This window comes from Anser cygnoides, chromosome 1, assembly GCF_040182565.1.
Source record: "Anser cygnoides isolate HZ-2024a breed goose chromosome 1, Taihu_goose_T2T_genome, whole genome shotgun sequence".
Taxonomy (NCBI): Eukaryota; Metazoa; Chordata; class Aves; order Anseriformes; family Anatidae; genus Anser; species Anser cygnoides.
In genome coordinates, this window is record NC_089873.1 from 119,774,356 (window position 1) to 119,918,534 (window position 144,179).

General features: G+C 41.5%; 2 long non-coding RNA genes across 7 annotated transcripts in view; one reads left to right on the plus strand and one right to left on the minus strand.

The window, feature by feature from the left end:
- Positions 1-17,887: 17,887 nt before the first annotated feature.
- Positions 17,888-105,548, plus strand: LOC125183008 (uncharacterized). 3 transcript variants are annotated; one of them, XR_010825819.1, is made up of 5 exons: positions 17,890-18,013; positions 87,105-87,167; positions 102,610-102,762; positions 104,362-104,445; positions 105,058-105,548. It is a non-coding gene; the product is annotated as an uncharacterized lncRNA (long non-coding RNA). The 3 variants fall into 3 exon arrangements; XR_007163979.2 differs by lacking the exon at positions 87,105-87,167 and having other exon boundaries at positions 17,888-18,013; XR_010825820.1 differs by lacking the exons at positions 17,890-18,013; positions 87,105-87,167 and adding an exon at positions 94,062-94,202.
- A 32,079-nt stretch (positions 105,549-137,627) lies between these two features.
- LOC125183013 (uncharacterized) overlaps positions 137,628-144,179 on the minus strand; it is an 8,769-nt gene continuing 2,217 nt past the window's right edge. The window contains exons 2-5 of one of the 4 annotated variants that reach the window (XR_010825827.1): positions 142,321-144,179; positions 142,168-142,227; positions 138,895-138,986; positions 137,628-138,759 (exon numbers count right to left, since the gene is read on the minus strand). The exon at positions 142,321-144,179 is cut by the window's right edge and continues 827 nt beyond it. This is a non-coding gene — a long non-coding RNA (uncharacterized lncRNA). Of the gene's footprint in view, positions 138,760-138,894; positions 138,987-142,167 lie in introns of all 4 variants that reach the window. The other 3 variants (XR_010825826.1, XR_010825829.1, XR_010825825.1) reach the window with 3 other exon arrangements.

A 144,179-nucleotide genomic window follows, 5' to 3' on the forward strand; every position in this document is an offset into this window, starting at 1 on the left:
TTAAAAATCCTACTGGGGCTGAACACACCATCCCTTCCTGCTCTAAAGTCTCCTGTAGAGAAAGTCTCTTAGTTTTGTTCCTTGTCCTGTTCTACCTCATGAATAAGCTCATTGTAGTGTTTTCCATATAACAATTCACAGGTGCTACAATTCTTTACGTTTGGAAACTGAAACTTCTTTTGATTTCATGAACATTTCTTGCATTAAATTTGTTGTCATAAAAGACATCATTTTAAAAGAGCTAGTTGAAGAAGGGCAGCATGGGAAAGAAATCCTAGGTATGTGTGCAGTTAATTCATCCATGCTGAAACTCTATTGTCATGAACTCAACAATACCAGATGCCTACTGCTTTCATTCTACATTTTGAGATATGCCCAGAGAGAACTGTCATTTCTGGAGTTCACTGGGCACATGTGGGTTAGTCAAAGAGCAATCTGGTTAAAAGCTGTTATTTCCCAATTCTGCATCATTTTGAATTTATCTGTAACATATACAGACAAAGAATTTAATTGCTGGAAGAAAATCGAACTGTGTATCAAACTACACAAGATCTGAAAGAAATAATTGCAAATCAATCCCTTTTCCTACTTCAGACAGACAATATATCCATTAAAAAATGACAGCTGGTTCAATTTTAAGGGGAAACGATGTTAATGATGTTTGTATACTGCCAAGTATTGATGTGGGAAAGGCTAACTAAGCATTTTTCATGATCAATTCAGAATTATTCAAATAACACTTCATGCTTGCTTGTCTAGGGGATCTCATCTTGCTGTGGTCTGCTATGGAGTGCCAGGGTACAGTAAATTTGACAGATAGCCAATTTATACTGGTTCTTTCTACTACTTTTTCTGTTCTTACATAGAGCAGGACAATGCACGGCAGAAGAAGCACACAGGAGGAAATGCTCACTTCTGCATGCAGCATAGCTGGGGTTGTTGCTGTGTCTTCAAACTATAACATAATGAATCATTGGGGTAAAATTTTCAGGTATTAGTAGCTTTAAGTCTTGTATGCGATGTTTTCTCTTTCACATTGAACATACCTTTACTTTTATTCCCTTGCAGTTGCTGTGAATCCTTCACAGGCCAAGGGATAGGCCTCGCAAACAACAGTAGCAGGGAGGAACTAGGAAGACGGGCTTTCTTCACCCCTTCTCTTGTGAACCAGGATTGGGTTTGGCTCCTGTGCCCTCGAGGCTGGGCCCATGGTGGGGCAGGGCCCATGGCGGGGCAGGGCCCATGGCCAGGCAGGGCAGGGCCGTGGGGAGCTGGAGCCTGGCCCTGCTGTGGCCTCGCTGGGGAAGGGGCTGGAAGCCCCGGGCTGATGTGGGGGCCTGGGCCTGGGCAGGTGGGGGAGCCCCAGGAGGCTGCCGAGGGACAGTCAGGGCTGGGGGTGCCCTCAGGGCCCTGAGAACATGGTGCAGCTATCAAGGGGAGGATCAGTGTGAAGGCTGTGGCTGTGAAAAGGAAACATTCATGCTTCATACTACAGAATGGAGGAAACCAGGAACACGTGTGGTGTCCTTCTTTTTGAGGCACCGAGTGCTTGTGTTTACCAGAAGCACTGTGTTTACATAGGGCTTGCAAAAGATTCAGGTAGCTTTTCACTTCTGCCAGCCACACCCCACATCTCTACATAGTGGCACTAACTTTATCCAGTTGAAAGGATAGTTGAAAGGTGAAAGGACATTCATCAGCCTCAGAAGACAAGCACTTAGGCTGTGGGACAGCCTCACACATCATACAAGACAAGAGCTTCCACAGGAGACACCTCACCCTTCGAAGGCAACAGAACAGGCTCTGTGCCCTACGCTGAGCAAGGCAGTTGCTGGGATAACATTTTCAAAATTTCAAAATTCTGGCACTGAGGTGACAGATCCCCTTTGACTGTGGCTGGAGAAGGAATTAAGGTCATTATAGTCTGAGGTCATTAAAAGTCATTTATGATCTTGAAAGTGCAATGCTGACTCCACAGTTACCTGGCCAGCACACAGGGATGAGGGAAGCCATGGATGGGCTAGCAGATATCTTCTTCCTCGACACCCAACCCAGAGGCTGGTGAACAGATTTAGCACCCCTGCCTCAGACACTACTCAGACATAGTGTAGGATGAAAAGTTAGGAGCACTGGACCCAGAGAACAGCCACTCATAAAACCAGCAAAGCATGTCCATTTGGCTTTTAATTGACTCCCTAGTGTATGAATGATGAGATTCTTGTGTCTTTTCCTTAAAGCAATGCAAAGAGAAGAGAGAAGTAAAGGAAAAAAATAACCCCAAAGCTATATACAATCAGATAAGGAAAGGTGCCAGAAAGTATTAATATCAATGAGGAAATTCACCATATTTATACCATCAGGCTATTTTGTTTTGTGCTATGCACATTTCTATGATTATTATTATTACTGCTGTTGTTATTATACCTTCCCAAGAATCCATTTCAGTTACTGATATTCTGTGCCAGATGTGAATATGGTTTTCATTGTGTCAATACGGGGTATTTTGTAATTATAACATCTATATTCAGTGTTACCAACACACTCTGGAATAGATTTCTTGCTCTTCTGTACGTTCAGACCTTCTTCCAATGTGTTTCTGCAGTTCCGCTAACAAGAGCATCAGCAAACCACCCCTGTGCTGAATCTCTCCATCTTAACTTTCATGCAAATCCTGTGTGGTGTAGGAAACTGTATGTGCTCTTCCTCCCTTTTGTCACCTGTTAAGGTTTTACTGACCAAATAGAATCCCAGGATGCTTTTTCTAAGTCATCTTCCCATTGGCTGGGAGGTCTTAAATCAATATTTCTCTTTTCTTTCTTTCTTTTTCTTTCTTTCTTTCTTTCTTTCTTTCTTTCTTTCTTTCTTTCTTTCTTTCTTTCTTTCTTTCTTTCTTTCTTTCTTTCTTCCTTTCTCTTTCTTTTTTTCTTTCTTTCTTTCTTTTTCTTTCACTCTCTTATTCTCTTTCTCGCTCTCTCTGAAACCTCTCACTCTCTCTGAAACATACAATACTTAGTTTTCTAACAGATAGATCTACCTTATAAACAAAATAAAGAAAGAAAGAATACAGATTTCCATATATAAATGAAAGAAAGCTAGACTTTGAGGAATATTTCAGTGTCAGCAAGGAATTCATTGCATCAGTGATGAAGTTAGTTGAGGGAAGGGAGTAAAGAAGGCGTAAGAAAAAACATAGAATGGAGGGAAGACTACACAACACAATTCAGTGCCATACAGAGATTTCTGAATGCTCTTAGGATCTACTTCCTACCACTGTATGGTGCAAAAGCTAGAATATGAATCAGCCATCTGTCTTTTCCTTTGTCTGTGAGGGAGTTGACAACTACACTAGGAGTTACACCAAAGCTGATGAAAATTGTCCTGATTGCATGTTCAGCTTTCAGCTTGAGAACTGCATCCTACTAATTCTTTATAGAGTTTTGGTTTTGCATCACAGACTTTGTGTCTACTTTACGGACCTTCTACTATAAGAGATAAGACAAATGCACTGCTATTTCCACAGTACAAAATGCAAAATAAAACACTGATATAACAGTGTCATTCCAATTATATTAATATTCTAAAAACAGTTTTCATGGGAATTAATTCATTTTGCTGCACAGTGATTCCAAAGGCTCTGTAGATCTACAGAAACCCATAGTTCCTGCCCGCTTGGCGCAGTAATTTTTCTCAGGTCACTCAGTATGCAAGCGTATGAGCTTACTTTATTTATTATCAGTTTTTCTTAAAATCATTTGTTTTCGTATTTTCCTGTCCCCAAGATAGCTGAGTTCCTAGGAATGGCATAGCCATGGTATATTAGTTAATTTTTCAGCTGTCAGCTTCCCTCAGCTGTCACTTTAATGTGAAAATTCCAGAAGATGTATTATGTATACAAATATGTTATAAACTATGCCAAGACTTAAGAAGAGTAAGATCTGTCTGCTTGCCTGTGGTTCAGTCAGCTAAAGCTGTTCACTTCCACCCAGCTCTGTCTGGTTCTTGCAGTGTCTTTAACCTACGCCCAAAACATCCATTTGTTCCAATGGCTTCATTACCTTAGTAAAGAAGGTCTCTGTGCCTCTTCTCTTCCCACTGAACGACACAGTAAGGAAACAAAACTCAGGCTCTCTGAAGACTGTGGAATTAATCTGTATCAATGTATGAATATTGTATGAGACCAGGTAATGAGAATTGTTTATTTAGACATATCACACTTAGTTTAATAGCTGATCTGTTAGAAAGCAACAAGAGAACAAATTTGGGTAAAATTATAAGGAGATACTGGTCAACTCAAATGACCTGAAAAAAGTACTGAAGCTCCCAGAGAGCTCCTTTTAACAGGCGGCATCTCAACACCTGATGGTGTGAACATCGCAGGCTGAATCAGTGAAATTAATTGAAAGAAGATGGACAAACAGTAGTTAATTGTAATCCTAAAAAATGGATGATTGGATGTACCAGCCAGCAGAACTTGTGTTTTCTTCATGAAAATAAAAGTGGTACTTTTAGCTTGTTTTTTGGAAATTTGGAAAAGAACACTTTCCAAAGTTTAAACAACTTATTAGCCAAATAAACTGATAATGTACATTAAACATGTAAACATTAATGAATAGTAAGAATCATTTGTGAACAGCCAATTCAATATCCTGCCAAGAAGCTGTCTTAGTGCAGACACCAGAAAAGGTCTGTTTTGACCCAGAATTCATCCTTGTTATACAAAGATAGGAAAACAGCAATAAAACATCTAACTAATATGTGAGAAATAGGAGGAAAAATAGAGGCAAACGGCCATTAATACATTTTATAAGTTTAACAATATAGGAGAATGATAAGGGAAGAGAAAATAATCAATACAGTATCAATATTTAATAATCAATTCAACTGTATATAATAAGAGTCCAAAAATCAGGAACAAACAAAACACGCAGGCTAGGTAAAAACTCAGGTTAAAATTTGATGGTAACACTGTAAATATGTGATACAGAAAACACCAAATCACCAGTGCCTGTTTTTCTAAACCTTGCGTGTGAAGTAAATATATGACAGCTGGCATTGTCCCGAAACAGAGGCCTGACAGTTGCAAGTACGGAAGGGACAGAGCAGTCACACCTAGGTTCAGCATTTTAAAACAAACTCTATCTGATAAGTTAGTTTCAATGTGATTTAAAGGAACCCTATAGGGAGCTGTAATGATCTGTCACTATTTACTAACTCTTGGAAAAATAAGGAATTCCAAAGGACTGCAGAACTACAAACGTTCCTAATATTTGAAAAGGGCAAAAGGGATGGCTCAGGGAACTAGGGAACAATTATTGTGACACTCATCCCAGCAATAATACTGGAACAGTTGATGTGGGAGTCTATTCACAAAGAACTAGAAGTTAAAAATATACTTAATGCCAGGCAACATACGAGGTAGGTTTTGTCAAATAAACCCATTGTCTCTTCTTGAAAACAGGATTATAGGTTTGGTTGATAAAGACGATTGTGTTGATATAATACATTTAGATTTCTCCAAGGCATTTGGCTTAGCACCGCATGACATTTTGGTTAAAAAGCTTGCATTATATGGAATTAACAGAGCATGTATTAGATGGCTTGAGAATTAGTTCATGACACATCTCTGATGGTAGTTGCTAAGGCTTAGATATCAGCAAGTGAGACTCTTTCCTGCAGTGTCCCAGGAAATCAATTTTTGTTTTAACACTGCTATTGTCATCAGTGACTTAGCTCAAGCTTTTATTAGATTTGTCGTGCCATGAAACACATCCCACCTCCCATCCTGAAACTAAAGCTGACTGACAGGAGGACTGCTTTTCTCGGTTACCTTTTTGCCCCTGGGAAGGACTACACAGACCCACAGTGGCCATAAGCCACAACTTCAAGACTTCTGACTGGGAAAACATTAAGTATTCATTGCAACATTGCAAACAGCACCAGAATTGATGCAATATTTAATAATGAGAGCAGACCATTAGCACATTCTAGTCCAGTTTCTTTGGTTAAATAATCAGGAACCATCAGAGAACATCTAATGCAGTCAGATGCAAGGTACGACTGCTGGGAACCAGAACACAGGTTAAACCAATAGAGAGGAGACTGCCCTGGAAAACCTGGGTACCTAGGTCCAAATGTAGAGACCATTAGCTCTCATTGCAATGCTCTACTGAAAAAGCTGGCCTGATACTTCATTTCATAAAGGAGCTGGGAGGGCAGCAGAAGGAGGAGGTACTCTTGATTAACATGATTAAATGGCTTTCTGAATGGGATGGCCGATACTATAGGGTGCTACAAAAAATAATGCAAAGGGTCTGGCAGGTAAATTTTGCTAATATGATCAGAATCATACTTACTAACACAGTTCAGAGGAGCAATTCTAAAGTAAAACTCTGCTTTCTCATACTCTTTGTGGTTTCTATTGTAAAATCAGCCGACACCTTACTACTGCGTTGGCATGCAGCCACTTCTCTTCCAAGGATGATTTACAAGTGGCAGTCTCAGTTGGTAGGCTGACTGCTTTACAGGAAGGCCCAGTGAAAGACTAAGAAAATGGCAAGCACCTCTACAAAGGGAGAGATTAATGCTGAATCTGTTTCCTGTCATCAAGAATTCATAAGGACCTCACTGGAGTCAAAAAGACAGCTCTACACCAGGACTCATGTTACAGCAAGAGCATCCGGTAGAAATCTTAAACCACTGTTCCACTTCCTCCTACCACCTCAGGCTGCTCTTGCAAGAGCTCACTGCAGACTGCAGGCTTTCCAGGTTTCCCTTGATAGCTTGACAAGCCCCTCACATGGCTTGTCATTACAGCCTGATGCAACCTATCTTCCCCCCTCGCATTTCCTTGTCCTGTTCTTGGTCACCTGCTGCTCTTCTCCCTGTCCTGTGCAGGAAAGTGAAAGCTTGTCACAAAGACCTGGCTCCCCTGTAAAAATATACTAAATCATAATCTAACTCATGGCTCACTGAAACACGGACACCCAGATGTAACTTATGAAGTAGATCTCTCTCCTAACCCAAGCAGCCATCCATCTCAACCAAAGCCAGATAGCCAGCCTCCCTTTGAACCGGTCGCTTATGGTAAGTGCTGTCTTTGATCTCTGAGAATCTTTCTCTACCTCTGCCCACCTAAGTAATTTCCAGGAAAATTTGTTCAGAAAACAGGTATAGCAGCTAGTGTTTTGCTCGTGTCATACAAACAACACGGATGCACTTGACCAGGCTGCAGGGCTGCACACTGATCACTGATTTCACCCACTGTATGTACTTCTGTTTGGGAAATAGATCTAGTGCATTGTAATTCTTTCAGGCTCTCCCTTTTAACAATGCTTTGTATATTTATGAGGTTAAAGTTAATCTATCATTTGCAAAGACTTACTCTAAGTCAATAAAATTTTGATAGGCAAAAAAAATCCAGCTGGAATATTATGAAAGTAAAAAAAAAAAAAAAAGAAAAAGAAAAAAAAGAAGGAAAAAAAAAAAGAAAAAAAAAAGAGGCAGTTTCAGGCAGGCCAGGAACCCAAGGTCCTTTTCTGACAAACTATTTTTCCTGGGTGCCCCCATAATGGGCTGGTGCCTGGGGTTTTTCCTCCCCATGTGCAGGACTTTGCACTTCTTGGTGAACATCATAAGTTTCCAAAAAGACTTAGTGCCCCTGCTCACCACCCTCTGGGCCTGGTCATTCAGCCATTTTTTTTACCCTCCTCAGTGTCTGCCCATACATCAGCGTGGCCTGAGACCAGGCTTCTATGGCTGTTAGTGCCAGGACAATTAGGCAAGAGCATGTCAAGGATGAGAGGATATCCTGGGAGGGTGCTGCGGAGGCACTGACAAGATGCACTATGCAGAGGTGCCAGGGCAGCCTTCTCTGTCGGAGGTCCTTCCAACGTGTGGCTTCTGTGTGTAGGGCTGAGAGATGGGGGAGGCAGGAATCACTTTGGTGCTGTGGGAGAAAACTTGCCTCCAGCACTACTACATTGTAAGACAGGGCACACAGAGCTACAATGAGCAAGGAGGGGGTGCTGGGCAGTGGTGGTGAAGCTCCTGCGTGCTGAGAGAGATCCTAATGTCCTGCCTAGCATCAAGGCCATGGGCAGGCACATGTGGCTGGTGCATTTACAGACCTGAGCCATGTCTTCCAGTTGCCTGCACAGGCTGGAATGGCAGTGCTGTGGCTCAGTCGGTAGCTGCATCCGTGCCTGTGCTTAGTCTGGGCAGTAAATCTAAAACACCGGAAGAAAACACTGGAATCAGCTGGCTACCTATTGTAAGTGGGTATTAGAGACAAAAGATTGGTCTGGAGAAGGATGCTGCTCTTTTATTCTAGCTGCAAAGGCCACCTGGAATTAAAGAAAGACAGAAAGTGTAAGAGAAGTAGGCAGGCTTGGAGCAATGTAGCAAAGACTCTCAGGCCTATGTTACAGTTCAACCAAATAATCAGCGGTATTGCCCAGATTTGAAGTTACGCTTAAGAGTTCATCTAGTGAAACTGAAACCATCTGTTCTTTTTAACAAGGATGTATTCAAGAACTGAGGAGCTCGAGTCAGAGAGAATGACGTGCATATTAAAAAGTAGTATACTGCTTGAGTATTACCAGCATTGAAAATAACCTTACTCAAGAATATTGGCCAAACAATGCACATATAAATCACATCCATGGGTCAGTAATGACTATGTACCAATGCTGACTCAAATTCTGAAATCAGACCTGATTTTATAAGCAGTAATTAAGGTTGAACCACTTGGAAGCCTCTAAGTATGTATAAATAGACAGGTACAGGCTAACCTTTTGCCTGCGCTCTGACCAGCATAGGAAAGTAAAGCTCTGAAAACAGGAATTGTCAGATTTCATATTACCTGTGAGTGCTTCATCTCTCCCCAGGAAAGTGTGCATTAGGATACAGTCGCTAATTGCAGGGTCATTTATTATTCTTTTTCTAGGACCTCTGCCTTACTTGGTATCTTAGATGCGTGTTGCTTATTTAACAAGCAGCTCTTCACATTTTACTTTTCATCTGCCTTTCAGTGTGTTCTCCTAGGCTGTTATAACATGAATGCTTTTCCAGGCCTCCTTGGAAGTTAATCCTCAATTTTCTCATGAGGATTTCTATTTTACTCCTTAAAACTTCATAAGCTCCAAAAGCTTCTTCTTAATATGCCCTTTTTGTAAACCATGAATTGAGTCAAAACAAGTTGACAATAAAAAAAAAAAAAAAAAAGGCTTTGGTTGCACAATTGGTTATGTCTAGATGGCAGGGTGGGCATGTTCCACCTCAAGGTTTCATTCTGGCTAGATGATTCCCTTTAGATCACAGAGATCCCTTCTTTACCACCCATTCAGACTGTTCAGACTGCTTTTCAGACAAGACCACTTGCCTACAGAGACACATCTGAGTCTTGTGCTGACGGAGAGCTATGGCATGGATGGGGTGCACAGCATTTGGAGAATAGTGATAACCATTAAGACACATTACTTTTGGAGTGATTGGACTTACACACAGCTTCAGACATTTCAGGATGGCTCTGCTGGCTTCTGTTGGTGCTAAGAGTCCACAGTTCTCCTGAAAACCGGACTTCAAGGCCACAGCCAGGCAGACAGCTGGGAAACCAGGATCTCACATTTGATGACAATCTAAGAGAGGAACAAAGGAACGAAGGAACGAAGGAAAGAAAGAAAAAGAAAGAAAGAAAGAAAGAAAGAAAGAAAGAAAGAAAGAAAGAAAGAAAGAAAGAAAGAAAGAAAGAAAGAAAAAAGAAAGAAAAGAAGAAAGAAAGAAAGAAAAGATGAAAGAAAGAAAGAGAAAGAGAGAAAGAGAGAAAGAGAGAAAGAGAGAAAGAGAGAAAGAGAGAGAGAGAGAGAGAGGGAGAGAGGGAGAGAGGGAGAGAGGGAGAGAGAAAGAAAGAAAAAGAAAGAAAGAAAGAAAGAAAGAAAGAAAAGAAAGAAAGAAAGAAAGAAAAAGAAAGAAAGAAAGAAAGAAAGAAAGAAAGAAAGAAAGAAAGAAAGAAAGAAAGAAAGAAAGAAAGAAAGAAAGAAAGAAAGAAAGAAAGAAAGAAAGAAAGAAAGAAAGAAAGAAAGAAAGAAAGAAAGAAAAGAAAGAAAGAAAGAAAGAAAGAAAGAAAGAAAGAAAGAAAGAAAGAAAGAAAGAAAGAAAGAAAGAAAGAAAGAAAGAAAGAAAGAAAGAAAAAGAGAAAGGAAGGAAGGAAGGAAGGAAGGAAGGAAGGAAGGAAGGAAGGAAGGAAGGAAGGAAGGAAGGAAGGAAGGAAGGAAGGAAGGAAGGAAGGAAGGAAGGAAGGAAGGAAGGAAGGAAGGAAGGAAGGAAGGAAGGAAGGAAGGAAGGAAGGAAGGAAGGAAGGAAGGAAGGAAGGAAGGAAGGAAGGAAGGAAGGAAGGAAGGAAGGAAGGAAGGAAAAGAAGACAGGCAGGAAAGAAACTTCTCAGAGTTATTTGGGCAACTAACATGTATAAAAAAAATACCTACTGGATTTTTTTCAAGATCCTCTTGGCAATCACTGCAAGCAACCATCTCCAATTTGGGGCACCTAAGTACTCCAAAATCTGGTCCAAAGTGGCTTGCTGGCATTATGTATGAATTCTGAAGCACTGCCTTGTTCCTTAAGGCAGTGTTGAACTACTCTAACAATAATGGAACACAGGAAAAAAGAGCTTTGGAAGGGTCTTTGATTCCTATCCAATTCATTCCCTTGCCTCCAGCATCTCTACTCCAGGGCAGGATCAACTATTTCTAAACCATCTCTAATCGCTGCTTTTCTGACCTGTTCTTAACACAGAAGGATTGCAAACCGGACCTGTACAATCATTCTGAAGAACAATGAAGTTAAATAAGAGGTATAGGAGCAGAAGCCAGAAAAACATTTGAGGTCCAGTCTTGCAGACACCTTGCCCATGAAACACACAATGTTTTTAGTTACAATCTAATGAGGGCATGAAGAGTAATCTAAACTATTGTTTCCTATGAATCTGTCTCAGTAATCCATGCAGTTGCACTAGGCTTTGAGTCTGATTCCCAGCTGCTTAAAATTACATAATACTTCATCCATATTAGCCCCATATAGACAAGACTCAGCGATTGCACAGCATTTAAAATACGGTGTTCAGAAATAGCCCAAATCCTGTGACTGGAAATTACCTTTGCTTAGTTTAAAGTTGCTAGAGCATGAAGTTTATTTTTATAACTGAAACAGCAAACAAAAGAATGTAAAAGAAAAATCACAATGGTTGTATGGTAGGGGCTGATTCAGGTTGGGAGGAAAGGAGCCAGCTGAGTCCCCTCTATTAGCAACGTCCAACATGGTGGGTGATCCGTGTCACACAATGGGAGATCCAACTGCTGAGCAGCTTCCCACCACCCCCCATCCCATCTTGTCTCTAGCACTTGTCTCTAGCTGTGCTGCAATATCTCATCAGTTTTACTTGCAGCGGTTTGGCTGACTGAATTAAAGAGATGCTTGCAGGGCACCTAGCTACAGGGTAGTTGTATGCAGCTGGGGATAACAGCCTTCTGGTGCAGAAGTGCCAAAAATCAGCTAAATGTTAGGACAGAAAGATGAGCACTGAAGCCTTCATAGATATAGTAAGGAAAGTCATATATATCCATACATATGTATTTATATATATATATATACTCATACACATACATATATATATATTGATTCTATCTTACTGTCTGCACCAGATAAATAGTGAACTATATTTCTTCCTGCATTTTCATTCTACAAAGTGCCTTTTCTGTTTCTATAGCAACTTCTGTTGTTTGTAACTTGTAGTCCATGCTAAAAATATCCTGGTTTAAAAGGGGGAAAATTCTAAAAAGTTAGAATAATTGGAAAAGATGGCAATTTTAACATGAAATAAAGTCATAGACTATGCCTAATACGTAGCCTGTTCACCATAAGAAGCACTGAATGTGACATCCATTATTGTGACTTATAAAATAGAAATGGGGCTTTTATTAGTATGTCACAGGTTCTTTGTTACAACCTGAATTACTGCCATTTGAATGACTATCTAGTGTTCTCCATCAGAAATTCAGCCACTTGGTAATGTGTAGAAAAGAGTTCCACCTCTAGACATACAAGTACTCCTGCCATGGGAACCCTTCATCCAGATTCCAGAACAATAAATGCAATTAATGTGCTCAATTCTCAACTTCAATGGTTTCAACAATAGGTACCCCACGCCACATTAAACCAGATTTTGTGAAGAGAAGCTTTACCAGTGGGCAACAAGATAAACTGTGATGAGTGCTATTCTTTTTTTCCCTTCCTTAAATGAAGATAAAGTCTTTTATGGGTTATCCTTCAACTCTCTCCAGTTGACACATATCTGAAACAATCCCTCCCCTAGCCATTAAAACTTTATGAATACACATGGTTTCTGAAAGGCAATTTGTCTTCCTCTCCATGCTGTGTTGCCACAGTTTGGGCAACACAGAATGCTTTATAATATCATGTTAGCACAGTGTGAGACACATTCAATATGAAAACCAAAGCTGCAAACTTTGGCTGCAGCATTGCACTACAGTGAGCGGGACAGGAGGGTTCATGGCCTCCGCTGATTTCTTGGCTCTCATGTCTGCACCACATTGCAGTAGCGGCTCACCTTTGAGAAACAGAAAAAGCTTAGCATGGGACATGGATAAAGATGATCCTCCCCAGCCTTTGGTCTGTGCCTAAGGGCTTCCCTCTGGGGAGGAAGGTGAGAAAAGAATTGCAAGGAAAATGGGCAAACCAAAAGGTCAAATTTGTTAATAAGCAACTTCCTTCTTGCATGCAACAGCTAATAAAATCAGTGAATGCAAGAGAGCGACTCTGCAACACCTCTGCATTAAAATACACAGAGGGCACTCTGAAAGATCTTAATTAATCTTTTTTATAGCTAAACTGAATACTTGTGGGGACAGAGACTGCACTATATTTGTTCTGAATAGAACACATTGTCAGCAGCCAATAAATTAAACTGTAATAAATGGAGTCATCTTGCTGCCACACGGTTTTGCACAGACATTCCTGATGGGACTGTTGCATACTGGTGTATGCTTCTCCTTGAGCTTATTCTGTTATCTACATCTTTCTCCAGGCTGATGATTTTCAATTATTTCCTTGTTGATCTCTAAATTTTGCCAAGGGAGGTGCAGAGGACATCTTTGCTTCCCTCCTTTCCTGATTATGTTCTGAAGATCACTTTGCCTTACCTTCCCCTTTACTGCTCACAGCCATCTTTACCTTTACAAAGTTTGTTGATTCTTTCTAAGTTATTCATCCCTCATTTCAGCAGGAACAGATTTGTCTTGCAAGGACATGCAGTTACAATAAGAGTTATGGAACTGTCTGATTAGTTATCACAAAGGTTAAAAGATTAAGAGTTTTGGCACACAGGAAAATAGTTTTCCTGCCTTTCTACTGATTTTCCAAGTAAACATAAACACGTGAGTTAACCAAGGCAAACTACAGGATGGCTTTCCCTCTTGTTCCTCTCTCCTCCTGCCACACTGCAGAGGTCTACTTAGTCTCTTCATTGTTCTTCTTTACACTGTCAGACTTATAAGAGGCATGGGAGTTAAATGGATGCAAAGGTCTCGTGCTCCAGACAGGAACAGAATAGGTATCTCACTGCAAATTTTCTTCTCTGACTTCAAGCCATTCTGTTCTTTCTCAATTTTATTTTTTTTTATTCTGCAGTGCCAGAGGCAGGCAGTTTGTGTTAGATGGAATTAACCTAAGAATTACAAATCCAAAAGGTGCCCAAAGAGTAAAGGTACAGTTGTGGTGGTATTACCCAGCAGGACACCTGAGCTCCACCACCACCGCACTCCCACTTTCCCTCCTCAAAGGGAAAGGAGGAGAAAATATGATGAAAAGGGCTCAAGGGTTGAGATAAGGACAGGGAGATCACTCATCAGTTATCGTCACGGGCAATACAGACTCAGCACAGAGAGATTAATATAATGTATTACCTATAACTAACAAGCTAGAGCAGTGAGAAACTAAAAGAAAACTAAAAACACCTTCCCCCATCCAGCCTTTTCTACCTTCTTCCCCCCAGCAGGGGAATGAGGGAATGGGGGCTGCGGTCAGTCCCTGACGCTTCGTCTCCGCCGCTCCCTCACGGTCCCTCTCTGCCCCTGCCCCACGCGGGGTCCCTCCCACGGGATGCCGTCCTTCCCGAACTGAGCCTGCGGGGGCTGCCCACAGGCAGCAGCTCTTCCAGCACTGCTCCCACACGGCTCCGTACCACGGGGTCCATCCATCCCCCAGGAGCAAACTGCTCCAGCACGGGTCCCCCACGGGCGGGCGGCAGCTCCCCCCAGACCCCCTGCTCCTGCGTGGGCTCCTCTCCACGGGCTGCAGCTCCGGCCCGGGGCCTGCTCCTGCGGGGGCTCTCCATGGGCCGCAGCCTCCTCCAGGCCACATCCACCTGCTCCACGTGGGCTCCTCCACGGGCTGCAGCGTGGAGATCTGCTCCGTGTGGGACCCGTGGGCTGCAGGGGGACAGCCTGCTCCACCGGGGGCCTCTCCCTGCACAGGCCGCAGAGAAACTGCTGCTGCCTGCCTGGAGCACCTCCTGCCCTCCTCCTGCTGCACTCACCTTGGGGGATGCAGGGCTGGTTCTCTCACATGTTTTCACCCCTCTCCCCAGCTGATTTTGTATGGTGGCTTTTCCCTTCCTTAACTCTGCTCTCCCAGTGGCCCAACCAGCTTCGCTTCCTGGCTTGGCTCTGGCCAGCAGCGGGTCCCTTTTGGAGCCATCTGGAGCTGGCTCTTCTCTGACATGAGGCAGCTGCTCACAGAGGCCACCCCTGAAGTCCCTTGCTAACAATTTCTTGCCATGTAAACCCAATACAGCAGTATATCTGTGCCACCAACCTTTGACGAATGACCTCTGCCAGATGCTCTACTACTGAAGCTAGCTTGTATAGCCACTTGTGAAATTCTTAACTGTTAGGGCCTAGCAGCATTTTGTTTGCTCACAGATAGCCATCCTCTGCTGATGTAAATGGATACAGTTCTGAAAAAGTTGATGTAGCTACTTAAAGTAGATGATGTTCCTCCACATACAAGAATCTGAAATTTCTTTTTATACTGGAAGATTGATGAAAAATTCCAAAGTTTATCTGAGTTGTGCAAGCTGATCTTTTGGCAATGCATGGAACCAAATGCCTCTTAATATCCACTTTCTTGCAATGTCATCAGATCTTGCAATGTCATCAAAAAACACCACTTGTTCAGGACAGAAATTGTGGTGCCTGATTCCCTTCATCCTCTCCTCTAAGAAAAGTGATGGTCCTTAGAGCTATAACTTACTCCTTGAATGACAGCAGAAGGAACTCTCTCTGCATCTATGGAGAGCCTACAGGATGTCCTCTCTTGATATCTAACCCAGACTTTGGATTAGCCAAGGAAGACTCTGCTCTGAGAAAACCGAACCCTGGTTTTACAATGAACCCAGCACAAGCTGGAGCAAGTGTTTGGGACCTTAGGTGGCATGGGAAATGAGACAGTCTTCAGATGTGATTGGTACTGCTTGCAGAACTGCATCCAAGAGTCAATATTTTAACTTCTGAGAGTACTTAGTATCATGAGTCAGTCAGCTGCCAAGATAGCGAGCCCCCTGATAGTCTTGCAAGGAAGCACCCCTCGGTCACTCCAGAAGGGTTTGTCTTGTTAGGGGTCTTTCCAATGGATGGGTAATTACGTCTTTTGGGAATCCTTGCCTGGAATGGTAAGGGCCAGTTCAATGGCTCTAGGACAAATGCAGAAAGCTATTGGAGAGTTGTGTGATGAAAGGTTTCAGGATTTCATTAGGAATCATTGGCTAGTTGCACACAAGCCAGAGATCTATGAAAGCCTGCAATTTATTTACCTGGCTATAGGCTGTTGGGTAGGTATTTATGCCTCAGTGCCTCCAGGGTGCAGTTGCTTGTAAACAGCAGTTGGCTCCATTTAGAAACAGGAGATTTTAATCAGCCACCTTCTGTGTTACGTCCTTCCTGTGAGAAGTTCTACCAACCAACCTCAGTAAGAAAACCAGTTATAATGGAAACCACTCCTCTCCTCTTGGTTGCCAGTAACATACACATATTCATTAGTTGAGTGTTTGGCAGGGAGAGGTTCAGCTCCTTCTTTTCCCTATGCTTCAGCAAATCTTTACTCTCTTCAGTCTACGTCAAAGAAAAGCTTTTTAAGTGCAGGTTCTAACCCATCTAACTTTAGCCCTAATGAAATCCACATCTGGAAAATATTAGGATACATTGCAGTTTTTAAAGTGTGGGTGTTAGGACTCTTTTACTTCATGTTTTTGAAAGTGCATGCAGTGTTCCAGACCACTCCTGGTGCTTTGTTCTTATATGTATCTTTTAATTTGTGTTCCATTATGTTGCATTTTTCTTTTGGGAATGGTTTTCTGCTGGCCTGTGATCTGCTTCATAATTCAAGTGGAAAGTTTCTGAAAATAAAAGGGACTTTAATGCAAGACAAAAAGTGGTTGTAAGTTTAAAAAATAAAAAGGATATGTATCTTTCTCTGAAGTGCAGTGATTTATAAGCTTCTGAGGGGATGGGTAAGTTAAAATGTGAGATGACTCTTAGAAATTGCCCTTTCGTCTTCTAATATCCTCATCTGGAAGATTTGAAGCTGAGACCTAGGTCACATTTACTTGCAGAGGAAAGTATCTGAGGGCAACTTCTGATGGATCATTATGTCAAGGTGATGTGACTTCTACATGTATGTGGCCACTGGATTGCCTACTATAAGGATGAATATGTGAATTTTAACCAGTATGCCCAGGATAACAGGACTATATGTTTCACTTCTATAGACTATGGAGGAGGGCTCTATGAAAAGGGACAAGTTATGCTTTTTCAGTACGACCCGGGGGGATTCTGCAGACACTGTGGAATTTTCTCACTGAAAGCTAACTCAACAGAGTGAGCTGGCCCTCATTCCTCTCCCAAGACCCCATAACCATATGGAAATAGAGAAGTACACAACCCAAAAGAGAGACACTGTGTACTTTGGGCAGATACCAAATCTGGATGATGGGGAGAACAAGACTGTGGAGAATGCCATACAACACCTCTACTCCACACCCTATAGGTAGTCTTAGACATTTTAGCTTCAATAAAAGTTTAAGTACAGAGTAGGAACCTGAAAAACTGGGTTTCTAAAGGAAAATAGCACAGAGAGAGGGCCACAACTGAGCGTGCAGAAGATACAGGGCAAGACAATGGGGAAGGTCAGTGCGAGTACCTGGAGGTTATCTCCTGTTGGATGAGAGTCCTCTTCTTTGAATCTGGGGCCATGCTAATCCTTCATTACTGAAGAGAATCATAAATGAAACATTCTTAAATCTAGAAACTTGCTTGGCATTATTTCTGACCAGATCAGTTCTTTACACTGCCTTGGCTGGGGGCTGTGAGTTAGAATCCTTTTAAAGTCAGAAAACAACAGGGAAAAGAGCTTCAGAAATCATGTCCTCCCAGGATGAGTGAGAGTGCTGTGTTTTTAAATTGTTGAATACAGTGAACTTAAAAGGAGAGACCATTTCCATTGTTCCTGAGGCAAGAACCACTGGCAGTTTCCTTTGAGCATAGTCCCTTTGCACAGAGCGTGCAAAGCAGCTGAGAGTGGCTCTGCATGACCTCAGTCAGCCTCTGAACAGACTAAACAGGATGTGTAAGAAGAAGCAGCCACTGGGTGTGTCTTACCTATAAGAAATTCATAAGGCTAAATATGGCTTTCAACTGCCTTAAAGCCCATTATAAGAAGCTACCATATCTTGTTTGGCAGGCCCCTCATCATGCAGTAATTACCTCCCTTTTAGTAACACGCTGACAGAAAGCACAATGCCACTCTTGCTACAGCCAGTGGCAAAACTCCTGTTGAATTCAGCAGGAGCTGCAGCAGTGGATAGTAGCATCCTCCAGGCCAGTCTAAGAAGGAAGAGGGAGTCTTCTCCAGCTGGAACTGAAGCCTGGTAGAACTGAAAGTGCAGGTTGGTGAGATACTTTCCTTGTAAGAAACCAACTATTTCCATATTTTCTTTTTTCTTTAAAGTTGAGCGCCTTAAATAGATTTCCTTTCCTGAAAACTTCTCTCAAACAAATCCTTTGGATATAGAATATGCATGCAAAGACTTGGACAAGCTGATGAATTGGAAACTGATCTCTACTGCTAAAACACTGACTCTTCTAATCCTCTGAAATGTAGAATGTGTTGTGAGTTCAGCTTCTTCCCTTTTAACTTTTCCATTTAATTAATATTTGTCTGAAGGGCATGTTCTTGTTACTCAAAAGCATGCCTCAGTGGTGCTAATGTTCAGCGGAGTGACCTCAAGTTGGTTAACAATTATCACCCTAAATTTTTCCAGCCAATTATCTCCAGAGGTACTAGAAGGGATTATTTATTATCCCTGTCTCACTTGGTATTAAAAAAAAAAAAAAAAAAAAAAAGTATCCCTGAAAATTAATTTAGCTTCCTTAGGGAAGATTATAAATCTATGATATAACATTATAAAAAGGCTGTGAATTTTAGACATGTTTTTAATCTATCTGGATATTCATACAGTTTCTCTAGTACAATAAACAATGATGTAGTTGTGAAGTGTTTTGGGTTGAGTTGGTTTCTTTGCTGTGTGAAAGGCAGTGATACTGGGTATTGAAAATGCTTTTGATAAATTAATTTTATTATAACTAGACTACACAGTGAGCTATAGGGATAAATCACAGCGTATTATACTTCTGAGTATTTTCGTATTGCTTCAGCACTTAGAAAGCCACCTAAAACTAGGACTTTGTGTGCTAGGTGCTGGACAAACAGAGACCAAAAACATAGCCTCCACCCAAGAAAATATGCACTTTAAATATGAGGCAAATCGATAACTGACTGGTGACCAGGAAATATGAGGCAGGAATAATGGGCCTAAATGAACAGGATTATGATGGTATGGGATGTCAGTGAGAGATGTAGGTCAGTAAGACAGCTGTAGTAGGAGATCACACGTGCAAAACACCTGGGTAGTAAAGGAAGTCAAAATATCACATGGATTTTAAAAGGAAAAAATACACTCTCAAATAGTCAAAATAGAGAAATGCCGGAGGACATTTATTCCATGTGAATGAGACGTTTTGATTGCAGCTCAATGGGAGTCGCACAAATTGCTACTGCATCTGGAAAAGAAACAGTTTAAAAATGCACTTCTAGCCCCAAGGATGTGGGCCTGGAAAGCACAGGCAACAGCACAGGCCTTGAAAGAGGAAGGATCTTTAGGAGAAGGACACCTAGCTCCTCTGAGGAGGGGTCTTCAGAGAATACATACACTTTCTGTAAAGAAGGAAGAAGATCAAGACAGATTTTTGCTGTGAATTTGCCCCAAAGTCCTAATACCTGAAATGTCTGGCCATGTCTGGTAGGCATTTGGCACTACTCACTGTACAAGCCTGTCTGCAAAAGGACCTGTCTGTCTGTATGCACTTGATATTTGCTCAGTGTATCTTAAGGAATGAAACAGGATTTCTCCTCCTTGCCCCTGCATAACCTGAGGATCACCTATAGGATTAGTGTCTTCTATTTTTTTTTTCATTCTCGCACCTCTTTTATTGGCCTAAATTCCTCATCCTTGGTACAATCTTCACATTTTCTTTTTGTCCAGCTGCACAGCCCTGCTTACTTGTAATTAAGGGGTCTAATGCAGAAAGATAAATGAAGCCTCTGTGCCTCCTTGTAGGCAGGATGTCCTTAGTTCTAGCACAGGAGAGGAAGTAAATGAAGAGGCTAACTTTGCTGCATGTCAATATGGTCTATGCAAGCCAGCCAATTTTCTCTATTATTCTATGAGGATATAATTTCTTTCTGGAGTGTTGTGAATCCTTGCTCTCTCATATGGATGGTTTAATGGATCATTTCTCTAGGAACAGTACACAATACTGCAGGGCACTTGACATTTATATCAAGGATGTAGGGCAAAATTCTATTGTACTTCATAAATAGCTGTAACTACGCTATTAGAAACTGAGGGACAGATTACATCAACTGCCAGAGCATTTTGTCCCACAATGGTTCATAGGGTGTGACTCCTAGGAGCAAAAATGACATCTGTAATGCCTGTAAAATCGATGAGATGTGTTTGATCTCCATCATAATGCTGTTTGTGCTTTGTTGGGCTGTAAACAGCAATCCATGAGTATCAACCGTGAAAGTATCTTCTCTTCAAAGCTCCAACAAAGAATGAAAGCCAATAGCTTTGGGGCCCAGGCCATTAAATTTTCCTGAGAATTTTTCCAGTCTGCCCTTCATATATTTAACAGCTTACAAATTGGATTTGGGATGATTGTCCTGGAAACCAGATTCTCTCATATTGAGGTTCTTATCTCAGCATCCTCATCTCCTAGAAGAGCCTAAAGCAATACAATTAATAGTCTATTCCTAAAACATCTGATCTACACATCCGATTATTTTAGAAAGACAACGATAAAAATGCTTCTGAATTTGCAGTCCTGTCCTTGAAGGAGCAGAAATACAACACTAGTATACAGAGGAGTACAGTTGTAAAGAGAGCTTGAATTAAAATGCCTTCTCTTACCAAAAGTGTAAGAGTGATATATTTTGATGTATGTGAAAGATGTGCTGTTTGTTGTAAATCTTCACCTAGCATGCTTATAAACCTAGCCATAGTAAAGGCTAATCATGGTTAACAGTGAATAGTGTGGGAGAAACAAACTAAAAATAAACTGCCAGACAGTAAACTGCTCATATTGCAGAACTCTCTTGAAGAGCTGGTGCAAACATCCCTAGACTCCTAATTTATTGGCTTCTCCTATTTTATTCACTTTCATGCCTCTTATAAATATCTGTCACATATCTACTTAGTTGCATTAAGCCAGTGTAGAAGGAAGGCTTTGAAAGAGAGAATTTAAAATGTTGAGCAGACCAGTGATCACAGGACTATGTAACAAGCTAAAACAAGTAATTATTTTCTATGACATTACATGTAAAATAACTCACCAGTGGTATTAAAAAAATAAAATAAAATTAGAATATCAGCAAATGAAAACAAGGCCCAAATACCTCCATATTCTACCAGGAAGACTGGCAGAATATGGAAGTATTTCCTTTCCCAGAGAACTGTGCTCTCTAGTTCAGAACAAGCATCAGGAATGAAATCTTGTGAGAAAGGCATCTATATCACCACACCTTTAGACCGAGATGTGAAATGGAAACTGATAGTGTGTCTCTTACTAGGCATTTTGGGTATCTCTTCATTTTCCTGAAAGGACATGTTAGGCTTGAGCCAGATCATTAATAGTCCTTGCCACGCAGGCCTGAAGGCTCATCCCTGCTTCTGTAAGAAGGGACCTCAACAAAGCTGCAGGATTTGTCATCTACCAACTTTGTATGTGATACAGCCTAGTCTCTTTTTTAACTCACGCCATATCTCTTCCTGACAATGAAAGCACTAGGAACCAAAGCCAGCTAAGCCATAAGGATGACTCAGTGACCAAAAAATTTTGGTGTCTGTATTGCCATCACCATCATTTAATGCTCCCCAGAACTAATTTCTGAGGTTGAGCCCAGGGACAGCTATCTCCCCAGGTCCGGTGTCAATGGTGATAAATGAAGATGGTACCTTTGAAGGTTTTATCTTCTTTCCATCTTTCTTGAACATCTGCAGAGAGATAGGAGATGGGAGTTTTTTAACCCCATGTATTGGGTTTCTCTGCTTGAGTAAAGAACAGAGCCCTGCTCAGCCCTGCTCAGATTCAATCAAGGGGCTGCAGCTGCAGCTCGAGCTTTTATTGGAAAATTTATGTTATGAGCCTTTCATTTATTTGAGAGAGGGTTGTGTTGCGCTTGAAAACTCTTAAGAAGATCTTTTTTCAAGGGTCTTTTTTAATGGAAGATAATGCTGTCTTAACCTTGATCTTGCAGCTTATGACAGTGCCAGAAAACAAATAAATAAATAAATAGGAAGTCCACTGACATTGTATATCAAAATATATCGTGTTCCATGATGGTGTTGGATTCCAGATGTACACAGACTTAATGGAAATTGTTGTTTGTCAGGGGTGGTTAACACTGTCACCTTTTTTCTACCTCAGCAATCTCTCTAGCTGGCTAAATTGTAACTGCATAATGCTAGTGTCTTAATTAGTTGCATCGAGCAAGGTGTCTTTTGGACCAATGCTATTACTGAGTTTATAGTGTGAGTCAGCCAAGAATGGGACTTCTTTCAGCCAAGACAGAAATTTTGAAATGATCAGAGTAGGGGATTGGAGGCACATTAAAATGTAGAAATAATGTTTCCTAGTATCCCTTTCCAAAATATTTTACGAATCCTAGGTAATGAACCCCAACAGCATGTAGTTTCATAAGGAGTAGTAATTCTTCATTTTACACAAGGGAAAGGAATTCATCCTGGCCGTAATAAAAGCCGGTGTCAGAATTAGAGCCTACAACTAGCAGTGCTAGCTTCCAAGCCAGAGAGCAGCCCATTAGATTTTGCCTAATTACCAGTCTAAATTAGCCATTAATGACTTCTCCAACTCCCATTTGCTTAGTGCAGCAGGATAAAAATCAGAATGTGAGAGGCAAGAAAATGCCTATGCTGGGACTCACAACATCTGAAAGAGAAGTTATTTTCAAAAGCCGTTTTTCTTCTCAGATATGATGGTGACAGCTGCCCTCAGAAAAACACAGACAGACAGACGGAGAGGGAATTCTTGTGTTATGAGCTGACCCCAACTTGTATCTTAATAGCATTAAGTCAGGTCATAGTCTTCCATAGCAAAAGAAACAAAACAGAATAGGACAAGGTAACAAAATGAATTTCCACAGGATCTTCCTCTTGAGGGATGGGAAAGAAAATCCTGCAGGGACTGCTGCATCTCTCTGCCCAGTTGCTGTTGGAGGAGGCTTCTAGCAACATTAACTTCCTAAAAGCATCCGTTTGGGTATCCAGGGAATGTGGAGGACTGGTGTCATGGACCAGAGCCAGAGCACTATTCCAGCCTTCCCTGCCCTGCCACCAGCTGCAGAAGTCATTCAGGACAGTGGCCCCATGGAAACCAAGATGTTAGGAATGGGCGCACATACTTTCCCACAGAGACAGAGCAATATCCAGCCACAGATCTCTTCATAACAGAAAGGATATCAAGGCCTGCTGCTAGACTCTCTTATAGGCTAATTAGACTGGAAAGTCTTGACAGGCCTTTACAGGAATGGTGCTTCAGGGACTGTTCAGTCATTTCAGCGTTTCTAATAAGGAAGCTCGACATACAGTACCTGCAGAATTCATTATGCCATTTCTCTGGATACCTTTCCTCCCCGCTTGCATGCCAACATCCCTACTGCATACATGAACACATATGCTGTTTTTCAGACTTCTGCTGCACCTGAGCACAAAGGAAGGCGGACCTGCCTTCATGTATCTGCTGCTTTGCAGCTGTGCTACGGGAAAGTTTAGAAGAGCATGGTTTAATTCCTGTGGGCTCCCAGCTGGGCCAGCAATCATAATGCGAGCTGAAACAAAATCTCTCAGCTCACTGTGCCAGGTAAGAGGTTATTGCAGCAGAGTTTTAGGGTGACTGCTTGTATTTAGGCGTGCTGGCTCCCAAAGCATTGCTGATGTGATAGCCTGGTTCTTTAAGAACTGCTGCTATAGTGCGTAATAACACGGCTGTGCAATGAAATTGCTGCGACTCCGAGCTACTCTGTGAATGTCTGATTTCTTGAACTACCAGTAGAAGTGCTCCATCTGTGTCTTTCCATCTGTGCTCACGTTTTGGCAAGCCTGCATGCCAAAATTTCTTCTATCCTCTACCTCCTTTCTCCCCTTCAGGCCCTTATTCCTCCTCCCACTCTAGCTCTTCTCTTTCTTCAGAAACACTGGGGAGAAAATAACATCGAATGCAGGATTGCTGTTTCTTGTTCTACCTCTGATTACCCTAGAGGGAGAGGATAAACCTGGTCATCTTCCCACTCTGCCCTGCAATGACTACGGGGGCTACAAAATTCAAAGGTTCCAGATCCAGTTATAACCTGTGATGGAGGTGGGATGACTCCCAAAGATAAATATTATGTTGTCTATAAGCTGCAGGGATTCACAGGGAAGAAAGCCAAAGTAACAGTAGGAGGAGACACAGGGCCTGAGGTCAGAGAGAGATGAGAAGGAGCATGGGGAAGCCCTGCAGAGTCAATCTCATGATGCCAGGGGAGAGACGGGGTCAGCAGCGCTGCTACTTGCCTTCCCTTGTGCTCTTGGCATCCCCAGGAGTCCTGGCGCCTTGTGCTCTCGCAGAAGCAGCCTGAGTCTGCAAGGCTGTGCCATGGGCAAAGAAAAGCCACAGCCAGCTTGATGCTCCCAAAATCTGCTGCTGGAGGAGCTGTCTGCTCTGCCCATGTGGCTAGCTGTCAGCATGAATTCTCCTGATCTGAGTACTTACAGAATCACTCTGGGTTGTATTCTCATGCAGTCTGCTGACTCCTGCATACCACTATCTCTGCTAACCCTAAAGTTATCACTTAATTTATCAGAGGAGGGCTTGTTTGTCTTGATAATTTTGGTCTAACAGGGGCAGAGGAGGGGATAAGATTGAGTTTTTTGAATATTTGTGAATGTTTTTTTAAATGTATGAGAAATGTGCTGGGTTTGTATTTTTCATTTTTACACAACTCTGCCTCCAGGCAGGGAGCATTCCAAAAAAAAAAAAAAAAAAAGAGTAACTTTGCTTGCCACAGGCAGCAAACAAATAATAATGAACAATCAAAGCAAAGAAATTACAAGCAACACAGAGGCAGAAAACAATTCAGTACAGCAGCTCAGATTAACTGTCACAAGAACAGTGGCAACAGTCCTAGACAAAGCAAAAATGACGGTTTAGTGCACCGACCTGTACACACCAGGTAATCCTGAAAGGAGTCTGACCTGTAAGAGCTCTTAAAGCTCCGTTCTCTCCTGGATTCCAGTCCAATAAATCTTTCCAGAACATTGTCACATGTGAGTGTGAGTAGCGGCAATGGAAACTCTCAGTTAGGCATGTGCTCACATACTGTGCTGGATCCACTGTGCAAACATGAATGTGATTTAGTATTTTACTGAAGGTAGCTGCACGCAGGAAAATGAGCAGGAGGCACAGATACTTTTCTCTGCGATTTCTGGAGCACACATGGTATTTAATTGATGGTTATAGTTTCTCATTCCTGCTTCTCCCTCCCTCTTCCTCTGCAAGCATGAAAAATTTACACGCACACGCACAGACAATCTCAGTGTCCTGGTCTGACCCTGCCACTAGAAGCAATAGCAGACAGCATTTAGCTATGGAAAAAAAAACCACATGTGAAAACAACCTCAGTGGGCTTTTCATTAAGAATGAACACTCAGAAGAGCAACTAGCTGTGTTTAACGCTGCTCTGGCACCAGCTTATCTGGTGGCACACCTATCCCTGTGTCCCTGCAGGCAGCCCAGGCAACGGGCACGTGGATCCCTGTCCAGGGGTAGGAGCAGTCATGTCACGGTGGATATTGCTCCTTTGAGAAGGTGCTTGGGTCCTTTCTCCACCAATCACTTGCCCCTGGGGTTATTACCGAGCTGCAGCATGTGTACCATAAGGTGTCGTTTTCATGCATGAGTAAGTAACAAGTCACTAGTCAGGCTTGTTACACCAGTCCTTAGCAGCCTGCTGCTGCTATAAATAGGTTCCACGCTCCCAGTTGCTCCCTGGCGTGTTCACACCCCGGTTAAGATACTGGTGTCCAACAGTATTGCTTAGCTCAGCTTAGGATCCCTGAACTCGGCAATTTTCTTAGGCTGGCATAGCAGGCTGTTTATCATCCTAAATCTGGAAGAAAGAAAAAAAACAACAGCATTTCCTTAGGGCTAAGCTGTGCATGTACTTAGTGTGCTGTGTTTTGAACGTGATGCTCTTGCAAACACTTGGCACATGTTCCTACCATGTTTCACAGATGGCTTTTTGTTACAAGAGTCCCCCTTTGCATGAAGTGCTCGTTGGGCTTTTAAGGCAGTGCCCTTTGTTTCTAATAGTTATTGATTCCCTGAATGCAGGGGAATATGGATTCAATTAGCTGGTCACAGCACTGTAGTTCAGGGCTTGTCAGCGTTTCCAGTATATAAACTAATGTTTTCAAGGTTTATACAACATAACCATAAAAATTCAGCCTGCGTTAAAGTTGACATTCAAGGTCCTTTTACAGATGATTACCTTATAACATACACTAATTATTTTTGTTATCTTATACCCATACTTTCATTATTTTGGAACCACCACTTACTGCAAACGTATTGAGTTTCCAAGAAGTGTTTCTTAAAGATGGGCACTTCTGCTACATCAGAGCACAAAACTTTTCCCTTCCATGGAATGAATATAATCCAAGAGCCCCTGAAACCAATGCCCTTTTAATGTAGGTCATGACCTATCCCAGCGTTTTTGGTTAAGCTATATACTACTGTGTCTTTTCTCCAGTAATATTCACCTTTCCAGGTTTCCCCTTCATTCTCCAACAGAAGTTGGGCAGTGGTTCCCCTGCAAAATCTCAAGGCAGTGCTTACTCACATCCCTACCTTAGATTTAGAAATGGGGACTTCCCCCCTTCTGAGAAAAGGACTCCCATCCACACACCTTCAGGCCGTGACTGCACTGCAGCCTGTGCTGTCTCACTGCTGGCTCTGCAGTGCCCCCATCTCCTGCCCCCAAGCTGTGTAGGTCTGCCCCCTTTGCACCCTCTCCAGCATCACTTTGCAGCCAGGTCTGGAGAAGGGTCAGGCTTGGAGCCACTGACAACTGCACTGGCTGATGTAGTGGTCCCCTCTGGGTTGATAATACACTAGTCCAAAAAGCCAGCTTGCTCAGCATGCTTGCACATCTGCAAGGCAGCTTGATCCCAGTGGTACCTTGCCAGAAAAGGCAAGGATGTCCTGGGTAGAAGTTCCTACTGAATTTAGGGCTTAGCAGTAACTGTGAGATGCCGGTACTCAGAGGGACAAAATCTTGCTTGGAACTCACCGGGGGCTGTGATCCAAAAGCCTTTGGCTCTCAGCGAGGCAAGACACTGCCAGACAGCCAACTGGTGATATCCTGGTGCTGTGAGAGACAGACAGGGCTGGTTTCCTTGCTCCGGCTGAGCTGAGAACTCAGCAGAGCCGCTGCTTCTCACTGTTGCAGGATCATGCACTTGTGGGAGACACTGCTGGCTTCTCCCTGCTGCTGTGGTCCCAGGTCAGAGCTGAGAGGATCCCTTTGTCTTGCTGTGGTGGGCTCTTGTTCACATGAGGAGCAGCTGCTCTTAGCTCCCAGCTGCTATGGAGCTCAATGGAAGCGTGGTGAGTCTGAATCTATGACCCCATCCTTTTCTCTTCCTTCTGTTCTGGGCTTAGTGATTCAACATGCGGATACGAGGAGATCCTACTGTCTTCTAGAAATTACTCAGTCCTCTTAACTGTAGTTTTTTGGCTCCTCTAGCTCTAAACCTTCCTCATTTGCCTTGTCATTCCTATACCAGAGCAACACTTTCAAGCATTTTCACCCACTGAACGGGCAGGGTGTGTTGCAGCTGGTCCTCTGAGCTGAACAGCATGGGGATAGGATGGGATCACCTGCAGTGCCTTTCAGGATACATGCAGCCTGGATATCTGATTTTAAGATGTTCAGTTTATTTTTTACTTTTCTCATTCTACAATGTAGCATGGCTTTTTTAGCTGCAGTAGGTCTGCTACTGTGGGTATTGCTGAAATCTACCAACTTCTAAAATGCCTAAAATAGCACGGATGTTTATAATATAGTTGCTATAAGGCTGGCATATTAAAATGTATTTACATCTCAAAAATTTTAACCTGGAGCAGACTTGATATTATCTAAATAATTTGTTTAAGAGAACGTAAAATAATTTCCTCCTCTTCCAGAGGAGATGTAATATTTACGAAATCTTATCTTCACAAACAGAATTTGTATTTTAAGCTTGCAAATTAGAATTTGCACACTAAAGAGAGTCAAGCTAAAAAGGAATTAGAAATATGTGATCAGCAAAGGAAGAAAAAATTGCTGAAATGTATCACCATTACTGCATTAATATATGGCAGTCTTATGACAGGTAAATGTATAAGGACTTATTTGCTAACTCAGAACACTGTCTATGGAACATTGATTTAAATATAGCCATGCCTTCCTTTCTTCAGCAGGCCATAATGTAGTAGTAGTAGTATGTCCTCTGATGTCCTCTACTTTCACAGTTGATACAGAGACCCAGTTAGAAAGATTATAGAAAATGGGTGGGAAGTATAACAGCAGACTGCCGCCATTGCCTTGATATATACAGTACCATGGTACAAGTGCATTTCTGGAATTGGTAAGAATTGCTATTAACATCACAGTAGGAATATGCATCCCCATAGTCATTCAGCCAAGGATTAAGGTGACATGCATTCCAGCAGCACAAATTGTACTGGTATAGTTAAGGCTGAGATGTCATTTCTATGCCACAAATGGTAGCATCTCTGTCCTTTTCTTGTATGTGTATACGTATTGGTACCACCATAATGACAACTTTATATTCACATTGCCATAGTATGAGCAACCTTAATGGCTATAAAGGGGCTATAACGCTGTGTCAATTAAATAATATGCATTTTAAAAGTACTTAAGTATAAGGCCACATAATAGCTTGCAGTCATTCAGAAGAGCTTCTGATAGCATATTACTTAAATCAATCTGTGTCAACAGTCCTCAGTCCACTGTAGGGAGAAGGTCTCTTCTGCAATGCTTCTGGCTGGATATGCATTCTACTTGGTTACTGCAGGTTGGCAAGAGCATCATTACTTTCTTCTCCAGAACTTCCCCTGAATGCTCTTTGCCAGTTGAAATGTAGGTTCGTCCCCTCTTCGGTGGCATTTATTACTTTCAATACATTTTCAAAAGGTGGGCAGGTAAATATAAAGTGTTTTAAGTGCTGCCATAAAGAACTGAGATATATTTCTGTAGTGGTTTTACCCAGCTGAGCAGCTGAACTCCACTACAACTGCTCTCTCACTCCCCATCCCCTGGTTATTATTTTTTTTTCCACTGAATTTTATTGAGATGATAATGGTGAGGTGTCAGACATTTTTGAATACTTGGGAAGAGCTTTTTTCTGGATCTTCTGTTTAGGCAGCTTGTCATTTTATGACTTTATGTTACAGAAGAGGTGAGAAGAGACAGGAACAGCTACCACAGACAGCTGATGGCATTTTATGGGGTCAGTGGTTTCTAGCTTCTGCAATAGCACATAGAGCGATTAAATTTGAGCTCCCCTACCAACACGATCTCCTCAGGAAAGGCAACAGCAGCAGCTCTGTTGCTGCTTTCGCTGTGCCTGGGTCACTGCTCTTCTTACGCCTGCTGCAGAGCATGTCTCCCTGAGTGCAAATATTGGGCAGCCCATAGCAAGGAGGTTGCTGTGTTTGGTAGCACCTTGGATAAGGAGGCAAGCCAGGCCTAATTTTCCTTTCTGTGTTGTTTTCTCTCTCCACATATGCACTACACAGTTAATTTTGGAGAAACTCCAGAGAAGACTAGGCATTGACATGGCTCAGGCTGAACCCAAGCTGAGCCATGAAATGTCGGAAAGAAGTTGTTGGTAAAAGGTGTTTCCAATCACTGCTCATGAAGCCCACAGAAAGGCACTGCTGCCATTTTCAGTCGAGTGCTTGTTACGGCCGGCCAGGCAGCTACTCCCAAAACACCGAGGGGTGAAGAACATGTGGGCATCTGGAAGTGTAACCTAAACCGTGAGTTGCTCAGTATCTGCAGCACTTTTCGTAAGTCCTTCAGTGTGAAGAGTCACCACTAGAGACATAAAATTGGATATTTTGATAAGGAAAAACAGGCTTCAGATGCTTCCCTCATCCCACCAGGCAGTAGGAGAAGACCTAGGCCAAGGGGGAGAATGGAGGCAGGTTCCTGTTCAGGGTGGTAGGCGAGCCCTGTCCCTGCCCACCTCACCTTCCCATCTACCCTTATATAACAGGTATGAGGGTCTAGAACACGACAGTCAGAACAACGAAGTAGACGAAAGCCCATCCCAGTTGGAGAGGGTGCCTAAGGCAAGGCAACCTACCCCCCACATTGCTACGTCATCTGTCAAAAAAGAAAGAAGGGTTATTGTCATGGGGGACTCCCTTTTGAAAGGGACAGAGGGCCCGATATGCCGACTGGACCCAACCCACAGGGAAGTCTGTTGCCTCCCTGGGGCTCGGGTGAGAGACTTTGCTAGGAAAGTCAAGCGCCTGGTACAGCCCACCGACTACTACCCGCAACTGGTCTTTCAGGCTGGTAATGACGAGGTAGCAACGAGAAGTCTGAGAACGATCAAAAGGGACTTTAGTGCTTTGGGGCGACTACTTAAAGGATCAGGGGCACAGGTTGTGTTTGCTTCTGTCCTTCCGATAGGGGGGATTGACGCTGACAAGTAGACTCATCACATTAACGCGTGGCTTCGGGACTGGTGCAACCGGCAGAATTTCAGGTTTTTCGATCACGTGAAGGTCTACGCAACACCAGGCCTGCTGGCACCAGATGGGATGCACCTCCCTCAGAGAGGGGTGAGGATTTTTGCTCAGGATTTGGCAGGGCTAATAGATAAGGCTTTAAACTAGAGTCGAAGGGGGAAGGGGATAAAACCAGGCCCACCAGTGATGAGCTAAGGGATGGTGCGCTAGAATCAGAGGGACTGTGTCCTAGTGAGGTCCTTCAGTCAGCTCCACAAGGTGCTGCATGTAGGGAGGCGCATTTGAAGTGCTTCTACACAAACGCATGCAGTATGAGGAATAAAATGGATGAGCTAGAAGTCTTGGCCTAGTCCCACAGCTACAACATCATCTGCATAAGCGAAACCTGGTGGGATGAGTCCTGTGGCTGGTGTGTTGCAATAGATGGTTACAAGCTCTTCAGGAGGGACAGGCAGGGTAGGCGAGGTGGCGGGGTGGTGATGTATGTGAAGCATGGGCTGGACTGTGTGGAACTTCAAGTTGGCAATGGCAAAGTTGAGAGCCTCTGGGTAAGGATTAAGGGACGAACAAATAAAGGGGATGTCGTTGTGGGAGTCTATTACAGACCACCTGGCCAGGACGACAACGCCGATGAATTATTCTTTGCAGAACTAAGAGATGCCTCAAGATCAACTCCCCTTGTCTTTATGGGGGATTTCAACTTGCCAGACATCAACTGGGATCACCACACAGCTGACACGAGCAAGTCCAGGAGGTTCATAAAGCACCTAGATGGTAACTTCTTGGTGCAGGTGCTAAGGGAGCCAGCTAGGAAAGGTGCCCTCCTAGATCTGTTGCTGGAGAACAGAGAGGGTCTTGTGGGGGACGTGGCAATTGGCGGCCATCTCGGTCATAGTGACCATGAAGTGGTTGAGTTTAGAATTTATGGTGACAGAAGGAAAACTGCCACCAAAACTTCAGCCCTGGATATGGGGAAAGCAGACTTCAGGCTGCTCAGGGAACTAGTCAGCAAGGTCCCCTGGGAAACTGCTTTTGAAGGCATTGGCGTCCACCAGTGTTGTTCAATCTTTAAGCACTGCCTCCTAAAAGCACAAGATCAGGCAATTCCAAAATATCGGAAGTCAGGCAGGCGGGGCAGAAGGCCGACCTGGCTAACCAGGGATCTTCTACTGGAGATTAGGTGAAAAAAGAAAGTGTATGGCTGCTGGAAGGAAGGTCAGGTGACGAGGCAGGAATACAGGGATGCTGTTCGTGTTTGTAGGGAGAAAATTCATGTGGCCAAAGCCCAACAAGAGTTGAAGCTGGCCATATCTGTGGGAGACAATAAAAAAGTTTTTTTTAGACATGTGAACGGAAAAAGGAGAACCAAAGAAAACATAGGTCCAATACCTTCCCCTGTACGATGATGGGGAAGGTCTCCTCACAGACAATGACATAGGCAAAGCAGAGATGTTTAATGCCTTCTTCTCCTCTGTCTTCAACACTGATGATGGGCTTCGGGACCCAGGGTGCCGTGAGCTGGAGGACCATGACAGTGGGAATGACAAACTCCCAACCGACCCTGAACGTGTGCGGGATTTGCTGCTCCACCTGGATCCATACAAGTCCATGAGTCCGGATGGTATTCATCCCAGGGTGCTTAAAGAGCTGGCTGATGTCATCGCGGGACTTCTCTCAATTATTTTTCAATGATCTTGGGAATCTGGAGAGGTCCCAGTCGACTGGAAGCTGGCAAATGTCCCAGTTTTCAAGAAGGGTAAGAAAGAAGACCCTAGCAATTACAGACCTGTCAGTCTCACGTCAGTGCCTCATAAAATTATGGAGAGGATGATCCTTGAAGTTATTGAAGCGCACCTGGGGGACAACGCAGTCATTGGTCCCAGCCAACATGGGTTCATGAGGGGTAGGTCCTGCCTAACAAATTTGATTTCCTTTTATGATAAGATCACCCATCTAGTTGATCAAGGGAAACCAGCTGATGTGATCTTTTTGGACTTCAGCAAAGCTTTTGACATGGTTTCCCATAGGATCCTACTGGACAAAATGTCCAGTGTACAACTTAACAAAAACATCATACAATGGGTGAGCAATTGGCTGACGGGCAGGGCTCAAAGGGTTGTGGTAAATGGGGCCACATCTGGCTGGCAGATGGTCATTAGTGGGGTCCCTCAAGGCTCCATTTTAGGGCCAGTTCTCTTCAATGTTTTTATAAATGATTTGGATGTAAGACTAGAAGGTGTTTTGAGCAAATTTGCCGACGACACCAAACTTGGAGGAGTTGTGGACTTGGATGAGGGTGGAAAGGCCTTGCAGAGAGATCTGGACAGATTGGAGAGCTGGGCGATCACCAACCACATGAAGTTTAACAAAAGCAAGTGCCGGGTCCTGCACCCAGGACAGGGCAACCCTGGCTATACGTACAGACTGGGCGACGAGATGTTGGAGAGCAGCCCCGCAGAGAGGGATCTGGGGGTTGTGGTTGACAGCAAGTTGAATGTGAGCCAGCAGTGTGCCCTGGCAGCCAGGAGGGCCAACCGTACCCTGGGGTGCATCAAGCATGGCATTTCTAGTCGGTCGAGGGAAGTGATTGTCCCGCTCTACTCTGCGCTGGTGTGGCCTCACCTCGAGTACTGTGTGCAGTTCTGGGCACCACAGTACAAAAAGGACATTAAACTGTTGGAGAGTGTCCAGAGGAGGGCAACGAAGACGGTGAAGGGCCTAGAGGAGAAGACATATGAGGAGCGGCTGAGGTCACTGGGCCTGTTCAGCCTGGAGAAGAGGAGGCTGAGGGGGGACCTCATCGCAGTCTACAACTTCCTCGCGAGGGGGAGTGGAGAGGCAGGTGACCTATTCTCCGTTATCACCAGTGACAGGACTCGTGGGAACAGTGTTAAGCTGAGGCAGGGGAAGTTTAGGCTGGACATCAGGAAGAGGTTCTTCACCGAGAGGGTGGTTGCACACTGGAACAGGCTCCCCAGTGAAGTAGTCACTGCACCAAGCCTGTCTGAATTTAAGAAGCGATTGGACTGTGCACTTAGTCACATGGTCTAAACTTTTGGGTAGACCTGTGCGGTGCCAGGAGTTGGACTTGGTGATCCTTATGGGTCCCTTCCAACTCAGGATATTCTATGATTCTATGATTCTAGATTTAAAAGTTCATGATTCTGATTGTCATTGCTTTGATTCTCATTGTGCTAGAAGATAGATTGACAACCTTGCGTCTATCCAGCACTGAGACTTGTACAATACTGTGCCTGATTTGTGGGATTGCAGAGAAAAAGGGCTAGTGCCAGATGAAGGAGAGTCTATTGACCACTTCTATTCCTTTCCTGTAACTCAACAGGAATATTTTCTTAACCTTCACTCATGATGCCATTTATTCACTTTTTGTTTTCTGCCTCTCTGGACTCTTTCCATGATGTGTTTTTCTGTATTTTCAGCTACTTACTGCCTTCCATCTTCCCTTTCAAAAGATTTCCCAGCATTCTTTAAATTTGCCATTGTAAACCTTTATCTGGCAAATCCTGCCATCCATTTTGTTTCTCCAGAGGCATATTTATACCCTAAATAGGTTCAATTCTTCTACAGAAAATGAGAGCTCAGGCACAGAAGGATGTGAAAGGCATCATCTAGCACATGGCTCAGTTCCACCCTCTCTCACAGTGCAGAGGGTGAGGTAGTCATCTCAGGAGTGTGCCATGGTGAAGCGGAGACACTGCTGTGAGGCATGCCCCCACCTTCCTCTGGTCCAAGTCACAGCTAGAGGAAGAGAAATTTCTCACCTGATGTACACGAGTTTCCTGCTGGCATCCAAACTGAGTATTAACACTGAGGGAACCAGGATTTTCCTTTAGGTGCACCAGTTAGATGACACTTCGATACAATAGCATGGCAACAGGCTGCTTGGTAGCTGTGCTAGAAATGAAGCACTACCCATTTCTCTATGTTGCTGTCTCCAAGGAGAAGTTCAATATAAGTCAGTCCCTTAACATCAGTTTGACATCAGCCTATATCTTTGCCACATTAATTCAATTTATTACCCATTTTGATCCACGTTTTGCATCCTATTTAGAATGCCAGGGGACCTGTTCATCCCTAATGATTGAGGAAGCATTTGTGTTTTATAAGCTATTTGGGACACACCATAAGGAACTTAAAGTGTCTGGTTTATTTTCATTGTTAAATTTACCATGTACCCAGTTCTGATGCTGTTGAAATTGATAGCAAACTTGCCAGGGACCACTGCAACTGGAATGCTTTCTGAAATTTAAGGAGCCTATCAAAGGTGCATCTACCATGTTCTCCCCAGTAAAAAAGGCCTAGTGGTCTTTTCATAAATAATGCATAGCAAATGTTATCAGGGTGAGGAGGAAATTACAAAATGTTAGTTTGCTGTTCTCTCTTTTATCTCTAGCTAAACTTTGATCTCTAGAAAGTGTTTCTACTGTCATCTGTAAGAGTTTCCTTAGTCTTCAGTCAGTTACATATTAAAATTGAGCTGACTAATTTCACTGTTTTTCTTTGATCTTTTTTCTTCAATGTGAATTACTGTAGCTAAAAAGTTCGCATTTGCCTGAGCAAAATTCGTATTCCTTTCTCTGTACATTCAGACATTTGGGAGTTTCTCTGTGTTGCATTTTTGCCCAACTTTCCTTGCTAATTCAGGTATATTCTTTCTCTTCACCTGTGCTCTTCTTTCCAAGAAGTCTTTTGCCATCTCAAGTATTCAGATTGCTACAAGCGATGGGTCTCCAGAGCACTGCCCAGCCCCTCAACCCACCTGCCCCTATGGCTTACTAGGCAATAGAGGGCAGTTTCCCCAATGAGGGAGCTATAAGTTATCCATCAGCGCTGCTGAAGTCTATGCTCCTTTCTTTAAAGACTTCATTCACTTGGGAGTGAAAGAGTCAATGCATTGTGGATTTGGGGGTGTGAGGTAGAGGATCAGTAATGTGTTAGAGTGCAATGGTAAGACAAGTTTAGAAACAAATCAAGAATAAGCATATCATGTTGTTGCCTTCTTGCTTACTTCTGGCTCTGGGCTTGTGTCAATGCAATGCTTGTGATTATGTAGGTGCCTGAACCACACACTTTGCCCAGCCCCAGCCTAGGAAAAAATGGACAAGCCATGGCAGAAAATGTGCCAGGGGCACTTTGCCTCAGAAGTGCAGCACAACTTGTAAATGCCAGGCCATGGAAGCAGCAGCATCCCTCCCAGCATACTCCTTCAGCCACCCAGCACATAGATGATTAGAGACAGACGCACTCCCTACATCTCCCACCCACTCACTGCTCATTTCCTGCTGAAGGGAGCAAAGAAAACATGTTTTCCTTGTCCCCATATAAATAGACCCCCTTGTTGTCAACCCCACAACCTATGAGCACCATGCACATATGCTTGTGTACACGCACTTGTGCTCCACCTGTTTCTTTCCACACAAGATCCATGTTAACTCTCCACAGAACAAAAAGCATTTTAAGAAATCCTTAGAGATGAAATCAGGATTGACTGTTATGCTATTTACTTGTCATTCAGAATTTCATTGTTGTGAAATCAAACTATCTATTATGGTCCATGCTGTTTTTCCTGCAAGGAGTGTACTATCCATCCTCAGGACAGAAAGATTTTTTTTTTTACGGGCCCATGCAGAACTTGGAGCATAGTGCTTTATCTGTACGGGTCTTCATATATGGTAGTTTCACCTGATGTGTCAGCTAGATGATACTTGATGCTTAGCTAGAATTACCTGTTAGAGTTACAGATTACACTTTGTCAGACAAGCAGTTGTTAGTATTACATCCTAGTAATGTGCTCCTCATGATTTGACATATATCTGTGCTAATTAACAGAGGAATGAATCTGCAGGGTTTTATGCTGGTGGGACAAGGTGCTGGAGAAAACGTTGAAGATTTTCCTTTCTGAACAAACCTCAGTATCTTGGGACACAGCCACTAAGTGGCACTGAACCACACAAATTATTTTCATACATCTCCATTTTTTGTCCATTATTATCAAACTGTTGGTAACAGATGGAACTTGAGCTGCAGAAGAAGGTTACCCCAATTGATTTTTTGAGACACACTTATCCAAGGTATCTATTCAGCTGGGAAGAGGGTCTCTCGCCTTACTGTGTCCCACTTAGCCTTCTGCTATAGAAGAACCATTTGTGCATTACTTAGTTGATGCACCAGTTCACCACTCCCAGCTAGCTGTGACCTAGGCAGCTCCCCATGATACATACCAGTCAGGGCTGCCTGATGCTAATCTTTAAGGCATAATGCTGTGCCCTACAATACTTAAGTTAGCTTTAGTATATACCTTGACAGTTTTTGTGCGCTGATGGCTTAGTTCTATAGATCCTCACATTATGTCTTGCTCTGTTCCTCCTCCTCTCCTTTTCTGGCCCAGGACGTCCCTGACCATACTGGATTCCAGCCTGAGTTGGAAGGGTTTTAGAAAGGCCCCAAAGTAACATCTGGGACAGAAACATCTCAGACGGATGCAGTGTGTAAGAGCACAACAGCCCTCACCCACAGGGCCATTCTGAGCTCAGCAAATCAATGCTGTCTCTGATGAGAAACAGGAAGAAAGTCACCACCAGTAGAGGAGGGGTGAAGCACATGCTAACTTGTCAGATCCCATCATCTCATGAATGCATCATACAAGGCAGCCCCTCTGAAAAAAGCAGTTTAACTCTGCTTCACCATCAGGTTGCTGATGAGACAGTAATATAGCATTTTGGTACCTGTGTTCTTATCGTGTCCTCGCTGTGGGTCCTTCAGACCAGATGTAGCTGTCAGCTGGTGTCATCTCACGATTTACTACAAACTTGACAGGCATTTAACTTTTGTTACTTTGTGCATGTCTTTTCTCTTGATACGTTTTACCATGAAAGTGCAGCTCTGTTGTTTTTCCCACCAGCAGGCAGACATCATAATCCAGGACACAGACTGCTGTAAGACAAATGTAGGGAGATATGATAATTCTTCTTGCTACAACTCCCTGCATGCGTGATAGGAACTGCAACCAAAGCCATCAGCCCTCTTTGCCTCAAATTTGCCTTCTCAGTTCCATACATTTCCTCTCAGTTCTGACATCTTACCCCATCTTCCGGCTTTGCTTCTGGAGATTACAAGAGCTCTGAGGATTAGTACTGTTTCACAGCTCTATAGGTATTGACAGCTGTTTTTTCCTATTGAATGCAAAGGATATGTGCATCCAAAATCTTGTATTTACAATAAAGCTTCTTATTCATTCAGTGGCCAGGTAAACCCACTGAGGACAACCAGAAAAGTGGAAGCTTGACGTCCTCAAACCTCCTGAGATGCTCCTGGAGCTTGGAAAGGTAGCTCACTGGTATTTGTAGGATGTCATCAATATCTAGGGGTGAACTACAAAAACAGACCAGGGAGAAATAAGAGGGAAGAAAGCACTTTGTGCAAATGCAGTCAGAAAGTCTTAAGCCCTAATTGCTCGAGCTGGCTGGGTCCAACCACAGTGGAGGTTTCCTGCCTGCTTCTCAATGGAAACAGCATTGATTCATTGGGCATAGAAAAGCCCCATGCCTGATGAGCAGGTAAAAAATTGTTGCTAGCCCTAGAAAATCACTTCTGGGTAGACACGCTGAGTGTGCAATAAACTATGTGATGTGGTGCCATTTAACATACTTAAAAAAGGAGTGTGGGCTCAAGCACTGTACAGTGTGTCATTCTCGACATAACCATGACACATTATGAGAAGGACGTGATTTAATATCTTTTCCCCTTGTCTGGTAGCACGCGTTTGGCTCTGTGATTCACATACTTCTGAGACAGATGGAGGGAAACCATCCGCTGTAATCTGCTGTTTTGCAAGAGCGTGGAAAAAAGCAAACTTGCAACAGCAGGAGCTGGTGTACACGCCATGGCGTAACCCCGAGGGAATGCTCGAGGTGGACAGGGCTGGGTGGCAGGTGCCAATGTGGGGCCTGGGGGAGTGGTCATTCAGTGGAGAGGCTCATGGCTCCAGTCCTGGATTTACCTGCAGCTGTTACAGCTGAGCTGCACTGGCTGTAAATCCTACCCTATGGTGGCAGAGAGACTCCCTCCATCAGTAAGGCCATCTGGAATAATTCACTAAACTGATGCTCCTCACATGTAGCAGTCACAGGTGCTGTAGATCACAGGTGGGGGAACTGGTGATGCCTTCCTCCTGCCTCCTTCTTTCCCCACACCTCACCTGACTTCTGCTTTGTTGGGACACTTGTAGCCCATGCATTGCGTCTTTTGCTTTAATGTATTGCAGGGGTCTGAAAGGCAGAGCCAGGCTGCATTGTTTTCAAACACCATTACATGAAGTTGGCCATCTCTGGCTAGGCAGCACAGAGAGTTGCTCTAAACTCACAAAAATAGGAAAAGGCAGGTGCAAGTCAAATTTCTGGGGAAAGCAGAGAGTCCTCATCTGGAGCAGCCACATGGCCACTTGCCAAGGAGGCCTGCCCTCACTGGGGGTTGATGTGTTTCATGGCACCGGTAAAAGAGCAGACTTGTACCTCTGCCAACACAGTCTGCTTCAAGAGAAACACACACATTGAGCCTGGGAACTGAGTTTGCCTGCAGGCCTTTGCATCCTTGGCCAGCCCTGAGGGCCAGTGTCAATCAACGGAAAGTAAAGCAGCCTCCAGCTCTGCATTGAGCCAGGCCAGCTCTGGGCCTGGGACTGAGCAAGGGAGAGTGGAAAACCAACAGTATGCTTGTCCCTTACTCATTTCGTGCTCTGTGCCAAGCACTGCTGTGTTGAAACCACAACCAGGAAGCTGTCTTGTTTCCTTCACTTCTGTCATGCTGCTAGTCAATTCAGGAGCAATGTTACCTCTGAGAAGAGTAATGGGATGAAGCTGGAAAAGAAACCACACAAAACAAAGTTATATGTTACTGTCAGTGCTCTAGGCTTTTAAAAACCAATGTTCCAGGTTACAGACAACCCTTTCAAAGTACTTAAATTGTTCCATTATCAAAATAGCTACACATCATTTTTAAGACAACATAACAAAAGAGCTTCAATGCAGGAGAGAAAAACAAACAAACAAAAAACACACTAAACTTCTGATATGTTAGGCTTAAAGCAGAAATGTTTACCTTTAATTGCCAGTAGTGTCATATATGAAGGGAAACAGCAATTTCATTGCATCAATATTTTGCCCTCATATGTGTGAAGAGCATACTTACATACAAGGGAACAGGCACATGTGTAACACAGATCGATATCACAAGTTTTGCATCATCCATACAAAGCATTTTAAAACTCTGCAGACCTTGACATCTCAGCATAGTTAATCTCTTTAACAGAAGTGAGATCCCAAGGAAGAAACATAAGTCAGCAGCTTCACTCAGCCAGATTAAACAAACGACAAGGATTATGGAATTTTACCCCTGCTTCCTTCCACAAGACAGTTGCCTTCTGTAACAATAGCTAAAGCACCAGCCTCCCCAACCAGCTCCATCTGTGCCCCATGGACATTACCTGCCCTCTTAAGAATACAACTGGAAAACTCTGGGTAAAATAACAAAAACAATAATAAAAGATAAAACCATCTCAGTGGCAGAAATTGTGCCTCAAGTAATACTCACTGCAATTTGCCCTCTCTTGATGTTTGCTTTAATGTAATACTTCTCCAAGACCGCTTGTTGTCCTTGCAATAGCTACTTAGGCAAATATTATCACAGTGTGTGGAGAAATAAACAGCACAGAGCACCCCAGGTTCACCATAGATAAAAGAAAGAGAGAAAGAGGTTTTGCTATAGAATCTTGGAGGTGAATTTCTTGCCAGTGGAAGTGAGGGTAGCATCACATTTGGTCTGCAGCAATGAAAAACTATTCATAAATCAGAAGAGAGTAGCATTTCCATGAAGTAATTCACTCCACCACTGCTGACCTGGGAGACCTTTTGGGCATCCTTTTTCTTCCCTTTGGCTGTAAAGGAATTTTAAGTCTTATGTACGTGCCTGAAGTTAGGTGGGATAAATCCAGATTCTCAGTTCTGGTCCATAAGGAGCTCCATCAGATCCTTCAAGCCACTTCATAACATGTCAGCACAAACACAGGCTTCCTCTTTAGTAGCTCAGAGGCTCACTGGAGCAATCTTCCCCTCATATTTCTTTAAATATACTTCCTTGTCTCTTGTAAGAAGCAGTGCCAATTTTAGTCCTTCCTTGCCCTGATTTAGCAGAAGCCAGCAGCTGTGGAGTCATATGATGTGGTGAAAGGGTAGGATGGGACTAATCAGGTGACTTCATTAAATGAGTTTTAAAATAACTCTGCTGAGTCTTCTGATATCTTCACCAATACCGATCAAGTCATATTTGACTTTTAACTCTGAAAGTAGCATTGGTCTTGTAAGAAAGCCAATGGTATATAAAAGCCCATGGTAATAAAAGCCCTCTTGTAGGAGGAAAGACCCATTTTTGCTGCTTTGTAATTCCTGATGTTTTTTTCTGTGAAGCAACACTGATTTTCCATGTGCAAGATGCTCTGCTTCAGAAGAGGGAAACAAACTCATGGGCTTTTTCTTCCTCTCTCTTTCACAGTTTTCCAACCCATTCTGGACACAGCACCCCACTAGAAAATGTTCCACTGAATCACTTGCCTCCTTTAGGAGGAAAACCACTGAAGGTTTCAGACTTCTTAGCCTGTGTCATATCAATGTATAAGGCATGGGGAAGAGAAGCAGGCAACAGAAGGATCTTTGAGAACTCATTGAACCACATATTATATACCCTCCATATATATATATATAAATATATATATATAATATATAAGCATATTATATACCCTCCATGAGGGTGTATATACCCTCCATGAGCATATTTTTTTCTTTGCCAATATATACGGAAGCTGAACATGGAAGGTACACTGCTTTTAAACTATCCTGAGCTTACAGATGTGTAACAGAATGATAAGAAGGTTAAAGCAAAGCATAATGTAGGAAACATATGCAAGGACATCCACTTGTAAAATAAAAGCAGCATCCTCAGCCACTCCTTCTTGTAAAAAAAGATATTCTGTGAACAGCAGATACTATTGAGCCTTCCTGCAGGAATATCATGATAGTGCATAGCTCCAAGTTTCCCTAGTAGCTTTAATGTTATTTCTTTTTTAAAGTACCCTCACAGCAGACTATGTCACATTTTTTTGCCCAAATTTGCCAAGGGCCAAAGGTGGCCGGTCTTGGCAGACACAGGCATAAAGGTGGAGCCATCAGCAAATGCTGTCTGGCTGATGGGCTGCCGCTCTCACTGTTGGGCAGACCCTGCTTCCAGATTATTTCCAGAAGAAAGAGGCCCAGACATAGAAGAAAGGCTGTTATCGGTTTAGTATGTGGCCAGACTCCCTTGAACTCAGTAACCCAACTCTTTTATTGAGGAACGGCTGTTTTCATGGAAAATACAAAGTGTAAGGACATTTCTCAGTCCCTGAAGATACCCAAACTCTGTTTTTAAAAGAAATACAGCTGTTGATGAGATTGCTAGCTGTCATTTAAACATTTTATATGTTGTCCTGCATGTCTGTTGTTCATCAGTTCAACATATGACCTGAGCATTCCCCTAGAGAAACCAGAGCTTAGTGGTAGCTGTGCTGAGGTGTCTCCAAAGGATGTCACTGTGGTGGCTAGGGGGATTTGTATCTGCAATCAGAAGAACTCACTGTTAGAAAATCACTCACACGGAGTCCTTATTATAGCATGACCATGGCCCTGGATACCGCCTGTGGTTGTGGAGTCACTAGCTGCATGGCTGTACAAGTGTAGGAAGGACAAACAGAGCCACTGTAGTTATTCTGACTTCCAGAAAGAGTTGCAGTTCTGCTAAAGCAGTGCTGCTTCTCAACTCACCTGACCCCAGTCTCCCTGTGCTTCTTGGAGCTGTGACTTACCCCAAGGATTTAATAGCGGTGGAGGTTTCAGAACTGTACAGGAAACAAGGCTTTCCATCTCTGCTGTTGCGCGAATCACGCCTTTCTAGAGAATGTGTGTCATCTCTTCCCACAAAGGCATCTGCAATTGATTTGCAAGCGCTCACTTAGCAGAACGGAGCTCTGATCCTGAAAGTGCAGTACAACACAAATAAAGGATAATAAATGGCAGGCTTCATAACTCATCGTAAAGCATGCAGATTTAACATAGTCTTCTAAAAATTTGGACCAGGTTGTCAGCTTGGACATGTCAAGCTGTCTATACCCAGTCCTTTAAAAACACAGTTAGGAAGGAAAGAAAGATAATCCTGTGATTAATCTCAAGAAGTGGGTTCAAGGGGAATCTCAGGCCAGTGGCAGAGCTGGAGATTGGCTTACTCAGTAACTGTCAGTTAATATGGCTTAACCTGTCAGTGCCTCCATTCTCCATCAATGAAGGGCAAAAAAGAATTCACGTCTCTTTGGTCCTGTCTGTCTTAATGTTTTGCAATTTTTAAGGGCTTTGGGACAGCTAGATGGAGACTATAGCACACTCTGTGCAGTCCTTATTATTGTGGTTTACTTACAGTTTAAATAGTCCCTTTGGTGTTCACATCTTAGGGGTGCCACTTTTCTAAGATACAGAAAATATAATGATTATTCCAGGGGCGTTAGGAGGGAAGACATAGCAAATGTTCCTCAAAGGAAAATGTTAGACCTATACAAAACCAAAATAATCCCTTTCTGTGGATGGATCCTCAGTATTTCCATGCTCATTTGAAAATAGCAAACCTTTAGTTTTCCACTGATTTAGCTTACTTTTTTTTTTTTTTCCCTTTGTTCCTAGACAAAGGCAGTGAGGTCTAAATTTTCAAATATCTTCAAGAAAAATTGCTCTGGGCAACGCCCAGTCACATCAAGGAGAACTGCAAAGCTAAAACCCTGAACACTGGAAAATCCTGAAAACCTAGTTTAGTTATAAGCCATAAAAATAAGAGTTTGTTAAATGCAGTAGCATGAATGCAGAACTAAAAAATATGATATATAGGGAAACTAAAGGGAGACACTGCCTGTCGTTTTGTTGGCAGACTGTTTTCATAGCTAAACCTGCTTGTGCATGCTGGATGATAAATGCCTCACACTTTCAAGGAGTCCTTAAAAAAAAAAAAAAAAAAAAAAGAAGGAAAAAAAAGAGGATCTTTGAAAGATGCCTACCAACTCTGTTGCCATGGCAGCTGCAAGCATCAGTGATAACCCAGAGTTTCTAGGTTATTATGTGCACGCAACCCTAATAACAAGTTCTACAAAGTGCTCCACATTAGTGATAAATGAGTTGTCTAGTTTGTCTAGTGGTCCAGTCTCAAACCATGGAAGTCAATGAGAAGATCTAGATCCAAGCAAGGTCTCTTTCTGATACACTCTATTGCTGCATCTTACTGATACTCATCTCTTAACGATGCATAATACTTTTCAGAGAAAGATTTTACCTGAAGCTTGCAGGCTGTCTGTGCATTCAGCTGCTGCAGTCTGCATTTGCAAGTTAGGATACCTAAACACAAAGAAGCCAGAAAGCTGGGCACGTAGAACTCAACATCACACAGAAGGAGTCAAGAATAAATATTGTTTTGGTTTTTTTTTTTTTTTTTTACAGTCTCTTATCTGCATGAATTTTGTTTTCATTACTCAAGCACCGGCTCTTCTAAAAAGATGTCACTGACAGATTCTTGTTTCCTTTCACTTCAAATCTGTGACATGCCCATCCTTTTTAAGGCCTCTCTGCAAGCAAATGAGACAAAGACAAAGCACACAGGGGCAAAAATTACATTTTTTCCCTACTGCTTAGCCCCAGATGCACCACTGTGAGAGAATTTCCTTCCAGTCATGGGTGTCTGGTGCTATCTTGCCCTATGCTGTTGAGGGCAATGGAACATGTGGCTATCTGCTTGTTAGTGCTTACCTCCTACCAAAACCCTGCAGATCATCTGTTAGCATCTCCAGAAGCTATGGTGATTCTGGAGAAAAGGCACTACCGTCCTGCCCCATGAAAATTCAGGCCCAAAGCACTCAGATTCCCTGTTACTTCATCTCTGTATCACCCTTTCTTGTTCAGGAAATAGAGACGATCCTTCCTCTTTCCCCCTCGCTATGTGTTCCCTGTCTGCGGCTTGCTATCTCCTTCAAGCAGGAGCTCTCTGCACTGACGTGTATGTATGGCACTTAGCACAACCAGGCCATTTTTAAGTTTAGGCATCTTGTAGGTATGATAGTGATATAACGCTGGCAATAAATAATCACACGAAACCAGTGCCTCACAATTCCATGGGACTGAGGCTTCCTTCCCCTTGCATACCTGAACGAAGGAGAGAATTTCTGGGGAAATAAAAAAAAAAAAAAGGAGCTCTGGTTCTGACTCTACAGTTATTAGTATACCATACATGCAGCTTCCCCTTCTGTTTAGGTGACGTTGTTCCCCAGGATGTTCCACCAGCAATTCCCCAGGTCCATTACTTTTGTACATATTTTCAGACCCAAGCAAGTAATTTATTCTTCTGTTAGACACTGCTTCAAAGTACATGAAAGCATTAATATGCCACTATATATTACCTCTTCTTTTGTTTAAGGCATCTGGAGATAAATGTTCAGATTTTTTGAGTGAGGGAGAAGAGTTCCTACTCAAAGGTAATTCAAATATCTTGAAATATATACCACTGAAATACATTGAAACATTCAATATATCTGAATACAATTTTCACTTCTTATAATGGAGATTTCTGTGAATGGACTTGATCATCTTAACTACTAGACTAGAGGGAGAAGGATGTTTATTTCACAGACTTTATTATTCCATTACTTTTATTTCAGAGGTTTCTGGTGAAACATGGCTACAAAATCTGTTTGTATTACAAGCAGTGGAATCTAATTCATAATTTATCCAACCTAAACCAGTCAGTCTTGCCTTTCCACAGTCTGTCTTTCAGGAACACTACAAATCAGATCCAGATCAGGCTTGGGTGTGCAATTAAATTTCTGCCACATTAACCATAATGCAAAGGCTGATGCACTTCTGCTAGTTTTATGCTAGCAGAACACAGATGATACCTAATTTCTTATAAAGACTACTGTCACTACAAAATTAACCCATAAGACCTTTGAGCAAATCTGAAGGAGGGGAAAGGGTTTTATCCAGACCAGTGCTGCATCATTTTTGATATTGTACTAGAAGCCCTACAGCAGAAGTTATTGAATCATCCAAGCTCAGCCCAAATAATTTTTTAAATACACTCACAGGATTAATAGTATATATCTTACCCTCTATGATCTTACTAAGGATAGGAAACAGACCTATAATAAAAGTACATAATATATGCAGAAATGTAAAGGCATGCCAGCAGTTTTCAGAAATGGATCCAAGATTCCGTTTTCGTTAAGATGAGAGGCAGAAACTTCAGTCATCCAGCATTGCCCTAAGGCAGAGCTAAGAAAAAAAAAAAAAAAAAAAAAGATGCTGTGTGATTGCTGAAATGCACAGGAGGCAACGATGATTTCAGTTCCTCAAATAGCTACATTGTAGAATAGTACAGGATAAAGATAGAGTGCTCTGAGATCCCATGGTGAAACATATTATTGGTGGGCTGAGTATTTTAATTGCTTTTATACTGTTGATTTCAAATTTGAAATCATGGAAGCCACATCACTGTTGGTATAGCAGAAAGGTTCTGTAAAGGAGAAGGAAAAAGAAAGAAGGATACTCTTCACCTTTCCTGTTATTTTCTATCCCTTCTCTTTAACACTTTTCCTTTGTGCTGCCATTCTCCTCCCTGCCCCTCTTTCCATGAAGTAAACTAAAAAAAAAAAAATAATAATTTAAAACTTTGCAAAAAATATGAGCGGAAGTTTTAAGGCAAAATAAATACCCAGCCAGGCCTCTTTTTTTTTTTTTTTTTAACATCTAAATAGTACAGCACACAAACCATAAAAACAGTTCAAAAAACTTTTATTCCTTATGTTTATTTTCATGTTGAGTTCACTAAGGTGAAGAGCACGAGATTTCAACAAGCTGCAGTGCTCTTCAGGACAACAGCCGGTACATTTTATGCAGGTAACAGACCTTAAGGGCCCTTTCCAAAGAGAGAATACAAGTTTCTGGAAGAGTTTATGAATTTTTGCACTGGGTGCACTTTCTCTTTAACCAGTGGAAGCTGGGAAGACCTGGACCAGCAAAACCCAGAGCTGATTTTGCAAACTGGACAACTTCTCCTTGTCTGCCTTTTACTCAGAATAGGTAAACCAAACAAATTTGAATTCCATATCCAGAAATGCATTGAACACTGTTGTCCCCTAGATGCTGCTTGCTAAAAATTACGTATAATAGTAGGATTCAACTTGAAATACCTCCCTTGAAGACCCTGTTTTGTCATGTGTTCAGCTGCCTGAGTTTCCTTTCATATACAGCTCTCTTTTTGTTACTTAACCTGTATTTTCCAGGAGCAGCTTAAACCTATTATGTTGGGCTTTGCCTTTGATATCTAATGAGAATAATAGGTTTCCAGTATGCAGGGAAGACAAGGCTGGTGTTGAGCAAGGCCTGAGGGCTGCCCCTGAGAGTACAGACACAACTATTATCTTTTCTGTGAAGACATTACTGCTCCATAGCTCCAGGAAACATGCAGTAAAATGTTCAATTAAAGTGGATTACATGTTCTTAGCTGGTCAGTTGTAATACCTAGGCTTGAGAATGAATTAGGAGATCCAAGAAAGAATGCTGTTTCTTTATTAACCTCGAGCTCTGCCCTTTATGCCTGTGGTTGTATTTTGCTTTCATATTCCTTTGCAAATTTGCCTAGCTGCAATCCAGTTTTACAGAATGGCTGCTTTTTCTACAAACACTGTATCCTGCCCCAAATCTGGTCTGAATACCTTTGCATTACAACAACGTAAGCTGAGTAGTGGTGTTTATTTAATTCCACGCACTTCATTTTTATTAGGTACATCCAATTCTTTCTTTGCCTGCCAGTACCGTCCCTGCAAATATCTAGGCCTTAAGTCAAAAGTTTTCAATAATGTGTTATCCAGGTAGCTCAATTTCCTTTGTCCTTATGCAAGGTTGGTTCACTTCTGACATCCCATAAGAAAGCCATAAGCTAACTAAACACTACTGCAGTGGATGCCTTTATTTCCTGCTGCGGCTATGTGACTATGGTCAGGGTTGTAAATGTTGTACCCTGCTGCCTAGTGGGGATTGCTCTTCATTGGCTCCCATAGCTATTATTACTGGAGGGAAAGACCATGGTGAGTGTTAAAGAGGAAGAAATAAAGCTCTGTTGGAGCAAGTTCACTGTTTTAGGAAGTCATTACAATGAGCTATCCTGAAAAACAGCTCAGCAGAAAAATGTATTTAACTGAAAGCCATTGTATTCAGATCTCAGGGCAGGCACAGCACTCTGTGTTTATTCATGAATTACAGCTATTTGTTTAATCACCTTATTTCCTCCTTTCAGCCTGGTATCACTCCTTCCCTCACTCCCAGACACACAGGGCTAGGCAGGTCCATTTCATCCACCCCAAGACCCAGCAGAATCCGCTAGCAGATCCCATCTTTCCACTGCTCCAAGCCATCTAAATGTAACAAGTGGCTGCAGATCTTGCCTCTAAAAGTACTGCTTGGAAAAACAGTTCCTTGCTTTGCTTTATCACCATCTGGAAAGCCCTCTCTGATTCACAACCTGACATGGAAGTTCAACTGAATCCTTATCCAGTCTGTCTCTTCATCATTTTTAGCCAAAACCCCCTCAAGAGTAAGTGTCCTCACACTGAAGTAAATCTATCAGCCAGTGGTGCTGTGTCTCAGCATGGAGTGATATACAGAGCTGGCTCCATTTCCTCCTCCAGACTGGAATCTCAGCTGGATACAGGAAGACATGAGCTTTCTTAAAACCCCCTCAGCATTGTAGGTGCACCCTTTATTCAGAGCTGGCAGCTGCTCCTACATGAATATTCACACATTTAAAGATATCTTTTGAATGGTACAAAAGTTTTTTGTTTTTTTTTTTTAAAGAAAGAAAAACCACATAACTAATTCAAGGACTCTCTAGACACTCATTACAACTTGTTTCAACCGATGTCTTTTCAAATGGATGCACCACCTTCCCTTGTAAACCTGCACCTTAAGGCTGAAAAGACCAGCAAACATAACATAATCAATTATGACTCTGCTTAATGGAATGGTGGTAACAAGCACGTAGCTCTTTGCTTTTCAAGTCAGTGCTGGAAATACAACTTGAATAAATAAGTGTGTGTGTAGGAAAGGAGGGGAGTACTCTCATGGGAGGCAAATGGGAGGCGTCACACTTATTTTTAAGTATTTTTTCTGGGGGTAACAGTTCTCAAGATGTTTAGAATTATTTTACCTAAACCCAACAAAGAGTAATTAAATAAAATATTTTCCTTTATTATACTCCAAGAAAACTTACTTTTACTCTTCCAGAGTGATCCTTCTGCATATGCAAAAGTGTCAAAGAACTGAATTTTGTGCTCTGTGTACTCTGTAGTGATTGATAGTGGACCACTAAGTTCATAGTTGATAGTTTTGAAAAGTGTGAGTTACAAAGATCAGTAGTGCAATCCATGAAGTCAGAAAATGTTATCACATTTAGGAAAAGAAGCAACAGCTGCTGAAGAGGATTTCTGCTGCTTTCTTCAGCAGAAGTGAGTTTGTCGGAGCTATAAATGTTTGCACTGATGAAACCATGGTGATGGTGTTACATAGCCAGCAAACCTCTCTTATAAAGCTGAGCACAGTTTTCAATGCCATGACTTAGACTGAGTTTGTGGAAGCACCCTTTAATGTTGATGCCCTGGATATGTGGAAGCAGGAGAGAGAATTTATACAACCTTCATCACATTGGTTCAAGCTAATAAAATACCTTCCAGAGATCCTGCTGCCTTCCAGAAAGATGTATCAGCTCATGATTCCCAAAGTCACTATTTTGCTAGAGAATGATGCGGTGCTGTCATTGTTGACCTTAATATGAGAAGACCAAGAAATTGTAGTGCCAGGGTCAGTTCATCCAGGGCAGATGAACGAGGTTTTCTGAGGACAGAGGTAGCTGGGACATAGGGCACATCCATCCAGAACAGACAACATCTGCAGAAAATATGTTACCATTTCAGTAAGGAGTTCATTATAATACTACAGTGAGATGTTATTGCAGCATTAGTTAAATACTAAATTTTCTCTTGCCATGAATTATCACAGCATCAAGCCATTAGTATTAGTTAATTGTAGCCAAGTGCTATGGCACCACAAGCTATCGTAACATTTCCTGGAAAACATATATGATATTTCCAGAAGGCATCCTAAACTACTGTTTTAACTGCTTTGCATTCCAGGAAAGTAACGCTGCAAACAATAAGCCCTTGTAAACATTTTTAATAGCTATCATTTCAGAATTAGGGAGAGAAAAAAAGAATAATGAAGAAAATAAATGGTCTCAGTAGATGAGCTTTGCTCTTGAGCTGAGTTCTGCTGGAGGGCATAAGGTCCCATAGATCCCCAGAGGACTTCTGTTACTGTAAGCCATGTAGCTGAAAGGTGGTACACCAGAGAGGTGTGGAAGAGGCTCTCACTGGGCCGTCACAGAGAGAGAGTCCATGAGAGACTACAATATAAGCTGATACTTAAGGCAGCCTCTGGTGACATGAGCTATTAAAGTCTTGCTTACTGAAAGCATCATCATTATTACTCTGAAAGATCCAGTTCAAGCTTTCTAGGTAGACTGCTGAGAAAAGGAGACTTAGCCCTGAGAAATGCTTCTGCATATCAGGGACTCCCCTGGGGAAAGGATTAAGGGAAGTCAGTGGTGGTTGATTCCCTTGCCCTATTTTTTGCCTCCTGAAGCTGTGGTGGAGCAGATGTGTCTAGTTACTCTGAGAACTTTAAATCCTAGCAGAGTCATGAACATTGGTCAAAAAAGTGGGAATAAGGCAGAAAGTAGATAATGAGGTTGGGAGTTTGATGACAAACCAGCAACCTGCACTCATAAAATGTTAGATTTAAAAAATGGATGGTTTTCCACAGTCAGTGTGACTCATGAGGGTAATAAAGCCTTCTCTGGAGTGGCAGGAAGAATTCAAATTCCCGTTAATGCCTAGCAAGTGCATACTGGCATTGACATAACCAAAGTTATTCTGGGAACGTGGGCAGGCTGAACTGAAGCAGCTGGGACCCGCAGGTTCAAAAAGAATCTCAGCTGTCATCAGCCCTGAGCTTGAAAGTGATGAGGTACGTGACCTGCATGGAGGGCCAGCAGGACATCATCCCAAAGACAAAAGATGATGCAATGCCAGCCTTTGGTCCTGATTAGCCAGCAGATGATTGCAGAAAATGCAACATCAACTGAAATGGTTAAAGACAAGATTCATCAGCCTGTACCAAAGAGAGATGGTTTGCAAAAAGAAAGTATTCAGAGGAGGTGACAAAGGTGTCTACATGGTTGCAGCATTTCAATAAAGACTTGTTTTACTTCCAAAATTAGTGATGTGATAATATCAGCCCATGAGCTATTTTCATGGAGCATAATGGCTCTGTTCGAAACCTCTCTTGCAGCTCTGAGCAAGGTCCTTTCCTTCTCCAGGAGTCTCCTCCCCTCACCACATTTTGTCCATCTTCTCTGCATAGCTAATAAGCGGTTTGGGCCAGGACTGTCTGTTGTCACATGACCTTGCCAAAACCGTTTTCTGGACACCATCCTCCTATAAATCATGGAGCACAGGACAGCACAATGCATGGGCAAAGCTGCAAGGAGCTTATGCTAAGCTCTGTAATTAAGACATATGGGGTCTTATGCACAGCTTAGAGAAGTCAGTGGAAACACTGTCTTGTAGGCCGGATGACAAAATGGTAGTGAAGCAGATGTTATTTTAAGGAATCATTTTTTCTACTTGGGGATATTGTGATGCTTCAGGGAAGATCTGTGCTACTAAAAAGCACAAAAATGAAGAAGGGGGGAAATTAATAAAGTTAAAAAAAAGTGTATCGGTGTTATAAATGAGTTTAAGGGATCTTTAAAAAACCCCAAAAACAGTACAAATGAGATTTGAGTTAGTGGGTAACATTTTGTTTCATTTTGTTTATAATGATCTACTGCAAAAAAATAAAATTAAAGACTCTCCTCCTGTTTACACGGAGATATAAATTAACTTACAGAACAGAGGATACTAATCAAAGTAAGAAAAAGATGACCTGACTCCAGACAAATTAATTTTAGGTGAATTATAAGAAATAAATAAAATATAAGAATAGGATGGAAGGTACTTTTTATCAACAATCTAAAGAGAAAAATGCCAGTATTGCTGTGGAGTGAATAGTTGGCAGGGCCACTACATGCAGATATTTAGTAGATTTGTTTATGTGACAGTCTGCCTGTTAAGAGGAAAATATTGATTCCTCTGGCTTTTCAAATCAGTGCCCTTAAGTGTTCTGGCCAGAAATTCATAATGGCAATACAAAAATGAAGTTTCCAAAGAATGAGTCTGGCCCTAAATACTTGCTGGGCAAAGGTAAGCATTTTTCGTGCTTGCAATATGACATTTGGGCTCCCAGTTTCCTGCCTTGCAAGGTATATGGTAAAGGCCTTGAAAATAAAACATACAGTAAGCATGGTCTGTTGTAACCAGGACAATTATAGGCATCACAACAATAAATTTTTAAACAGTTAGGTAATATATAATAAATAAAAGATGAACAGGAAAGCACTCACAGCTACTTCCCTAATGCATCTGGAAAGTAATTAACTTTTTTTTCTTTTCTTTTTTTTTTTTTTTTCCCTGCTTTAAGAATGTAATGTATTATACACTGGCAAAGGAGGAGCCTGGCCTTGCATTCCCAATGAGATTTATCTGGGGTCAGGCTCTGAGGGAGCAGCCCCGTCACCCGTCCTGTGAGAGCACTGTCTCTATTCGGCATGGTGCCACCGTGAGCCAGCCTCGGAGAAATAGCATCAGGAGGGCTTCCTGGTCAGCGATGTCTCACAAGAAGCCCTCTCAAGAGATATTCAGAGAATTTTATTAGTATGGAGGGCTCCCCGAGGAGGCCTGTCCCACCACCCCAGCCATGGACAGTGTTGGGGAAGGCCTAGCGGGGCCTTCTGAGGGGCAGTCGGGGCTGCCACGAAGTTCACTCAGTTTTCTGGAGCCTCTGGGTGCCCGTGCTGTTGGCCCCACTGAACAGAGAAGCGTGAGCCTGAGCAAGGTTTTCTGAGGCCAGGCAGTTGCAGATTGCTGGGTCATTGCGTGTCTTCTGCAGTGGGAGTGGGAAGAGCTCCTCACGGGTGTGTTGCCAGAGTCAAGTTCAATGGAAACCCCTGAGGCCAGTTTAAAAGAAGGGAGTTTGCCAATGCGGGTAATGCATTGACTTTGGCATTTACAACAAATAGCACAAAAATGCTGTGCTGTGAGGTATATTGCAAAATCAATTACCACTGGGAAATTTTGGAGAATGGAGATGTTGCTGAGGGGAAACTTTTAGGATAGTGGGAAACAAGTTCATTTATTTTTTCTTAGATGATCTCATTGAGCGCTTTGCTTTTAGGATTAACCATGCTTGTAAACCATTGTAAAAGATATTGGAGTTCAAGGTGGGTGACTACAATTCATGCAGATTAAAAAATGTATTGCATTAAATACAAACTAAAGCACAGATGAGGCAAAACTCTACGAAATGTTTTACAGCAGACAACCTTGCAGTGGTAAAGGTAAGTGAACAGATGATTTGACGGGTGTGTTTTGGTGTCTGATTCGTGTGGTTATAGATATAGGCAAACACAGAAAATACAGGCTTTCTAGAATGAAGAACTTCACATGGACATTGTCCTGCCTAGGAAATAATCAGACCATTTTATGACCTGTGTTAGTTGTATGAATATCTATGTACACTGCTCTATGGTTCCCCACTTCCCTGTCTAAACTAGATACCATCACATGTCATTTCACTTCTATTTAAAGGAATCAAGCCACAACCAGACACATTTTTGGCTGATTAATTCCTGGAAACATCTGTTGGAGACAGACTATTATTAGATATGGACTTTTGACATGATTTGCAGACACAGCCATATACAGAGATTAACCTCTCTGCAATAAGCACAGCCCTGGTTTGCATCCTGAACAAGATACCATGACCCAGATGCCCAGCTGGGCTGAGCAGCAGCACAATGCAGCCCCAAATGGGTTCAGCTCTCTGTGCGCTAGTCCAGTGCCAGCTGCCAACAGATTGAGGTCTCCAAAGGAGACAAATGCCCCAGCTATGACCCTTCCATTCAGTTGTGCTTTTGAAGTAAAATGGGGAAAAAAGGGAGTTGGAGAACGTGCTAAATCAGCTTTGAGCTCCTAGGATATGTCCCCTTTGCCGCTTACATGCACTCTGCAGTCACACCATGTTTGCATTACACAGCTGAAGCTGTAGGTATGTCTGTTTTTTAACAATGCAGATGGATGCGAGATAAGGTCTTTTGTAGACAAGACCCTTGCAAAGTGCAATGTCAGAGCATTCCAACAGCTGTGCATAAGGTACATCTGTTCTTCTGTCTGTGCTATCTTTTTTCTCGTGTTCGTTGTGACACTAAAGCAAATATATACAAGACTATAATTTGATCTTAAAACTGTGTTTGCAGGATTCATCCTGAACCCTCCACGTGACTCAGTCCGTGTATAACTCAGAGGCAACTGTCCAGATCTAGCTCTGCATATCCAACCTCCATATAAACATATCCTTAAGAAGAATCATAGAACCATAGAATGGCTTGGGTGGAAGGGACCTTAAAAATCACCTGGTACCAACCCCCTGCCATGGGCAGGAATGCCACCCACTAGATCAGGTTGATTACGGCCTCATCCAACCTGGCCTTGAACACCTCCAGGGATGGGGCATCCACAGCTTCTCTGGGCAACCTCTTCCAGTGACACACCTCCCTCTGAGTGAAGAATTTCCTCCTAACCTCTAATCTAGATATTACCAGAACACTGTTAACGTTACAAAATTCACTTCCAAAATGTAAATAAATAACTAAATAAATAAGAATGCTTAGATTCATTCTCTCACCTCTGCTGGTATGTGTTTTAAGGTACGGGCCATAATCGTGATCACATACTATTTTCTCCATGGGGCATGGTCTAATTCAACCCCACAAAGATGGAGTTGTCTTATGACTCCTTTGTTCATGTATGTGGTGTTATTATCTCAGACTCCTTTGCCTGAGCATCTTGGGTACATCACATCAACATTTCTGACAGTGAAAAGCCTAACTGATGCACTGATAAAATCTCAGATTACTCAGTACCCATTCATTGTGCTTACTACTGCATTTAAAAATCAATCCCTAATCATGCCTAAGTGACACAGAGGAAATCTGTGGCCACAGAATCTCCAGTGTCTTTCCCACAAAGCCTTCCCACCACTTCCTTCCCTTCTGCTTCTCAGCTCCTCCGCTGTGCTGAAATGGTTGTTTTGTCTCTGGCTGATTTTTCCCTTTTTGAGAGCAAATGCAGCACTCTAGAAAATGAAAAGCAAGTGAAGTTCAGTAGCGTACTGTTGCATTAAGCTGTTGTTTGGCCCTGTAATGGAATAACCCCTCTCCAAGTATCTTTTGTTAGACTATAATTTTATTTACTTGTTTATTTATTTATGCTTTGAAAATATTTCCTGGTTTGCACTTTATGCACCAATTTGGTTGTAATTGAATAAAAAATAATTAACATACAGTAACTGTCTTCTCTTCCCTACTGTCACAATGTCCCCTGGCACTAGTGAGAATACCAGCAAGGAAGCTTGACATTCTAAAACCCTTTTTATTTCCCAATGAAGAAAGGTATTTAGGCTATAATTAAATTTGAAAGAGCCCACAATGGACTCCAGAGGCCACGTTTATTCTTCATGTACATAGGTCTACTCCCATTGACTGAAATCTGCACTTGGATCACAGATTCATTGATTTCAGCTTTGATCTAAGCCTGCAGTGGCTTTTATTTTCTTTATTAGGAAGCAGATGATTTTCAGTAAGTTTCTTTGCCACAAGTGTTGCTGATACCTTCTCATTTGAAGCCCTTTCTGAAAAGCACTAATGGTATGATTGTTTTCTGGAAAAAAAAAAATTCAATCGTTATCTCTTTGAAACTCTTGAAACATTCAATTCCATTGTAGTTCTTTGGCAAGCTGGGATAAAGAAAATTGTTTCCAGAGTTCCAAAAATACTTTCATAACTGCATATGTTCCAATTAATTCCCCAGAGCATTAGGAGGAATTCAAATTTTCCAGTGGCCTGGGAGCACTACTGTCAGTTCCTTCCCTTCTGCATCAGATCACTTCCTCCTGAGATTTCACCCAAATTCAGGAGTGATGCACAAGGTTGTGGTAAATTCCATTTGATCTGTTTATATTCATATGTATTTCCCAAAGGCCAGGCTCCCTTCCAAATACTCTCAGACTCTCCTGGAAGTACTTAACTGCAATCTGCAATCTATAAAGAATAAAAGCAGGTCTTGCAGAATAGTAAAATACGAAGATAAGGAAGAGGTTTCCCCCATCAGCCAGTCAGTGGATCAAGAAAGGGAAAAGGTCTAATTCCACTTCTGCTGGCAATCCCGTATGTAAACTTAATCATCTCACATCCTCGTTTCACTACATCTCAAGCAAGACCAAAACGAAGGTTATATTAGGCCAAACCAGAAGTCTGTCTGCCTGTATCCCGTGCCTGGTGTTGAACAGCAATAGGAACTGGAGGACAAAATAGCAGAACAGGACAAATGTGAAATGGGGACTTTTTAGGCCTGAGGTGCATTGACATCTTCATGTTTAGTAACCATGGATCGAGTTTTCATCTGTGAGCTTGTCTAATTGCTTTCTTAATTAATTTATACTCTTGGCTTCCGCAACACCCTGTGGCAATCGGCTCTGCTGTTTAATTATGCACTGTGTGGAAAATGCTGCCTGTAGTTTCTTTTAAAGCCTTAGCTTGACAGTTTCATTTAAAAGCTACTCCTTTTGTAGTATAAGAAATAATAAAGAACCTTTCCCTACTCCTCCTTTCAGCATCACCTACAATTTCAGAAATCAATCGTACCCTATCCTTTTTCTTCATGGATAGGAATTAGTTATTTAGTTTCTCATTGTACAGAGGCTATTCCATAACAACAGGCATTTCCGTTGCTCTTTCTGCTACCTCTGCTCGTTCTTTTCTGATTCCAGAGAAGACAAGACCGGAACTATAAAGTTTAGGTGCATCACTCCTCTATTTACTGACCCAAATACTTCCTTTGCTTTCCTCTCGTCTTTTTTCCCTGTTCACTTTGGTTTCCTTCTTTTCACTTCCTTCGCTAACAACTTCTAGCACTCTGTATGACTGCCCCTGGGCTATTTTCACAGAGCAACCTGCACTGATCCGAACATCTAATTCTTTAAATAGTAGCATATGATGCAGACCTCATCACTCTTTATATATAGGCAGGATTATTTTCCTACATGTGCATCAGATTTTCAGCTGACCAAAAGACAATTTCACCTGCTGTTTTATTGCCCGTCACTCAGCATCATGCTATCCTCCTCCAAGTCTTCACAGTCAATTTCATCTTTCATTACCCCTCAGCAAAGGTTTCCCTTCTCTTCTTTGTTCTCCTTTCCAGATCATTCATTAATACATTGGAGAGCACAAGTACCAGCACAGATCTCAGTGGTAACCCCTTGCAGCATTTTCTGCACTGTGAGAACTGAGCATTTACACTTGGATTTATTTCCTGTCTTTTAATCACATATCAGCCCATGAGAAGAACTTGACCCTTCTACCTCACTGCTTAATTTCTTCATGTATTTTTGGGGAGGGAAACTTTCAAGTGTGTTTTATGAATGGACTCATCACAGAGTCATCGATTCCCATTGATTTTAATTCCTGCCTGCATCACAATGGGGCTATAATTAGGAAACTCCTAAGATACATGAAATATAAAATTTCTTAGTGCTCTCACAGATGTTCATTAGCTCCAGAAGTGCTCGTTTGTATGGAATGCGGTGCCTCTGAAATGCGTTAGCCTTGTTTTGTGCTACATAGGTTTGGATGTGTGTGTCTATGGGAATGGGCATCTGGCACTCAGAATGTCTCCCATGACAAACAATTTTTGAAATTCTTGGCTTATTTCAAACAAATTTGACAGAGGAAGAAAGGTTTGGGGAAAAAAAAAAAAAACAAACAAACAGGGAAGGAGACAGGAAGAAAGGAGGGCTGGTAAAGGGCCGAGATCTCGTAGTGCTGCCACTGGAGAATCGGTTTAACACAAGCACATGTTAGAGCACCTTGGTAGACATCAGAGACTGAGAAACATAGAGGAAGAAGAATAGGAGAAACAGATGGTATGAAAGCTTCAGCTGTAGGAAAAATCTTCAGTTAGATCTTATGATAAATTAGACACCAGAGAATCCAACCGTCAGCCACAAAAGGCTTCCAAACAAGGCTGTAGTCACTCATGGACCATCTTGTCTGGTGGTGATAATTGTTCAAAGTCCTAGGGAAGGGAAGGGAAGGGAAGGGAAGGGAAGGGAAGGGAAGGGAAGGGAAGGGAAGGGAAGGGAAGGGAAGGGAAGGGAAGGGAAGGGAAGGGAAGGGAAGGGAAGGGAAGGGAAGGGAAGGGAAGGGAAGGGAAGGGAAGGGAAGGGAAGGGAAGGGAAGGGAAGGGAAGGGAAGGGAAGGGAAGGGAAGGGAAGGGAAGGGAAGGGAAGGGAAGGGAAGGGAAGGGAAGGGAAGGGAAGGGAAGGGAAGGGAAGGGAAGGGAAGGGAAGGGAAGGGAAGGGAAGGGAAGGGAAGGGAAGGGAAGGGAAGGGAAGGGAAGGGAAGGGAAGGGAAGGGAAGGGGGAAGGGAAGGGAAGGGAAGGGAAGGGAAGGGAAGGGAATATTTATTGTTTGTTTTTCATTTCACTTTGTGAAAGAAACTGATGCATGAAAATAAAACTGCCTGCAAAGCCAAGTCAGTATTATAGGAATGTGGATTACATGAATAAGATAATCAAGAGAAACTGATCAGCTCATTGCCTGGTCAGATCAACAGCTGTTTTATTTGAGCAAAGCTGAGCCATGTAGGCTGAACTAGTAAAAGAAATTACTGGTATAATTGTGATGACAACTGTAAGCAAGCTTACTTAAAGTGTCTTCCCTCTGCTCTAGTTATCTGGTGTATCTATGACTCGTTCTAATTGCTCATATAATAAACTACAGTACACCACTGGCATTTTATCTTTCATTTTTTTGAAAAAAAAATCTTGCTAAAATCTTAGCCTGATATTTTATTGCAAAATCCAGAGTTGTATATACAAATAATTATCTCACTTTAATAAACCATTTTCAGTCATGTCCACTGAAGGCTGGGAGGAACTTGACAAACCTAATGCTTCCTAATGAAATTTTATGTTAGTGAAAAAACGCAGATTCTGTGACAATGAAACATTTTCTCATTCTTCTCAATTTCATTAAAATATCTCCCTCTATATCTAACATCCAAATATTCTATTTCAATATTTTGAAACAAAAAAAAATATATAAATTTTCATACTATAAACGGCTTCTCATTTGGAAAGAAAGGATCATTCTTTATTGAAACTTTTTAACAGGTTTTAACTTCAAAATTGCTAGTTTCATTTTCAACCTAGCTATATATATATATATTTGCTAAAAATATCAGCAGCTGGAGACGATATGTTTTACACTTGCAGGGGGGAAAAAAAAGTTACTTAGCTCTAGAATTCAGGGCTCTTGAAAATCATGCCATTTTTGAAGTTCTCATTTGAATGTATAAATTTTGTTTCAGACCTCTCTAACTGAAATAAGAAGATGCAGAGTCATTAAAATGCTCAGAATTCCCCAGATACCCACCCAACACACAGGGATCTTCCTAAGAACAGATTTTCAGCTTATAACTAGGGTTGGACTGACTACACACTAAGCATGTTTTCTTTCTCAGTGAACAGCCCGTTATTTTACCATATTAGTGTAAAGAAATTGAAGTGCTTCTCGGCACACAAATACAACTACAGCGTTCTTGTATGTGTATTGTATTCTGTCTTCATAACACCCTAAAACATTTTCTGCCAAGTGGCTCTGAATAAGACTGCAACCCTGTCTAGGCACCGTAAAAGATTTCTTGCCCCACAAAAAAAAAAGTATTCTTTCAAAGATTTGATCCTATTTCAGCCGGATTTTCCAGCATGGCTGGCCAGCTTTGCCCACATGTGACCTCTCATGCTGCAGGTACAACTACCAAGCTACCTGCCATGCATGTTTTAAGCTTTCTGAACCAGCATACAGTGACAACAACCTGTTTTGCCTCCTGATTCTAGTGTGCCTCTTCCTCTTCTGCTTTCTGTGTGAGCTTGGTCTTTTTTGTTCCGTCCTTTTCTTCTTTTTCTGATGAGTCTTTGGCTCTTCTGCCTTAATTTCTCTTGGACTGTTGCTTTTTCTACTGAGCAATGAGGGATGTGGATTGTCTCCTCATTGCTGGTCCTCAACAGCTCTCAATAAGGTGTGGAGAAGCTGCCATCTTCATCTGGCATTTCCTGCCCCTGTAGCCGCTGACTCAGACACAGGCATTTTGGGCTTTCCTAAGATGAGGGAAAACTCCTCATCAAACCATATTTACCTAAGGGTTCACATGCAGCTTGTTCACCCAAAACTGGTTTTCATTTTTGATACTTTTCACCTGCTTAAAAGCAGAATCCTACCAGGCACGTAAAAAATCCTACTCTTCACCAACAGAATTTCCAAGGCTTCGGCTGCAGTGCATGGCACACTGTTGCAAATACACTGAGTATTTGCTATCAGCAAAGGGAGCTGTGCTAATGACATTGATTATATCCGGGCAATTACAACCGTGATTTTCAGTGTATTCAATGCAAAGAACACATTTATGACTTTATGCCTTTTTTTTTTTTTTTGCTTCATTTTTCACTCCATAGGTCATGGTGTTCTTAAAACTTCTACCTATTTTTTAAGGAGAATAAGTTGGTTGAGGAAGTTGGTGTTGGAACACAACCAGAATAGACTCTCCTGTTGCCTGTCCTCTGCCTGCTGCAGATACTGAATAGCTTCATATTTCTTCGGATGCTCTGTATTCCTCACTGTGCTGCTGTATATGTTGAAAGTGAAACGAAAGGGTTTTCAAACATTTCTCTGCATCTTAAAATAGCAATAGTAGTACGTAACCAAATTGGGAAAAGACAGGTTTGGGGTGGTGTTCATTTGTGCATTGTTTGCCACAAAGAGGTCTTAAAAGCCTTCCTGCCAATATGCTAACTGCTAATAAAGCATCATCAGGCTTTATGCTGACTCTGATGAGACTAAGCTAGCTCTCCGATAACATCTTAAATACATTTAGCAGCTGCATGCACAAACTCTGACTAAATTCCTCTGTTTTTCAGCAGACTTTTCTATCTCACACTCTTACAGACTGGTAGGATTCAGCCTTGACTCCCCGCCAGGCGCAATATGAAGGATTCTATAATTATCAATCTAGTGATGGCATTTAAAAGCAAATGCGTTATCATGCACAGAAATCATCTCATGTCCCCTACAGCGAGTTCCACAACAAGGACTGTCACTTTGTTTGACTATAACTCTGGTTTTATTACATTTAAACCTCTTCCATCAACAGACTCCCCCAACCAAAAAAAAATATTCTTTTAATCATCAAATAGCATGTAGTCTGGAGTGGCTGTCAATGTACCTAAAGGTCATATAATGTCAGAGTCATTATTTTCAAATCATCTACACTCATGAGTCCTACTTTGCAAAGCTAGCTATCAAAACAATAATAAACACAGAGCATGTGTGGTTCTGCATGACAATTTATGCCCTATCATTTCAGCAATGTGGAATAGAAGCAGCAAGATTCCTCCCCACTCCTCCCCTCTCTATTGCACAACCACTGTATTCAGCAGAGCATTGTATTAAATGAAATTAATAGCCTGAGCACCTCCTTACCAATACCTTTTTCTCCTTGACCCACTTGGAAATCCAATGCATTCAGGAACCAGATTATCTGTTACAAAGTCACCAGCTCTCCCAAAACCCGATATTTTACCCTGTCATGGATCAGAAAGATAAAAAGCAACTTTAAAATGCACATGTTATGATACTGAGTCCAGTAACTCTAGCCTGTCTGCCTCAGCAGAGACTTGGAAACAGAGCAAAGATGAATGTTTTGAATGGTATCTGAATTAATGTTCTCTCAACCAGCCGCAGGGACAATGCTTGCTGTTTTCCATTTGCTTGTGTGGGTTTAGTTTCCATAATCCAGGTAGGTTTCAATCACTGTTTGCAGCATCAGGAAGGCTTTGCTGAATCTGCAGTCCTGGGCATTGTTAAAACTAATATTTCCAGCCACACTCAAGGCAGGAGCCACGGGTCATTGGTTCAACAGGTTAACGTGACTGACATAGATCTCACTAACTCAAAGAATGATTACATTTATTTGCTGACCTAGATCTTCTGTAGATTAAGACATACTCCTGTCTTCACCTTCTTTACCCTCCCATTTCCTCTACCTTAAAAAAAATAAATTGGTTAACAGATGTAGGCAGCTGGAAGGCCTCACATTTCACCTCTCTGTTTTCTTCTTCTCAATGACAAAAGCAGCGAAGGCAGAATAAGGCTGAGACACAAGAAATAACTGCCCTGTACTTTCCTCAGCCTGCTATCCCATACATTACCCCACTCTGTGATGGCACTGGCACTGGTGTTAATATACTGTATACGACATCAGTCCAGGGATAAAACAAGAAGACAGACTTTAAATTTCTGTATCCAAAGCAGACCATGTTTATCCAGCCTGAGCTACATGCAATGCTCTGCATGAGCTCCAGTCAACAAAAAGCAATTTCTCCTTATATTACTGTGAATTATTTACTACAACATTTTGAACTGACATCCAGATTTTCCCCCTCTGTTGAGAGTTTTATTGCAATGGAAAGAAGAGAAGTAAATGAATAGCAGGAGAGGGGAAATAAATCCCATTGAAATGCACTGGCTGATAAAATAAGTGTCTTTGAAACAGCGCCTTATGCAAGAATAATTGTATCATTTATTACAGTGCTCTACTGATGTACTTAGGACCATCTCTGACTATGACAGAGATATGGGAAGCAGAGCTCTGGCAAGAGCACGCATGGGTCTGAGGGACTCTGTTTATAGGCTGTTAGTGAAGATACTGGCCAGCCAACTGGCCAGCCCTAAAGACAGGGGTTTTGAACCCTTCCTACAAACTGTGGGGAGTTTCAGAGCCAGGATATTGACCAAAGGCCTACAGACACACACATACATGAACACAGACCAGAGAGGAAAGTCTTCATCATTATCAAGCAACTGAGGATCTCGTGTCTTTGGCACTGAGGACAGAGCAGACACTGTGCGGCTTGTGTTCTGCCCTGAATACAGAAACACGCAGAGCTGAGAACAGGTCCCTGTCTGTCTCTCCCACACGAGCATTAGCAGGGAGACCCAGCTAGCTCCCTGACAGAAACATCACCCGTTACTGTCTCAGCACCAGAGGTAGCTCAGGGAGAAGGGCGTCTGAGCCTTCTCATAGACAAAAAGGCTCCGCTCCAGAAGTAGCACCTGGCTCTGCTTCTGGATCATAGATGTGAACCCCCCCTTCCTGGGTCCAGAGCTTAGGAGTTTCCAGATCTGTTGCTGGCTTAGTTTTCATCTTAAGCAGCACACAATGGAGTTCAGGAGCTGAGGACAGATCCATAGATATAAAGCCTGGACCAGCTGATCCTTTCTCTTCCAAAGCTTGCATTTGTTCCCAATCCAAACTAAAGTTTTCAAAAAAAGTTTGGGTTGCTTGTGAGGAGCCTTCCCACAATCTCTGGCTCTTGCCATTAAAGCTATTGCTGAATCTCATGTAAGCATTGGTTGAGTTGTTCCTTCACTGCTGAGGAAAACAGCATTTAGATCCACAGCTGTCATTCCCGGGTTTCACTTTGCAGCAAAGGAAGCTAAGGAGAATGGCTGTTACAAATGTTCTTGCATAAGATTCTTCCTGAATGAGTTTTTAAATGAACAGAGCATCCATAAATTTTTGACAGGATGAAAACTTATTTGGACAAGTCAGCAGAAAGCTTGGCTGAATGATCACCACGAGCAACCCCGTGAGAAAGGAGTACAGGCAGAGGCAGAAAGCTGAAGTGGCAGACAATCAGGAATGAGAGGCCAGTGACGAGCTGAAACGCTGGGCTCCACACATACACAGCTGAAGACGGGCACTTGACAAGCTGGTAGTGCCACACTTGCCAAGAGCAGTTCTGGTGGAAGCAGTGAGAAAGCTTGGGAACACACTTTCTGCAGCTGTTTTCCTTGCCCTTATGTACTGAAGTCTAGGCACTGGCAAAGCAGGCAGTTGCTGATGGCAGAAGTGAGTCCACTGCCAATTTCCCCCTCCAATGGTCAGACTGCTTCCAAAGAAGATGTCAAAGTCCAGGGAGTGTGATGGGACAGCTCGTCACATCAACAGCATATCCCCTCCTTCCCCCAGCAGCAGCAGGAGCAAAAAAACTGATTCTCTGTGGCTCTCCCCTGAACTCGGCTCTTTTTCCACAAAGGATCAGCTTCACCTTCACCTTCTAAGTGGTCAAACTCTGCACTGTCTATGGAACAAGTGCTTTTTCCAAGGTGGAAGCCAAGGGTCTGAGTCTCAGCCCTGTTGTATGGATTGGCCCTGACCGGCTGCAGTTATCCTGTCAATGGGAAGCTACACGCACGTGCTTGTCCCTTAGCCATATACCTCTTCTCTTGGGAAAACAACTTTAATGAAGTATTTTCCCAGTGGAAAGGGGAGAATGAAAGATAAGACACTCGTGGAGTAAGACTAGTGAGAAGAATGGACGTAGACGGTCAAATCAAGCGTGTGGATTCTTTTGTTTGTTTGTTGGGGGGGGGAGGGATTAGCTGGGGAGGAAAGTAGAAAACTGTGTTTTTCTCTGTGCATGACGAGGCAAATCCAGCCTTGTGCCTGAATAGGTTTCATCCTGCATCATTATAAGAGATTTTGTCACTGCTATGATGCAGAAGTGGCAGAGATGCACCTCCGCAGGTCAGTCCCAGGACACTGGTGTGGTGGGGATGTAGTGGTGGGACAGGAGCAATCCCATTCCCTAGCAGGATGGGATTAGTGCCTTGTAGAGCCTGCTTTGGTGACTGGGCTGCACCTGGACACCAGCCCCAGAACTTTTTTACCAGACTTATCAGCATGCAAACACTGAAACTGTGACCCTCTCCAGTGCCAGAGCCACTTACAGTGGCTCAGGTATTCCCTGGATTTACCCTTGAGTGTGGATCAATAAACACTGCTACTAGACAGTTGGGATGTTGCGATGTTACATGTGCAGGCATGCCTAGTCTGCCTCCTTTGCTTTGACTAGCAAACAGCAAAGAAAGGACTGAGCCTGTATCAGTTCACAAAGGCAATGAAAACCTTCAACCATTCATTAACAAGGTTCCTGTGAACAGGCATGTGAGCCTGCCTTGGGTTATGTAGGTAAGCCAACTTGGAAATACAGTAAAAATGAAACAGAATTGCCAAGCTGATAATTAATGTGCAGATCAAAAATTACGCCTTGTTGATGCTATCCTGGTTAAAGGAATAGCCCTGGGGTGGAGCTCTGAACCAGCTTGTACTCTTATTCTGAACTTCCATGTCTGTTATGGTGGACACTATGCAAGTACTCTTTCTCCTGTTTGAATTGAGATGGAATAGCATGTATTTTATATTAACCTGTGACCTCAGATTCAGTTTCTTTATTAGGCTTCTCCTACCTGAATGAGAGCAGCCTCATTCTCTCCTTATAGAGGTAGACACAGGGTGCAAAAGGCACCCACAATCACCTGCCTGCTGGTTCTGCCACCTCCACTGGCATCCATCATTTGTCCAGGACTCCCATTTGTTTTCCTAAGAGAAAAAACAAGGATCCTCTGACACCATCATCCCATTCAGTGTGAGGTGCAGGAGGTCTCAAAGAGGAAGTACAGTAACTCAAGGTCTTAGGCCAGGCAAAAACAAATCCGTATTGGCATTAGTTGGTCTATTCTCTTCCTCTCCCTTTCTTCCAAATTGTTTCTGTTCACAAAAATTCAGAAGAAGAATTCATAGGACTGTCTTCACAGGCAATAAACAGAACTTAATGATCTGAAGTAAAGACCCTGGAGTGAGAATATTTTCATCTGGCCAGAAGACACAGTACGAGTAGGCAGAAATATGGCCTTGCAGGTGCCATATGACCTCATACATGTTACACAGAATCTGATTCCTTTTTCCAGCCTTTAAAAGGGATCGTGCTCAAATTTGAAGTCTGTAGAACAAAGAAGTTTAATGACTCAATGCAGAGGTGCTTTGAAGCAGAACTGCTACAATAAGCAAAAATAAACAGCCTTGCCATCCCATTGAAATTAGAAGTACACAACAGAAGTGATCTGTGGTTAGCAGGGCTGCACCAAAGGAGGTATGTGGTTACCTTCTCAGCTGCTCCATGTGCAATGAAAGGAGCACACACTCCCTTTTTGTTAAGGAACACGGACAATCCGCCGCCTCCTGAAAGAAATGCTGCTGCGCCTTTCCAGATATGTTACTGGTACATCAGAAAGAATTAACATCCTGCCTCCACTTACACAAAGAGAGGGCTTTCGTTTGATGCCAAATGGCCATGTGCACTGATACAGAAATAATGTCTTGGCAGCCAGTGGGAAGGAAAAGGAGCCAAATTACATCATTCACTCTCCTTTCAGTGGGGATAGAAGACTCTATTTACTACTTTGGCAATAGCCGACACCACAGCTGCCGCCGGTCACATGTAACAGGAACAGGGGGAATGCAACAACAACAACAAAAAACTGAATCCCGAGAGCCTAGAGATCCTCTCTGCAAAATGTCCCATACCTTGTGCAACAGGGTGCTGTCCTAGGACTTAGGCAACCTCTGTCCTGGTCTCACCACTGTCACCAGTGTCTGCTGCGTGACCTTGGCCAGTCACTTCTCTTCTCTTCTTTCCTCTGGCTCTTGGTCCTGTTTATTTGGTTAGCAAGCTTTTGAGGGCAAAGAGTGACATATTGTGTAAACTCTGTGCTCAGCTCAGCCCTCTGCCAAGTCTCATCTGGGTCCTATAAGCACTCCTGCAATGGAATAGAAACAACGGCTGCATTTCTAGTAAGAAAGAGAATGCACTGCAAGGGCCAAAAACGGGTTGATTTCCAAAGACAGGATGAAGACATAAGGTAAGTGTTACTAGATGGACAGTTCTGCCACTCCAGAGCAAGTTTAGCTGCACAATTGCTTGCTGGAGTACAATGATGAAAAGTCACCAGTGTGGCTAGAATGAGAAGTGGAAGTAGTTAAGCAGCTTAAATATTTTTTAAGCAGAAATTACCAGAGAGAACAATTGAATTAATATGAGAAAGCATGGATAAATGCCTCTGAAAGACTGCCTCTGAAAGACTGCCAGATTCATCTTTATAGGAAGAAGCATGTTTCACAAAGAATACACCTACAGGGTGTAAAAAATCCATAACAAATGTTTGACTGTGCAGCCTAACAAGCTTAAGTTTTGTCCAGTTTCCACTGCCAGAAAGCTCAAGCATACCTGACAACATCTTCTTATACACTTCAAGCAATTGATAATTATCAAGCACAGAAAGACCCCATCTTAATTTCAAATGCATGCTCAAGTGACACAACTCATTTCTTGTTGCTCAAACAAATCCCTGCAGAGTAGAAATGTGCTAAGTGAAAGCTAAAAAATACCCAAAAAACAAAATCCCTTCCTTTCAGGCTGGAACACAGCGTCAATTTATGAAACCTTTGTTACATATAATTCAACAAAACCTGCTGAAAAACTGAAGGAGTTGGAGCCTCAGAGAATTTTTGTACTTTTAAAATGACCTGTAGTAGCCCTACAGAATGATGTTAAGGAGGCCCTCATCTGTGTTTTTTTTTTCTTTTTTTCTTTTTTTCCTGCAGAACAGACCTCCAACTTCATTAAGAGAAGCAGTGTATTTTGTAACTAAATGAGGTTCTGTCTCACTGGCAAGCATATCCTGCTCACCCAACAAAGAAGCCACACACAGAAGCATTCCAAAGGGATATGTCCTTAAGAAAAAAAAAGTCATTGTAACACCATCAGACTGCAGAGTCTGCCAGAAATTGACTTTGTGGAAGAAAAATGACTGACAGGAGTTAGGAAGCAAGCTAGATGTATGTGACAAAAGTCTGTTCTCTTGACCTTTTTATTTTGCAGTTAATGTCTCTGAATTTCTGCTCATTACAAAGCAATTGCTGAGCTGTTTTGTTTTTCTGTATTCAAGTATTCCCTGTATTCAGTCATACTACTGCCCTCCAACCTCTGCAATGAGGATCTGGGTTTTGTATGCAATGGATTTTTAGAGTACCTCAGCAGCACCCAGAGCCCTGGAGAATAAAGCCTTCAGGGCTTTCCCTCAAAGCCAGCAGGTCTGTACCTGGGGTGGTTTTACCCTCATTGGCAACTGAGCTCCACCAAAACTACTCTCTCATTCTCCGTCTTCAAAGGGAATGGGGAGAAAATATGGTGGAGAAAGGCTCAAGGGTTGAGATAAGGACAGGGAGATCACTCAACAGTTATCAGCATGGGCAAAATAGACTCAGCATAGGGAGATTAATGCAATTTATTGCCTATCACTAGCAGACTAGAGCAGTGAGTGGGACCCATGGGCTGCAGGGGGACAGCCTGCTCCACCAGGGGACTCTCCACAGGCCGCAGGGGAACTGCTGCTGCCTGCCTGGAGCACCTCCTGTCCTCCTGCTGCACTCACCTTGGGGGCTGCAGGGCTGGGTCTCTCACATGTTCTCCCTCCTGTCTCCCAGCTGCTGTTGCATGACGTTTCTTCCCCTTTCTTATCTCTGCTCTCCCAGAGGCCCACTCAGCGTCACTCCCTGGCTGGGCTCTGGCCAGCAGCAGGTCCCTTTGGAGTCCTTTGGAGCTGGCTCTGCTCTGACATGGGGCAGCTGCTGGGCTCTGCTCACAGAGGCCACCCCTGCAGCCCTCCTGCCACCCCCACCTTCATCCGCTACCAAAACCTTGCCATGTAAACCCAATAGAGCTGCTCATCTCCTGGCATGCTCGTCTTTAGCCGCAAGTCTAACTGGGCCAACTCGGCTTGAGTTGAAGAACTTGTATAAGGAAATATTCAGACACTGATCCATGTCCTGTGTTCTTGCTCAGAAACTGAACAGGAGAGGAAAGGGATAAAAAGAACTCAGATCTGGTGAGGAATGGTAACAGTAGGCAAGAAAAGGGGAAAAAAGCACAACAACGAGTTGAGAATTAAGAGGATGGTCTGAGATCCAGAATAGTTCTATCTGTCATGAGTCACTTCTCCCCTTTATCATACCCAAAACAAAGATGAACAAGGGAACTGGAGGTAAAGTCCCATACAGGATTTTTATGAAAGACTTTTTTATTTTCTTTTTTCCCCTTAATACGTGGCAGATTGTCCATTATTTTATTTCAATTGTCAAAATATAAGAGCTGGAATTGTCTACACTAAGATGGCTAATGCTTCCAGTAATATTTAAATTCAAAAGACACAAAATTTAGTTAAGATGTCAAGGGTGAGCTAGGTGTTCACATCTTTCACTCTCAAGGTAGCACCACAAAAATTTCTTTACAACTACCTTAGACTGCTGTTCACTCAAAAGAAAACAATTGAGGTGAAATGTTGAACATTGATACATCTGCAGTTAGGGGAGATGAATCTCTCGTGAGGTCACTGCCAGCCCATACAATTATAACCTGCTCTGACCCTACGGCTTCATTACAGCTTGCAAACAAGCACCTCTCTCAACCTGGCTCCAGACTCTTCTCAAATGTCTGAATTCTGAAAAGCATTTGCAGCATTTGTAGAGATTAGCTAACCTGAGCTCTGAAATTCATGGTAGAAAGAAAACACTCTGTAATAAAAAACAGTCCTCAGGAAATCCCTTCTTGATGTCTGTCTGTCTTTTATATGAGAATATCTTTGTCATGCTGATAACCTCAGATGTGAGTAGGAAAAGATGGATAGGAACAGATCAACTGTCTTCAGGTAATGTAAACCTAAATCTGCTGAAGATGTAATTCTGATTTTGAGAGGACAAGAGACATCGGATGGTTTCCTGTTTATTTTGACTGTTTCTAGAATGGTTCCATGCATATGAAATCAATATTAAGCTGTGCTCAGAAATCAGCTGGTAGCTTGTGCAGTCTGTAGCACTCTGGCATTATGCAATGCCAGCATAAAACTCCACTAGTAAATGGGCTGAATAAACCTGAACAAGATTCCTGGGATGTAAATACACATGGAACGTATGAGTGGCATAATCTACAAGTGGTAAAGGCATGGATAAGCATACCATCCAAGCATAAGGGTGTACTTGCCTTATCAAGCCCAAAACATTTTTTTTCACTTATGGACAAGTCCAGAATTCTACTTCATGAACCAAGTCACGCATTTTGTTTAGACTCTAGCTAGTTTCCCAGTATGCTTCACGGACTTACAATTTTTTGTTAAGCCAATTAGTCCTCCTGTAAAGTGAAAGCCTGTATTAGGTAGTAAAGGGTTACCATGATGCTATGCCAGTGGGCTATTCCATTCACTTCATTTAAATATTTTCTATATGCTGAAGATGCTGTGATATTGGAGTCAACTTCTGTTTACCAGATCCTGTAATCATGTCAACTGCTGAGCAAAAGAAGTTAAAAGATAAGCTTTATTCTTTTCATTTCTACAATCATTGATTTCGGAGCTCTTTTTTTTTTTTTTTTTTTTCCGAAGTCATAGTTTTGCTACATGGCATTCACAGAAGGCCACAAAGACAGCTCGAACCTTGAAACATCTTTAAACAACCTGAATAAAGGGCAATTAATTGTGTTGACACTAAAAGATTACTGAGGTAAAACAATGAAATTTTTAAAGGAAACCGTAAGCTGAATATCAAAAAGAAGTTCATTTACATTCACTCCCTGGCCTCTTTTTCCCTGCACACAGTGAAGCAAGAGCACCACAGCTTCTGGGGGTGAAGGTCTAGGGTAGAGAGATGCTGGAGGACATAGTCATGGTCATCAAAGAAGGTCATCTTTGCTGGGGGGCAGCAAAAATGACCCTGAGACACCATTTAAGACGGGCTCAGTCTCTCACCCCCCCAGGACTCCCTTCCCTGGTACGTGAAGGTTCACCGAGGAGTCAGCAGGGTCAACCCTGCAAACTTTTCCAGAGTTTTAGCTCAGGCATCTCCACAGAGAATGTTGATCTGTCCCTATACATTGATGTTTTTCAAATGACAGTCATCCCCTCCTCTGCAGATGCTCTACCCAAATTAAAACTATGCTGGAACCCATGGAGGCTAGAAAATTCATTAATGGATTTGAGTGAAATTGCCGTTTTATGGATTGCAATTTCACATATGGGTAGCTACACTATCTGTAGAGTTCATGGTTGAAACAATTTAAAGCACTTCTCACCCTCACACAAAAGATACGCTAGTTTTATGAGCTTCTTAGCTTCCTCTTGCCCATATTAAGCACAAATATATAATGTGAACAACAGAGTCTTGTAAATTAGATCATCAAGAGGATCTGAAGATAGATTTAATGTTATCGAAATACAGCCCTCTTCAGGGTGATATGTGGTACCCTGCCATTTCAGAAACAACCTGAGGCACAGCAGCTTTTCAAGGTAAACAATATTTAAGAACTTGGTTTTCATCAAGCCCAATCTAAAGTTTGATCTCCCAAAGTGCTGATAGAAGTTGACTGGGACTGCTGTTTCACAAACCCTGGTACTTTGCAGGATCCATCATATATTTGGCAGACTGAGCAGAAAGCATTTGATGAAGACTGCAGCTTGTGGTTGACTTGCCAGATATCTTCTGCTATAGTGTACTAATTTTTAAATATTTAAGAGATACACTTTTACTGTAGGGAAATGTTTCCCCTTTTCCAATTGTTGTGGAGCATGACTGGCAAGTTAAGAATTTATCCTCTCCAGAGAAAATAACACAAGTGTGCTCCACTGCAAAACCCACAAAGATTATATGAATAATTTGCAGACCAAAATTCAAGGCACATTTTAGTGTGATATTAAAAATAATGGGGTTTAGCTTGCTTTTGTTTATCAAAGGTCTTAAGTTTCTCACTTCAAGTCAGTGTCTGGAATCCAATACCTAGATTTCAATCATTCTTTCAAACCAGCTTTTCTGCAAAAAAAAAGTATTTCTACCTGATTCACTTCACCACTTGTACAGTGCATTTAGAAGATCCTATCACAAGACATGGGCATATTTAATATTATTGAAATTACACTGATAATATCCATATCAATTATGTTTTGAGATTTATGTTTAGTATAGATATTAATGCAGTCTGGCTTTTCCATTTTTACTTCTGCAAGTACAATTTATTGAGACATAAATAGTAATATTAAAGCTATCAAGTATAAACATCAATACTTGACAGCGCTGTGTAATTTAAGAGTTACATGCATCTAAATTCAGTTACATTACTTTCTGAATGCATGCATCTTAACTGCAGACTGCACCTCACCAGGAATACTGAGTTTAGGAAGCAGCAGGCTGTTAAGTAATACAGTTCTAACATCTTGAAATAAGCTTTTCAGAAGGACTGAGGAGTCAGCAGCACATGGTCAGGACATTAAAAAATGAATGGTTTTCTCTTTTCAATAAACACTTCCTGTTTGCACCCAGCAACCCTTTTTCACATCTTCTGGTCAATTTGGATTAATTATACTGTTAGTGTTTTAGTGATTACAGAGCCAGAGAATACAGGAAAATAGGCTGAAAAGAATCTCAGTAGGTCATGCATGCTGTCAATACTCCGAAGCATATTCAGCTACACTGAAACCTTTCCTCACTGACCAGCTGATGTCTAACATCCTCCAGTGATGGGAATGCTACCTTCCATGAGTAACTTATTCCTTTGCTGTACTGTTCAGTGTGTTAGAAAGTGTTACCTTATAGCATGAAACCAGAAGTAACTGGTAAGCAATGGCATGTGGTTAGAGAAAGAAAAAGTATATGTGACAAGGCTTGGTTAAACAAAAACTTCTTTTACTTCAAACAGGCATTTTCTTGGTGAACCTTGGTGAAACAAATAATTTTGTCAAGGTGAAAGCTTGCAAAACAGGGATACCTATTGTCCAGTTAAAATACAACACACAGTGAAGGTGGGATTGTCTAAAGGCTCAGTAACTAATAAAAACTTTTCATCTCAGCTCAGTGTAGACACAGACAATGTAAACTTGAAGGACTTGTCCTCTACAAGTGTTTTTTCCTCTCCATTGAGACTTCAGTGACTTAACATAAATGCCTAACTTACATGAAGCTGTACACAGGGAACGCCAGTGTCAGTGCATGCAAAAGAACAAAAGATATCTAACATTTGTCAATATAACAAGGAACCCATATTTAGACTCTTGAATATTGGTTGGATGTGCAGCGTTGCCTTTGATTTTAAGCTCAAAATACTAACATTTTATTATGTTCATAGATGTTCTAAGTAAACATCAGTACTGAATTACCATTGGCATACTTTGAGACTACTGTTACTTGTGTTTTGTATTAATGGGTGTTTTTAAATTTTAAGGAACTCTTCCAAACTGACACTACCCCAAAGCTTGCATCACTCGGTTCAACTGAGGTGTTAATATTATCAGAGTCCATGGCATCCTTCACACTTGATTGATCTTAAGACCAGGGAGAAAACACTTTTAAGATGAAGCAAGCTGAAAAGGAAACCATGAAAGTCATGCTAGAGGCAGAACTTTTCTGTTGCTTTGGTTCAGTGAGCTGCCTGATAGAGACAGATGCTTGTACTTACCAAGGGGGGCTACCTCTAGCAAAAAGAGCTTAAGACCACACTTAGCACTGTCAGACACTTAGGAACCTTTTGGTACATTAAAGTGTAAACCTGACCATGCTCTGTAACTAACTCAATAAGTTCTTGAGCTCATAGCCCTTTCATCTTGAATAACTTTTGTCCTTTTTCTATTTGGTCTTGTTTTTATTTGGGATATGCCAGTGTAGTCAAGTGTACATCTGAATAACCTGAGAAATTTAATGGCACAAGTAATGGAGAATCATTTCCTGGTGCATCTGGAAGCACCTACCCTTGAAAATAAGAGTTTAGTCTGCCATATGTAAAAATTTCTGTCTTTCTATCAGAAGACTGTTTGACACAACCCACCTTTGCACTGAAAAGACTAACCAAACAGTATACTTATATATTTCTGTGAGTCTCTTCAGGAGAAACATTGCTACAAACTGAGTTTAGTATTATTTCTTATTTAAACGTCCTCTGACAGAGTGAGGATGAAATATTTTTCACCAAAAAAAAAGGACTCCCATCACTACCGGTGCTACAAAAGTGACGGTATATAGTAAAGGATCACCTGGATTGCCCACATCAGTAGAACTAGAACTGGGGGTGCTTTGAATAAACCACATTGACCTCGGGCTTACAGCCTTGTGCCTCAGGGGAAATCTCAGCCAACAATTTCGATGGTAGTCTATCGCTGTTTCCCAGATTTGGAAAGCCTGCAGGGCATGGAGGTATGGCCAAAGAGGACAGATACCTGAAGGATCCATATCAAAAAGGGACTGTTGGCAGCACAGATGAAGGAATGCATGTGTGGGTGTCCAATGTTCCCATAAATTCCATTTTGGGAATATTTGTGGGATTGGTTGCATTTTTTTCCCCTCTTATTTATAATTAACATTCCCTAGTTGGTGGGGAATACACTAATATTTTAGGACTTTCTTTTATCTTTTAAAAAACTTAAAATGCACTGGCAACACACTAATCTGGCTAACTTCGACCTCCTTTGAATAATTTCGTATTTCAGTACTACTCATCCAGTCTTAGCTAATCTCAGTACTGACCAAGTTAAAATAAATGTGGCAGAGGCTATGAAGGGAGCAATTCACTTACCAGCAAAAAGCAGCTGCTTTTGGGACAGATGTTTATTGTGGAAAAAGTAATGATCAAATGAAAATGTCAGCAAAAAAAGCAGGGAGTTACAGTCCCTGCTGTCAAGAAATGTATTAATTTCAAATCATCATCACTCATGCACAGAAATGTGAGTTATTAAAAAGTACATAAAGATTCTCTTTAACTTATATTCTCTCTATAAAAACTGAATAATACTCGGGTTTTGCCTTCAGCTGTGTAGGTGATGTGGCCATTATTTTCTCAGCCCTTATTCTCACCCGCCCACACACCTTTGTTTTGCCTGATGGCTGGGAAGGCAGATTCTGCTTTCCTTTGAAGTCTCTGGAAATGAGAATAACACCTTGCTGCTACTTAGCCCTGCTTGCTGGCACGTCTCAAACTGCTTTACAGGAACCACCAGTATCATTACCTCCATTTTACCACTGTGGAGAACAGAGCCCAGCAAACAGCAAGTTGGGTCTGACGGCATCCAGTGAGCCAGAAGGAGAAGCTGGAAGAACCCAAAGCCTCCATGCCCTGGTCCTGGGTTGTTGCCCCTCATTTGCACAGCCTGAGTGGCTCCTTGCCTTTCTGCTCAAGTTGCAGAAGTGAAAAGGTCTGTTATCATCTCCCCCATTTCAAAGCTGGGGGTTATCTTACCTCTGCACATTGTGTTACTGCAAGAACAGCATGATGAACGATAGTTTGCATGCTCTCAGAAAAGGTTATTTTTTTGCCATGGTACTGTAAATGGAAGTCCCCAAAAGCTTACCTGCCCATCAGATAGGGGACTTCCTTCAGAGATTCAGGCTCCATTTTCTCACACATGGCAGGTGCCCTATTTGCTTTGCTGCCTAGGCAAAATAGCTTTATCCCTATTTAACATTCACCCCACTGAGGTATTTATCAGCAGAAGCCGTGCTTCTTCTCACCTCCATTCAGGTAAATTAATCCAGACAGGCTCTTCTAGAATCCCTTCATATAATATGCTCTCCACTTTCCTAACCGTCTCAGGAGCCCTTGTCAATGTTACATTCTGCTTTTATGCAATCATTTTTGATCCTGGGTGATCAAACTATACCTGCCAGTGGTGTATGTGTGCACTCTTCTCTCTGCAGGAGATAACTTCCCTAATGCAACCTGGGATTCCAGGGATTTTGGCTTTTCTGTCATGTTGACAGCCTATATATGATGTTACCTGTGTTTATCTTTGCCTTTCTCCTTCTCTGCCATCTCAGCAGAGGGGCACCTAATGACAGCAGGGGTTCTTATAACTAATATGTCCATATATATCTTATTTTACACTGCGTGTTGTGAAACTAACCCAGTTTCTGCACTGTCCTTGAATTATACCTGTAAAAGATTCTGAATGCCCTGTCTGCACCTACGATGTCATCAGCAAACCAGATTAGTACACTCCCACTTTTTGTGTGAAATAGCCCACATCTCTTGCAAGACTGGTTCTTGAAGAAATTCATTTCCTCCAGCCTAAGGTGTCTCACTATTTCATTGATCTCATAGGGAAAATACTCATTTTAACCACCATTAATGAGTCCTGGTTATGTGCAAGCTTGTGTGTGAGAAAGAGGGGGAAATGAGGTAGAATCTGGAATAGTTGTTTTCACACTGAAAATCATTTGGAACTAATGGACAAATATTTGCAGTGAGAAACATGATAGAAAAGGTAACTCTACTGCTGCAGCCAGGGCAAGGTGGAAAAGTAAGGTGACTTCAATTTAGGCTAACTGCAGGAGTGCATGGCAGTATTATCATTATCAAAGGACATTAGCGGTCTATACATAAAGCAAGAGAGGGAATGAAAAGTGAGAAGGTAGGAGATAAGCAATCATTTTAGAAAAGGTGTTTTTTCCAGAGAATTGCATCACGAGGGGGATAATATCTGTAAAGGAAGAAAAATACAGTGAAATACTTGAGGTCCCAAAAAACTGAGAATGTTTTTACATACACTAAGCTTATCATCAATATGGTTCACTACCTCTTGGATAGAGTGATTCTTGATATACGTAAGAACAAAGGAGGCACTGCTTCAAATTAAAGTGTCCATAAAAGAGGTTTTAGGACAACCTGATGAATGGAGATGTTGGGGTGAGATACATTTGGCTGTTGCTGTCTGAAGGTTAGGAAACTGGACTGAGCTTATCAGCTAAGTATCTGAGAGAGAGAGAAAGATCATATGAAGAGACCAATATTTTTAAAAAGTAAGAAGAATTTTCCCCTTGAAGTGCCTATCAGTCTCCCTTGACCACAGTGCTACAATAGTACACACACATTTTACGCAATTAAAATGGATTAAAGTAAATTTGGGCATATGATAAAGAAAAATAAAAATGAGAAGATCAAGTTCTATGCATCACACGGTCCTAAAATAAATTCTGTATATTACTGAACTACTAAAGGCTAAGTTAGTTTTGGTACCTGCTGTGGTTTAACCCCAGCGGGCAGCTAAGCACCACACAGCCACTCACTCACTCCCTGTTGCCCCAGCAGGATGGGGGAAGAAAATCAGAAAAGCAAAAGATAAAAACTTAGGGGCTGAGATAATAACAGTTTAATGCATAATACATGATCGATAAGTATTTTCTTTAAAAAAAAAAAAAAAAACAGAAAAAAAGAAACAAATGATGAGAATAATTGTCAGTCTTCACAGCATAGCGCTGTCACTCATGTTACTACTAATAGATGGGATCTGGGCTCCTCAACATATTCATAAATGTTTCAGGAAGCAGAAAGAAGGACACTGATAACATTAGCTGATACAAAATTATTCAGAAAAGACTAACCTAAAGTTGACCATGAAGTATTTCAAAAGATAATACATCTTTCTATTTGCTTCCATATTAGTAACTGCAAAGTGTTGCAGAAGGGTAACGTTCTGCTTATAGAGAGACAGGCAATACAGATATACATGTGTATGTATAGGCATGCATATATGTACAGGCTATTATATGGAGACAGACAGGTGGTAAATTATCTAATGTTGTTTAAGAAGAATAGATGGAGTCTTCCAAAATTCTTTGAATACTTTGAATACAGGGGTTCAATGCTCAGGAACTAAGAAACATAGCCTATTAAGAATATTAAGGAAAGGATAAGAGAAAAAAATCAAATTATATTATGATACTGCAAATTATTGCTGTGCATTATGTATGCATTGTTCACCTACCCCATCTCTAAAGGATATGCTGGAACCAAGTTACAGAGAAAAGAAGACCAAACTCGGAGAACTGTTTTGTTACAAGGAGAGTGGATAGTTTAGATGACAGATAATGGATAATGGACTACATAATACATGACAAAGGGGAATATGGCTGAGGTAGAGATGATGAATAGCTAATGATTTATTCACTTTCTCACCTTACAACAGCAGGTAGACTGATAATGAAATTATCAGCCAGCAGTTTGAAAGCAAAAAAATACCTCTTCACACAAGACTGGAGAATTAATTCTCATAGGATGCAGTGGAAGCCAAAGCATAAATTTGCCCTCAGGTGTCAGTGAGATTCACTGAATGCAGGGCCACTGACACCTCTGGCCTAGAAACATCTGAACAAGGTCAGAAAGTTTCCCAGCAAGAAGTTCCCAAAGTTGCATATGTGTGCCAGAAGAAGGAGCCCTGTACATTTGCCCTGTCTCTTCCTTGAAATTCTCTTTCTAATCAGGTGAAGTTTTAGATACCACAAAGAAAACTCACTGGGACATGTATGCATTTGCAATTTCACTACACTTGAATGAGGCTATATCATACAGCTTTTTTTTTTTTTTTTTATGTCTCCTACCTGTTTCCATAACTCAGCATTCTATCTTAGAGAAAGAAAAAGAAAAGACAATGCACTGCTTCCCTATTTTTGTTTTTCGATTAAGCTCTTTTCCCCACAAAATATTGACTGACAACTTTCCTGGTTTTGTTACTAGTACATTCAGTTTATTTGCAGAATTAATCTCTCCATTCTCTCTACAAATACAGAAGTCTGTTTATTTTTTTTTCCATTTATTAAAAAATAAATAAAAACAGCAACACAATAATAACAATTAAGTAAGGTCAAGGATGTGCTGTAAAAATCACATCCTCAGATGGAATAAATTAGTGTAACATTATTGGTTTCACTGCAGCCATATCAATTTACAGCAGCTGAATATTTCTCCAGCACTATGATTCAAATTATCAAGAATGTGAAATGCTGCAATATTGATTCAGAAAAGTCTATTTGAATTTATTTTTCCAAATTCATTTGCTCCCAGATCCATTAAACATAGTAGGGGAATATTTCTAGAATGCATATCAAGTACAAAAATGTAAACTAGGGTCCAAATTTGCCAATGCATTTAGGAATTTTGAGGCCTTCTTAGTCTCTCAAGTACTTTATGAGTCTGACCCTCGTGGCATAAGATTGCATAAATAGCCTGTTTAGAAAATGTCACTCATGTGGATCTTTTTTAATGTAGTCCTAAATATTACCCTGGTTATTTTTTTGGTAATGACAGTGTTCCAGTAACAGTCATTGGCAGTGTTCTTCAACAGAGCTATAGACATACCCTGCCTTGAGATCTCACAATTTTTGAAGACAGTATAGGGAACCGTCCTTAAAAATTCTCTCTTCAGACTAAGGTTGCATCAGTGAGTCTTCTGCCCTTCCCATTTTAAAATGGCTAATTTCCTCCAGGTGCCTCAGTAAAAATGGTTCTTGAGAAGGTTTGTGAAGGAGTAAATGACCTTGTGGGTCAGGGGTTGTCAGGCAATCCATCCATAAAGTCAAGGTTGAAGAAAGTCTAAAGGGCTGTATTCAGATTGTTTGTTATAAATGTGCAGTTTCCTCATTATAACCGATTCTCTCCCATGACCATAAAGTCTGGCAGCAAAGTTGGCACCATGATATGCTCCTTTCTCAATAAACTTAAATGTCTTGACAGCAGCAACACCTGATTTATGCACTTCGTGGCTATATATACACTAAAGACAATTGTGGATAAAGGACATAGGCAAATCTAGCATTTGTAGTAAGGCTGAAGAAGAAGGGCACGATGTAGTGACGACACAGTGGACAAGAAGATATTTTTGTTGTAAGTGTCTTAACAATGAAGGCGATTTTGAGCCACAAACAGTGGTTCAGAGTTCCTGTGAACAGGGAATGCCACCATGAAAGCAAGGAACAGGAAAGCTGCTGTTAGCAGCTGCTGTCTGTAAGGGATGACCTGGGGCCAGGACAGGTACAGCCAAGGAGATTGGCACTGCTCGAGGGCTGAGACAAGAAAGCTGAGATGCAAGGTTGGGGTGGAATTCAAAGGCGAGCTACCTAAAAAGCTGTAAAAGAAATGACCCTAACTGAGAACACCCTAAAAGAAAATTGGAAAGCCAGACACATGCCTGTGGTGCAGAGGAGAAGGCATGGCCCAAGATGAGGGAGCAGGAGGATCTTGCTGTTTAGGCACAGGGTGAGGTCTCAGTCCCATGTTTTTTTTATCAAGCTCTGCCACAGCTCTGCCATGTGATTTTGGATATGCCACTGCATCTTTCTCCCAGTTACCTATTTATGAAGTGTTAATCATATTTCATTTCTAACACTTGTCTTGTAGCTGCTAGTAAATTTGCTGGGAAAAGGATACCCTTAATTTGTGTGTATATGCACGTGGGGAAGCAGCTTTCTATAACAAAATCCAGTGTTTAGTAAAGGCTATAGAAACTACCATAAAATCAACTTTAGTTTATCCATAAAACATAATTGTAAATTTGCAGGCCTGAATGACGTGAAAATTATAAGATCTTCAACAGAAAAAAAATATAAATAAAATAAAATAAAATAAAATAAAATAAAAAATATATAAAAATAGAAAAATAGAGGGTGTATTGGAGATAGATATTGCCTTCTTACTTTTTACTCTTACCAGGTCCTCTAAGATATTTATATTAAAAAAATTTAAGAATATACATCATAACCATAAGCAATCTGCATGTGTTAGCATTATAAGGAGTACTGGTAACCATTTTTTTCCCTACTTACAGTGTTTGTAACTGGCATCTACACTTACTAGCATTATAAACGAGTGAGAGAGGGGACAGTTTTTCTCCACACTCTGTGTATTTATCTTGTGTGTTTGGCAACATTTGGAACCAGACCAAAACCAATTTAAGTCAATACTCAGTTTCATTTGTTCCGTTTATAGCCCATTTCCCCTCTTGGTTTGCGTGGGTATTTCCAACAGCAACAGAGAAGAGAAAATATTTCAAAGCAAAGCAAAATGAGGTTATATAACAGCAAACAAAGGCAGGAGGTTTCAAGGGGAAAATGTGACTCCTGAACATAATTTTAAGAACTTATCTTTACACAGATTGCTACACACACTAATATAATTACAGAAGTACAAATCCCACACACACGTGCACAGAGTCAATACAGTTACATCAGTGCTTATATCAGCATAGCTAATTTTATTACAGAAAGAGGAAGAAGCTGTGCTGGTATTAGACCTGGATACAGTTTACATCCATGTTACTTTTATTATGATTTTTCCTTAAATATTTGCAATTCTAGTACATATAGTCAGACTGGTACAAAAAAACTGGATGTAGAGTAATTCTTTTTTTTCTTTCTTTCTTTCTTTCTTATTTTAAGGTTCTTTGTCTTCTGAGCACCTTCTTCACATTATTAAAAGACTGGGGGGTGGCCAAATTATTATAAGACTTGGGGGGTGGCCACCTACTGGAGAGAGACTTCATTCTAGTGATAAGCTGTTTATGAGTTGTTTAACTCAAAAGACTGCTCTTTGCTTCTCTGTGGCAACTGCTGAAGGTGAATAATACAAAACTCTAGCAGCAGTCAACGTCACACACACAGCGTTATAATAGGGGAAAAAACGGCTCGTATTAAATAAAATGTGTTAAGTTAGAAGAATTTTTTAATTCAGATGTTAGAGGTGTGTATCTTTTTAATGGCTCACTGGTTACTATGGGAACAAGGGCTTTCCCCTCTCCCCCAGGTTTTGCCATTAACGGAGTGATGTCACTTCATGTCGTTCTCTGAGCTGGTTCAGACAGCATCATACATTTTTATTGCAATATACATACAGCCACCTAGAGAGAAGGAGAAGGTTGATATTCCTTTTTTCTTTATTTTTATTTTTTGACAGGCACAGTGTTAGATAACACAGCTAACTGATTGCAATAGATGATTTTTTCCACTTAGGTTTATTGGCTTTTTTGCTCCTTCTTTCTTTCCCTTCTTTTAAGTATTGAGGATCTTATATCTATCACAGGTTTTGATGTCTCTTTAAAAATACAAGATAGAAAATCAATTGGCAGTACAATTAGTAATTGTAAATCTGCACAAATTCAAATAATTTCACTTACTTCTTAGCAGCTGACATAAAGAATGCAAATTAGAAGGTGGAACTAAAATTAAGCTATTGAATCTGGGAATCCTCAAAAGAAAAGACCCTGGGTTTCAGGCTGTGAAGAACATAGGCTTCTTTTAACACGATGAGAAAGAAGAGAGAGCCAGAACACGAGTTTAATGAGCACATGCTTGTTTTCTGCCTTTTCAAGAGACATCGAGACTGGCAGCACTACAGTGTGTGGCTGTGTGGATGGCTACGAGGGCACAATGAGCGCTCTTACCCTGACTTCCTTCGGCTCTGATGAGCACTCAACTCGCTGCTTGGCAGAGAAGAGGAAGAGCACAACAACTGCTGTGCCGTGGGCCCATCCCCTCCACCTCCACCTCTGACTGAAGGAGGGGAACGCACATACCTCATATCCCTGGGTGTCCAGGCTGGGCTGTGCCACCTTTTGCTGGGATATTGGGCCTGAAAAAGGACACTGGAGCAGCTTATCCCTGCCGCGGGCAAGTCACCTCCTACATCTGACAGTGAAAGGATGCAACAGCAGTGGATTTTTTCTTCCTCTTATTTTTTGTTTTAAACAATGTCGTAACTGAAGGATGTACAGAACACGCCGATTCCTTTGAGCACTGCAGTCACGCAGAGTTGCGCTCTATGTGCAGTATCTCCCAGACGCAGTCACTTTGCTTACAGCTTTAGGGCTCTGTTTCTGTCTCCTTCTTGTCTCCTGGCACAGAGGCACACACCCAGATTTCCCAGTTCACTCTTAACACCTTGCAACTTGAAAAGCAATTATTTTCCATTGGCATTTTTTATTTCTTTTTTCCCCTCTATCTTCCATCTAATTTTGCTTTGAGCACTCTTTCATGGGGAAGTTGAATCAGATCAAATGAGCTTTGCATTTTGTTCTGAAGTTAATGTGTTCATTGTCATCCTGAGGCCTTCCCGGAGCTCCTAAATCTGGGATATGTGCAGAAGAAAAGTATGTCCTTCACATCTCCCTAGCTCCATCACAAGTCTTTCATTTCTTTCCAGGTTATCAACTGAGCTGTTGAAAATAGCCTACAGAGGAGAAAGGGTGGGAGTGGACTTGACGGCCAGAGCTAGTGCCATGAGAAGCAGTGTGGGGCTCTGTCCTAAAAGGGTCCAACTTAGAGACTGATTTGGGTTAATTCAGAGACCCGCTAACAGACCTTAAGGTTTCTTTTCTGAAGTAGGAATGGAAGAATAAAGAAATTAATGACAGGACTGCTTATTGCCCTCTCATGTGAGTTGCAAGGTAAGAAGCAGTAAGGCATGTAAGCAAAAGCAGTTTCAAGGCCAGATTCACTAATCTGTCATACTAATGCCCTGTCAGAGCATCCCTTTGAGCCTCCCTAGTGACCAGGGTAGCTAGTAGCTCTGGCTTCTCCAAAATCTTAGAAAGCTCTTGTGGATGAACTTGCTGTGAGTGAGTGCTAGGATTCTTTGTCTGTCCCAGCCTTCTCCATGTACCTCATCTGGTTTCTCATGATACCACATAACCAACATCACACACACAAGATAGATGTGTCACTAATTTCTCCTCGGAAATGTTTAAACAGTAATTAGGTGAAGACAGGCAAAGAAAATAGGAGTGGCAAAAAGCAAACTGGTAAGACATCAGTAAGGAATCTCATTGATTTACAAACCACCTAGCTCTAATTCTGAAACACAACAGCAGTAAAAAAAAATAATAATAATAAAAAAATATATTAAGGAATACAAAACAAGGAAAAGGTACTAGTTTTATTAGTAGTACCTTTTTAATATAACTTTATTGTTGTCTCTGTTAAAACAACAGAATGATGCTACTTTCTTCACCTAAAATATACATATGTAATTTATCAAATTTCTCCAAATGCTTTGGCTAAAACTACTTGCTGTTGTTGTTGCTGTTTTTTAATAGAAAATGTTGAAATACTCAGTTATGCATTGATATAGCATTTTGCATTGACATTTCAGTTTGAAAATTACTCTGAAATAACATTCAGAAGGGTGAAAAAAAGTAAAGCAAAGAAATAAAACCAGTTTGTCTGATTCAAAAGCAAATACCTTGTTGGACTTGGATAAAACTTTTTAAAAGGTTGCTCCGCTGAAGCATGAAAATAACAACAAAAAAAATTGGGTAAATTTAAAATCCATTTTTCCCACAGTTGTTCACTTCATGAAAATTCAGATATTTGCACAAAATCATTTGTGACATAATAGATTAATCGGACCTCAACAGCTCAACAGACCTAATTGTTCTTTAAGTTCTACACTAGAAATAACTGCTTACAATCATACTTTATCACTGGTTTTTGTGAGTGAACGATGCAATTCTGTAGGAATGTAGCTGGAATCCTCTTGTCCAGATGTTGCAAATAAATGCTTATTATTTTTATATTACTTCTGTATACAAGCTGACTGAAAAGGAGAAAAAAATACCTCTGTACCTATCAGATGAGCTGGAAAGAAACCTACTGGCATGGTTGAAACAGTGTTTAAAATTTTGTTTTATTTATTGTGACACCAAACAACAGAGATGTGTACAAGTAATATAAAGAAATGTAAATCACAATAGAGAGCCCATGAAAATTTTTCCTCATTTAGGAGCTCAAAGGGCTGACTTAGATTTTTTATTTTTTTTTCGCTTTAGTTCCTCTAGGTCAATGCACTGCCTTAGGTTTATTTATTTATTTATTTATTTTAAACTTTAGTTCCTCTAGGTCAATGCACTGATTATTTATGGTTCTGGCAACTTGCATGCAGACAGGTCTGGGCTCTCTTCTCTGTCACAGGGAGACACTGTAATAATTCTATTTTGACATATATTTATATGTTTCAGTTTGAAAAAATACATTTTCTGGAATTTTCAAGATGCCTTTTCTCATTTTCCTCTGTTATTTGGTATTCCACTCCATTTTTATTTGTCATCCAATAGTCAGCTCAAGGGTTTTAGGTCCTGAATGTGCAGTGCCTGAAACATAACTGAAACTTGAGTATACAATGCAAGAAATATCCTGTACATGTCCTGTCAGGTAGAAGTCTCTGCTGTTGGACAATTGTACTTGTTTGCATTTGGATCTCCCAGGATGGTATGCACACTGCCATATGGACAAACTGCTTCAAAGTGACACTTTGATGTGTTATGTGGTTCATCAGCATGGCCGGGCACTGTGGCCTTTGATGGTAGGTCTTATTTTGCTGTAGCCAGCTGCTCTCTATTCAAAAAAAGGGCTTTTATGCTCTTGCTCTGGGAGATCTGCTTGTGCACAATGCTCTATTGATCATTCCTGGGGGAAAAAAATAAACCTATAAGGATTCTCATAAGGTTGAGTGTAGATGAATGGTATAGGAGAAGTCAGGAGCACTCACCCAAGGAAGAGCAACCAATGTACAACAGAAAGTTTCACCATTTAGGCCAATAAGTGCTTTGTCCTTGGGTCCTACGTGTTGTCCTACTCATCTCCTTACCACTTCCTTCCTATTTCTTAGCTATACCAATGTAAGAAAATACTGTGATTTCTTATTCATTTCAGCCATTATAAAAGAGCTTTCTATCCATTTGACAGTACATTATTTTGTCATTGCACTCTAAATTTCTCAGATTTTTCTGCAGACATGTAATATCAACATCCATGTAATCCTCCCCATTCCTTTCTTTCAAGGTGATCTTTCTATTCATAACTTAATCCCAGGAATGCCATCCTTAACCTTTTGTACAAAAGTGATGAGAAAGAATAGCTACATATTTTAGTTTAAAATGTGACATTGAAAGTGATGAGTTCTAGATCAAATCAATTATTTTGTGAATGGTAAAATGGTGCACATACTAAACAGTGAATAGCTGGCTTTTGTAACAGCAATAATTCTGGTTGTTGGTGGTGGTGTTTGTTTTTTGTTTGTTTGTTTGTTTTTGTTTTTCTGGGAAAAAGTAACCAAATCAATAAACACTAAGGTTATAGACTGTTTTTGTTGATTGATATAAGACCTCAGTAATTTCTAAGCAATACAGTTACTACTGCTGGCCATTAAAAACATATATGTATGTTTAGAAGACCTGCTAAACAACTGAAACAATACTATTATTTTTTAAAGCCACGTAATTGAGTCATTTCAAATCAATTTTAATCATTGGAGATTGTTGCCTTCATGTGGAATCCTTCAGGGTACATTAATACACTTCAGTTTGACTGTCTTCTGCCTGGAAAGCCATTTAAAAGTCACTTGACTCAGTCAGGCTTTGCACAAGGTTTTATTACTTCACTGTTACATCTAGTCTACACCATAACTTAGCAAGAAACCACATTTCTAGTTCTATTCTATATATCTGTACAAAGTGCGTTTGTCATTGCATTGGTTATAAAGGTGCACATATTGCTATAAAAGTAAAAAAAAAAAAAAAAAAAAAAAATCTTCCTTAATTGGCTGCAGGGAGAATTTCATTGATAACGGATAATGGATATGTTTATACTGCAGCCAGGTATCAGGTCATTTCCTAGATGTTGCTTTCACATTAGTAAATGGTTTGTTTACTGTCTAACCAGGTAGTAACTCCATATCAGTATGCTTGAGGGACATGAGCGTTTCGAGAGTATTTCTAGAAATCAACAATCCTTTGTGGGAAGTATTAAAACCTGATATCTTCAGTAAGTATCTGGTTTATGAACTGTAATAAACCCTCAAGGGGACATTTAAGTCTGAAAGGAAGCTGAGGGAGAAAAAGTGTGGGAGAAGACACTTGTCTCCAGCTCTGTATCTTTTTTGGGAAAAGCATTTCTGCAACCAGACTTTGTCAGAGGATCAGTTCCCATTTGACAGAAGTGAAAATTGCCAGATAGGTTTTCAGTTGAATGGTATAGGTACAGACTATCTTAAGCTACAAAAAGAATAGATGCCTATAAATAATAATAATAATAATTATTATTATTATTATTTCTTTTTACTTTTTTTCTCTACAGCTGTCCCTAATATACCAAAGTTACTGTCTGATGTATGCTGTATTGAATTTTTTTTGTGTTTACCATAAGATCTAGCTAACATCATGCATGACCATAGGGTGTCTGGCAAATCATAGCATCTCACTTTTAAGAGAACAACCAACAAAGCTATTGGTGTTCAAAACCTTGATTCAAAACCAGTGCTAATGCACAAAGGAGCACTAAGCTGAGTCAGCTAGAAGCATTTTTTGGATATTTTACACAGGATAATGTTCACATTCAGATAGATCAGGTGATGCCCCCTGAGCCTTTCTTCTGTCTTTTACTTACAGAAGCTGATGATGTGACCTGCATCCTGACCGGCAATCACCACCTCATCTCTTCTGCCTCATTTTGTAAGCCCACTGAGCTATTTGGCAGTTGGCTATACAGAGCATGGATTGCACTCACTCCAAGGAATACACCAAAGAAACTATATTTAAAGTTTGCCTGCTAAAGCTATCTCATTGTCCCAGACACAAATTGCTGCCACAGACATCTCACAGGTCCTCCCTTCAGCTGTAATACGCAGTGATAGCCAGGAGAGATGAGCTCTTCTGCCTTCTTCCCCTGAAGAGGAGTAGATCTGGCTAGGGGGCACTAGGCATTATCTGAGGTCTGTGTCTGAGCCTTGAGGATCCTCTAAACATCCATACCATCCAGTTTTGGCTGTCTAATAGAACATGGCAGTGGTACATGAGCTGAGCAGGCAGGTTTTTGAGCTCTCTCTTAGCTGTAGTGAACACCACCACTGAACAGAAAAGGGGAAAGAACAGGGAAGTGTGCTTGGCTAACTGAAGAAAGATCCATCAACATACTGTTTTGAATGGATTATCTAGACATTTCCTTGGAGGATAATATAGATTTGGAAACTAAGCTTAGTTAACCATATGCATTAACAAAGAAAGAGAGTGTCTGTTGCTTCCGGTTGGTTCCTCCTGGAAATACTTTAATATTGTCTAAACAATCATTATGCTACATAATCTCCCTTAAACTTTAGACAAGGTTGTATTAACTCCTTGCAAGGTGAGGAAGGCAACAGAAAAATAGTCCTGGTGCTGCTCACTGATTATCCTTGAGGAAGTACTTGTCATCATGGCAGTATTTTTGCCATTTGAGGTTCTTGCACAGAAGTGAAATCAGAGGGGTGCTTGTTTCATATGCATCAAGAGCAATCTTCTGAGAGCAGCTTTCCATGCAAGTCATGTAGCATTCACAACTGACAGGCAGATGGGGTGCATTTTAAAGGCTACCAAGGGCTACTAAACCTATTGGGTTGCTGATATGCTGAAAGGAAGCATTAGAGAGACACAGTGATGCATTTCCACATTTTCTATTGTTCTATGTTATGTTCTCTACTATGGAGACATTTAGACAAGTTGTTTCCTTTAGATGTCCTTTCATTCCTTCTGCTAATACTACATTTGAAACCATAATCTCTTTGCAAAGAAAGTATGATCAGAGAGGTGTGAAAGTAATTAGAACTTCAGATTTTTTTCAAAATTTGATCAAAATCAGAATTTATTCTTCATTTTTTCACCTATTTTATAATCAGTCTAGACATTACCAAGAACACTTATGATAGAAAATAAAAATCTGAGCTACATAAACTCTTCAAAAAATAAGAGCTTCACTTTTAGGACGGGGGCGTTAGTGTTTGTTTTCAAATAATCAACAGAGCAAGTATGCACTTTATCTGATTTGTCTCTAAAGAGAAAGCATCTAAAATTTCCTCACAGCATTGATTAATATTTAATTCTTCAGATTAGTTTTAATCAAGTAACCAATTAAAATGAATTTTCTTCTGACTGGTCATACTTGAATTACATCTGATTTTAGCAGTGTTGATAGCAGAAATGCCTGTTGAAAATTCCTGTTGTTTCAAATGTGTTCAAAGTTACATTTGAATTTATGACTTCTGCTCATGAACAGTTGGATTGGAGACGGACCTAAAAACTTCAGATAAAGTTTGATATTTCTCACAGCAGAAATTAATACACCCTTAAAAAAAAAAAAAAAAAAAAAACCACCATGGATCCTCTTGCTATGTTCCCAAATGTCTTAAATTTATTTCAAGAATTGTAAAATTGAATGATATAGTAGAAAAGACTCATATGATTGCTATTGATATGTTTAGTAGTCCTCAGTGTTTGTACTGGCCATACATCAACCTTCATCTGTCACGGGCCAAGCTCCCATGGAGCAAGGTATGAGAAGGGCTCTGAACAAAAGAAGAGAGACTGCCTTCAATAGGAGCGAGAGTGGTTAAATGCAAACAGATAGGTGAACATCAAATAGCAATGAAACACCAACAAGCAGTGGAGCTTCTAAGAATCTTTACAGAGCAGCAGTCTAAAAGGTGTTTTGTTTTACAGGCACACACAGGAAAGGAGAATTCAAACAAGGTTTCTGAAATTTCTAGGAAGTCCTCTTGGACAAAATGGACAAAATAGAAGCAATGCGTCTAGAGGACAACAAAACCTGGCATGACAGGGTGACTGGCATGCAGGCTTGACTTTACAATTCCAAATTGAGAGCTGGCTTGTTGGAAGAATGACTGTAAAAGTCATGACAACTGCAGTAAGCCTAAGGCAACAAAATGAATCCAGCATAAATTTTACATGGACAGAGAAAAGGAGAAGTTATGGTCAGTATGATCAGAAATAGATAGCAGTGAGTAAAGTCCTTTCTTTGAAAACGCATTTAAACCCCAAGTAAAAGTCAAATGAACACAGGTAAAGGGTCAGAAGAGTCTTCAAGCTGTCCTGCTCTACTCTGTGCTGGTGCAGCCTCACCTCAAGTACTGTGTACAGTTTTGGGCACCACAGTATAAGGACTGTTAGAGAGAAGGGCTACAAAGATGGTGAAGGGTCTGGAGGGCAAGACATATGAGGAGCGGCTGAGGCCCCTTGGTTTGCTCAGCCCAGAGCAGAGCAGGCCGAGGGGAGGCCTCATGGCGGCCTGCAGCTCCCTCACGAGGGGAGCGGAGGGGCAGGCGCTGAGCTCTGCTCTCTGGGGACAGCGACAGGACCCGAGGGAACGGCGTGGAGCTGGGACAGGGGAGGGTCAGGCTGGGGGTTAGGGAAAGGGTCTGCACCTAGAGGGTGGTCGGGCACTGGGACAGGCTCCCCAGGGCAGTGGTCATGGCACCAAGCTGCTTGAGTTCAAGAAGCGTTTGGACAACGCTCTAAGACACCTGGTCTGATTTTTGGGTGGTCCTGTGTGGAGCCAGGAGTTGAACTCCATAATCCTTGTGGGTCCCTTCCAACTTGGGATAGTCTATGGTTCTGTGATTCTATGAAATTACATAAGATTATCAAGAAGGTTTATAACATGTGGAAAAGACAGAGCCAGGAGTTATTCTTTGGCAGTAAGGCTAAATTGGAGAGGATGGGTCAAAGGGAAGCAATGCATAACTGCAATATGGTAGGAGAGAAGAAAGGAGGCAATGGAGAGAAAATTAGGACTTCTGCAGAGAATATGTTAAGCAAAGGGATCCAGTTCTCTAAATACCAAAAGTCAAACAAACAACTCAGATTTTTTCTTTGGCCATACTCCTTTCAGAAATGGTGTGGACAACAAAGGAGAGGTAAGGAGAAGCAACATGAAGTGAGGAATGGCACAAGAGGGGATGCAGTGTCATGCAAGAGTAAAAGGGCATGGAGAGAATACATGCAAAGGATGGGTTGCAGGGAGGATGAAAGCAGGAGAAACGTTGTCAAAGGAAAAAGCAGGCACACGCTAAAAAATGTGTGGATATGAATCATGACTTGTATGGTGGTAGAGGGGAAGAGACTGAAAGTATAAAGGAACAGAGAAATCTCATGGGAAAATCTCCAGATTCGTGAATTTTAGGGACATGAGGGGGAAGCAAATGGAGACACTGGAGAGAGAAAAGGGAGAGGAAGCCAGAAGAAAGATTCACCGAAACAAAGCAGGGAGTGGTAAAAGCTGGAGCTGGAAAACATTACAAACAAGGAAAACCAAAAATCTGCAGTGCCCATGAACGGTGTCTTCACTTTGTTTCATGGAAGGTGAGGGGGATAGCACTGTTTGGACTCAGATCTCTCTTGTTTTGCCTACAACTTCCATTCTCCTGTATGCAGTTCAGTACTTATTTCAGAGAGGGGAAAATTCCCTTTAGAATGGAGATGGCCTTTTTCTACATTTCACAGATGGATGTGCTTCTCTGTCAGCCAGTTTATAAACAACAGAATCCTGGCTAAAAGGAAACTATTTTTTCTTGGCAGAATTATTAGCACCAAATGACTTTTGCTATCTTTCATTCAAGGCAATGGGCAAAAGAAAACTTCAGAAGTATTCATATGAATATTTAAAAGTAGGGAAAATAAACAGTCCAGATATGCTGCAATTCCATCTAGTTCCCACAGGCAAAATGATGCCAATACATCTCTCCAAAGAGCTGTTACACTGGCATTTATTGGTCCTTGTCAGCTGCTGATTGGAGGGGGAAGGAGATAATGTTCAGGAAACAAGCATACTAGAGGGGCCCCATTTCAGGCTTTGGGATTTGGATTTGCTTATAGTATTGCCAAGTCCCGTCGACTCATTTCTGTTTGCACATGTAAGTTCCGTACTGCACCAGATTCATCTGTGCCGTCCCCTCCCTGTGCTCCCATTACTGAAGGAGGCAACACGGTAAGAAGTGTGAGCAAAAGGTGATTTAGGGGATTCCAGTTCCACGCGTCAGCGGTTCCTGAGGAGGGCCCTTTACTTATTTGTGCTTGTCTGTAAGCTATTTAAAACTCATTTAACCCTCCTTTCTTACAGAAACAATATTGTGCTAAATTCTTGCTGCACAAGTGAAAGTGCTCTTAGGACCTGTGAGGGCAATCCACAGGTTTTAAAAATACTATATCTCTTTTGATTTGTTTGTTTGTTTGTTTGTTTGTTTTAGTTTGGTCTGAGCAATTCTTGTTTTGTTTTCTGGAAGGCTGAAAGTCACTACTTAGCTGTTTCCAATGCTATTTTCTTTCTTGCACCTTCCAGCTCTGACAGCACAATAACAAACACCACTTATTGTGCTGTTTTGCTGGAACCCCTCCTACTTCTTACTTGTGTCCTGTAGCTCATCAAATGAGAGAACAACAAGGAAACTCAAATTCTAGCACAACAGACAAAGAGTGGTTGGCTAGATGCAGCAGAAAAAGCTCACGATTATTGTCTGCTGTTGCCTACTGTTGCTTTAGTAGGTAATTGCGTGAACTCACATAATACATCTAGTTTGTCCTTTGGATAGACAAGATTCGGAGCCTAGCAATGGAAAGCCTGGGAAGAGCTGGATGCAGGCAAGAACAAACTATCATCTGCCAGAGACCTGCAGCAGCCCTGCCCCAAGGTGTTTCTGATGCAAGCCAGGGGAGTATGTTGGCTTCATTAGGGGAAGCTTTGATGACAGCAATACGCATCTCTTCCTCGGGAAAATCTTCCAGTACAAGATAGTGGTGCAAAACCTGCCTGACTTCCTGCAAAAAGCATTCCCCAGTCTGCTATCAAGACTACATCTGCTGTTGTGCAACGTGGCAAGTTGATAAACATGAAACCTGTCCCCCACCATCTTGCCAGCAGGCATAAAACAAGCTCAGTAATTTGAGAGGCAAACAGCAGCCTCCTTATTATATGGCTGAGGTAACTAAAGATAGGTGAATAACAGATGAGATGGCTTGCTGGCAAAAAAATAAAAATAAGAAATTAACTGTCTTTGGTCAACCTGATGGGAGAATTTATGCTTTGTAATTTTTCCTTCCACCCAACCAACATGGTTTATTTCTTTAATTTCCTTTTTAAATGTTGGAAAAATCCATTTCAAAAAGGAATATTAAATGAGAAAACCCAAGACATTTCCTTTGAAAATGCTTAAAGGAAATATTTCACATTGACCAAAAATCACTCACCAAACATTTCCATTAATTCAATAGCTTTATATTGACTAAAAGATGCATTTTCCTTTGGAATAAAAATTAACAAAGTCAGGCTGTGACATGCTTTCTGTCACTAAGTATTTCTGAATCAGAGCAAATCTCAGACCATGTGAAACAAATAATAATAATAATAATAAAATAAAGGAGGCAGTTATGAAAGAAGTTATTGGGAGAAAATCACTATTTCTACTAATGATAGGAGATTCTTTCAGAATATACCGTTTTGATGTTATCTCTTCTTTAAACTATTCAGTATTAACACATAAATACCCTCTCTGATTTCAACAAAACCATCAACAAATATTCCTGAGTTAAAAGTAGAAACACTGAACAATTTATTCACAAGCTTAGCCTCTTTTTTTATTTGCAAAGTACTGGTGAATACATTTAGTGTTCACAAATGTTATTATTGCCAAGAGTTTTTCAATTAATCATTCAGTATGCATAACAGGTATTTATCAACATTTTAATTTTTGAGCATCTGCTGTGTGTTTTCCTTTATTTGGAGAAGTGGCTGTCTTCTGACTCCCTGACACATACAAGATTTTCCAGTCCTGATGCATACCTGTGTGCACACACTTGCACAAGAATTCATGTAGTTATCACCCTACAGCTGATCAGCACCAAATTAGCTACTCTTGTAAATAACACTAATGAAATATATGACAATACCAGCTTTAACTAATATTTTTGTGGTAGATGTGTCTGTTATCTGCCTTTTTTGCAGAATGTCTTAAGTACCTTAATAGTGCCTTTCTGTGGTAGACTTTTTAGAGGTCTTTCAACATATCTAGCTACAGAAACACCCCAAATAACGCATTTGAAATGGCTAAACTCATCATGGTTTCTTTAGGAATGGAAAGAAATCACAAATAATGCTAAACACATGTCCAACATGAAAATATTTGTTACTTAAAGTATCTGGAGAAAAACAACCACTTGATATAACCCAAGAATAAGAAGCATTTGATGCTGTGTAAAATGCACCTGTAAAATATATAGCAAATTTTCAGCCCCGAGGAAGACTTCACGTGGACTGTTAAAATTTAAAGCATGTTGTTCACATGCATGGTAGCATTACCAACAACTTATTCCGAAGTGACCTGTAGCACAGCTCTGAGCTAAGCCAACTTGGCAAGCCACATGCCTGCAGTTAGCAGCTCCCCTAAGTCCCTTTAGCTTTCTGCTCAGGGGTCAGGAGTTGGCCTGACCAGAGATACTTCTGAAGCAGGAACTTCACTGAACACATTGCACAACTCCAAACTCCATGCTGTGCTGGCACTTGAAGCAACCTCCCGAGGGAAGAAGGTTGGGCTCTGCTGGGCATGAGCAACATCCTTGTGTGGAGCAGCAAATCCAGAAAGCAAAACAAGGAGAAGGTGACAAAAAGCAGCAGGAACGACAGAAGTCTTTTGTCAAAACTTTCCTCAGGTCATGGGAAGCATTCAGGTAAAGCCAGGTTTTTTTTAGCCTCTTGTCTTTTTTGTTGCTCTGTATTGTCATCCATTCCTTGATCTCTCTCCCCTTTTATATGAGTGATTTGCCCTGACATCAATATACCGTGGAGTAAATGAATCACTGCAGTAGTCATTATGAAAATATAAATCACTAGTTATCTGTTCCTGCATGTGTAGGCAGACAATATATTCAGCAATAAACCATGTGCTGAAATTGAGAGATTTATCTGGTGCATAATCTTTGGGAAAATGCTTCTGCCTAATATGAATGTGTGGAAGCATGATCTCACCTGGTGTCCCTGGGAGGGGAGGAAGGGTGTGGAGGAGCAGCATTGGTTGGGCTTCTTACAAAAGAAAAAACATTGCTGAAAATGCACCCAGGCTAGTGAAAAGCAAAAGTACTCCACAGAGGAAGAAAAACAAGACGAGAAAGAAAAAGCAGTAGCTCACAGAAGGAGGAAGAGACTTGTTGGTAACAAACAACTTCTAAGAGTCTTCCATTACTCAACAAGAACCAGGGGCAATAACCAAATATGGTCCTATCAGCTTTATTATTTCTTATTGCCAGCCCTGCAGATAATCCACAGAAGCAGGAAAGGGACCAAGATGAACAAAAATTATTCACAGAAGATAAATTGTATTCACAACATTGTCCAGTTCTTTTTACCATATTCTCTCCTGGAAAAAGCCAGACAGAGGAAGCCAGCAGTTGATGAAAACCTCAAACATATTTGACAAAATGAAGTATCAGTTTGATTTGGAGATGATTGTGGTGGAGATAAGGTTCACATGCTGCCCTGCAGGGGAAGACAAAGTTTGCAAATGACAAATATAGCAAACAGAGGCAGTAAACACTGTCAATTGATACATTAGCAGTGCAAGGGTAAAAATGGGTACAATCTAAATTCACCAGCTCTCTCATCACACAGAACACCACATCTGGAAGGAGGCAGGGTGATCTTTTTGGTGTGAGGGGTTTTCTTACCCTAGACAGAGACAGCCCTCATTGATATATCTTGCCCTTTGCAGTGAAAAATGTCAGTGAAAGCAAAATGCTGAGAACATCTGCTGTAGAAAGCCCTGTAAAAAATAACTTCAAGCACTGCGGCAGACTGCGGACATTACAGAAAGGAGAAGAGAGGAGAGGGTCCCACTGACAATTCTCCCAGCTTTTTGGGTGGAAAGTGCAGACGGGAAATTAGTGTGAAGGGAAGACTGATAGACGCTCTGACATACAACGTAACTGTGTGATTGCTCATAGTATTACTTCAAGGGGAGATAAAACCTCTTAAAACTTTTCACCTACATGTAAATTCCCTGCCTCACATCCATAGAGTAGATTTCAGGGGACTCTGCTGAGCCACACTTTGCCTCAAACAAGAAACATTCTCCACTTTTTTAAAGTCAGGATCAGAATAACACCAAGACCTCTTAGTTGTGCCAAATTTCTGAGTTTCCCCTTCCTCTTCCCCACCAACCTTTTGGGATACCTGAAATTCAGGCAGCAGCATGGACCTACTGTCAGGTCCAGACCTGCAGCATAGCATTATCCTGTCCTTAGGTCAATGTCTTTGGTGCCACAGTACCGGTGGGTTATGTTGTTAATGAGAACCCAATGGCTTTGTACGTTGCTTTAATTCAACAGTGTTTTAAGGCAGATTTCCCATAAATTCAGTGTCAGCTTGAGTCAGGTTTATTGTGCATGTGCAGCAAACACAGCAAAACTGCCTTTCACGTGCATGTGTGGCACACGTGCGTAATACACATGCTACCTGTGGGTGTCTGAAATTTTTAACAAAGCCCTCCTTTCATTTGATTGTCTATCCGATATTTTATGCAAATGCAGGGAGGTACTTATATTAGCCCCTGCATGGAAAATCCTTTACTCATTTCAGTGCCTCATTTATAACCTATCACACTTCTTCAGAACAATTGATAAGAAGGGGTTTACCCCTGTACAGGTTCAGACAGAAACTGAACATCTGGGTCTATGAGGGGCTGTCCAAATGCCATTGGTATGTACCTATGTGAGTCCTATCAAAATCAGCTGGAAGACTGTATGTGTGCTCCATTTTCTGAGCACTACTTTGAAAGCTGGGAAAAGGTGAAGTGGTGGCACTTACTTGATATCTGCACAGTGGAATCATCTGGAGAAGTTGTAAGTTCCTCTCAAGCTGTTTTGCAGAGGCTGGACGCAAATAAGTAAGTAAATAAGCATGCTGCGTGATGAACACCCCACCCCCACCACCATGACTCCATACACACATACAGAGCAGATCTCATTTAACTGTAGAAAATAAACAATTGGAGAAGTTTGCTGAATCAAAAGATGATGTGACCATCAAGTGCTGTGTATTCAAAGGATTTCTGAGATCTTCCTGGGCTTCAGCTTTTTTAGTTTAGATCCTATTGATCAATGGAGCTGTTCAAAAAACCTTCCTGAGACTTAATCAATTGTACCCAGGATTTGTTTGCTATACTTTGTGTTGACTTCCCATTGCCTGATAATATTGACCAAAAGACATTTTTCTAAATAACCAGAACTGCCATTTTGTTTTAATTTTAAAAATAAAATAAAATCATATTTAGCTTAGGAATAGTTTTCAAAATGGACCCAGGAAGACACTGATAGAAAAATGCAGATGGGTAATTTTGGCACTGAACACATACACTTAAAAATTGTTATAAAATAAATTACCTTTGCCCCAGGCATGTTTTCACTTAGGATTTTGTTGTTCAGTTCAATGAACTGGTTCGTTTTTATTGTCTTGCTGAAGTTGTGACTGCAATTGAAATTACATTTAATGCATCTAGCAGATTAGTTAACCAGGCAATATCATTTAAAGTTTTATGTGTATGTGTGCGTGTGCGTGTATATATATATATATATATATATATATATATAAAGGCTTTCAAGTTTTTTTCTTTGTGGAAGATCTTTGTGGGTTGTTAATTCTTTCAGGCAAAAAGCAAGTTTCTGGAGGGTTTAATTGGTTTATAATTATACTTTGTTAGGGAATAATTTTTTAGAAATAGATTCTTTTGTTTCTCACATCCAGAGCTGTTGAAATTGAATACAAAAGGCATCTTTCAATGCTAGGAGAATAGATAGTTTTAAGCTTCCACCTCTTCTGTAGTACTTTGATTTCTAGCAAGATGGAATTTGTGTGAATATGGGTAGCAAGCCTTAGTACCACTTGTTTTCTATACACTGAAACACAGGAACAAAGAAGGAGTTTCTTTGGAGGAAAATCTTTTTGAATACCTGAGGAGAAAAATGGTTTTGTTTTTGAAGTACTTGATCTTATTAAGGCATCAGATCCAAAATTCTTTATCATTTGATTTTTCAAGCTGTGGGATAAAATGGAACTGAACATGTGCTATATCCTTCAGCGTTTGAGATAACAGAAATCACAGCTTCAAAAAACCAGACAACGATGGCAGAATTTATCCATGCCAGTTCTTTAAATGGTTCTGAGTTATCAGGAGGGCAAACCCTGGCAGCAATCTATAGACCACCCTAGGTGGCTCTTTTGCCAGCAGTTATCACTCACCAAGGTTTCTTCAGCCCTGCCATTTACTAGTTGGCTATCTATTCTGGTAATTTATTTATTTATTTATTTATTTATTTATTTATTTATTTATTTATTTATTTTGAAGTGCAGGGGCATAGGAGTTATCACAGAGGTCAGTGAGGTTCTTAGGGATAATAATAACTAAATTGCCTCATTACCAGTTACTTCAAAAGGAGGTTGATGTGGGGATATAGTTCCTGATTCATTCAAAGTATCAGCAGCAAAAGGACAATGTAAAGTACTGTCAGTATCACAGTAATAGTTCTAAGGGCTTTCAGACCCTTCCTCTAGAGAAAATGAGGAAGGATGCAGAATCTTTCCCTCAAGGCTTTTGTGGAGGGCTGAGATTCCACACCAAGCATAACAAGGTACGTACAGATATCCTTTCTAGTTGTATCTCTGAAAACCAGCCCTGCCTCGCTTCCAGATAATGTTGCGGATTTCATGCAAAATGGTAAACTCCCAGGCATCAGGTGTCATGCCAAAATAAGGTGTCATTCCAAATAAGAATGGCCTGTGGTAAAGCACTGCCACAAATGCTGGCTGGCCCCATGAAACACCCAGTGTAATCTATGCTAGTTTATTAAACCATACAAGATATTTCTGGACACCACAACACAAGCACCTCTACCAGGCTGGGGTAGAGTTGCCCCTTGTACAATTGAATCTTGGACCAGCTAGTACTATCCCAAACATTCACCGGGAAAGAGACAGGGACCACTCTAGAAAACAACAACAACAACAAGAGTTTTAGAGAATAAGAGAGCATGTAACAACACAGACATGGACCTTTCTGTGCTGGTTGGTCTCAGCACCAGGCACGTTCAACTTATGAGATAGAGGTGCATCAAAAGGGGCAATCTAAGATCCAAGAGTTGAAGCAGATGGTTAAATTTTCCACACACAATTGTGTTTCTCCTGCACCATTCTCTGAACTAGTCAAATGTGCCTATTGACATTCTGTCTTTTGTCTTTTGGATTGCTTACATTTCCTGTAAAACACAGCAAATGTCATATTCTTTGTTGTCTTATCTCTTCTGACTTCAACTGAGTTTCATTAAAGGGGCTTGGATCAATGGAAAGTTTCCTCACTGCATATAATCTTGAATACTCTTTATCAAGATGCCATTTATCATCAAAATGTGGGAAGTCATGCTTAATCACAGAATCACAGAATCACAGAATCGTCTAGGTTGGAAGAGACCTCCAAGATCACCCAGTCCAACCTCTGTCCTAACACTAACAAGTCCTCCACTAAACCATATCACTAAGGGATACATCTAATAGTACCTGTGTGAAACCACTGAAACATGTTTTATCATGATCAATCACTTAAGCAAAACTCTTCTGTAAAAAAAAAAAAAAAAGAGAGAGAAAATGAAAAATGTGTAAAGTTTCACATAACTATGCATGTGGCAAATACTTGAGTGAATACTTCTAGTGAATTTATATTACTTAGACTATAACAACAAGCTTTTCTCTTTTCCCCATTCACACCATTTCACATCCAATTTATACTGTAGTCAGGTAAGGTAACCTGTCATCTACCCCATATAGTGTAGACAAACATTTGCTTTCAAACAGCTGTGCTGGTGGTAAGGTCATCACCCCTGCTCATGACCGTTTTTTTCTTATCTGTTAGCAGAGCTGCTTGTCTGATTGCTCCCTAAGCAATTTATTTAAAATGACCTCTATGAACAAACACCTGCCACTTGATTTCTTTAAGCTAACCAGTCCCTCCTGGACTGACGCAAGCTAGGGAGTGTTCACAAGGGCCTGTGCTGGCAGATAATAGAGCAATAGCCTCTAACTGCAGGGTAGAGACAAGAAACTGAGGGCAAGCTAGGGTAAGCATCTTTTTCCCACAGCAGAGTTCAACATGGAAGGCAGCAGCTGTCCACATCCTGACTGAAATGGCATCACATCATTTTTCTTTAAAAAGTGACCATGTGCTACATTGTACTAAATAAGAACAATTGCATTTGTTTGTTTGTTTGTTTGTTTTTCACTACAGAATGCTATTACTCTAAGAAATGTTGGAGTGAAATATATGCATATTTCCAGATGTTATAGAACTGCAAATGTTTAAGATGTGTTTGGTGGCTTTTGTTTGTTGGTTTGGGGTGGGTTTTTTTTCATTTCCTTGCCTCTTTGGGAAGGGAAAAAAAAAAAAATAAAGCACTTTATTAAGTGACCAATTTAGATAGTTTTATTTAAGTGTCAACTTTTAAAGTAGAAAAAATCTCTCCTTAAGTTCCACCAGCATCTACACAGAAGAGGTCATGAGTCCTGTAGAGCACATTTCCTATTTGCATTTTAAATCAGTCTTCGCTGTCATTTTTTCTCTACAAAGTGACAAAGGAGGTCTGTGGGGTTTTGTTTGTTTGTTTGTTTGTTTGTTTTTTAATACAGATTTTTTTAAGTCAGTCATTTCAAAATGAATTTTCAAAGATACTAAAAGTGGTCCTGTCTACATTAAAGGGAGCTGGTTTAATCAACGGGTTGTGTACTAGAACTCCTTAGTCCTAAGACCTTGCTGCACTGCACTTTTAAAATGACACAGGACTAGCTGATTGTAAACTGCAAGATGAATGGATTTATACCATCCTGGAAGGGTTCCCAATATATATGACCTTTTTTAGCAAAGTAAGAGAATGACTCCTTGCAGGGCCTGGTGTTTGATCCGCCTGCACGTAATACATATCCAGGCTGATCAGAGGATCCTTAACCTTAATTACAGCTTTCAGCACAGACCTGTAGGAATTATATCCATCAGCCTGTACCAGTCCATGCTTTCTGCCACCAGCACCTCCCACTGCTCTTTTCACGTGGTACATTAAGTTTCTGAACTTAAACACTGGTGCATTGACTAGAAGACATCTGCTACACTGGTCCTGCTTGAAGTCTAAAAAGTCATTTTAGTGATTTTCTGCCAAAATAATAGAGAATATGTACTTTTGGGATATTTCAAGATATTTTTGCTACTAAATAAGGAGCTTGTTCTACAGCTGTATAGATGCAAATTACTTTTCAAGATAGGGGCCTGCTTTCATGCTGTGTTTGGTGCAGGAAGGAAGTAACTCTGATGGATAAGCCTTGAATCTTTAGTACATGTTATATATCCAGACAGAGGTGGCAAAATGGAGCTACTGATATTAACTGGAAAAATATCTGTGTGTGGAAAAAATATTACCAAAAACATACCTATGATGACATGCCCAATATTGTAGCCTGCCTTCAAATATTTTAGTAATTACTTTCCCTGGTCACCCTGAAGTTCTGCATTCTGCAAAGAAGGGCTAGTGACTGCCTAGATTGAAAGACCTCTGCCCTGAAGAAATTAGACAAAAGCTAGGGAGCCAGTGTCCTCTGCCCTTATGGGAGAGTAGAACCATTTATGAACTTTTTGACCCATTTTCCTCCATTACTTATGCAAGGATTTGGATATACTAATTTCTAATTCCCAGACGGAAAATTATTATTCCAAAGTCTTTCTCCCAGACCTTAATTTTAAAGGGACATTAAAATTATGGAAATGGAACTTTTTCTCATGGGAGGGAAAGCCTAACATCTTTGGCTGTTGTCCTTTTAAACCTGATATAATTAAGTCCCAGGAAAGCTCCATCTCAACAGCAGTGAGTTTGGTTTTAATGAATAATGCTTTCTCTTTAAAGACAGAAGTGTTTCTGAAATAGAACTCTCTACTTTATAAAATGTGGTCTTGGAGAGCAGAACCTGCTTGAACCACAACCTCACCACATGCTATATAGCTGGATGAAGTGTTAGTACAAGAAGGGCAACCTGTGTAAACATGCTCACTTTGTACTTCTTGATCTATTTTCCCCTTTTCAGAAACAAATCCTGTAACAGACCCAGACACCACAATGCTTAGAGCCAGTAGAACTTGGGGAGCAGTTACACAAGCTGCTCAAGACAGATCCAGCAATCTGCCACAACCATGACCTTAAACAACTTTTCTTCCTATGCCAATTCAAGCCATGGTTTGGCTACACAGTAGATCTGACTTCAGGGCTACTAATGTAGAAGGAGAACTGCCATGGCCACATAATGCAAAGCACTGATCTAATATAAATGAACTCAATGAACTCAAAATTTCTGAAACAACATCAAGGGGTCATGGTCATACCAACAGACTTCACACCATGGCGTGTATTCACACCATGCTGTACTTCTGAGCAGGAATCATCAGTCCTGTCAGAGCTGGTAGAAAGCCAGCATGATCTTCCTATGATGTGCATTGTCTTTCTGGACAGAAATGCAGCTATGCGCCCATGCCTGACCCATATCAAATTCACATTACTGCATGATTCAGCGGTATCTCATCCAGCATTACAGGTCATAGGGTCTCAACCTAATTCCTCCTCTGTCCTGAAACCCTGATCAGAACGAACAGATGACTGCAGTGCTGGTTTTCTGTTCCTGCCTTCCCCTTCCCCTTCCCCTTTCGCTCTCCCTCGCCCTCGCCCTCGCCCTTGCCCTTGCCCTTGCCCTTGCCCTTGCCCTTGCCCTTGCCCTTGCCCTTGCCCTTGCCCTTGCCCTTGCCCTTGCCCTTGCCCTTGCCCTCTCCTCTCCTCTCCTCTCCTCTCCTCTCCTCTCCTCTCCTCTCCTCTCCTCTCCTCTCCTCTCCTCTCCTCTCCTCTCCTCTCCTCTCCTCTCCTCTCCTCTCCTCTCCTCTCCTCTCCTCTCCTCTCCTCTCCTCTCCTCTCTCTTCTCTCCCCTCCTCTCCTCTCCTCTTCTTTTCCCCCTACTTTAATTTTCATTTTGTTTCAGTGTGTCTGTATTTATTTATTTATTTAACACAAGACCCTGTATCCTCACAACCTGGTTTGGGACTCATGTCTGACTGATCTGACCAACTTTCACACTGTCTGAATGGCATCCATGAGGACAAAGAGGAAAGATTCAGAGGCTTCTGATCATTTGTGCTTGGACTAAACCATGGACCTGAAGGATAAGGTAATATTGATTACAGGAATGGTGTAGTAACTGGAGGGCATTCATGAATATTTAAAGGTCTATCACTTACACAAGTTTTGACTGTTATACATAAACAAGAGTACCCATCAAGCATATAGTTCAGTGCTTCCATTTTAGCAACTAAACTGTTATAACCAGAATGACATTAGCATAATTTCTTGGAGGAATAAACCCAGTAGCATGAATCCAAAATAAATAAATAAATAAATACATAGAATCCCTAAATAAATCATAAGATATGCACACTTCTGCAGATGCAAGCCTTTGTACAAATTAAATAAAATTTGAGCACTAATATGGACATATAACTCTATGCCTGAAGGCTGCATATTCCTAATGCATTATTTAACTGCAGAGAGAATACAGGTCTCAACAGGGTTCAGCAGATCTTCTCATCATCTTTAGGGGTTCAGCAGTCCTTGCCTCTTATCTGGCACAGGCACTTTTCTCTCTGTCACCTGCCGCTGCTCTTTCTGTCTCATTCCCCTTTAGAGGAAAGGCACATCAAACACGTCTGAGAAAAACAGGTTCTCAGTGCATCTTAGAAGGAAAAGTCCAGTAGTGTGGATTAGGATCACATAGTCTTGTACCTTCTCATCACAAGAATAGGTATCCCACTGCTAAGTCCAGATGTACAATACTGATTTTTACCCTTGGTTTTAGAAGAAAAAAATGGAACAAAATCGGTCATAACTCTCAGGAAAAACTTACTGCCATCCCTCACAAAATATTAAATCCCTCTTCTGATGGCAGATGTGTGTCCAGTTGCATTGATCTTCTTCCATATAGGCCATTCCCCTGAATAAATATTAACTTTTCTGATCAAGCATCAAGCAATTATTCACATAAGCCTCATTCCCAACATAATGACACTGGCGAAAAAAGATAATGCACAGAACAAGTATTTTCAAACCTACCCTGGCAAACCTTTTGTGTTCTTTATGGGATGGTTTGTTGTGATATGTTACATTACTATAATACTATTACTTGTTAAATTACTATGTTGGGAACAGACTGTCAGCAGCAGATGGACTATTACTGATATGCAAGTAGGTGAGATGCAGTGGCTGGGCAAATAAAACCATTGTTTGCAGATCTCTGTGGTAGTTTCTCCTCAGTAGAGGGCCATAACAAAGTGGTTAGAATTCCTCAATATTAAATCACCGCTGATTTTTTATATTACAATGTAAAAAGTAATGCAAACAAAAATTACTGGCGAGTCATGATTGTGAAAGCCATTTCTATGCATCATTAATGTACGTATTTACAATAAGAAGATGTAAGATGTACAGGGATTTAGCTGTGAAACTCCCATAGGGGAGCCATATGTGGAATAAATCTATGTACATCTTACTGCAAATTTACTTAAGCTTTAAGTGTTTGGGTAAGTTTATAGCTTGAATTTACATGTAAAGTTTTAATGGCTAGATTTGGCAGATTTTAATGCTTTCAATTAGGCAGGAAAAAATCTTTTGTCTCAAAAGTGAGGCCTAAATGACATTTCCTCTTACAGCTGGCTTATAAACAAAACGATGCACAAAAAAGTCCATTATGTGCTTTATTCTTTTCTAACATCAGTGACAATGGGGTCCTCTGGTCATTTCCAGTGTACAATGATGAAGAGATTGGATCGGCTTGTGGACAATAGCATTCTCACAGATGGTAAGGAAAGTGGCAGCACATGAACAGACTGTGTATCGTGTGTTTGCTAAGACGAGGTACCCATCCAGAATGCACAAACAGCCCCTGCTGAATTAAGTCACCTCCAGGGAAGGGAAGGCCACTGGCTGCTCCAGCTCAGTGTTAATTGTTGCTCTTTGTAGGTTGCCTTCACAGGTACTCACACAAACTCATTCACTAGGGGAGGGCGCTGGCATGTAGAAAAGTCAGTAATCTCCTTCTGCCCCTTCCTCCTACCTTTGTGCCTTCAAGGACAGCACCTAAATAAATTTCATGCAGACTGTGCCTTCATGGCAGCTTAGCCTGTCTCCTGCCCATCTCTCCGAATCCCTTGAAATTTGAACAGTGTAGGCAAGGAAAACCTGGTAGAGAGCACCAGCAGGTCATGGGATGCAGGGACAGATGCTTATGTAGATAGTGCAAATACAAATAGAGCTGTGAAGCACAAGCCCTGGTCATGTTGGAAAGCTGTGGGAGGGCCTCATCACCTGTAATGCCTGCGCTGCTCATCTGGGAGTCAGCACTATGCCTCTCTGCTGCAGATGGTGTAGCCAGGAGAACATCTTCTCCCTCTCTTTTTCTTTTTTTTCTCAGTTAAGAAACAGACCAACCATGAAACGAAATGCTGCATGTCTGATTGCCAAGGAGAAGGGTGCAGACCCAGGACTGAAGCACAAACAGAGGTGGGTTTAGATCCCAGCTGGGAGAGTCTGAAGTAGAGAGCCCAGAAGAACAGACAGAAGCATGTGTTGAGCAGGGACTTGCGAGCATTTTGTTTTGTCTTCTCTAATGGGCAGAGATTACACGGAGGTCTTCTCCCTCCCACTCTGACCTCTATCTCAGTCATAGAACTGACTGTATTATCATAGAATGGCTTGGGTTGGAAGGGACCTTAAAGACCGCCTGGTTCCAACCCCCCTGCCATGGGCAGGGACACCTCCCACCAGACCACGTTGCCCAAAGCCCCATCCAGCCTGGCCTTGAACACCTCCAGGGATGGGGCATCCACATCTTCTCTGGGCAACCTGTTCCAATACCTCACCACCCTCACAGTGAAGAAGGTATATTGGTCTCCTGCAAATTTTATCACGGGGGAATAGTGACAGCCACCTCCCTGATAGCTGAATTCTTCTCAGAGCCATGGTAACAATGCTGCTAATTAAGGGACACAAAAAAAATGAACAGCTTCTCCTCCCTCTCTGTCTCTTTTTCACATGCACAGGCACACACGTACACACAAACTCCCAAAGTAAAAGACGAAGGCTGACCTGAAGGATATGCTAGCTCTGGAGAGGGAGAGTGTACATGTAGGCCACCCCAGCTTTCTCCGCTTTGCAGTATCTGTAGCGTTTCCAGAGCTGTATGGTAGCGGGACTGCACCAGCAGGACTGCACAGCCTGCGCTACACAGGATGCTTCAGACAGGTTTGTGACAATAAGGTTGTGTCAAGCTGTAAAATTAAACATCTTTGCCTTTGTAATTTCCCATTGCTTTACCTGCAAGGTACTTAATCAAAGCATAGTTGGGAAGAGACCTGTAGGTTTCATCACTGTAAGGGGCTGGTAGGGTTTGTTTAATTTCCAGCCAAGGAGAGCTGCTTCTGTGTCAGCCAGGCTAAGCTTGTTCTCATGCCTCCCTTATACTGTGACACAGCCGGGATTCTCCCTGCTGTAACGAGCTACACCACATGGCACCATGCACAGCCTTCTTCATCCTGTGCATCACAAGAGTGCATCATGCACCTCTTGCACTCCACACAGAACTCAGGTTTTGCCTTGTTTTCAGCCAGTTCCAGACAGCAAATTCCCCTTTCCCAGTCTGAGCATCCTCACACACACCTTGTCCCTTCCTAGGGTGGATAATTAATTTCACCAGCAGGCTTCTGCCTGTTTATGCTGCACATCCCAATTGAAATTAATTACCCATATTAAAATTTTCAAGCTAAAAATGAAACATCCCTGAAGATGCTATCTATGCCCTTAAAACATTATTTGTGTTGCCATGCAGAAATCCTGAATGTCTTTTTTTTTTTTTTTTTTTATCATGAGTAGCCAGCGGGCTCACTTCCTCTCGCGCAGTCTTTGCGTCAGCCTTTTGCCTCAAAATTTGCATCTCTGCAGGAGCCCACAGGCCCTTGCCCCATGCTGTCTATTTAACACACTGTGAATCCCCTCAGCAAAGGCCTTGGTCCAGTAGGAGACCACTGAGGATCTCCTCAGCTCCTGCAAGTTCCAGTTCCAGAGTGAAACCACATGGTGAAGAATGTAAATTTGTGCTGTAATGTCAGTCTTGCAGTAAAAGTAATCATTTCTTGGTAATAGTTTTGTTTTTGTGTTTTTTTTTTCCCTTCATAAATAAATAAATTAATCAAATGATTATTTGTAATTGTTGCTAAAACAAATCTGTCCTCATAAGTTCTTATTTTTAAAAAGAACTGGTAATGTCTCTGAAAATGCACCACATTATAGTTATTATTAAAGTTCACTACCATTCCAAAGCTAAAAGAATGCCCAGCATTTCAGTATTGACTAATTAAATACCTGAAATTTTTGAGAGAGGTGCTCAGTCCTAAATGTTGGGGGAAAAGTGCACAGCTTTTCCAGAATATATATCAAAACTGGCTTATGAGATGACACACAAATTGTTTGACATTCTTGCTTTGGTGTTATGAACTTGGGTGTGTGGTTTTTTTTTTTCAAAATATACATGTTATTTACTTACTATATGAATGGCCATTCTGCATCAGACCAAAAGTCCATTCAGTCCCCTCTTCAATAGCTGCTGTGGGCAGATCCCAAGGGAAGAGTAAGAACAGGACAAGAGCATGTGATATTCTCCTCTCGTATTCTTCCAGTCTCCAACTGTTTTCAAGTGGAAACATTTGCTGTGCTAGAAGTGGTTTCTGTGTAATTAGTAACACACAGTGCATTTCTTTCCTATGGATTTGTCCAGTCTTCATTGAATACATGTCAGCCTTTGAAATCTCTTGTCAAGTTTTCTCCCACAAATGGGAAGGCTTCTTTCTCTCTTCTCTCTCTTTTTTTTTCCTTTGTTTTGTTCATTTGTTTAATTGTTTTAATGGAAGCTGAGATGTTCACAGAAGTGAATGGTCAGGGCTTCAAGAAGGAGACAATATACTGTGAGAGCTGGAAACACCAGAAATTGGGAATAAAGCCTTCATGTCAAGCAAGGCATAAGCCAGCTTCTGACTGGTGATGATTAAGAAGAAACCAGCCTTGTAATTTATTTCATAACCCTGTACTAAGCTGTATTTTGCAGTTTTCTTTCGGGCATTTGGTGCTGGTCCTTGCCAGCAGTAGTGACTAAACTGTGTGGACCTTAAACAGGAAAGTTTCTGTTTCCCTGTTCCAACAGTTCACTTTATTTATTTCTTAACTGAAGAAATGTGTAGATTTGACAAATGGTTTGTTTCCTTCCAGAGCTAAACTTCTGTCATCCACACGAACAAGTGCTTTATCCATTGATCTAAAATACTTTCCTTCTTTAATTAGTCTGTGGCAGGGACGTGCGCATATTTTCCCATACTTGCTCCTTTGCCTGTATGCTTTCAAGCTTTTTCCATTCCTACTGTCTTTTCTGTAAGAACAGTACGTCTGATAAAGCAATTTTTAAATGCTGCTAGTCCCTTTGGCCTTTTTCCCCCCTCTATTTTTGCTACCTTGGGACCAACAACTGCCCCAGAACCTACAGGAAAGCACAGCCTTCCTACTGATGACAGCTGTAATGTTTGTACCCCTTGAAGTCAAGCCAAGGAATGTCCTAACACAAGACCTTGGTCCTTATTGTTCCCTGCAAAGTCTATCCGGCCCGTGAATACACTATAACAAGTCTACACAAACCTCAGACTTCATTTCTGGTGAAGAGCACAGGACTCTACGCTACAGGAAAGCCATCGGAAGGCTGCACAAGCAAAGCACACGCTACAGTATTTCTAGCTGTGTCAAACACCCCAAATAATGAAACTGTTCTCCTCTGTCCTAAGAGGTATGGATGCTACTGTGCCTGTGTCGACCAGTGGGCTGGCTTTGTTGAATGCATCCAGCCCATTCAGTTGGAGGTGGTCGGGGTGGGAGTGCAGGCACTGAACCTTTGGCCACCCTCAGTGCTGATTTCTCTGTGTCTAGCAGGGAGCGACCTGACTCCATACCTGCACAAAATGGAGCAGCAGTGCCACTGCCTGTCCCCAGCCACAACCTCACTCAGTGCAAGGAATTGGGGGGAGAGCAGGGTTTGTAAAGGAATGTGGCTTTGACCAAGGGATGAAGAAGATATGTGGCAGCAGAGAGGAATCATGTAATCACAGAATAACAGAGTCACAGAATGGTTGCTGTTGGCAAGGACCTTTGGAGGCCATCTGCTCCAACCCCCTGCTCAAGTAGGGCCACCCAGAGCAGGCTGCCCAGGACCATGCCTAGGCGGCTTTTGGAGATCTCCTAGGGGGAAAGTTGTTGAATTTGACCCACCGGTGACTACGTATGAGAAAAGTGACATTAAAGATAACAGTCGGGTTCTGCTCTCAAAACCATTCATCTTGTATCTTCATGCAGCCTTCAGCTGTCACATAGCCCACCCCATCTGAGTGCAGCTTGGAGAGTCAGGACAGTAATGATTGATCCAGCCCTCCTGCAGCGTCACTTCAAAATGATTTCTGCTCCAAAAATTAAAAAATCAAACCTTAACTCTTCATCTGTCTTTCATCTTCATCTGGACTAATTTTAAAATGCCAATAAAAAGGTAAATAAAGGACATCACTTGGTGTGGAAAGCCAGGAAAAATGCCTGTATCCTGAATCTGTTCAATAATATGACAGCTGCCTGCCTGATGCTGCATGGCCTCCAGCAACACAAGGGTGTGTTTTCAGAAGCATTTTATCACCGTGGATGCCCACGGACTCAGGTATTCATGGTGGAACCTCAGGTGCAAAACGTTTTGAGGTGCCACAAATCAGCCCAAAATCAACAGAGGGTGCAGAGGCTTTTCAGCTGCTGGGAGTTTCCAGGTGGGCACTAAAATGTAGAAGGTTACCCAAAGTGAGGAAGTTTTATCAGGTCTGCTCCTTAATTATCTCTAAATTGGCAGTACTAAAACTCAGCTGCTCCACCGGGTTCCTGTAAAGGTTAAATAGTGGCATTATTAAAGTGCTTTTTAAAGGTAATTAATCTGCATTTTTATTTTTAGAGCCAAAATTAACCATTAAAACAAATTTAAAAGATATGTCTCACTTTCCTGGCACTTGCCTACTATTTATGCTCTAGGAAAATCCATTTCTAAGGACCACTGCTTTTTTACCTACATCAGAAATTCTCAGTTAATGCATGCCATATCATAATAATTACATTTTTGTGTCATTTAATGCATTATGTATCTGCCAAACTCTCTCCTGGGTTTATTTTAAGTGCGACTGAATTCAAACTGAAACAGTGACCACACTAAAGGACTTCAATTTGGAGCAATTTCTCTTCCCTTTCCAAGAGAGTAAGAGAGGGACTGAGTGGTAGTCAGTGACAAGGAGGCCACAGAGCTGAGGGGAAACCACAATTTCTCTCCTTTGCGAAATTCCAATTGTTTGATTTTATTTATTTATTTTATTCCAGATCAAAGGAAGGGCTAATTAACAGAACTTCCTGTGATAAAAAATTCTTTAAAACTCTAACCTAGCATTTAAGAGAGTTCAGTTCATTCAATTTCTGAGAGGGGAAAAAAAAAAAACAGGCAGTTTAATATTAGAAGAGAGCAAAAGGTCCCAGGTAAGTTGTAGTATATCCATACGGAAAACTGGGAACATGAATTGTACCTCCTCTGAGGCACAGCACACAAGGGTAAACCTCCACTTTGGTGCTAAACACAAAAAAAACGGCTCATTCTTTATTTAAAAAAGTGAAATATTGTGATTTCATCTGAATGGTGACACATTTCGTTTTGATGGCTTAATGAGAAACCAAATACTTTGGTCTAAATAGAAAATTCCCTTTGGATATCTTCATTTTTCTGGAGAATCTTTTTTTTCTGACAGCAAAAGGACAAACATTTGATGGAAGATTCCCAATCAATCTCATTAAAAGTCTGAGTGACTGCCACTTCAGAGCTACACAGGAGGCTCCCCCAACAGCACTGAAGAATTTTAGCCCCTTACCTTTAATCTTATTCACTAGAGTGTTTTTAACTGAAAATTATTGTCTCAAAAAATAACTCTGTTTGCACAGGCATACATTATTTCTGGCACAGGTAAGTACTGAAAAGTGAAACTGTGCAGGATCTCTGCAGTACAGGAAACAGCAAAAGCTACAGACATGAATTTTCCTTTCCTTAAAAAGAATAGTGGATTTGACCTTTACATGTACCATGGAGCTCACTCAAAACCAGTAAGATTTCCACTGTAACAAAAATTATTGATCTTCATCAGTAACTAAGAATAATAGATTACAAAATCCTGTTAATTATTTATAGGAATTTTACAGGTGTTTCAAAAACCATCTAATAGAAAATCCAAGCATCTTTTTCCAAGCCCTCCAACCCTGAGATCAGAAAGGTCACTACAATGTCTCATAGGACCTGTACAGCCATGGCTTTGTGCCCTCACTCAGCTCTGTGGACCAGAGTCTTGAACCAGTTTCCCACAGTCTACCAGATTCAAACATTTTGGAGAGGAGAAGCAACGTGAATTGAGAATAACCAATTCTAGAATGACATCAGGAGATACAAACTGGCCGTGGTGGCTCAGCTCACCATGGACACTGAGGGTATTATGAACCCTGTAACTCCCAAAGTCATTTGGGAGCTCGAGTTTCTGCTCTCAGGTAAAAATTTTAATTTTGAAATATGAGTTTCCAATCATTCTTTCTCCTAATTCTCCACAAAGTAATGATCTTAGCAAAAAGATCAGTTTTGTTAAAAAATCTGTTTGCAAACATGAAATTTTATAAAATGAAAATGATCAACCCATCCTATTTTCATATGATAATGGTTTCAGTGTGGTTAATGTAAAGATCCTTCAGACTGGTGCCTTCACTCTGCTACCCTGATCTACTCCCCATAAACAGATAGCACTCACTAACAACAGTGAAAACCACAAAATGAATTATGACACTTTTTCCTCCAGGAGATGACTGTGGGTGCTTAATACCAGTCCATCTGTGAATTTGGTAGTAATACACACCATGTTGGCCATTAGAAAAGCACATATTGGAGCAATTCAGGCTGCCCCAGCTCCCAACACATGCTGAGCTGCCTATCGGAGGTGGTTTCCGTACAGGTCAAGTGTGTGACTCCTTAAGAGAAGATCCAGAGAAAGAGCTCAGGAGGACATTGGACGCCAGAGCAGGAGAAAGGCATCAGAGCATGAAACAGGAGCAGAAAAGAGCAACTCTCATGCTCAAAACCTAAGAGCTGCCAGACCTGTATAATAAACAGCCACTGGAGTACTTATATTTGTTTTCTTTAGAGGTGGCTGAGAACATAATCAGAGATGGAGGTCAGGAGTTAGACATAAACAGTCCCTCCCTTCCATGTCAAGAAGGGTGAAAAGCCAGACGCATCAATCGTGTGAAGAGATGTCATTCCACTGCAGCTCACAAAGGTGCTCTGATTTATTCCACTTGATTTTCCAGATGTTAATTTCATGCAGGAAATTATGCAAAGTCTTATTCCCTGCAGGGTGAGAGAGGGAAACATAAGCCTGGTTCATAGGGCAGTAAGCACAGCCCTATTAGCTTTCATTTAAGCTTGGTCAGAAGTGCTGTAAAATGTCTTTCCAAACAACTAGATGAAGCACGGTATCTTTTAAGCTCACTAAAAACAGTGATATTTTGCATGGGGAAAGCAGCAGTATTGAGGCAGACCTGAAATCTCCCCACCTCAATTCTGCTGCAGAGACTGGGCATCCCTCCAGCTGCCTGTCTGCGTCCAGCCATGTCTTTGTTCCTTCCTATTGCCTTATTTTAATTGTTCAGTTTCCACTTTCTCAACCTTCTAAATGGAAATTGCTGAGCCTCCTGGGTTTTGGTAGAGTTAACAACATCAGGTGACAGTCTCTAAGCCTTCTCTATTTCCAAGTACCCCTGCATGAGCATGAGGAGTGCCCATGACATTCCTCCACTGGTTTCCTTCATTAGATTTCTTTGCATTGGTCCTGTTGATGTAGGAGTATTGCACAGCAGTATTCAGATATGAGTCCTGTTCTACAGGGATTGGGAGGAGGACAGATATATTCTGCCTGCAAGCAAGGACATAAGTACAATTTGAAACAGAGATTGACTGCCTCAACGTAGTGTCCTACAACCAGTTCTCATTTAAAATGGTTTTCCTAGCAGGAAACCATCCCACCACTTGACACAGCTCATCCCAGTGACAGAGCCTGCAGAGGGGAGAGCTGGGGGTTCAGAAGGCCAGGATGGAGGGCTAGGGACCAAGCCAGCCAGCCAGGCCAACCACACAGTTGCCTGCTCCTACACCTGCCTTGAGAAAGACACACATGCATGGAAACTTGATCACTTTGTAGTGTGTTTTTTTGGTGTTTTTTTTTTTTTTGGTTGGTTGGTTGGTTGGTTTTGTTGCTGCTGTTGTTGTTTGGTTTTGTTTTGTTTTGTTTCTTAATAAAGGAAAATGCAAACATTTTTACAAGGTTATTACCCCTCGCAGGAGGAGAAAGCAAAGCTCAGACCGGAGCTTAGACCTGCTTGCAGTTGTGGCAGGGGCTGAGCCTACACTGCCAGCCTTTGCCTCTGCCTCTAGCCTCTGACTTCACCACCATGCCATGCCACAGCTTATGTAGGACGTGTGTTTTATTCACTGTCTTATTTTGCTTACTGAAGTACGTAACTCCTAAGGGTTTTTCTGGCCTGGCCATGTATCTCTTGTTTCGCTGCATTGTAATGCAACTTTTGAAGCTATCAGAGATTTTTTTAAGCTGAGCCAGAACAGCTGGCTTCTGGTAACACCAGTCATGTATCAGACCATCTTCAGCTCTCATTCATCCTCACTACTGACTTTGCTAAAGTGTTTCAGAGAAGTACTATTTACACAATCCTCTCCTGCTCTCCACTTAATAACTAGACTACCTCAAGGCAAGAGAGAGTTAGGGTACTGAAATGGGAAGCAACCAATTCACCTGCATTCAGCTGGCTGGGTGCAAGATCAAGTGTTTCTCACAGCCTTCTTGCCTTCTAATGTCACAGATACCTCCCCATCAACCTGCCCACAGTCAGCAGACAGTCTCTGACCAGGCCTGCTTAATACATAATATATTGATCTTAGAACACACTGAATTTTACTAAGCCCACAGAATGTAACTTTCTGAATAAAAATTCAACTCTTAAAAACATAAACAAAAAACAAACAAACAAACAAACCACCTTTAATGCCAAAATCTGCTTCCAATTAACTTGTTTTCACAAACTTTTCACCACTAATGTCAACAGAGTTGGGCTGAATTAACTTGGAAGCGGAGTCAGCATCAGACCTAGCTGACCATCTCACTTTGAGGTGTCTTCTTTCTTTTTGGTTCTTTTCCTTGTATTGTAAAAGTCCACTTCCAACGCCAACATCCCTGTTGTTTCAGTTGCTTGCAATGCCTCCGTTTCCAGCTAGAGAACTGATTTTTCCTAGAGCACAGTGCTGTATGTATCCGAGCTTACTCGTTACCACCTACGGTTTCCATACTGCAGCCCTGGGCCACTGCACAATATAAACAATAACTGTGTCTTGAAAACCATCCAGAATAAATGTGTCTCTGTGCCTGTGCTGTTCTCAGATCTGTAAAGAGAGCTTACTGTATATACAGTTGGTTTAATCCTGTGAATAGTCTGGAAAGTATGATATAATGTTCATTTCTAACTGATGGGTTCTTTGTTAGGGTCCTGCTATAGAGAACTTACTCCTGGATTATTCTTTGCTCTCTGTAGCCAACTGAATGGTTGAGCTATGTTTCTAAAGCTTTTTTTTTTTTTTTCACAGTAAAATTAACCATCTGTAACAAGGAAAGAAATAATAAAAAAGGGCAAATAATCACCCTACATCATTATGACTTGGCAAAGCAGTCATAATAAGTAGCTAGAGCTGGAGTCAATATTTGCCAATACTCTGAACATTCAGAGGCATGCTGTGCACCTGGGATTTTTACTAATATTTCCTAGATACTCATATTTTTCTTTTTGCCTCCAGCACACTTTCCTGCTGTCTGAGTAAACTCCTCAGAGATGCTGTTTTCACAATCATCTCCCACATTTTATAATTCAGTGGCAGTTTATCACTCCTTTCAGTAATCCACAGTGGCATATACTGAATCTTCTGCTACAGGGTTGTCAGGCGTGGGATCTTCCCTCCAACACAGAGCAGCTGGTTTGCTGACCTAGTCATGACAGAATTTCAGGTCACAGTGGAAGGATCTTAGTAAGATAAGAGACTAATGTCTCCATGAAAGGGTAGGCTGTAATTTGGAGGAGTAGACCTAAGAGGATAAACTGGAAATACAGTCAACTCAGGTTAAAGACTTACATTTTTTTTTTCTCATATCAGTCTGGGTCATACATGGTCATATGAATTCCTAAAGTCATGGCTCTCTGTTGTATATGATTACATATTACTGTATTTCCATGATTCTAGTTGTCCAGGTTGCCTTATTCCTCAGCAGAAAATTCTTATCTTTCTCTGATTGACCAAGCCTCCTAATTTCCTTAGCAAACTAGTAAAAAAATTCCCAGTGGTGTTATAATACTGCATTGATATGTAAGGAATACTGGATTAATTATTCTGGCTATCGGTAATGAGAAAATTGAGTATCAGTCACAAGACTAGCCTTTGAAGAATGCACTAAGAATCCCATTCAAACTGGCTGATTCCTCTTTCACTACAAGACTGTCATCTGCCTTCTAGTCTGTGCCTTACCCCCTTATAAGCAATGTACATCTTCTTCAGCATAACTAGTAACTTCTTGAGTGGTACCAATTAAAAAAGAAAATCTAGATAAACTAGACCTATGTTTTTTCTTGTCTAGAAAATCAGTTATCTCATCAAAGAAAAATATGAGACAAATCTGGACCAAGTAATTTTTTGTGAAACCAAGTTGCATTGCACCAATTTATCTTCATGAATTTGCATATTCCTTTCAAAATTTGTTCTCTAGTCTTGTATGTCATTGAATTCAGACTAATGGCCCTGTTGTTGTTTAAGTTGCTTTTTCTACTTCTTGTAGTATAGACAGTACATTTACTATTTGCTACACATATGGCATGAGTTCTCAATTTGCTAGGTTTTTAAAATAAATTTGCAATTTCACTGTTAGTTCATTCAGTGCATAGAATAAATGCTACCCAGCCCAGCTGATCCAGATGCACTGACCTTCATGAGTTTTACTTCCACCTTGGGAACAGTACATTGCTTTTCCCTATACCCATTCCACTAATGAGCATCTGTGCCCTGGCTTACTCAAAAGGAATCCATTTTCTTCTTGAAAGATGAAGCATTCATTGAAGTGTAGGACCATAACATCCTCCTGGGAAAACGGTTCCTTTTGTTTTTCCTTAAATGTTTTTCATAATCTCACATGTTGTTTGGCTGTCCTGATACTTCATGATCATTAAGTATAATTTTCTTTTCTGATCAGTCTTGTTCTCTCTTCCTGCAGGCTTTTTACTACTATTTTGTGTTGTGATTATCCCCCCATAAGCTTCCAAGACGTACTCTTTTTTTTTGGCTTGCTTTGCCTGCAAGTTCCAAATATACTTTTCATTTCTGTAAACAGGAGAATACGGTTTAGTGGAGGTGTTTCTAATGAGGTTCTGTAGGGACTGGTCCCTGGCCTTAGGCTTTTGAATGTTTTTGTTTGTTTGTTTGTTTGTTTGTTTGTTTGTTTGTTTCAGTCAGGAAAGAACACTATTATCTTCAAAATCTGCAGATGACAGAAAAGTAAAGAAACATTAAACAAGGAAGAGGAAAGAACTAGATAGAACTAGTGTGGTCCTTAGATGTACAAGAATAAATGTAGATTTATATTAATTTTGCATTTCACATGGAGGAAACTGCTGTTGAGTACAGCTCTGTTAGACAACTAGGTGAATGAAAGTAGATGAATGTGGGAGAATCTGAGAACTTCAAGAATGATACAGGACTGGAAGTTTTTCTTTATTGTGATTGATTTAGGGAGGAGCCAGCCTGTGGGGAGCATGTAATATGAGTGTCTAAGATTAGTGTAGAGCCACGTCTGTGAGATTTTGGTGTATCAATGTGACTGTTGATAGAAACGGGCTATGATGGAGGCTAGACGTGGGATAGTACCTCATGTCTTTCGTCCTTTTCGTTCTACCTTGTCCAGCTTCCTGTAGCCCAAATACACTTTTGCTTCTGTCCTTCTACTGCAAAGCAGGAAATCAGTTTGACAGAGCCCATCTATTTCTGAGATGTTCTCTCCTGTATGCCCATCTAATTCTCTGCAGTGGTCTCGCTTTCCAGTGGAGAATGATTTCCTCTGCACACTCTAATCTCCAGAGGATCTCTGCCCATTTAGGTAGATGCCTCTGCTGACCATAATGTATCTCACTTGATAGTACTGCAACCACCAGTACAGAGAGATAATTCACTCTCCTGAACACTTTACAAGCTTTAGAAGTTCAGATTTTCACCTTTTCAAAAATATAAAAGAGTAAGAGTTAACTGATAGTAACAACCTTTTAAAAGGCAGAGGTCCTCCAAGGATTTTGTATACACCAGGATTTTCAGTGTTCTTAGATGCAGTGAGGCAGCTGCATTGATCATCATGTATCCCATTAAATCATTTATTGTTGAAGTCTCTCTACAAAATTCCTTTTAAAAAAACAGAGAATATTTTGTATTATTTATTACGAAATCATATTCTGCCAACAGTGATACTTACTTCATACAGAACTTCAGTAATGGTAAACTAACTGATTTACTGCAAACTAACTGATTTACTGGAATAGCTCTTACATTTTTAATAGCTCTGTCTGTGTGCCTGCTGTTATTTGCACCCTGCAAAAGTGGTAAATGAAATACAGACAGATGTTCTGAAAGCTGAAAAAGAACACTTCAGTTTTAACAAACAGCTACCTGTTGAGGACTTCTGCTGAAAATAATAATAATAATTTAAATATATATATATTATATATAATATATATATCATATATATAAAATATATAGATTATATATATAAAATATATATATTATACATAATTTCTAGTTTGCTTCTAATGAACAGGCATTAAACAGGTTAGAAAGTATTACCAGCCTTACTGTTGTCACTGTGGTTTTGAAAGACAGACCACTGATTAGTGATAAACAGAGTTCATTTCCAGATGAGCAAGAGGTTATCAATCAAAACTCATAGAATAAGTTTGTCCTACCAAAGATCATACTCAACAGACATACTCTGTTCACAGTGAACTGCTGACCATCTTCATTTAAAGTAACTGCTAAGCACCAGGAGTTTAAATAAGCCTACAGGAGAAAGTACAGTGTCGAATAATATATGTTGCAAAGATGTAACAGGGCAAATTCAGCCTAAGTCTCACTCCTTTGAAAATCTATAGATTAGAACAAACTTGGTTTAGTGTATTGAAAGTGAAGTGAATCAGCTGGAGGCTTGTTTCAGGGGTTACTTCTTATTCACAGCTCACGTGCTCCGCACAGAGAAATTGAAGTAGTTAATGCTACCTGGTTTCTTGAAATTCACAGCATTAAAACTCCAAATGTGCCAGATTTCAAATGTGCCCAGCAAGAATAAACAACAGATTTTTTCTACTGAGAGCTGGAACCATACTGAGTGAATCCATGAGGAACAGGTACCTCCCAGCCTGATGGTGATATATAAAGGGTCGTGCAACTGAATTTTTATTTTTTTCCCTCTCTTAATACCCTGTAAAGCTTATCGATGTTGCTGCTTTAGTCACCTAGCAGTTCTGTATATAAAGCCTCATGAAAATAACATCTCTTTAAACTGTTTTGTCTCAGCTGCATATACACCCTATTTGTAACCACATTCAGTGCCATGCGTTACACACAGATTTCAATTCAAGCTGCTTAATCTCATTTTAGAAAATAAATACAGGCAGGCATGGCAGAGGCATCTGAGTATGTGGATAGTTGCCTTTGTATTTTGATATAAGCCTATCCCAATGACAAGCAATTTCAAGTGAATACTGTGCTTCATAGGGATATGCACTAAGATGTTACTGATAGATAATAAAAAAAAAAAAAGTGTCTGTTTAAACAGGCTTAACGCTATTCAGTAACCTACACTAGAAATTATGCCCCTTTCTTGTAGATGCTAAGTGCTTTAAGCTAATGAATAGGGAAGAAAATGAAGGGGAAGTTACTAAGGGATTAGATTATTTACTGCATGACTTAGGACTCCCAGTCATGGCACTCCATTAGGGGCTGCATAAATAAAATCTAACAAGGTCCCTGCTCCCAAAATGTAAGAGCATTAGTTTTAGACAAGAGGAAAGACATATGTGGTGATAGACAGACAGGAAAGTAAAACGAAACAGGCAGTGAATACCAGTCAGTCAGTAAGCAGTGCATCCACAGACAAGCCATCCACCACCTTTCATTTAGCTCACTAAAAGACAGCAAAATCCTTCACCCTCCCAGTACGCTGCTGGAATACTCTAACCACACACAAATACAGGAATCATGACTCCACACTTCCCTCCAGCCTTCAAAAGAAATCAAAATAATGTGGTTAACAAGACACACTTACATGTGAATGAATTGCAGCAAAATGCAAACCTGGCAGTTCAATTATAAAATGTCAAGGCCTTCCAGAAGTGATTAGCATCATAGCATTGAGTAAGGTTACCAGAGGCATGACTGACTAATTGGCAATGCTAAATTTATTTTTAAATGCCAAACAGCATCTTATTGATGTGGGTTGCTATATGGACAATATATAGCACTTGGTAACTGGTGGCCCACATATCCTGGGCATTCATCTGTATCTCATAGAAACAAACAACATCCAAAGGGTTTGTCAGTTGACTGGCACAAATGACAGTGGCCAGTGCTAATACATACTACTGTGTCCCTAGATGAAAGACAGCTAACTGATGGCATTCTTGCTAAAGTACTTTTAAATAGCCAAAATTATATATATATTGATTTTAATGGAAAAGATACATTCCAGATGCTATAGAGATATTATAACAGGGCTAGCCCCAAGGAAGCTGAAACAGCAGTTGGTGACTGGCTTGGCTGCTGTAGAAATATGGTTTTGCTGGGAGATATTTACTTCTACTCCTTTCGGTTTGTTGCTGAAAGGCTCAGGCATTGTGCTTGTAATTTTAACTACTTATAGAAGCATCTTAACGTGAGTTTTGACATGTGAGGTGGTGCAGTTCCTGCCCCAGGGAGAACTGGTATGTACATCTCCAAGATACAAAACAGACACAGCTGGAGAAACAGAAAGGATAAAGTGACATCACATCTCTAATACAACAGTGGCACTGTTACTGTTGAAGTGCTCAAGAGCAGGTCTTTCTAAGTTCTCTGCCTGCATGAGGTGTGCAATAAATGACAAGAGAAAGCAGGGAGAAAATGTAGAAAATTCCTCTACTGAAAGGGTAAAGAGAGGGATTTGATTAAAATGAAATAAGATCCTTCCTCACCATCTTTAACAGCCATAGCTGTGATCCACGTCTGTACTTGCACTATGAGGTTTCAGAGGAAAGCACAATTGTATCACACAGTGGACAAATAGTTTCTTAGCTCATCTCTGAAGATAGCGTCCTCATATTCACATTGTCACTGTCATCAAATTGCCTGATCAGGAAGAAGTAAATGAGGCTTTCTTCAGACAGGAAGAAACCTTGCTGGAAAAGTTGGCCCATGCCATTGCAAGGCCACTCACAACTATCTCTGAAAGGTCATGGCAGATGGGGGGAAGTTCCTCAAGGACTGGAAGAAAGTAAATATCACTGCTGTTGTCAAGAATAAGAATCTAGAGAACTAGATGTTGGTCAGGTTCAAATCAGTTCCTGGGAATGTGATGGAACAAATAACCTTGGTAAACCTGTTTACAAATATTATGGAAAATAAGGTGATTAAAAGTTGTCATCAGGGTATTCAGGCAAGAAGGAGGACCCAGGCAACTACAGGCCAGTCAGCCTCACCTCCATCCCTGGAAAGGTCTCCTGGAAAGGTCATCCCTGGAACAGTTCATCCTGGAGATCATCTCCAAGCATGTGGAGGATAAGAAAGTGATCAGGAATAGTCAGCATGGATTCACCAAGGGGAAGTCATGTTTAACCAATCTGATATCCTTCTATGATGAGATGACTAGCTGGGTAGATGAGGGGAGAGCAGTAGATGTTGTCTACCTTGACTTCAGCAAGGCTTTTGACACTGTATCCCATTACATCCTCATGGTCAAGCTCAGGAAGTGCGGCCTAGATGAGTGGACGGTGAGGTGGATTGATAATTGGCTGGATGGCAGAGCTCAGAGAGTTGTGCTTTGTGGTGCGGAGTCTAGTTGGAGGCCAGTAGCTAGTGGTGTCCCCCGGGGCAGTACTGGGTCCAGTGTTGTTCAATTTATTCAGCAACGACCTTGATGATGGAACGGAGTGCACCCTCAGCAAGTTTGCTGACGACACAAAGCTGGGAGGAATGGCTGATACCCCAGAGGGCTGTGCTGCCATTCAGAGGGACCTCAACAGGCTGGAGGGACAGGCTGAGAGGAATCTCATGAAGTTCAACAAGGGCAAGTGCAGGGTCCTGCACCTAGGGAGGAATAACCCCAAGCACCCGTACAGGCTGGAGGCTGACCTGCTGGAGAGCAGCTCTGCAGAGACGGACCTGGGAGTCCTGGTGGACAGCAGGCTGACCATGAGCCAGCAATGTGCCCTTTTGGCCAAGAAGGCCAACAGTATCCTGGGCTGCATTCGGAAGAGTGTTGCCAGCAGGTCAAGGGAGGTGATCCTCTCCCTCTGCTCAGCCCTGGTGAGGCCTCACCTGGAGTACTGTGTCCGGTTCTGGGCTCCCCAGTACAAGAGGGACATGGAGCTACTGGAGTGAGTCCGGAGGAGAGCTATGAAGATAATTATAGGCCTGGAGCACCTGTCATATGAGGACAGACGGAAAGAACTGGGCCTGTTTAGCCTGGAAAAGAGAAGACTGAGGGGAGACCTCATCAATGTGTATAAATATCTGAGGGGAGGGTGTCATGAGGATGGAGCCTGTCTCTTCAGTTGTGCCCAGCGACAGGACAAGAGGCAAGGGGCACAAATTGAAGCACAGGAGGTTCCAGCTGAATATGAGAGGGCATTTATTGACTGTGAGGGTGACAGAGCACTAGGACAGGCTGCCCAGTGAGGTTGTGGAGTCTCCTTCTCTGGAGATATTCAAAACCTGCCTGGATGCCGTCCTGCGCAATGTGCTCTAGGTGATCCTGTTTGGCAGGTGGGGTTGGACTAGGTGATCTTCAAAGGCCCCTTCCAACCTCAGCCATTCGGTGATTCTGGGATTATTCATTGGTGTACATAGAATTCTGTGTGAGGATGGTGTTAGATGGATTTCTGCAGTTAGCTGCACAAACAAGTATCACAGAATTCATGTTTCTGTAGCGCTAAAGATGTAATTCTCATGTTTTACATTTTAAAAAATCTAAAATGTGGAGTATGAGCATTCATTAGCTCCTTTAAAGTACTTGTTTTATACCAGTCATAACTGGAAATATTAATTCCTGTCAAAATACATCTCCAAAAATATAACCTTTCCATACTTTGAAATAGGTGCACTGTAAACAAGAATTGACCTTGCAGTAACTACTAAAATAAAGTTCTTTCAAAAAACTTGTTTGCCCCATTCCTGTTAGTGGGCACCAAGCAGATGGCTTATATTTATCAATTAAAAGCAGCACATCATTATTTTATTTAAATGTTTTATCAATTCTTAATTCAAATAGTAGAACATTCATTTCAGAAATAATCACAAGAAATCTATCTTTCACTGTTAAGGTACTGAATTTTATTTGCAGACTAAAACTCTGTTAATGTAGCTTGTTAGCCAGTATATATTAAGAAAGGAAACAACCTCACAGCTTTGGTTCCTAAGTCTCTGACAAAAATGAAATTTCTAAATACTTTCTGAAACTGGAACCTTGTATATTAAACACTTGAATGTTACAGCCAGAATCAGAACACAGTTAAGTCAAAAGGTAAGGATCATAACTATTGAAAACAAAGACTGATTTGAACACATAAAACATTTTTTCCCTGTTTCCTAGGATATTTTTTGTTTGTTTTATCTTGTTAACGATTCTAGGGTCTGCTAGAGCTTTGGAAATGCATCAGAAAATTAAGGAGAACATAGTAAAAAGATTTATTATGATTCTTGGGATAAGCACTGCAGGTATGACCCTCTGCTTGAAAAGATTCAAATGGAGAAGAATTTATAAAAAATCTCCAACTGAAAGGCGTAGAAAGTAATTTAAATAACTGCAACTGCCATTGCTTTAATAACGATTCCTTAAGCAACCACAGTTCCATGATCTGCTATTTCTAATCTAAATTATTTTGATCAATATATGCCACAGAGTAGCAAACGTGTAATGGAACTAACAATAAGACTACAATGAATAATGCTCCTTGAAATGAGGCATTTATCTCAATGAGTAATGCTCCTTGGAATGAGACATTGGGAAGGTGATTCCAAGCTTCTAAGTCACCTCAGTAGGAATATAAAAGTTATACAGAATGTATGGTATTATTACATACTCTGCATACTCTGAGACTTTTGAGTATTACATATACAAAAAAAAAAAAAAGCTGAAATATTAATAAGAACCTCATTTAAGGCAGTGTCAAAGAAACACCTGGCAAAAATGTGTTAAAACACAGTGACTGAAAGAACAAAACAAAACATAGCAAAGCAAAAAAGGAAATAAATAATGCATGAATTAGTGGTTTTTCTTGCATTGTTAAAAACACAACAGAGGATCAAATGACATTAAAAGAGAAACAAACATAAAAGCTTCTTTCTAGAAGATGAACTGTCAACATTCACAGAATCCATCTTTAATTCAGCAAAAACATAAAAAGGAAAAAATACAAACAAAAATTCACATTGCTCATTAAAGAAGATTTGGAAGTCTACTTTACCCATTTTTTAGAATGTCTTTTTGTCAAGTTAGTAGACTTGTGGACTTAAAAAAATTATCTTTGTTCACCTAGGGGTTGAAATAGGAACACTGTATAAACAGAAAGATAAGCAAATACATAGAAAACATATGCAAAAATCAGTAATTATATAAAATCTCTTCATTTCTAACATTTTTTAGCATGTCTGATGATTTCTATAGTGACATCTGTTCAAACTGTGACCAGCCCCCCTAGCCCCTCTGAACTTCATGATGTTTGATTCTTGAGGCAAAGTCCAGGGCTCTGTTACTGTTTTTATTAGAGTCCCTGAGAGTTTTGCCATCCACTTGTTTCTCACTTTGATGAGAAAAAATCAGGCTCATGTTGCTGAAACCTAAACCAGAGGCTATTTCCAATGTGATATTTTTGCACAGTCATTTCAGTACCTGGGCACAAGAACAAATGTGGGAACATATAATCCAGTCTCTGTTCTCACTGGTGAGTATGTGTGATACATCCTATTAAAAAGGGCAGATATACCTAAACCAGCACTTTTTTTTTTCATTACTTTTTTTTCCTTTCTGTAACAGTGAGGCCTATTGGTCAGACTGACAACCCAAGTGAACATTAGACGTTATTGCCCTTCCAGAAATGAAGAATGTCAGGGGAGGTGCAACACTGCAGCTTTTTCTCGGGCCAGCAGGTCAAATGCAGATATCCTCGGCTCTACTTTGGAATGATTTGTTGCTCTTAGTTAGCATACCAGGGTTGATTTTTTTTTCCTGTTCTTGTTCCTCTTTGCTACTGAGGGCAGTATTTAGCTGCATAAATGTAAATGTCTGAGACTTTGTTTGCTGTTTGGATATCCCAACCAGCCCATAGCTGCCTCTCCAGAAGGCATGGCTTGTGACAAAGCGCTGTGTCATGTCTTCCAATCCTCTGCAAACATCTGCAAACCATACCTGAGGGTATCTTAAGTGACCCTACATGTTTATATTTAGGCAAGTGGTTCATGTTGTGATTGCCAGCATTGCTTTTCACTCTGCAATTGGCTCTCTCCAATCTCCAGGTAAGATCTTGCACCTGGAAAGTCAATGAGACTCTTGATTGTGGTTTCAGCTGCCTCAGGTGGAGCTGTCTTGAAGATTACACTCACAGCCAGTCTGTGGCTCACAGAGTAGGGACCAGGACCCAGAATGAGAACTGACATCTGTTGGAGGGAAGCCTGTGCAGAATATAAGATGGAGTGCAGTGATCCCTAACTGTGTTCCTTCCTGAGAAGGCATATTGATGGGTGTTGCATAAACTGAAGTCTGTGGATGCCGTAGAGGCTAAGGTTACTTAGAAGCATGGGACTGTGGCTTTGTTGTGAGTTCAAATGGCTGGGTATGACTAGATCCATGTGAAATACAAATATATTTAATTACAGAGAAAGAAAGTAATGAACAACTTCCTGTACAGTGCTTGCAACTACAGTATTTGTGATATCAGACTGGAAGTTCTCTAGTTGTTTTCAATTTTTATTTCAATATTTCAAATACTTTTAAATAAAAAGATAGAAGGACTTTTCAAATCATATGAATGAAAACAGACATACCTGTATTTGAAGAGAAAAAGAGTTCCTGTTGTAGTGTTGATTATAAAGCCCTTTATATCACTGGCAGATAGAGCAAATACTATTTGTTCTTACAGACTGATAGTATCTATATCTTTGTGGAGCATGAGGTTAATGTTTGGTTTTCTTGAGTGAACCTGAGAGTTTCTTGCTGATTGATCTCAACTCAGCTGCTGAAACCCTTCAGAAAAGCAACACAGACAGGAGATTGGGGAATAGCAGAACAACATGCCTTAGATAGCAGGAGGAGTGCAGGAAGGTGCTCTGTTAGGGAGGTACAGGCAAGAAACAGTCTTGCTTTCCCTGTGGGAGAGAGCAGATACCTTTAAACATCTTGACTTCTTAAGAATGGGGCTCACAGAATCATAGAATGGTTGGAAGGGACTTTTAAAGATCATTTCCAACCCCCTGCCATGGGCAGAGATACCTTCCACTAGACCAGGTTGTTTAAGGACCCATCCAGCCTGGCCTGGGAGGAAGCACTACAATTTCTCTTGGCAACCTGTTTCAGTGCCTCACCACCCTCAAAATGAAGAATTCCTTCCTTATATTTAATCTAAATCTACTCTCTTTTAATTTAAATGTGATAGCCCTTGTCCTATCACTACATGCCCTGGTAAAAGAGTCTCTCCCCGTCTTTCCTGTAGGACTCCTTTATGTATTAGAAGGCCGCTATAAGGTCTCCCCAGAGCCTTCTGTTCTCCAGGCTGAGCAACCCCAACTCCTTCAGCCTGTCTTCATGGGTGAGGTGCTCCAGCCCTCTGATCATCTTTGTGGCCCTCCTCTGGCCCCTTTCCAACAGGTCTCTTTCATGCTGGGAAACCTAGATCTAGATGTAGTACTCTAGGGTGGAGTCTCATGAGGGTGGAGTAGAAAGGGAGAATCACTCCCCTCAGCCTGCTGGCCACGCTTCTTTTGATGCAGCCCAGGATATGGTTGGCTTTCTGGGCTGCAAGTGCCCTGTACGGGGTCTGGCTGGGATGGAGTTACCTTTCCCTGCAGCGGCCCAATACAGTGCTGTGCTCTGCACTTGTAGCTAGAACAGCGCTGGTATCACACCAGGGTTGTGTCTACCACTGAGCAGTGCTGGCATGGCATCAAGACTCCCTCCACACATGCCCCCCACAGCCATAAGGCTGGGGGTGGGCAAGACGTGGGGAGGGGACATCACCAGGGCAGCTGCCCTAAACCGACCAAAGGGATATTCCATACCTTGTGGTGTCACACTCAGCAATAAAAGGTGGGAAAGGGGAAGGAGAGGGGGGGCCCTCGTGATGATGTCTGTCCTCCCAAACAGATGCTACACATACTGAGGCACTGCTTCCTGGGACGTGGCTGAACATCGCTTGTTGATGGGAAGTAGAGAATAATTTTTTTCTTCCCTCTGTGCTTCTGCGTGGCCTTTGCTTGTTTGTTTTCTTTCTTTCTTTCTTTCTTTTTCTTTCTTTCTTTCTTTCTTTCTTTCTTTCTTTCTTTCTTTCTTTCTTTCTTTCTTTCTTTCTTTCTTTTCCCTTTAATTAAACTAACTTTATCTCAACCCAAGAGTCTTTTTTTTTTTTTCTTTCCAGCATACTTTCTTTTTCCCCTCTTCTTCTGAGGAAGGGAGTGAGAGAGCAGTTGTGGTGGAGTTCAGCTGCCCAGCAAGGTAAAACCACCACATACCCACTGCCAGCTCATGTCCAATTTTTCATGCACCAGCACCCCCAGGTCCTCTGCAGGGCTGCTCTCAATCCATTCATCACACAGTCTGTACTTATGTTTAGGATTGCTCTGACCCAGATGCAGGACCTTTCACTCGGCCTTGATGAACTTCATGAGGTTCATGTGGTCCCACCTCTGAAGCCTGTCAAGATACCTCAGGATAGCCTCCCTTCCCCCCAGACTGTCACCTGCATCACTCAGCTTGGTGTCATTTGCAGATTTCCTGGGGGTCCACTCAATCTTACTGTGTCATTTATAAAGATAGTAAACAGTAGTGATCTCAACACTGAGGGACTGATCCCCTGAGGGACATCACTCACTACTGGTCTCCACAAGGACATTTGAGCTGTTGACCACTACTCTTTGGATGTGGCCAACCAGCCATTTCCTTATCCACCAAACAGGTTGTGCAGCACAGCAAGGAAAGAAATATTTTTGTGGCAGATTCACTAAATCTGTCAAACTGTTACACAGAGGGGTTGCAAACTACTAATACCAAATAAAGCTACAAAGCACATTTGCTAATAAAAAGAAAAACAAAGTTACATGTTTGCAATGTCAAACAAGATGCATTTTTTATCTGTGGTTTTCAAATGTCATTGTGAAGGCCAAAAATAGGAAAAAAAGTCATGAATAATGGCCATTACCACCTCTGTGAAAGACAATGATGGACAACAGTTATGTGCCCTGAGGTGGTCCTCACATAGGCTTTCTCCTTCACAGATGTTCAGAGAGTTCTTTTCTCTGCTTTGTCAGGAGTCAGCTCAAACAAACGAACAAAAAAATCAATACATCCCTTCATCAGGAACAGCTTGCAGAGTTCATGAGAGGCTCCTGCAGCTTGCCAAGAGCCCATGACTCCTCTAGCTCACCCCACCCAGCAGCAGCTGCTACCCTGACTTTCCTTAGGGGTTTTCTGGGAGGTCCCTGCAATACCAGAACCAGCTCCCTGAGTATCAAGATGATCTCAAAGCGAAGCCTTGAAACTGCTGTTCCTGTTGACTGCCTCTTTTCACTCCACTCATCAAGGTGCATTAGGCTTATGATCTCGCACTAGTCTGTGAAGAGCAAGGGACAATTCAGCTATCTGCCTCAACCATTTCTCTGAAGCTTGGAGTTACCTGTCTCTGAACACAGAGAACAGATCTCTGGACTTTGATGGAGACATGTTCAGACTAAACACTGAGCTTGTAGAAAGATAGAACAGAAGAACCTGAAGCAACACGTCTACATACAGTTTACAATTTAGACAGTAGGGGCAGGCAAAGGAAGAAGCATTGTCTCTGCTTTTTAGATTGCTGACTGCAGAAGAACTGGGATGACTGGTCTGCATGAAGGGCTCATAGGAATGCAGTGAAGAAAAGTTTGAAAACTGGATAGGCCAGCCAGCCAGAAACCTTTTTCATTTGTGTTGTTTGTCTGTTTGTTTCATATTTAAGAAAGGCTGCTAAGTTGAGATTCATCTACATAAACTTCACATACATATTTACACAGTGTATGATATATATATAAGCATACTAAGGGCTACTGTGGGACTTAGAAATATCCTCCACACATCTATCTAGTTTCATCACATGCTGTTAGTCTGTTATCTTTTCACAGTCAGCAGTTCTCTACTTAAAAAATAATAATAATAATAATGTGTGGCTTATTAGATGAGGGGAGAGCAGTGGATACTGTCTACCTAGACTTCACTAAGGCTTTTAACACTTCCTCCCATAAGGTACTCATAGAGAAGATGATGAAGTATGGGCTGGATGAGACAGTGAGGTAGACTGAAAAATGTTCATTCCAGAGGGTGGTAATCAGTGATACAGTCTAGCTGGAGGACAGGAACTAGTGTTGTACAGCAGGGGTCGATACTGGGTCCAGTCCTGTTTAGTATCTTCATTAATCACTTGATGATGAGGCAAAGCATTTTCTGAGCTAATCTGCAGATGACCCAAAATGGGGAGTTGTGGCTGGTAGGCCAGAGGGTTGCACTGCCATCTGGAGGGACGTGGACAGGCTGGAGAAGTGGGCTGGCAGGAACCTCCTGAAGTTGAATAAAGGCAAGGGCAAAGTCCTGCAGGAGGAACAACCCCAGGCACCAGCACCTGCTGGGGGCTACCCAGCTGGAAAGCAGCTCTGCAGAAAAGGACATGGGGGTCCGGGTGGACACCAAGCTGAACGTGAGCCAGCAATGTGCCCTTGTGACAAAGAGGGTTCATGATATCCTGGGCTGCATTAGGCAAAATATTGTCAGCAGGTGGAGGGTGGTGATCCTCCTCCTGGTGAGGCCACCTGGGAGTACTGAGCCCAGTTGTGGGCTCCCCAGTACAAGAGAGACATGGACATGCTGGAGAGAGACCAGCAAAGGGCCACAGAGAGGAAAGGACAGAAGCATCTCTCCTATGAGGAAAGGCTGAGAGACCTGGGACTGCAGCCTGTAGAAGAGAAGGATGAGGGGTGAATCTTAGCAATTCAATAGCCATCTGGACATGGCCCTGCGCAGCTTGCTGTAGGTGGCCCTGATTGAGCAGAGGGCATTGGACTAAATGGCCTTCAAGTATCCCTTCCAACATCAGCCATTCTTTGAAAAATTATCTGAGACTAGATTTTGATTGAGAATTTTTGATAAATTACTTATTTCAATAGATGATTTCCATTTCAGCTTTTAGGGGAAAAAAAAAAAAAAAAAGTGTGAACTTTGGGAGTTTTTCCCATTTGCAAGACTTCTGTTCAACAACTTTTACTAGTTTCATCTGAAAAGGTACTTGAAAATTAAATGATCCATAATTTTCAGATTGCCAGTCCTTGAAAACTTTCAGGATTTCAGTTTTCTTTCCCTATTCTGTGCAAGGAAGAAAAAAAATATCTCAAAATGTCCTCTGGGATATAACAAATAATTTCCTTCCCACTCCCTATCATCCCCAAGTGAAACACTGGTACCAACAGAATCAACAGAAGATTACCACTCACAATTGCCTTAGGCTAGGCAATATCCTTATGGATTTTATTATGCACTCCATTTTAAGTATAAAGAATTTATTTTTACACTGATAGAATCTTTCAAAGCAGTGAGCTTTCTGAAGCTCAGTCTCTGTGAAGTTGCTAACCTTTTTAATTAATGCCATGAAGACACTCAATTCTCCTTTGTACAATACAGTGAATTTAAATAAGTTAAAACAACAAGAAGAAAAAAATCTCATTCTCTGGTCCTTATGAATTATTTGCACAGTCCTGCCAAAACTGCAAGATTTTATATCCACAAAGCTTTCCTTTTGCACCTTCAGATGGGGCAAAAATTCTCCTTTCTTCATTGTCAATGCGATAAGGTCTACAGTATGTGACCATGCATATTTTGAAACCTAGAGAAGCATAAGTAGAATTCAGTGTACTATTGAAAGTATTGTGTTCAGCCTTCAGGGTGAATTTTCTGATGCTGAAAGATTCAAATTAGACTTTTCAAGCTATTTTAACTTTATTTTTGACATGCAATATATAACATGGATATGTGAGATAACACAGTATTAGTTATCTTGTCACAAGGTTTGATAAGCTCATAAAGAATATTAGCAAAGTGGTGTTTAGCTCCCCACCTTTGTTCACTGGGGAAGGATAGGTAAGGTGGAAACCACTAGTGATGAGTTCAGAGAATGTGACTCAAAAAGATTTGCCTATTTCCCTTTATCTCGTAGCTTAGAGAATAAAGGGACTGTGAGAGGTAAAGAAGTCCTATGAGAAAGAGGGCAACAGACTGATGAAGTAAGCTGTTTATGATAGTATCTAATTTGTCAGCAAGGGGTCATAGCCTGACACTCTCCTACCCTGGTAGCAAACATTTTATGATGTGCAGACAGACTGTCTATTAAAAAATAAATAAATAAATAAATAAAAGAGGCTGTAGAGCAAAACAAATACTCAAAGTCAGCCTCAGATACAGAAGAAGAGTGCTTACAGAATGGCTGGATACACTTTTCCAAGAAAAGAGGTCAGAAAGGTGCCATCACTAATGAGATTTGAACAACGTAGAAGGTGCTGATTAATTGTAAAGCTTTACAGAAACAGTTTTTTGTGGACCATATGGTCTTCTCCTGCCCTCAAACACTCCTGTCTAATCTGAATTAAAGGTCTGTATCTAACCCTCCAGAATATGAGTAAATTGGGTGCTGGGTATGAAATACAGCTTTTCTGTCAACATATAGACCATGTAATATCTTAGCATGAGGGAACGTTGTTCTTACAAAGAGTGGTAAAGAATGGAAAGCATCTGCTAAAGCACATAATGTAGAAAGTCTCTTGCACATCTGCAGCCCCTGCTTAGAGGTGGACCCAGAAGCAGGACATACAAAGGTCTCTGATATTCAGAACTGGTTAACAAAGAGACATTTTACTACCCAATTCAGTCACTGGAGAACAGAGTGCCTATTGCCAGGAAAATTCCTACCTTATCAAGTCTGAGTTTCTTAAAAGTTTAAGCCCATGCACGTTCCTTTCGTAGACCAAGGTGGCACCAGAAATGACATATTACTCAAAATTGTAACGTGTAGCCCACCCACCAGCTCACCTACCAATGACTTAAAATCTCAGTGAGCCCTTGGTGTATCTCAGTTCGTTGTACAGATTTGCAGGGACTCACATACAATTGTCAGCATTGTTATCAGAGGCAGTGCATTCACTTGCTTTGGCAACGTTGTACTGGTCTGTCATGATGAATGTCCATCTGTGTCTTTCCAGTGCAAGACTGACATTAATGTTCTTTATCTTCATCCTTCTGAAAGCTGCAGATGGTACAGCTTCTCCTGCCTCATTACACAATGATTTGATGAAGAAACTCGTAAGACCAGGGACATAGCTGGTGTGTTGTTGTGGTTATCTGCAGCTACTTTACATGTCAGTTGCGCTATGTCTCATTCATGAAGTAATACCAGTTGCAAAGATGCAGCATCATGTTGTTTGTCTTGTTCAACTATTATTGTGGGGTCTCACACTTTTGCAGATCTCCAGTTCCTCAGTCTCTCATGCTATAATCCATGTCATTGCAAATTTCCTGTTGAAAATGTTTCAGTTAGATATAGATCATATTTCAGTTGACACATCTTAACATTAAGCTGCTTTAGTTATTATTCAGGGTCCAAATCCTTCACCTTTTCCAAGAGACACTTTGTTATTCGAACAGCATTTCTACCAAGATGTTGGACCTGATTACCAGAAATTAGGATTTAGATGTCTAACCCTAAATTTTGCCACAAATTGCTTAATTTATGCTCATTGTTGTGATCACACAAGAATTATTGTCACAGGCAAAACAGGCTCAAACTAGGGAGATTAATTTATTGCCTTTCACTAGCAGACCAGAGCACTGAGAAACTAAAAGCAAACCAAAACACCTTTCCCCATCCACCCTCTCCCAATTCGTTCTCCCAAGCACTGCAAGGGAACGGGGAATGGGGGCTGCGGTCAGCCCCTGACGCTTCGTCCCCGCCGCTCCCTCACGGTCCCTCTCTGCCCCTGCTCCACGCGGGGTCCCTCCCACGGGATGCCGTCCTTCCCGAACTGAGCCTGCGGGGGCTGCCCACAGGCAGCAGCTCTTCCAGCACTGCTCCCACACGGCTCCGTACCACGGGGTCCGTCCATCCCCCAGGAGCAAACTGCTCCAGCACGGGTCCCCCACGGGCGGGCGGCAGCTCCCCCCAGACCCCCTGCTCCTGCGTGGGCTCCTCTCCACGGGCTGCAGCTCCGGCCCGGGGCCTGCTCCTGCGGGGGCTCTCCATGGGCCGCAGCCTCCTCCAGGCCACATCCACCTGCTCCACGTGGGCTCCTCCACGGGCTGCAGCGTGGAGATCTGCTCCGTGTGGGACCCATGGGCTGCAGGGGGACAGCCTGCTCCACCGGGGGCCTCTCCCTGCACAGGCCGCAGGGGAACTGCTGCTGCCTGCCTGGAGCACCTCCTGCCCTCCTGCTGCACTCACCTGGGGGGCTGCAGGGCTGGTTCTCAACCCTCTCCCCCAGCTGCTGTTGCATGGTGTTTTTTCCCTTCCTTAACTTTGCTGTCCGAGAGGCCCACCCCGCGTCACTCCCTGTCTGGGCTCTGGCCAGCAGCGGGTCCGTTTTTGAGCCGACATGGGGCAGCTGCTGGGCTCTGCTCACAGAGGCCACCCCTGCAGCCCCCCCACTACCAAACCCTTGCCATGTAAACCCAATACAGTCTCTTTCTTCTTTTCTAAATACGCATACTGCAAGTATAGTACAGATCAAGTACTGCTGATTACTTTAAAAGAGGCAGCCATGAGATCACCCTGCTCTTTGTGTAAAACCATAGCAACCACAACAAATTTCATGTCAACAAACTGTAGCAACAGCATAAGTCTTTTTAAGGCCAGGCCTTATTAATTTTAAGAATTTATGTCCACTAAAGTCATTGGGAAATTGAAAATCTGTAGTGAACTACAGGGAAAATGGACCAGATCCTCCACAGGTTATGCAATTATCAGCATTGCCAAGCCAGCCATTACAGAGCCATGCTTCAGGGAACAAAAGAGTCATTCTAAGCTTGGCTGTTCTTATATATATAAAGTAGAGCATGACAATAGGAAACAAATGTTGCAGATGCCATGATGCTTTCCACAGTCTCTAGGCAGTCTGAACATCACCGTTGAAATAGGGACAACCCCTCTGTCACTGCAGGGTAGTAAAAGTGAGGCCTATCCATAGCATCCCTCCTCTAACAACACCTTCACTGTAATTTCTACCTGGAAAAAGAAGCTGCAAGCCTCAACAGCCTATCCAAATATGCTAAGAGACTACTAAATCATGGAAAGAAAGCCTGGCTCTTTGTCTATCCAGAGCAAGTGGGAGCCCTGAACATTTCATAGGAAAGATTCCTTCCCTGAATCTGCAGCTGAAGATAAGAAACAACAGCAGAACACCGTCATATAAGCAGTAGAGGCAAACAGCATCCAGAGGCTTTCTAGCTTCCTCTAGAAAGTAGATCAGCAGCTTATCAGCCACACAGCTCATACTTTTGACCTATATTGTTCTTAGTCCAGGGGGCAATAATCCTCATCCTTAGTCCAGGGGGCAAAACAAAACCATTACTGTTCCATGTATTGGTCACATTACACTAAGAAGCAACTGTTGCCAAGTAAGATGCCCATTTCAATTCAACCAAAACAGAATGCAGGAGGCTAATTATAAATCATTTAATTGCCTTTTGATGATCTAACATCCATGGTGCAGTCTAGATATTAAATCGAGCTAGATATTAAACCTCTAGCCAGGATGAAAAAACTTCCATTCAAAATTTATAACTGCAGCAAGCAGTAATATTGGGTCACTTGGTTGAGGTCAAAGTGCATTATCCTGCACCATAGAAGCCCAAGAATGGAGGAGAAGAACGGGAATGTTCCACATCTATTGCATAACAGGATGCCTGTTTTGCTGGGATTGGTCACAGACTTCCGTAACCTTAACGATATCCTGACACTACTTCACTGATCTTTAAATCAAATGTCCCTATGTCTGTGTTGCCTCTTAGGAGATTTTATCCTGTAGAAATAAGCAGAAAGAAATATGCTGCAGATATCAATGACAAGCCTTCATTCTCACCACACCCAACATGCTTCAGCATAGGCACCTTTCTGAATTGCTAAACCTTCAGGACTTAGCTATGTAGAGTGAAAGAGAATGGACCTTCCATGATGCTGTTATGTTGACATGATTTTCTCTGACATCAGATTCTTCATCACTTGACCTTCTAGTAAATCAGAGGAAAACCCATAGACATGCATCCTACCTTCCTGGCTTCAGATGCAGACTCATACGCTTGCTCACAAATGCGCTCATGCTAGTGCCTTCACTCTACCAGCACACGGACAGCTATACAGAAAGGTCAAATCAACTGCATTTGGCATTCCTCGGAAACATTATTTTAAAATCTGGTAAACATGCATAGTCATGAAATACATGTTCAGAAAATACATAATAAAAATGCAAGATTCTTCAACATTTAGGAGGATAAGCTTGTCTTTGTGATGACTGCGCTAGCAAGAAAAATAACATTTAAGTCTTTAGCATTGTCTCTGGCCCATATTCAGGAAGCTTACATTTCACCTAGCTCTCTTTTTTTGTTCCCTGCCGCTGGTCCCAGGCCTTCAAAAATGCCAAGTGACATTTCAAGGCACTCTGTTCTAGTCACAGTTTTGGAACCACTGAAAGGCTGGCCCACTGTTAGGGAATGGAAATGGGACAGAGAGAGTAGTCTGAGTGCCCCAGAGATACCATGCTTATGACTCCGTTAGGATTGTAGAAAGGCAAATGTCAGATTTTTCTCTTTCTCCTCCATGACTTGTTAGGAACACAGTATGTAGATCGTTATCCTCATTCATCCCTCCATTGTATTGCAATGTATAAATAACTTCTTTATCCAAACCTGTGTCTGCTAGGGAGTTAGCAAAAAAAGCAGGCCAATGCAGGTGAGGCTGCCACAGCTCCATGCCCCCAGGTCCAATCTGTAGCGAGGCTGAACATCTTTTCCAATTAGGCACACACACAAATGCATGTATATCACACATATATACATGCACAGGACAGCACATGCGCATCAAGCACTCATACAAACACAGACAGCACCAATGGCCCCATCTTGTTCCCTCCCCTGGCTGATCAGAATGGAGGTCTGTTACTATGAAGTATACACATCAGCGCACACCTGCACACAGACACATATGTAAGTGGGTCTTGCACTCAACACTTAGACCCCACAGTTTCTGGCAGGCTGTCTGGAGCCCCTGGTCCCTCCAGTAGCCAGCTCTTCCATGTGTCTCACCCTCAGAGATACCCCCTCGGCTTCCTTGCCACTGCACCTACCCACCAGCTCATCCAGCTTGGTCTTTGCTAGTTGATCACACCCTGATACAAACCTCCACACTCAATGCTGGCACCTTCATCTTGCAGTCCCACCCCAGCTGCTGACACCCAACCGCCTTGATCCCTCTCTTTCCCCACATTTTGTTCCTCCCTAAACACCCCGTACTGTCTTGTGTGATCCCTGAATGCTCTTCCTTTGCATCCCGTGATGAGTCCTGTATTCCTGTAACCAGCAACCTTGTACTGCAAGGCACTGCAGAACACCTCTCCATTGATTCACTGGGTGGGCATCCCTCAGCCCATGGTGCATCTTGGTGTATCTTCTTGGTGCACAGAGATGAGGTTTTTTTATCACATAATCTGACAATGTCCTGCATATATACATTCTTATATTACTATTCCTGATAGTGTCATCCTTTATTGTACATCTTCTTTAGCCCAGTGACACTCCTGAGAGCAAATACTGACAAACGAGAGAGCTACCAGACTAAGAAAAGGATAGCAGCGTTATTTCTTGGTAATGAGGACCTCCTGATTGTGCACTCCTGCATCTGCATCTGAAACATCTCGACAACTGCATCTGAAACAAGACCAAAGTTAACAGCATTTAGGTGTATCCTATTATACAGTTGTCCTAACAGGGCAGCCACAGTACTGGAACAGCCTGATGTCTCCTTTGGTGTCCTGCAATGTTATTAACCACCTGATTACCTCCTTACCAGAAGGACGGAAGGCTTCTTTTTATTCTCATTTGCTTTACACCAACTTCAGATGATTAATCCTGAAATATGTATATTAAGATCCACTTTCTGTTTCTTAAATAACTGTAAAGACTCAGATCTACTTTCTGTTTCAGAGCTCAGTTTTGTACCAGCCTTGGTGGAGTCTCTGTCCTCACAGTTGGAATTACTTGATGATAAGCATGACAAATCAAGAAAAGATATCTGATGTGGTCCTTCAGACTTCCAGGCCAGCTTCTGGTCTGTCTGTGGATATTTATCCTATCCTTTGGTCTTAATTTCTGTCCCACCAAAATTTGCTTTTCTGTGATAGTGTGAAAATTACTGTCTCTGCTGTAAACTAAACTCCTCTCTCAGTATTGCAGAAGACAGCAGGAACCTTCTTTAAAGTAGGAAAGCAGCACTTAATCTGCACACAATAAGAAGAGTTCAATTGACTTTATCATCTTATTTGCTAAGTCTTGTCCTTTAGCTAGTCAATATTTGTAATGAGTAAGCCTGTCTTCCTCAAAGTTTATCTAAAGGTTTTCCAAACCATTTAAGGTTCATGAGTCTTAAAGCTATTATACATTTTCTTCACAGGTTTTCTAGAATTTTCTGGAGTGTTCTACATTTCACATTGACATCAGGCAAGGGAAAATAATCTCCTGCTCGCACCAAATGGGCAGACTGAATCTAAGGTTGCTAATAGATATATAAGCCATCTAGCCATCAAAAAGTACATACCACTTAGGATCCAGTATCTTGAAAAAGATCATCTTTCATGATGAAGACTTTTTCATAGCTTTATAGTATCTCAATTTCAAAAATGCAGCCATGAAAAAGGAAAAATTAAGTTGAAAATATTGTTTTAAGGTAATTCATTAAACCTTCATCACTGGTTTGATTCCACCTGGAGAGAAAATCCTGTATACTGCACCAAATACAGTCAACTGCACAGTATATACTATACTGTATATAGTATATAGTATATGTATAGTATATACAGTATAGTATATACTATATATATAGTATTCTATAGTATATATACATATACTATAGTATACTTATAGTATATACTATATATATAGCATACTACAGTATATACATATACTATAGTATGCTATATATATACAGTACAGCATATACTGTATATACAGTATAGTATATACTGTGCAGTATATGCATGTCATATGTATACTATGTATAGTATTGCACACACAAACACAACATAGTACATTATAAGGAATATATGCTATATGAACATTTTTTAGATTTGTTACTGTTATATGCATTGATTGTGCATTTAAATATGAAATATTAAATATGAAAAAATGCAGTAAGATGATAAATTGCTGATAATGAATGCCATAGAGGTAAACAGCAAAAGATCTTAAACTTGAAATCATTTAAGTATTGTAAGGGAAGAGGGGAGCTTGCACCAAAACAATGAAAGATTTGATGCAGTGGAAAATAAATTATTCCTCATCTAAGGGTGAGAAAACCTATGGAACCTGAAGTAGCTCCAGAAATCATACCAGCAATATCACTGGGAGAAAATATTAAGGGTAAGAAACAAATTTTGCAGGGGATCTGTAACGATGTTGTATTCAAACAACAGCTCCTGTTGGAAACAATGGTCAAGATTTTGAGCACACAAACCAGACTTCAAGAGCATCCTAATGACAGGTATTACAAGCAGCATTACAAGTTCTTGCAGAAATATTTACTGTGAAGGAAGAATGGAATATCACAAGTTCAGCCATTCACAGCAGCGTAGCTAAAGTTGGATGCCTGAAGTGTGTAAACAAGCCCCTTATGGTTTTTTTTCACTGATTGCAGGAATTTCACATCGTGCAGCTGCGACTCCCATCCGGAATATATCTTTCCTAATTAGCTTGTGTATATCTTTAAACTACATGTTATATGGGCTATTAAACAGAGGAAAGGCAAATTAAGAATGAATCAATCTCTTTCACCAACCACTTCCCAAAGCCAAGTTACAGTGTGTACCTGCGAGCATGGGTGTACCTGATGGGATCTGTGATGGAGCTGGTGCTCCTGGTCAGTTCTGCTTCACAGTCCAGCCATCCAAATCTCCTCCATGCCTGAGTGCTTGCTCAGTAAAGTCATTTATCTGAACCCTTCTGTTTCCTTGTCTCTGGCTTATGCATCCCAAAAACAGTCATTGAGGAGGCACACAACAGATCTCTGCAAACTTGGGGCAGAATTAGATGGTACCAGGAGAGGAATAGCTTCTCTCTCACACAGACACCCATATTCCTCTGTCTTACTCCTGTGGGTTCTCCTGAGAAAAGGAAAATAGGATCCCTCTCATAACTCTCCTGAATTTTGATTGTTCACAACCAAAATTAAGTCAAATGCACAAAGGCTATGCATATTTCAAAAGCGAAGCCAGCTGCTTCGTCACAGTCCCAGCTACCTGTGTGTTGCCACTGAGCACCCAGCAGGCTACTCTGAAATCCTGGGGAAGTAAAGACTTCTGAAGAAGTGTGTTGTGTATCAGGAACATTCCTATTAAAAAACAAAAAAAAAAAAAAAAAAAAAAAAAAAACACTGTTATTTCTGTTTGGAAATCAAAGAACTTGCAGAGGCAGGGCTCCTTAAACTGATGTAAATCTCCACACAGTTTCCATAGCAAGAAGGGTATTTCCCTGTACTTTGTTTGTTGTAAAGCACTGCTTACTGATATTAGGAAGCAACAAAACTAATCAAGACTCTCCTCATCCTAGCGTCTTGACAACAAAATTACTAAATAAATGAGCAACCCAGCTCAAGCATTTGCCATGCCCTTTCAATGATGTTCTTTCACATGTGATTGCCCTTTTTCAGCTCCTGTTTGCAGCTCCTTTTCCCTTTCTTTCTCTCCACCTTTTGAACAGGAGACTCTCTCACTCAGAAAAGCCCATTCCGCAGCAATTTTAAACCAGAAGATCGAGGCACCAGCTCCTGGTCTATGAGAACAGACATCCTCACTCTCCACTGCTCTACATTACCCTGAGCACTTCTCACAGGGAAGAGAAGCAACATTTCCTTTGAGTGGGATATTCAGGAAATTTGGGAGTTTTTCCATTCAGGGATCAGAGTTTCCTTACTGTTTCCTCTGCACATATCTGCTTGGAAACTGCAACCCAATTCTTTATGCTGAAGCCCAATCCTCCTTCACAGGGGGTCTTTCATGAAAGTTTTCATCCATCTGAAAGGTCTGAAAGGGCAAGGAGAGGAGAGGCTTTTTTTTTCTTTTTTTTTTCCCTCCTGCAGCTGCTCTCCATGAACTAGCTGGCAGCTGCATTGCCCATATTCTTCTCCAGGACTTTTAGGATGTGGCACCCACAACGCTACCAGTTTCTAATCACTCAAAGAAACTTGGAACTTTGTTCATAGTCATCAGCCTGTTCCCTGGAAGAAATAAGCTGTTTTTCTGCACTGTTGTCAAATATTTAGTGTTAGTCACTGCTTGTAATTTCTTAGCCCCAGTGCTCAGACTTCAGTCCTCAACAATGTGTCATTTTTCCCACACTTTGCTGGTCTTCTATGTTTCCCATTAGGCAGTCACCAGGATGACAAATACAACAGCAGTCTCCAGTTCAGCCTCCTGAGTGTTCTCAGCCAGTACATCAAAAATATAATGCCTTTTCTTTTTCTTATTTAATAACACTATCAGGGTGATGGCTGTAGGCATTTGATGGGCTTGTCATATGCTCCACATTTCCATACAGGAAGATGAAGACACTAATAAAATAATTATTTGAATAGCACTTTATGGTTTAAAAGGAGTGATTTGATGTGCATGTATATAAGTCCAGACTCGGAGCTATTATATCCAATTAAAGCATTCTGCACTTGAGCATGCATTACAGTTAGCACACAGGAGCGATAGATTTATTTGTATTTTCAGTCTGGTCATAAAATTGAATCACTGTTTGCCTCCAGCTTAACCCCCTTACAGCTGAGTGGCTGGAACAAAACTACAGATGAATCTAATAGACTAAATCTCCTCTTTGAAGAGACTGTACATGTCCAAGTTAAATTAGAGCAATTTTCTGTCTCTTGCGTGTTTTGTTTTTTTTTTTTATTTGCTTTGTAGTACCATACACTGCTGAGTGTCTCAGAGAAATCAGAGTAGTGGTACCCTTCTGCCTGCTCCATAAGACTAAAGACATAAGCACTGGTCCCTACGTAAGGTGTCTGTGGCAAGTGGCATCACTTCAGCCCATGTTGTCATTGTGGATAGCACAGCAACAGCTTAACTCATGACCCTCAATCAGTGTCATGGTATAACGTGGATACACAAATGTAGAGGAAATACAACATTCAGTTTTCAAATAGTACTGGATATTAGTTTCCAGGATTTTAAAGTCTACAATTCATATATCTCTAATATGTATTCACTAAAGGAACATCTTTTGACAAAGAAAACCAATGAATCCCTAACAGAGACCCTCACATACACGGTCATTGCACTTCATTGGTCTCAATCATAACAAGAAAGAGATCATTCTGTTGACAAAGTGAATTTTTATGTAAATTTTTATATATTGAAAATTAATCAGGAACATTCACTGGGATGATTTCTTTCCACAGGTGTTATCTATGAGTTACCAATGAATTGCTGTGGTGTTGGAGAGAGTAGAATGGAACAAGTGAGACACCAGATCTTAACAGCCTTGAGAAAACTAATCTGGGCCTCTACCCATACCCTCTTCCATAGGATATTTTAGCTCAGTGCTGAGCATTCACTGAGTTGGAGTTTACGTATGAGCCTTGTGAAATGAGTGTGCTCCAGCTCAGCCACAACTGTGTCCCTGCCTGGCAGGCCCTGACCGAGGGACTGACTTCACAGGTTGACCTTGGGCCTCCCTTGTCTGTCTGGACCTGACTGGCATTCACTGGATCTGACCTGTTGATTGACTTGCTAGCTTGACCTTGGACCTCATGTCTCATCAACATGAGCTTGTCTGGTGATCCAGACACTTGTTGGAGCCTGCCTATGATCTCTGGGCCTGCCCTGCTCTTGTGCTGGGGTTGGTTGGGTGGGCTCTGGCATAGAGGCCTCTGTGGCTCCTGGCTTTCAGAGCTCTGTCGGACATTGCTGCACACCAACGTTATCACTTCATGAAGCAAAGTTCTAGTATTTACTTAGCTAGTAAAAAAAGAGTGGACTGGCACTTGAGGTTGCATGAAGTCAAGCAGAAGCTTTAACTAAGGAGAATTTAACTGAGGAGAATAAAAAAATCACAAACTGGAACTAAAGAGGGGAACGCTGCCAAGCATGCAAATTATCTACAGGACCTACAGGAAATTATTCCCATGACCTTGACTTCCATACTGAATAACTTTACCCCTTTAACAACAAATGTCCTAGTAAGATTTCTTCAGATTCATTCCTCAAAAATAGAAAGTATGTGTTGCTTGGTACTGGTACCCTTTCAGGGATCTCCCCTGGCTCTGAAACTGGCCAGCACTTAAATGAATAAGGCAGTGATACTAGACAATTGGAGCCCCTTGGTGTGTGTGTTAATCCTATTAGTCAGAATGATGAAATCTTTAGCTGAACTGTGGCAGGATTATAGCTGGATAAAGGTTTGGTTTGGTTTTCCCATGTTACCATTATGTAATCCCCTGTACTCTCTACAGAATTAATTGATGTCTGTTGTTTCCTCTCCAGGAATTGGGGCTGGGGGCCAGGAGTTACATTAATGAAAAATGTAGCTCAGACGATCAGTAATGAAAAGTCACTGCCACCTGATGTTTCCTGTGATTGAAAGCAGAGGAAATGTTAAATTGTATGGGAAAACTCAGTTTTCATATCTTAAAAAGGTAGTTCTGAGAACCACAAACAGCTTACCTTTCCTTCAAAACCCACAGTCAGAAGGATAAGATTTCAGATCCTTTCCTACCCATGTCCCGTGAAAAATGGATCTTGCTAGGACTGTGTCCAGAGGAGTTATTCACTGACCTTACTGACCCAGTCCTGTGGTCGGGCACATGTTTCACAGTAAGGCAATGGTGGCTTGGAACTGTTCCTGCAGAAGGGGAAGGAAAAACAAAGCATCTGTTTCACTGCTAGTTGTGTCAACTCAACTCATACTGAATATTCAAAATCACTCACAGGGGCAACTGACTGATTCATTCAGTAGCAATTATGTAAGAAGAAGTGGATGCACAAACATAGTTCCTTCGTGTGACAGTTTACCATTCAACCATTTGCCAGATGTGGTAGAGCAAAGTGGACTTCCTTCTTGGTGCACCCTTACTGCTTTCTGGAAAGGCCAAGGAGAGAGCATGTAGCCTTTGCTTGCCACAGTTGATAGTAGAGCTCCAGGCTCCAGGTCACAGGTTCTCTGAAGAGGGAAGAAATGCTTGTCTGCAGCGCTAGGGGTGTAACATGGCAGTAAAAGAGGTATGCCCATGCCCATTTTAGGAACTTGCAATGATGCAGGGTTGTGTTGGAGCCAAGGGGTACAAGAACGGGGTATGGAGGTGCTCCCAGGGCCTCATTTTAGGGGATACATGGCTGCAAACAGCATGCAGGCACTGACAGAAGTTGACATTCAGGCATTAACCTGAGAAAGATTTGATCGAGGATTGCCCTTTTAAACTGAGGAAGCTTTGTAGGATTATCAATCAGACATCTTGTAATAGAGCATCGGCAGACTTACAAGGATATTTAACTATTGACTGGTCAGCTGTTGCATTCACATGAGTAAGTAGGACTTTGTTTTCTGCAAGTAATAGGAAAGGTTACATGGAGAAATACACTAACTTTGAATTGTTTGGTAATTTGAAGATTTGCTGTTTTGTCAATGCATTGATTTGGATGTAAATTGCTCATAGTTTTGTGTCCTTATTAGAGGCACAGTGTTTAGGACAGAAATATCAATATTTTCACTAAATATTATAAGTTATGGTGCATTAGGTTCATTTTTATCTTTTCTTAATGCGTTGCATGTAAAATTGCTCAGTACTTGGGGTTGCGAGGTGTTCATTTTAATGTATTTTTAAAGCTGTATTAAAACATGGCTCAGTTTTATAATGCTTAATTTGCAAAGGCAACCCGGTCACACAAATCCCATTGGCTTCAGAGGCGTTTATTAGTTCTTAGCACCCCTGAAAATCTGGTCATCCTGAGTGTCTGTAACCACATTTTGATCAGCTATTTAGACCTTTATGGTCAATGCACACATCACCTTATCCAGCTCCAGGAGGGACCACTTACAGATGTCTCCTGATTCTCTATTTCAGAGTCAAGAAGGGGATTATACTGATATTGTCTGCCCTCCCTATTTCTCCCTAATATATCAATGTTATGCAGAAAAGGGAAAAGATCTTCAGTGTTGATCTTTCCTAAAGGCCCTGCTGCCACTGAAGATGCATTTTTTTTCTCTGGTGTAGTATAAGCTCGTCTCTCTGGTTCCTCCCTTGTGCTTCCAGGCGCGCAATAACCATCTGCGTGAAAGCACCACACAGCAGCAAGAACTGTAGAATGCAAATAGGAAATGCAGCAAAATCTCACAGACAAAGGATGTTGTGGGAAACGTTTTAATGTGAGAGCACCCTGCAGGAGGTTGCAGCTCTCAAATTCCCCAATATGCTTTGTGGGATTTGCTCCATCCAGACCCCACTTAAGGCTAAGGCAAGATACGTAGTAGTAGGGAACAAAGTAAGGGGCAACCTCCCTTGGGAGAGTCTATCACAGCAGCCAAT